At 42.3% G+C, this 144,179-nt stretch overlaps 1 protein-coding gene across 2 annotated transcripts; it reads left to right on the top strand.

The window, feature by feature from the left end:
* Positions 1 to 53,339: 53,339 nt before the first annotated feature.
* HGF (hepatocyte growth factor) lies at positions 53,340 to 126,839 on the top strand. Of its 2 annotated transcripts, none has more exons than XM_027823227.3 (18): positions 53,340 to 54,019; positions 66,430 to 66,595; positions 70,440 to 70,552; positions 71,232 to 71,346; positions 79,904 to 80,046; positions 83,274 to 83,394; positions 88,083 to 88,201; positions 101,927 to 102,101; positions 104,182 to 104,309; positions 105,853 to 105,955; positions 107,301 to 107,440; positions 110,211 to 110,249; positions 110,791 to 110,887; positions 114,379 to 114,453; positions 116,555 to 116,698; positions 118,335 to 118,441; positions 120,641 to 120,786; positions 123,439 to 126,839. In XM_027823227.3, exons 1-18 carry the CDS (start codon positions 53,944 to 53,946, stop codon positions 123,610 to 123,612), a joined length of 2,181 nt encoding a protein of 726 aa, XP_027679028.2. In that variant the 5' UTR covers positions 53,340 to 53,943; the 3' UTR covers positions 123,613 to 126,839. The 2 variants fall into 2 exon arrangements, with proteins under 2 accessions (XP_027679028.2, XP_043408340.1); XM_043552405.1 differs by having other exon boundaries at positions 53,595 to 54,019; positions 79,919 to 80,046.
* The last annotated feature ends 17,340 nt before the right edge of the window (positions 126,840 to 144,179 follow it).

Genomic DNA, 144,179 nt, shown 5'->3' with positions numbered 1-144,179 from the left:
GTCTACATAAAATTACTAATACTTCTGGGTGTCAGAAAGGCATAGCATGTACATGGGAGGCTAAAACATAACATGCTAGATCTTTCAGGGGTTTAAGAGTAGAAGTAATTTTAAAAAAAATCTGTTATCAAAGCCATTTCAAGAAGCAGTGTGAGGATTAGTTATAAAGCTTCTTTGGGAGCAACCCTCTTCATCTACAAGTCTTAAAGTATCACATGAAGAAAGTTTGCTGTAGCCCAGAGCCAGATCTTGGCAAGCTAACATCAATGACAGTTTTCTAATAAAAGCAACCACAAGAAAGTGTGTTACAGGTTCTGCAAAGAAAACCAAGTGTCTTCACCTGGTGTAAGCTATTTGTTTTGCGTCTCAGAGTTAGCTCTAACTTCTGTGGAGCTGCATGCAGTGTAAAACTTGGAGCCCATGTAATTCCTTCCCTACTTGTAGCTATGTTCCTACATGGCAACATAATCATGGCACTCCAGCTTTGGTTCCATCCTCACATGGACAGATACCACAGTGCTGAGTGTGAAATAAATACCTAGCTAGATCCAGCCTGGCTTTGAACATACACAAGTGTTCCTCTTTCCTTACACCTCATGGTGCTTCTCAGGTCCCAGTGACCCTGGGTGTGATGTTCCAGGGGTCTGTGTGACCCCCTACCAATGCTGAGAAACCAGATGGTGAAAAGTGCAGCTTTCTATCAGGGCAGGGCAGTAAAGGAATCCAGTCTCTGCCCCACCCTACTAATGCAGGATCTGATTGGGACTATGGATAGAGGATTGAAGGATGGTGATCTGGCTGTTAAGTCATATGTGTATATGTGGTTTGGGGCTGAATACATCGCATTGGCTTTAGGTCACCACTGTTACATCTTCTGACAGAATTGTCAGGAGTTTTGATTATTCACTTTGTCAAGGTTCCTTCCCCACTCTGAACTCTAGGGTACAGATGTGGGGACCTGCATGAAAGACCCCCTAAGCTTATTCTTACCAGCTTAGGTTAAAAACTGCCTCAAGGTACAAGCTTTGCCTTGTCCTTGAACCCTATGCTGCCACCACCAAGCATGTTAAACAAAGAACAGGGAAAGAGCCTACTTGGAGATGTCTTCCCCCGAAAATATCCCCCCAAGCCCTACACCCCCTTTCCTGGGGAAGGCTTGATAAAAATCCTCACCAATTTGCATAGGTGAACACAAACCCAAACCATTGGATCTTAAGAACAATGAAAAAGCAATCAGGATCTTAAAAGAAGACTTCTAATTAAAGAAAAAGTAAAAGAATCATCTCTGTAATATCAGGATGGTAAATACCTTACAGGGTAATCAGATTCAAAACATAGAGAATCCCTCTAGGCTAAACCTTAAGTTACAAAAAGACACAAAAACAGGAATATACATTCCATTCAGCACAGCTTATCTACCAGCCATTTAAACAAAAGGAAATCTAACGCATTTCTAGCTAGATTACTTACTAACTTAACAGAAGTTCTGAAGAGCATCCCTGACCTGTTCCCGGCAAAAGCATCACACAGACAGACAAACCCTTTGTCCGCCCCCCCCTCCCCCGTCCAGCTTTGAAAGTATCTTGTCTCCTCATTGGTCATTTTTGTCAGGTGCCAGCAAGGTTATCTTAGCTTCTTAACCCTTTACAGTGAAAGGGTTTTGCCTCTGGCCAGGAGGGATTTTATAGTTCTGTATACAGAAAGGTGGTTACCCTTCCTTTATATTTATGACACTTTATGAATTTGGGGCAGAATTCAGGAAAGAGATCCTAGGTCAGATTTTGGCATTAATCACTTCATCGCTCAGTCATTCACTTTTTGGGGCAATGTTGCCACTTCCATTGCTTGTATCTTGTCTACCTAGATTATAACATCTTTGTTGCAGGGACCATCCTCTGTACATATGTCTATGAAACACCTAGCACAGTGGGACCCACAACAGCAATAATACATAATAATAATTGTAAGTTTTTTAGGGCAAAAGCCTTGTATTCTTATTTATTCATGAAGCACCTCACACACTTTTGGGACAAAGCAAATAATAATAAAATAATGATTTATCATATCAAAACCAATTGAAAGAAATGAAGCGCTCTCTGAAATGTTTGCATGCAATTGCTGATTACAAGATAAGCAGCAATCAAAATGTATCTAATAATAATAATAATACCTCACATATATATAGTGTTTTTCATCAGTAGATGGCAAAGTAAGCGCACCCCCCAAAAAATCAGTCATTTTGGTTAGACAGTGGTATTTGGTTCCATTTCGGATTGCAGAGATTTCTTGTTTTATTTTTTAGCTATTGTTTGGAATGCAATATTACATGTAAATCTGGGAATCAGAAAGGGGTAAAGTGTGTGTGTGTATGTGTGTGTGTAAGTGTAAGTGAGAGAGAGAGAGAACAGGAACTGAAAGTCTCAGAGAACAATAGTTTTCATTTCTGGAGGTGGTGTTGACTCATCAACAGCAGAGTCTATTCTGTCCTTGCTGGAGTGAGCAGGAAGTGAAAGTGCAATCTAAGGAACTCCAGACATTCAGATAAACAACCAGATAAGATCAAGTGGCATGAAATTACTTGTCCGTGTCTGTGATTTTTTTTATGATGAATTGATTTTTGTTCAGTGTGACTGAAAGTTGACTGAAGAATTGGTGAAAGGTGTTGGGCAGAGCCCTGGAGATTGGATACCTCCATTTATCTGTTGCATCAGCAGTGGGGGAGGTAGGTTCACTCACGCTGTTCTGACAGTGTGTCACAATGCACTTGTAAGGAGGAGAGGGTACTTCACTCTCCATGGCCTATTCAGTCCCTATGCTCTCTGCAAAGATTGCCAACAAACCTCATGACAATGAGATCACACAGTTACTCAGCATATTGGAATGATTCTATAACTTCTCCCCTGCCTTTTCTCTTTCATTTTTTTAAAGTTACCTCTCCTCAGTCTTCACTCACTTTTTGTAGGTGAGATGGTAGCAGTAAGTTTCTAGGAGATATTTAAATGTGGTGAGGTGGCAACATACTGGTAGAAGAAAGCGCAGAGACAATGGTGGAAGTAGGAGATTAAAAGAAAATGGAGGCTGATATGAATGACAGGGAAGGAACAGGAAAGGAGGCGAGCTCAGAGATGTTGGCGGGGATGTGTCATGTAAGGACTATGTGACAGGGTGTAACAGCCCTGCACTGGTGTAGCGGGGGTTAATCCTTCTCTTTGGGCTGAAGAGCCACACCTCCTCAGTTCTGCTGGGCATGCTCCAATTGGAGATGGTATAAAAGGCAGCAGAGCTACTCACTCTGGCCTGACCACTGGTGAGGAAGGAGGTGCGCTGCTGGCTCCTGTGGGAAGACTTCCTGTACTCCAGGATGCAGAGGCCAGCCAGCCAGAGGTGAACCCCGAACCCTAGGCTCAAGACACCACAGAGAGTGGAGACACTGTGGGGACCTGGAGATGTCAAACTGCAGAGAATTGGGGAATTGGGTAGGAAGTGACCCAGGGAAACTTTGCTGAGAATCGGTTGTGGAGCCAGAGACCAGCTTGGTGTGTTTCGGTAGGAGCTCCGCTGAGCTGGTGGAGGGCTACCCCGCCATTGACAGGGCCCTGGGTTGGGACCCAATGAAGACAGACGGCCTGGGTCCCCCAACCCCGGCCACCACCCTCTCCAGGGTGGTGGCCCAACTCACCGGTACTACTGACTCTGGCCACTAGGCCGCACTGCCCTAATAGCAAGGGCTGTGCTTTTGACCCTGGCCGCTAGGCTGCACTGCCCTGATAGCAAGGGCTGAACTATTGACCCTGGCCGCTAGACCGCACTGCCCTGATCGCAGGGGCTGAACTATTGACCCTGGCCGCTAAGCTGCACTGCCCTGATAGCAAGGGCTGAACTATTGACCCTGGGCGCTAGGCCGCACTGCCCTGATCGCAGGGGCTTCACTATTTACTCTGGCCGCTAGGCCACACTACCCTGAAAGTAAGAGACGAACTGTTGACTCTGGGTTATGAGGCCACAGGGATGTGTTGCCCCTCTCCCTTGCCCCCAAAGGATGACAAGGTGTACCTGCGCCCCAACAAACTGTAATAACAAGAAGTTGGAATTTGATGCTAGCGAGACATGGCTAAAGCACCAGGCATGAGGTATGATTTTTGCAGCAGTATTTTGGAGGCATTTAACTGGAAAGGAGCTCGGTTAATATTGACAAGACCACTGTGATAGCTGAGATGAGAGATTTGTCCTTTGGGACAAAAAGGAAGGGGACAGAGTTTAGAAATGTTGTGGAGGAAAAAAACAGCAGGATTTGGCTACAGCCTGGGTGTGGAAGGACAAGGAGAGGAGTTAAAGATGATCTCCTAGGCTACAGGCCTGGCTGACAAGGAGGATGGTAGCATTGTTAGTCATAATTGATAATGGAGATAGTGGAGGGAGTTTGAAGGAGGAATGATGATTGGTTTAGTCTTGGCTGTGTTAAGCTTGGAGTGATGTTGAACCATCCTAAAAAGAGATATCAGAGGCAGCAAGAGAAACAAGATGGAACCTCTGGGGATAAGTCTCGAAGCTGGGGCACAGCTGATCCAGCAGCAAGGCTGTGGTGAGTAAGTTAATCCAGCAGTTGTAAACAATCCAGTCAGTGACCTGGGGAGTGGGGAAGGAAGATAGGACAGAACCCACCAAACATACTTCATACAGAGCAGCAAACACTCATCAGATTGTAACAGATTTGTGATCATAGTTCTTTAATATCTGCTTAATAGTTTTCTTTTTCTTTCCTGTGCACCATTGCTTTGGTCTACAGCCACTCTCTAGTCCATGGTTTCTTATCACAATATGCATGGGCAGGGGGCTGGGTAGCATCATCTCATGAAGGTAACATTTGTGGCCAGTGAGCAATTCCCTTGGGTTGCTAATGGATTAGTCCCACATCTGAAAATGCTGTTAAGAAGCTTCTGAAGTGGAACATGAATCCAGCTGTAACAATTACTTACTGCTCAAATTTCCTACACCGGGTCCCACGAGTTTCACTACTGCCTATTAGCAAGCTGACAATGAAAGGAACAGTTGTAAATCTCAAAAGCAATGATAAGCCCAATGCTCCTGAATGAAATAAAGAATAACTAACTGCAATTTAAAAATAGACTCTTGAACCTTGATCTTTTAAACTGAGTGATGCCAACAGCAAGCCAGTGGATACAGAGAGAGCATAAACTATAACCATTTCTCATATCTTGCTTTATGGTTTTCCATTTTTCTTGGAGTGAGCTGGATGAGGAATGACAGTCAATGGGTTGCATCCAAATGTCAAGCCAATATATCACATTTTTTTCAAGCGTGACCATATGGAAGCCGGGTAACTGAAAACTTCTGAAGAAGTAGGAGAGTCCAAAGTTCTAACCCTGCATTGTTCTACTGTCCTACTCTGTGGTTTTCAGCAAAGGAGAAACAAGAGGGAATATAGTGGGGGAAATCTAATAAACATCTTAGATGTCTGTGTACTAATCCAAGAAATATGGGGAATAAACAGGAGAACTAGAAATACTAGTGAATAATCACAATTATGACATAATTATGACAAACTTGGTGGGATAATTCACACCACTGGAATATTAATATAGAAGGGTACAGCTTGTTCAGGAAGGACAGGTGGGGAAAAAGAGGAGGTTTTGCCTTGTACATTAAAGATGTATACATCTGCACTGAGGTTCAGATAGTAGTAGAAGGCACACCTGTTGAAAGTCTCTGGGTAAGGATAAAAGGGATAAAAACAAGGATGATGTCATGGTAGGTGTCTGCTATAGACCACCTAATCAGGAAGAAGAGGTGGATGAGGTTGTTTTTCAAAACTGCTAACGAAATCACCCAGAATACAGGATTTGGTGGTGATGGAGCACTTCAACTACCTAGACATCTGTTGGGAAAATAATACAACAGGGAGCAGATTATCCAAGAAGTTCTTGGAATGCATTGGAGACCACTTTTTATTACAGGAGGTGGAGAAAATGACTAGGGGAGAGGCTATTCTGAATTTGATTATGACAAACAGGGAGGAACTAATTTAGAATTTGAAAGTGGAAGGCAGGTTGGGTGAAAGTGATCATGAAATGACAGAGTTGATGACTAAGGAATGGTAGGAGGGAAAGCAGCTGAATAGGACTTCAAGAAGGCAGACTTTAGCAGATTCAGAGAACTGGTAGATAAGATTCCATGGGAGCAAGTCTTAGGGAAAAAAAGTGTTCAGGAGAGTTGGCAGTTTTTTAAAGAGACATTAGTAAGGGCCCAAGAACAAACTATCCCAAGGAGTAGGAAAGATAGGGAGTAGGGTAAGAAGAACAGGAGATCTTCAATGACCTGAAACTCAAAAAAGAGTTCTACAAAAAAGCAGAAACTAGGTCAAATTACAAAGGATGAATACACATATATATATAAACCCCACAAGTATGTAGGGACAAAATTAGAAAGGCCACAATAAGATAAAAGTACCTCAGGATAATAAAGGTAACAAGAAAGACTTTTACAAATACATGAGAAGCAAAGGAGAGACCAAGGACAGGATAGGCCCATACTCAACGAGGAAGGAAAGACAATAACAGAAAATACATGGCTGAAGCATTAAATGCATTTTTTGTTTCCGTTTTCACCAAAAAGTTAGCAGTGACTGGACAATTAGCATAGCAAACATCAGTGTAAATGGGGTAGGGTCTGAGGCTAAAATAGGAAAAAAATAAGACAAAAAGATGGAAAAGTGAGGGAGGAAAAAAGTCAGACCTGGGGCACACAGAGTGAAATCTTGGCCAGCATGAAAGTCAATGGCAAAACTCCCATTTACTTCAGCAGGGCCAGGATTTTATCCCTAGGGTCAGATTTTGGCTGACTTTATATATGTGCAAAAGATGAGGCACTGGCACAGGACTCCAGCCCCTGATCCCCTGGCCACAGTGTAGCTGGAGAGAGATGGTCCTAAGCAAAAGCTAGAACTGCTTTCAATGCTAGCCCCACCAAAGGGACCTGGCCATAATCTTGTCACTTCCCTTCCACACAGAGCAAAGCAGAGAAGTACATACTATAACCTTGTCAATGGTTGCAGGAGTCTCATTGCAACACAGACTACCCAAAGTCACAGGAGGGGTTCTGAGTCAGCCAGAATTCTTCCAAGAGGCTCTTGCTGCAATGGAAGCCCTGGCTGCAGGCTCCTACCACAGAGCTGTGTCATTCAGGAACCATCAAGCCAGGGGCATTAGTGATATGCACCCAATTCCCACTGAACATCTGCCTTTCTATATTTCTTAGCATTTGTTTTTTAGACTCCCTCTCACTCAATTAATGGGCGCAGTGAGACTAGAATGGTGTTGTAGATGAGAATTGTCAAATTGCTGCTTATATGTTTCATGTAACTGAGTAAAAGAAAGAGATACTTGAGGGGGAAAGATATGGGAACGCCACAATGCCCCAGATAATATTTTAAAATGCCAAGCCCTGAAAACCCTATTGTAAAACTAGGTTAAAAACAAAGAGAACCCAACTGAAAACTATATGTTGAATCTGAGCCAAGTTTTTGCAGGGTGATAAATTACTCATAGAGGGATCAATTTAAAAAACAAAACAAAACATTGGCCTCTATCTGCGGGTGTCTCTGCCCATATTTGTACCTGCAAATCAGCTGCTTAGATATCTAGATGACTTAACCTGCACCACTTTGATGATTGCAGGTCTAAAATGGTGTCCATAATTCGTTGGACTCTCAGACTTGTAGGATCGAAAAGGAAGGTCTGATATTAATATAGGGATAAAAAATCAGGTCCACAGTATACCAGTGGCCTGATCCAAATTATATTAAGTCAATGTGAGTCTTAACATTAACTTCACTGGGCTTTGGATCAGGCCTCAAAGGGTATGTCTACACAGCAAAGAAAAACCTGCAGCTGGCCCATGCCAGGAGACTCGGGCCTGCAAGGGCTTATACTGCTGGGCTGTTTCATTACTGTGGAAGTTGAGCTGGGCTGGAGCCTCGGCTCTGGGACCCTCCCTCCTTGTAGGGTCATAGAATCTGGACTCCCTTCTGAGCTCGGAAGTCTACACAGCAGTGAAACAGCCCTGCAGCCCAAGCCCCGTGAGTCCGAGTCAGCTGGCATGGGCCATCCATGGGTTATTCTTTGCTGTGTAGACATACCCTAAAGGTATAGATTTAGCATAGACTTGGATTGCTGAACGCATTCCTTTCTTTTAGAAACAAAACATTTCTTGAAGTACAGCCTGAATTCCAAGAAAACTACTACCTCCCCTGACTAATAAAAACTAAGAAACAGGAACAAGAAACGGAATTTTAAAATAAACACAAAATCAAGAATCGATAGATCAATCCAAACTTAGTAGCTCTACTCTCATCTTCAATAGACATCAGTACTTTTTCTTGAGGGTTCTGAACAATCAGATGATTAGTGATAAAGAACTTGGAGTAATTGCTATTACAATGTGAGGATTATTAATTATTGCATCAGTGTTTATATAGGACTCTGAAGTCGTCAAACATGAGGTAAGTGTTAAACATTATTAGTTATCACATGTTATTGAAAAGTCCTCGAGTCCAGCTGCTTTAATATGTAAAAAGAAACGTGCAGCCAAGACACAGTGTAACTTTACTTTGTATGAGAGATGGTGTGAACTAGTGGATAGGACACTACACTGGGGTTCAGAGGTAGTGACAGTCCAGGCTCTGTCACTACCAGCTGTGCAGTCTTGAGCAAATCTCAATGACTCTGTTTCCGCTCCTGTAGCTCTTCAGAACAGGGACTGTCTTTCACTGTGTTTGTACACTGCCTAGCACAATGGCATCCCAATTTTGGTTGATGCCTGAAGGTGATACTCAATGCTAATAATGTGACACATTATAAGGCAATATAGGTTCATTTTGGCTATGTAGGAGGCTTCAGTGTAAAGTTTATGGCCTTTTCCGGTAAGGTACTTAAGCACATGCCCAAGTTTGAGCAGGAGTAGTCCCACTGACTTTGCTGGGACTAGGCACATGCTTAAAGTTAGACATATATGATGGGACCATGCTGGATCAAGACCTTATTTAATCATTTTTGTGGTGCTAACCCACTAAGCAGGAAACCTCGCTAATAAAATTCACTTGCATGAATCATAGATCTTGCAATATATATTAAAAGGAGAGAGAGGAGAAAAAACGGAAATTAGAATTCTGATCCTCTACTTTCCTAGACTGGTGTTTTTTCCCATAAAAAAAGGCATAGTTGGAGTCATGGTGTGCTGTGCGCCTTTGCTCCTATTGTTTGCATCTGCGACATGTTCTGCTCTCCAATAGTAAAAACAAAAACAAAGCATGATCCTGTTTTCTGTGGCCCTCAGGAGAAGTAAAGTGGCTGATCAATCGGGCCTGCCAGCAGCACTGACCCTTTGAGAGATGACTCATAAAGTACCCTGTCATGGGGAAAATTAAAAGGGAAGGTGGCAGTCTAAATTCTATTACTTTTATTACTCTGATGATTATTTTTTAAATGGGTGGCCTCAAACTCATCTCTTTCATTAGCTCTCTATTTGTTTTTACTCAGCATGTCTTTTTTTTTTAACAGTAGAGGAATGCCATAATCACCTAAATGGGAAAAAAGAAAAAAGAAAAAAAGAACAGAGAAACTAAAAACATCAGTTTCCAACCTGAACATTACAGCCATACCCTTGCTAGAACACTGGAGCACACTGCTATAGTGTGGCAAGGGCCAACTTTACAATTATTAATAATGCAAAACTGATAATGCCTATCCTGCATACAGATTTGTACGTTGTTTGCACTCCTAGTCATTGGAAACAAAACTGGGCAAACAACAAATGTGTTTAAACAAACTTGTTGCTAGCATGGCCCAACTGTGTTTCCCTGACCAATGTGAGAAGGGATTTTTAGTCTGGGAGCCATATTATAATCCTTGCTATAGAAAGAGGAGTAGTGTGTGTACTTTTTACTTAGATTGGTTCGTTCTCCAAGCAAAATATATATTTCTGTGGAGTTCAGGGTAACTGTGCTGGCACTCTTCTGGCTACAGTTAAACAGAATTACTGCTATTGCTATTCAGATCTCAGAGTGAAAAGGGGCCTACTTTATTGAAGCACAATATGATTGTGTACACAACAGAGCATATGCTGAGTACCTGTCCCCAGACAAGTCTAATTTTGGAAATGGTTCCAATATTTTCCTTGAACATGCACAGAGTATTTTGTTTATGAGCTAAGACTACTTCTGTTTTTTAATGACCTCTTAATCTTGGGTCAAGTCCTGCTTGTCTTACAGATAATTTCATTAGGACAGCTCACATGAGTAAAGTCTTGCAAGATTTGTCCTCTTATGTTATTGGCATCTATCCCAGATATGGCTCAAATGTTATCCTATGTCACCATTACAGTTCTGAAATCAGAAAAAAAGAAATCTATAGTCTTAATACTCCAAATAATTTAACTATATTTTTACACTAAAATCCTGGCCCGTTCAAGTCAATGGGGTTTTGCCATTGATCATTGGGGACGGATTTTCACTTGTAATGGTGAAGACGCAAATCAAGGTAAAATTGCAATCTCCTCATTCAATGATTCTTGGCATGAAATGTTATTATTATTAACAAAAAAGCCTTGTTTTGTGACAGTTAAGGTTTCAACAAGACATACCGACCCTCAACAAGCCCTTAAAAGCAAGGAAATAAGTTAAGAGAAAAGCTGCCAGCATTCTTGCCACCTTTGCATCACCTAAAACACTGTCACTAATATACTCTGACATTCCATAAGACATTCACTTCCATGGCCAAGAGATACTGAAAAGCAACACACATCCCAGCTTCATCCAACTCGCTGAATATCCAAAACCTTAATGGTGACCACCCCACCCCCCCCCACCCCGCTCTCTTGTATCCACATTGTATCCACATTCTTACCGCCACATCGTCTGTTCATTTGGAAAGTTAATCCGTCTTATCGTCACCATTAAGGTTGAGCTTGAGTTAGATAAAGCTGAAGTTGTGACACTTTCCTGGAACTATGGGTGACATTTTTATCCCTTTGCCTTAGCAAAAGAGAGACTTGCTGGAGCTAAACTGGGTGACAGCTCCCTGTCACCCTGGTCTGTAAGCCCACCCCAGACAAACATCTCAGGACTCTGAGCCCCTTTGAACAGTGTTCTCCTGTGGAATCCAGCCCCTGTAACTGGATGCTCACAATAATTACCAAGTCCACTGCTTCCAAAGAGAGTGTGCTCATCAGTTTATGTGATTCAACTCAAGATTCACACATGATAAAACAAAGGAGAATGTTATCAACAGAGATTCAAATTACACAGAGTAAGGGCAGTAGAAACAGATATGGTTACAAATAAAAAAAAAGCATAACATGCTTCTAGGCGACACTAGACATAAGTTAGACAACTTTAGCAAGCTAAAATATTTAAGTTTCTCACCTCAAGCAGCCTCCCAACATCTCTAGATCCCTTGGCTAGAAGCCAACTTTCATGGATACAAAAAGCACTGTCCTTTTTGCTCTCTCAAAGATGGACAATGAAATGTCCTTTTGGTTTTCCTTATATTTCTCATAGTTTGTGGTCTTTATTTCCAGGGTCAGGAAGGCATTCAGATTCCAGTGTCTTCCCATGCTGATTTAATATCCCCCACTCAACTTTTCTGCAAATGTGACTTACATGCAAATGTGGCTTCCTTTGTATTTATTTCACAATGCCTAATTTACATTAATAACTACCTTCCCTCCTGTCTGGAAGAAAACAGTAAGTATCCATAATTCCTCATAGTGTTAATTCAAACATGTCACAATGATATTAATGACCAATGTGTTGTTGGCTTTTATTTGATATCTTGCAAGACACTCTTTATAGATAAAGACTATGGTGTAGTGAGTTTGTCAGGCCTGATAGGAACTGCTGAACCACGCATGGGCTGCTGTGTCACAGAGGTGTGTACTTCTTTTTGGTATCTGTTGGAGACTCTCTTGTGGAGTGAAGTTATTCCATTAGCTTCACTGGAGTTACTCTTGATTTACAGCAGTATAACTGAGATCAGAATCAGGTCCAACTGCTCAACCCTTTGGTCCACTGTATGGTTTCATGTTATTTTGCTTGAAATAATTCCAACTACGACATATGTCTTTTGTATCTCAGAATTGCTGGTATGTTTTAATTGTTTGTATTGCCAGGGCGGTAACTGAGTCAAAGGATCAATTTCTGATAGTGTGACAATAGTAACAGGTATGACATCTTATGATATCCTTATGGGACAACATGCCTATCTGTCTTCAAGAAGACTTATTAGAGGGACAGTCTTTTTCAGTTTTCCTCTCGGATTTTTGAAGGCGCCAAAGGGAAATTCAGTGGGGGTTGTGTGCCACCACCTAACTTCCTTTGGTATCTTTGAAACACCCAGCCTGAAGGCATATGCACACACAAATGCTTATATATAGTTATTATATGTAACACACAATAGAACATAAATCTTGCATAATTACATAGGAATTGCCAAAATTAGGGTTGTGCTCACAACCTTATCTCTGCCCATTTGTACAATATTACAGTCTAGTAGATGACCACATAATTCTCAGATACAATATAATATCATGCTTTCCCACTAGAATCTTAGATAAACATGTGTAGCACCTTGTAATATGTATTAATTGTTGCCTGCTTACACTAATTTTATCTTCATCACAGTCGAATATATATTGAGTGATTTTCTTTTCATATAAGTTCCTATCTCTCTACTCTGTGTCCTATTAGGGGGAGGGATAGCTCAGTGGTTTGAGCATTGGCCTGCTAAATGCAGGGTTGTGAGTTCAATTCTTGAGGGGGCCATTTAGGGATTGGGGGAAAAAATTGGAGATTGGTCCTGCTTTGAGCAGGGGGTTGGACTAGATGACCTCCTGAGGTCCCTTCCAACCCTGATATTCTATGATTCTAATATTCTTAGGATCAATGTACTGTGCATTTAACAGGATTCTTTCCCTTTGCAGATGTATGCACTTTTATTATAGTAGTATTTCACTCAAATTAAATAAATGCACTCTTAGTAGTGCCTTTTTCAAAATATTTCTTGATGTACAGTATATCTATAGAAGAGATAAGTCAAACTGATTTGTATTTTTCCTGTGATCTGCTCTCAAGCGACTTTAAAAATTCAGCTTATACTTTCTCTGAGTATTGAATATTAAAATATTTTTCAAAAACTGTTTTAAAAATGTTTTTTCCAGAGACAAAATTTATAGTTCCACACATTAGATTTCATAATTATCATTAAACCTCAAAAGCTGACAAGTATAAATAAGTTTAAAACTGAATTTTTCAGTGAGATGGCATAAAAACCTTGTGTTTTCAGGTACAAAATATCTAGCTGTATTAAATAGAAACAGTTTATTTACAGTAAAATGTGTGACTGAAGCACTGCTCATAACGAGATGGTAATTTAAAGAGTTAATGTTGTAATTTAATTCTAAATTATTACTTGACATTGTTACGTGTTGCAAATGAGGCATTCGTTTGGCTTGATGGGTACTTTCCATGGGCTGATATACAGAGAATAGCTAATACACCATTCTCCTAAATCCTCCACAAGTGTATTTAAGGTTGTATAAAATACAGTAGAAGCTGAATCAGGCCTTTAACAAGTTAAGCAAAACCAAAAACAAAACACCCCTTTCCTATGAAGGTTTCTCATGTGATTTTTCCAAATGAGCATAACTGGTTTTGTCTGGAACAAAACTGTCCGTTGCACCACAGTGAAGGCTATTTCCATGCCACACTGAAACCTCAGCTATTCTCTTGGGCTTTTATTTTAAAAAAATCTCAAGTTTAGGGTATTTTTTGTCTTTGAATAATGAACAAAAAAACTCCCCCAAAAACCCAAAACTATTTTTTTACATTCTCACCCAAGAACTGCTCAAGTTTTACTCAAACAATCCAGAAAAACTTACTTTTGAGCAGAGACCAAGCTTGGAAAATTGAGCGAGAATTTCACTAAGTTATGACCAGCTGGGAATAAGGTTTTCATAAAAGAATTCCTGCAGAAATATATTCAGGAAAATAAAAGAGACAAAGCACTGATAATTCTATCCCTTTGCATTAGCCTGGCTTTGTATTATCTAAAGTTGCTATGTACTCTTGCCTCTTTATCCTACGTGTTAGATCAGTGTCTGTCTGGTCCAGATCACCCCTTGAAGAGCCATATGGGGAGGGAACATTCAATGCACAAATCTCCCCCAGAGGCAGGAGTTATATTTCCGCTTCACCGTCCAGCCACCCCTGCTTGCTTGCTGCATACAGCCTTCCTCTGAATTTGGTGGGGAGAAGATGAGGCTGGAAGCAAAAGAGGGCAGGAGGCTGCAGCACCTATTTGGACAACTCAAATTTTCATGTGGAACTCTGGGAAGGTGATAATATGGCCAGGAGCTGGATTAGCTACTTGCCATGGTTTATATTCCATGCTCCCAATGGGAGAGAGCCACAGTGCAGCTGCATGGACAGCTACCAGTGAATACTGGGGTGCTCTTCCCTCTGTTTCTGTGAGATCTGAAGACTTCATTCCACTCCCCTGAGGGGACAGTTCATAGCGAACTCCATGAATTCAACCTCAGACTTTTCCTTCTCCTTTGCCCCTTTCTTAGAATCATAGAATATCAGGGTTGGAAGGGACCTCAGGAGGTCATCTAGTCCAACCCCCTGCTCAAAGCAGGACCAGTCCCCAATTTTTGCCCCAGATCCCATTGAACTCACAACCCTGGGTTTAGCAGGCCAATACTCAAACCACTGAGCTATCCCTCCCCTCCCCAATTTCTTACAAGTTTCTCCACAGAAGGTTGGCAAACCGGCCCCAGGAATGTAAACGGCAACTCAAGGGTCAATCCTGCAAATTACTTAGCATCCACTGCAGTCAGCAGAAGTAGCAGTGATTCCGCACCTTGCAATTAACACTTTCTTGGATCGAGTACTCATTGCATAAGGATTGGCTTTTTATTGACATCTCCAGAAGATCTTCGTATAGACTTTTCTTGCTGATGATTGATGGCAATGTGGTAAGCACTTGAGCTCAGAAAAAAATTACAGTTTGTGATGAGGAAATTGTTTAAACAGAATGAAACTGTCAATCTAAATTTAACCGTGCCCTTTAAACACATTCATTCTTCCTACCTCTCCTCCACAATTGTTATAAATGTGTCACTTCTGTTGTCTAGAGTTTTAGACTCTTAATATTTCTTTGATGGAAACTAAGTATCCCACTTGCCTGGCTTCCCTTTTCCAAATGCCCATACATTAAGGATCACGAGTTACAGAAGCCAGGTTTAGACAATGCAAAGAACTGCTATTTTTCATGATCCCCTCGCTTGCCAAATTTCACTTCTGCTCTCAATGTATTCCACGCAGCTAATTTTAATAACAATAATGACACTTTCTATATACACAGCAAATTCTTTCAGTCTCTATTTTAAGAAATGATGCTAAAATTTCCAAAAGTAGCTGTTGATTTTTGGTATTGCAAAGATGTGGGTATCCAACGTGAGACAGCTCGGGCATGTTTTAGAGAGGTGCTGAGCACCTGTAACTCTATTTGATTTCTAGGGTTTTGAAAGCTCAGTATCTCTGAAGAATCAGACCCAAAGTATCTCATGTGGGGTGCCCCAAGACAGAGGCCACTCAAAATCAATGCTACTTTTAGAAAGTTTGGCCTAATTCCTTGTAGAGAAAGCCTCACCCCACTGAAGTCAAGTGCAAAACTCCCATTGTGGGAGTTTTAAAAGGAGAAGTAACATCATACAATTTTGTCTTTTACGATTTCTGTTTGCTTGACTCAGGCATTCCTTTAGGTTGGAGAAACATGTTTTTAATTTAAATTCCATAAAGCAATTACTAGTTTAATTATGGGGTGGTGGGAGATTTCACAATGCTTATGAAACCCCAAGTGCTTGAAAGCCCCATTTGTAAAGCTCAGTAAATCTTAAACACCACTGAATTTGCTTCCCCCCCTCTCCCAATAATACTGTAGTTGATAATTTTACAGCACAAATGAGAAACTTATGAAAAATTCTAGTAAATTAGGTTAGTTGAATTTAGAAATTTGCAAAAGGGAGCCCATAGTAGGGCAGAACCTATAGTAAGCCATAGCTGTGATTTATTTTGCTAATCTGGAATTTGAAGAAAAACTTTATATTTTAAAAAGATAACTTTTAAAGTAATTTAAGGTGATTATGTCTGCAAAATATAACTGTGCTAAATTATGATCCTATTCTTCTTGTGGTAGCTTAAAATAACCATTTTCTATTCATAAATGTCTTTTTGGCATGTACAGAAATCTACCTTTATGCCTATAATTGACCACATTATAAACATAATTTAGATTATTTTTACTGAATGTAAATAGGGAATTCAAGGAAGGATTTAGGCCAAGAACCAACTTGCCAATATATACACAAAGACAGACTCTTTCTGTTTTAATTTAATAAAATATCTGTCTTATATATTGGTCCCTAAAGCAAACTAGTTAGCAGAAAATGAACTAGAGAAAGTTGTTATAGGTGTTTTAAGTAAACTTTAAATCCACTTAAACCTACCATAGGTTTAAAATATGTTTCAGATCTATGGCTGTAACACTTCTGCAGTTTTTCTATTCCCTGAATTCTGAAAGGTGTGTATGTGCATTCATATATATACATACACACACACACAGCTGCCCCAAGCAACCACACTTCTTCCAGTATTTGGAGTGTTAGAATTAGACTTGGTAGAGAGATTGGTGGGCAGAGTGAAGGTGAGGAGTGATCAATGCAATTCGTCACATAGATATACCTGATCTGTTTTGCCCTTTTTTTAATGATATATAATGAATCTTTGTGGTAGGGACTACCATGCAGTGTTCTAGCTATAGTTAGAAACTATGGTATCTCTGATATAGTGCAGTAACTAGACATAATTGTTCACTTTTTGATGGTGGCTACTGTATCTTGATCTTCATATTGTAATAAACAGTTGCTCATTAAACACTAATAATTATATAAATCATTCAGGGTAAAATTTTCAAAAGTGCCTATTTTTCTTAGGAGTCTAAATCTCATCGGCTTTCAATGGGACTTTGGCTCCTAGGTCATTTAAGCACTTTTGAAAATTTTATCTTCAGTCTTTTATACATCCATAATAGCCAGTGGAGACAAGCCAGCACCAGGGTTGCAGGACTGGCCTCATAATAGGGCATATTCTATCTTCGACACATCACTATCTCCCATAATGTTAATGGGTTTCATGCATGAGCATCAATGAGAGAATGGACCAGCATTTGTAAGAAAGCTGGATCTCAGTTAGTAGTATCCCTACAGGGCCCTACAGATAAACCGCGAAGGTTTGTGTACTGGTGGGACTCAGATCTTTCTCAACATCCTCACCACATTGCCATTTTCTTCAATTGCAGTGGTTAGTAAGCACCTTTAGGAATTCACAATGAGCTGGTGCGTGTGAATTGCACATAGGGGCTTGCACCACACATGTTGTCTCTCAGGATTGTACCTCTAGGGCTGCTTGGTGTATCTAAGAGGGCTCTCTTGAGCCCTTTGATTAAGGCATGAGTTGAGGGCTCAAGAGAGCAGGGTTCAATTCCCAGCTCCTTTCTGTCTGACTGTGACCACTTAATACCTTTAAAAATCTGGCCCTATGTGCCTACAGATAGACATCTAGTTGGATTTTCAAAAGCTCCTAGTTGCCTGTCTGCATCTTTAGGCATCTAAATATCTTAAAAAGGAAAAAAAAGCTGGCCCCTAGTCTATGTACATGAGCTACCCATCTGTAAAAAGTGGATAGTACCACATCCCTAACTCACAGGGGCATTTTGAGGGAATATACACTGTGAGGTGCTCATGATGATGGAAGCCATATCGGTACTTAAGTTAGTTAGTGAGGGAAGAGGAACATCACTCCTCCCTGGTGCACTGACCCCATTGTGAGGGCTAGTGTGAGAACCCGCCCCCCCCCCCCCCCCCCCCCGCTCCCTTTCAGGTGATATGCTCACTGAGGGAGGAATTCTTCTCACAGGGTCTACTAATGAGATAAGCAATGGTGGAGGGCAAGCAAGGGGCAGAAGAAACATCCTGTGATCTCTCCTGCAATGCTTCTTGACTGCTTTATAGATAGTTTAGAGGAAGACTCATCCATGTTGAATGGCTCTGCTAGTGGTGGAGGAGGGGAAATGGAGCCTCCAACCACTGTGCCCAAGAAACAGGACAGGATTCCAGTTTGGATCTCAAGGGAGTGCAAGGGAAGCTGCCCTGAACTAGCTAGCAAACTAAAACCTCAAGAGGGCATGGAACGATCGCCCCTCTGGTTAGCAGTCATGTTGTCATCTTCAGCATGAGTTGGCTAGAGGCTCACGCTGCTCTTTTGCAAAGTGTGCTCCTTGCAGTGCAGTATCATTGGTAACTCTGAGTCAAGCTGCCACACTCCATTTATATCACTTTGGAAACCAACATGTAGCCGGACCTGGTCCACTACCTGCAGTGCCTATAAATAAAGGGCAGTGTTGCTCTTTGTGTTGTAGCCTGTTGGCAATTGGTAAATTTGTTTCCAGGCATTTGAGATCTCTCAATCGACAGACTGGACCTTTACCTTTCCACCTGTCACTTCTGTCTAAACAATGTGCTTGGAAAACACGTTGCCCTAATCCACCTTACCTTTTGTCTGGCAAGCCTCCTGAGGCATCTGTTCTCAGCTCCAGGGAACATTCAAAGGCCTTAAATCTGATCTTTCAGACAGCTGCACTAATTTGACTAAATGGGCTACAGAAGGGGATGCGGAGAAATCTATAAAGTATTTGGCTGACATTTGAAAAAAGAGGTTGGATGTTTTCTTGTTAACCTTTAGAGCAGCACATTACATAAATTGTGACAATGTTCCCAGACTAAATGGGACTGTATTCAGGCATCACGGAACTCGCTTCTAGATTTATACTCCAGCAAATGAATTCTACTGTAAAGATTGGCAATATATCTTTTAAAGAATGCTGTTTATCTCATTTGGGAACCTGAGCACTGAATAATGAGGGGCATGACTGAACCATCACAAAGATGGGTAGACAAGAAGATTCAGTAGAATCATTTTCCTTTGGCGAGCAGAAAGTGTTATACTGTAGATAGCCTCCTGAAAATAATAGATTTCTCTTACCACTTTTGTGAGTGTAGAGTAGTTAGCAATATCTGTGCAATTACTTTGCTTAATTAACATGACTGTGGTGTTACCAGTATTCCCTATACTATGGTAATGTTAATTACTTGCAAAGAAGCAATTGTACAGATTTTAATGACAAACAACTGCACTGCTGTATCTTAAGTTACTAATTACAATTCTGCTGGAAAGCATTCACTTTGAGCAACTAAATGTAACTAATTTATGTCTAAAAGAAGAGGATTTGAGGTACAAATTGTAGTGGTATAGTTGATTCATTTAATTCAGACCCCTTCTAAAAATAAATTATAAACAGCCTAAGAGTAATGTCTTTGGTTTTCTAAGATATTTGGGTCCAATGCCTGCAGCCGCCAGTTAAGTGGTAAGAATTTCTTTGTAGTTTTTCAAAGACTAAATCAGAGAATAGCATGAGAAGTTGCAATTAAAGGGCTCAGTTTTGATTCCATTAAAGTCAATGGGAGTTTTGCCATTGACTTTTAGTGGCAGCAAGGTTGGCTCTTGAATTGTTTAACTGCAAGATTATGAATGCCAGTTCTAAACTGGGTGTATTGCAATGATTCTGTCTTGCCACCTCCTGCATGAAGTCCATTTCTTGCCTACAAATGCAATAACATCTCTGCCCTGAGACAAAGCTCAGCATATATCAAACCTGTGTACTGTTATATAGGTCAGAAACCTGGATCTCTTACAGACAGACTTGGAGGAGCTAGAGGCATTCCATATGTTGTGTTAGCACAAAACCCTGACCATAAAGTGATTGGACTTTGTGTGGAATGCTATAATCTCCCAGAGATCTGGACTTCCTCCAATCACTTACTTTGTTCAAAAGCAGCATTGCAGTCTTTGGCCAGTTCACCAGGATGGACACAAACATCCCAGCACACTGTGCTCTCAAACACTCCATCGATGCAGGAAGAGGTGCACACCTTGGCCCTACCTGACATCACCTGTGGGGCTACCTCACAGGTTTATGAAGTTGCAAAATTGAGCCAGATCTGGGAACTTGACTCTATGATGCCTGGTATAATGCCATCAGATGTATTCACTCTGGCTATCACAACGGTTCTCAATAGACTATGTGCTTTTAGTTATGATGAATTATGAACAAGTCTATAAAGCAGAACAATCCTCAATGTCATAATTAATGTAATTTCAGAGCTTTTTGAGATCCATGTTTTGCCTGAAAGTGGGAGAGGGAAAAAATAATGTAAAAAAGTTTGACACGATGGAAAACTTCTATAAGACCTGTATGTTTATGAAATAGCTAGAGCTTTAAAAAAAAAACCCCAGAACCTGGCTCACAATCACTAAAAATTTCGATTGCTCCTCCAGTACACTCCATTTCACCTACTTCATAAATAACATATTTGATTAAATCCTATAAGCTGCTAAGCACCTTCTAGGAGATGCTGAACTCTCTCAGTTTACATTAAATTAAATTAGATCCCTCAGGATTGGGCCATATGTGAACATATGCAAGAAAACCCCCAAAATACTACATTAAAATGTACTTGTTGCATTTATTTTTGATAACTAGTTTAGTTTGAATTATTTGCGATAATATTCTATCGTGTGCTATAAAGGCACTGTAGCGTGCTTTGTAATGGCTAAGAAATGTCAGTAATATGATAGCTCAGTGCAGGACTTGACTATTAAATCTTTGAGACAAGGGGAGAGATGGATATTTGTGTGTACACTAATTATAATTGTGTAGTTTACCAAAGTGCAAATTACTGAGTTTTTACTATACGATGTGGCGTGTGTAATATAAATGTTCAAAATAGGGCTGTCAAGTGATTAAAAAAATTAACTCGGATTAATCACACGATTAATCACACTGTTAAACAATAATAGAATACAATTTATTTAAATATTTTTGATGTTTTCTACATTTTCAAATATCTTGATTTCAATTACAACATAGAATACAAAGTGTTCAGTGCTCACTTTATATTTACTTTTTATTATAATTTGCACTGTAAAAAAACAAAAGAAATAGTATTTTTCAATTCCCCCATAACAAGTACTGTAGTGCAATCTCTCTATCATGAAAGGTGAACGTAAAAATATAGAATTATGTACAAAATAATAACTGTATTCAAAAATAAAACCATGTAAAACTTTAGAGCCTACAAGTCCACCCAGTCCTACTTCAGCCAATCACTCAGACAAACGAGTTTGGTTACAATTTGCAGGAGATAATGCTGCCCAATTCTAGTTTACAATGTCACCTGAAAGTGAGAACAGGCATTCGCATGGCACGGTTGTAGCCAGCGTCACAAGATATTTACGTGCCAGATGCGCTAAAGATTTGTATGTCCCTTCATGCTTCAACACCATTCAAGAGGACATACATCCATGCTGATGATGAGTTCTGCTCAATAACAATCCAAAGCAGAGCGAACTGACGCATGTTTATTTTCATCCTCTGAGTCAGATGCCACCAGCACAAGGTTGATTTTCTTTTCTGGTGGTTTGGGTTCTATAGTTTCCGCGTCAGAGTGTTGCTCTTTTAAGACTTCTGAAAGCATGCTCCACACCTCATTCCTCTTAGATTTTGGAAGGCACTTCAGATTCTTAAATCTTGGGTCAAGTGTTGTAGCTATCTCTAGAAATTTCACACTGGTATCTTCTTTGCATTTTGTCAAATTTGCAGTGAAAGTGTTCTTAAAATAAACAACATGTGCTGGGTCATCATCCGAGACTGCTATAACATGAAATATATGGCAGAATGCAGGTAGAACAGAGCAGGAAGCATACAATTCTCCCCCCAGGAATTCAGTAACAAATTTAATTAACAGATTTTTTTAATGAGCATCATCAGCATGGAAGTGTGTCCTCTGGAACGATGGCCGAAACATGAAGAGGCGTATGAATCTTAAGTGCATCTGGCATGTAAATTTCTTGTGATGCCAGCTACAACAGTGCTATGCGAATGCCTGTTCTCACTTTCAGGTGACATTGTAATTAAAAAGCGGGCAGCATTATCTCCCGTAAATGTAAACAAACTTGTTTCTCTTAGTAATTGGCTGAACAAGAAGTAGGACCGTTTGGACTTGTAGGCTCTAAAGTTTTACATTGTTTTGTTTTTGAGTGCAGTTATGTAACAAAAAAACTACATTTGTAAGTTGCACTTTCATGATAAAGAGATTGCACTACAGTACTTGTATGAGGTGAATTTAAAAATACTATTTATTGTGTTTGTCATTTATACAGTGCAAATATTTGTAATAAAAATAATATAAAGTTAGCACTGTACACTTTGTATTATGTGTTGCAATAGAAATTGGTATATTTGAAAATGTAGAAAAACATCCAAAATATTTAATAAATGTCAGTTGGTATTCTATTGTTTAACAGTGTGATTAATCATGATTAATTTTTTAAATCACAATCAATTTTTGAGTTAATAGCATGAGTTAACTGCAATTAATCAACAGCCCTACTTCAAAATGTTACTAAAAGCATATTGGCACAACAGTAAAGATGAATACTACATACTGGTGTAAAATTAGTACAATGGACTAATGCCAAAGGTCTATAGGAGGGATGGGACCAAATGATCTGGACATGCCACAGCTTTGGGAGAATTTGTAGCTGAGCCAGCACTCCAACAAAGGCTTTAGAAAGAATAAAATTGATATGCTACCTATGAGCCAAATTCTACAATGGGACTACTCATGGAAGTGAGAACTAGTTGCTTGAGAAAAGCAAGAACTGGTCCTATTTCTTTGTAAAATAAGATTAACTTCCAATAAGATTCTCTGCTGTGGAGGAGTTACATTTAGGAGGACAAAAAAGCAGAAATGCATGATCCCTCCAGCCCCGAGGACTAATCTTGTTGAAGGTTGCAATGTTTCCTTATTTTATCTGTATTTACTGTAGAAAGTTGGTTGGGTGAGGGTGACTAATAGCTGAACATCTGGACAGAGTGACCTTTGAAAGCCTTTAGTCATTACCGTGCCCAATTAAACACAATGTCAACAGAAACGCTCACATTTTGACTTGACTGGTATAAATCAGTTTGCAAACCGTGGTGAACATTACCTTTCTGGGCTCATTCTCCTATAAATTGGCTGAAAGATGACCAGAGATTGCCTGAGCTGCAACAACACAAACTCTCTCTGAGGCTGATGTTCATTAAGTCCTACCAGACCTGTCTCTTTTTTGCTCTCTCAGATTTTGTGAACCCTTGGGCATTTCAGATTAATTACATAAAGGAAATCCTTCCACTGCCTCTTAATCCAGACCTCTCCTTCTCCAGAGAGAAGAAAGGAATCCTCTTCATTATCATTCATTAGTTGGATTCCTTATATAAAAAACCTTCTGCATTTAGGTAAACTATTCCAAAGTGAACAGTGGATTTTTTAGAAGGAGCAGAGAGAGGTAACCTCCCCACCCCCTAACCGTAGAAGTGCCTATCGAAAGGTAATTTAACATTTATTTCAGCACCATAAATCCTAGGAAAAGACAAGTTCATGGCTCTGTTAATCTGTGTTCCATGTTAACATGAAGCATTACTAGAAACTGAATAATAGGGAATTCAGTCTGGGCACTCTCAGTAGCAGAAGAACGCTAACAAGATGAAGGGAATTCAGAGATGATAAAAAAAAAGTATTAAATTATTAGGAAAGGAAAAGAACTAAATATCGGCAGCCTGACTAAGCAACAGTGAAGTGGGGACAAAAGCATCTGCAAGTGCCTGAAGTGTGTAAAAACCCTATAAAGGCGGACAATTATTGAGAGTGGCATGAAGGTCTAAATTAATTAATGTTATCTCAGGGCTGGACAGTGGCTTTCCCCCACTGGCCCCATGTCTGGGGCCATGAACAGATTGGGAACCAAACTGTATCCTAGAGACTCATAATCTGTTTCCTGGTGTCCTCCTGGTCTGGAGAAGTATCCTGCACCAACCCTATAGCTGTCACAGAATATAGCCCATGGCACAGTGGCACAGCTGTGCAGTCTGGCATATTGAAGGGCAGGGACATAGCCACTGCTTATTTGGTGTCTCTTCCTACTGTCAAGTGTCGGGGAGAGGGACTATAGTGGCACCACAGAAGCTGCTCTTCTCCATTATACTGCTCACGATATAGGAAGCTGGCATGGAGGAGCAAGGCAAGGGTGAATGCAGATGACATAAGTGGGGAGGGGATACAGACAGAATGCAGTGTGCCCCCCAACCCAGTGAACAGGTAAATACTGTTCTAATTTTTTAATGTTTTATTTAAACACACTGGCATTTTCAGTATGATGCTTCGCACACTGCCCACTGCTGCTCCTCTTCTCACCACTCTGCTAAAGTGTCCTATGGTTCTGGCAACTGTTGAATCCCAGAAGATTCTTCTCAGCTTAGTACTTCTTTACTGACATTGCAACTGGAACAGGCCCTTTTACTCTACAGAAAGCACCTGATTTCAAGTCTGGTACTAAATACAGAATTATAGAAATATAGGGTTGGCTCGAGAGGTCAGCTAGGCCCTTGTTGAGGCAGGAATCTCTCAACATGCTATCATTAAGGGGTATGTTGAGCACACTGGAATAGGTGGGAGTGGAGGTGCACTGCTCCAGGGGAGCTCCCTGGTTGCACTTGAGTGGGGGAGGAGCAATTTGTGTTCCCTTGCAACACGACATCCCATATGCTGACCTTTTCTCCCATTGCACAACTGAACCATACTAATTTTATAGTCAGAAATCCTCAGACTGCAGAGGAGTAGGCAGTAATTGCACCTAAAAGAATGACTATGGACGTGTACACTTTCCTTTTCCAGAGTAATTTTTTGGATTACCGACACACTTTACAGAAAGCAGAACTCAAAACGTATTGATCATGCCAACTCTCAAAGGGAGAGTGAGACACACACAAATAATAGAATTTTGGGCCAAAACCTCTGCTGGTGTAAACTGGTACAGTTCTGCTGAAGCTAATGAAGATGCACTGATTTATTGCGGCAGAAATTTGGCCTTTTCCTTATATTTTGTAAGCGTAATTTTACTTTGATCCATAAAGCAGTGCACCATTTCTACAAGGATAAATTCATAACAAGCTCAAGGTAAGTATGCTAAAAGAATTCCCAAATGTACCTAATTAGAAATAAATAATTATGCTAAACGCTAAACCAGAGAGAATGGAAGATAAAAATTTTGTTCTTGAAGAAGGTGCTCATGACAAGCATATTAGGGGCCACTGATGTATAAGCACCCGGTCTCCATAGAACAGGTTAAAAGATCCCCTGCAGTAAATGCCCCTAGAGAGTCATTACAGGGTATTGTGTGGGTTAAAGAACTCTTCCTTGTTTGGGCCATTAGATCTATGCTTCCTTTGTGTTGCAGAACAGCTGCAGAATAGAAGGGCTAATGGCCAGATCACTTTTCCAGGCCATATGGTCAGAGGAGAGCCTTGGGCTAGGGTTTCCCAGGTTTAAACGGGAGGAGCTGAGGAAGGTGAAGGAACAGAGACTGTGTGTAAGTGGCTGGATGTGTGTGAAACAGAGGCCAAGACAACTGCTTCTTGGGACAGAGCAATGGTGTCTTATCAGAGGTTTCTGCAATCAGGTTGGGCTGACATCATTTTTACAAGAGGAAAGTGGGAAAGAAAGGCAGCAGGACTGGGTCTGAGCAGCTGGGTTCTATCTGGGGTGACCATATGTCCTGTTTTGGTCAGGACGGTCCCTTTTTTAAACCTTGTTGCGGCCATCCTGGCTTTTTGTGTGTGTGTGCATTTGTCCCATTTGCTCTTGCTAACTCAAATGCCGACGTTTGTCAAAAAAGTGGGGTGCAGAGGAATGTGCAGGAGGGGATGCAGGGCTGGGGAGGGGGTGGCAGTGTTCCGGCATACGGGGGGATGGCAGGGTTCCAGTGACAGGGCAGCAGGCTTGTGGCGGGAGGGCAGCAGGGGCCGAGCAAGCCGGAGCCTCCTCATCCTCTGCATATTTCTAGCTTGCTCGGCCTCTGTCCCTGGCAGTTTGGCCGGAGCAGGGAATGGAAGCGGTGGGGCTGTTGCTGCCTCCCCAGCTAGGATCTCTCTCAGGCAGCCACCGTGCTGCACAGAAGAGTGGCCACCCTCAGGTGGTTTGAGAAGTGGCTCTGTTCCATCCCCTCCGCTCCCTGCCCAGGCCCAGATGCCAGGTAGTGCGACTGAGTGAGCTGGAAATGTGCCGGAGGGAGGTGCAGAAGGAGAAGGACAGAGCCCCCCTCAAATAAGACAGCATGGTGGCCCTGGGCCAGGCGAAGGGTTGGGGGGTGGCACTGGGGAAGGTTCTGGGAACAGAGTCCCCCTGCTCAGCTGCAGATGGGGCATTGCCCTCGACCCCTCCCCACGCTGAGGTGTCCGTGAGGGTGCCAGAGCTCAAGGGAGACACTTGTGCTGTGAGTCTCCCTGGGCTGGGGCTGGGGCCGGGGCCGGGCCGGGGCTGGCTGGCTGGCCCAGAAGCACATGCTCCCCATTCCTGTGGCCCCAGCCCCCACAGGGAGATGAGGCTGGAAGGTTCCTCCCTGAGGAGACACATGGGGCAGTCACGTGGTTCAGCCTTTACATTGTGCCCCTCCAGTATCAGCAGACATAGGTTGTCTCTGATCCAAACACTACCTATTCAGCTCCTGATTGATTCTTCATTCACAAGCCTTGAACCATGGAGATGAGGGGCTCAGAACTGCCAGAAGAGAAGGGGCAGGTGTGGGCCTTCTTGGGCCAGGCAGACATAGCAGCCTGCAAGTAGGGACAGCCTACACTAATTACACTGGGGGGCATAGAGGGAGTGTTGCATGAATTGGGGGAAGGGTGCCTTCTGCTAATGTTGGAGGACCATTTGGGAATGCATTGTTTGAACTGGGGTCAACTTGGAGTCAACCCTTCCTCCCAAACCCCTCCTCTCCAAAAAGCTAGTACAGGGATCCTCTCCACCCCACATCCTCTCCCCAGTCCTCCAGGAGCCTGGGTAGTGACCCTTTACCGTCTTCAAAAGATTACTGATTTAATTGATCAACAAAGTAGGAGAACTTCTCCGAGAACTTTCTATTAAAAAAAATACTATAATCTCTTGTTTATGGAACGTCATGCAACAAAACCCAAGTGTTCCACATTGTGGTAAATTTTTGATAACTTGTTTCACACATTTGCAGAGTTCAAGGTTGAGAGGAACGTGATTAATCTCCCAGAAGGCTGACCTGGATTCTGTTCCCATCTCTGGAACAAATGAATTGTGTGATCTTGGCCAAATCTTCTGGGCCACATCCTCATGAGAGGAGTCCTTACAAATATGAGTAATTCCACTGAAGTCAGTTGGACTAAATCATGGTACTGAGGTATTGTGAGGTGCTGAGATGAATGCCCTCAGCTGTCAGTCTCTTAAGCCATCTGTGCTCAGTTTCCTTATCTATAAAATGGGAGCCAAAATACCTAACTCACAGGGGGTTTTAAGCTAAACTAATGTTTGTAAAGCAGATTGAGATCCTATATAAGTATACAATATCCTCAAAATATAGCCAAAGTACTCAAGACTTGTGGGTTTAACATTTTATTTGCTGTCTAATTACTATTTACAGCTCCTATTGTCCCTTGCACTCTTTTACAATCTTATGGTCATAGTCTAACAAGAAATTCATAATATACATGCTGCTTAATTCTACATTTTCCTTCTGAGCACTAAATTACACAGTTTTAAAAACATATGGGGCTTTTATAATATGCATTAAATAGACTATAACTGAACCAAATTACACATAAAACATCATGGAGGCACGTCTCCCACCCAATTGTTTTCAGTAAATTATGCTACAACAAACAAATCTTTATATAACAATAATTGGTACTGTTTCCTTTTACCTTTTGAAGCAGAATGGCAATTGAAATGAAGTTATTTTTAGGAAACAGAAACTAAGGCAGAAAGAATCCCGTAGTTCAAAGTTAGGTATTCTGGATTTCTTCAAGTACTACAACTCCAGCTTTTACAGCCAAGCTTCAGAACCTTGATGCAGCAGGTAAAGGATATTGTGCCATAGGATAATTGACCCCAAGGGAAAGGTATATCAATGGCTTTCATGCTATAAAGCAGCACATGCCATCAAGTCATTAATCATTTATGAATGTCACTGAGCAGTTACAAATGCAAAGGAAAGGGATTGAGAATGTAAAATATCACAGGGAAATAAAAAAATATGATTAAGAAAACAGAAGCGGAAAAAAGAGGAAGAAAACCCTTTCACGGTGGACAAAATTTACATGCACTAGTAGAATGTCGGAAAACATTCTGAATTTAAGACTCTAAAAAAATTGCAATTTGAAGTAAGGTTTGAAATTAATCTCCTAGCATCTTTCATCAAGAGCTGCAAAGGGGCTGAAGAATGAAAACAGAGCAAGATATTTGGGTGCCTAATTCATTCATCAATTTAGATTAGTACAAACTATTAAAAAGGTGCCTATCCTGAGCCCGACGTGCCCTTGGCAAACATGGACACTAAAATAAGTAATACATTTAGCACCTTGGCCTTCGTAGCAGAAATACACCAGCTAAGAAAATAAATTTCAAAACATGCCCACTGGTGATGACTGAACTGGTTGGAGAAGAGTAGGACCGCTGCCATTTCTTCAAACCTTTATCAAGCCCACGCTAAGATAGACAAGCAGTCCCCCTCTGCGGCCTTGCAGCGATGCTTTTGCCTTCCTCTTTTTCCTTCTTGTCTCCCCATAGTTTGGTGGTCTCATTGTGGAAGCTAGCAGATTGTTGGTTTCCCTAGTGAGATTGGCTTGTTCCTTTTTCACACCGTCTGGGGCTTTCCCATTATAGCTGTTCCAAGAGTGCATTATACACATCTGACATGAAAACCCCATGTCAACTCAGTATCCTGATGGAGCTGAAGGCGGAAACTGCTCTTGGGTTTTGGAGAGAGGCTGGACCACACACTAATATCATCAAAGGCGGAGAGAAAGGATGGAGAATAAGATTAAGAAGGAGTCAAATCCTCAGCTGGTGTAAATCAGCGTTCTCTGTAGACTTCAATGGAGTGATACCAATCTATACAGCCTGGGGACCTGGCCCAGGTGGGCTCTAATTCACATGCTTAAGTGCTTTACTGAATTGTGGGTCGTGGACTCTAAGAGTAATTTAGGGATTGGACAGGTAGAAACAAAGTATGGGCAGAGTCACTCAAACGGTAATGCTCCTATCTCATATTTGTATAGTAAATTATTAAGGCTGGGATTTTCAAAAGCACTCAGTAATCACCTAACATTGCTTAAGTTTATAACCAATAGAGTTTATAACCAGGAACTTCAATGGAAGCAGAATTAGGCCAGTGCTCAGCGCTCTTGAAAATACCAACCTAAAACAAGAAGAAACTCCTCCAGAACAGTCTCTTGGCCATATATTAGGTATTATCACACATCTCTTAGGCATTCTGTGCTAGTTTTCTGTGGTTGTTAGTAGTTACATTCCCATTTGCTGCACTGTTCAGCAAAGGCAATCCCCCAAAACACATGTTGCATATTATCACTTCTCTGAGCTTTCCAGTACCATCTTAAAAGAGACAAACCAATATCTTATGTCATGAAATGTTGTACATTATCAATGGTAACAGGGGCAAATAAAAACTGCTAAAGCACTATGATATAGTTACCAGAGGTTTCAAGAAACATACTTTGCTTCCAGCAAATTAGCTTCTCAAGAATTTGTTCATGTAAAGAACAGCTGTGTACCACATGTGTCAAACTTACAACTGGCAAAATTGGATCATTTACCCATGCCCATCTGATTTTCATGTACAATCTGTGGAGACCAATACTCCAGTCATATATCTGACTGTTTAAGAAAGGAGTTTGCTGGTTTACTGAGGACTATTCCCTGGGAAATATCTATTTTCATATCCAGTATTCTTTTGAATTTTCTTCAAGAAGTATCTACTTCATCTGTGGAAGACTCAAGAAAGAATCTTGTAAAAATACCTGGAAGAAAACTATAGACCACAAAAAAAGTGAAGAAATCGTTCAACTTGCACAGAATATGTCAAAGACTACAGTAGAGCCAGGATTTCACCCACTCTATTTGCCATGTGTTTTACATGTGTTGGATGCCATGTCAATTAAAGTAAGAGTTCCACTTCTAATTATTATTAAAAATTGATATTTTGATAGTGCCCAAAGGTCCCACACTGCACAAACATAAAGAGACAATCCCGTGCCCTGAAGGGTTTATCATTTAAAATATATGTAATTAATAATTATACACCTCCACCAGCCTTCATCAAAGATCTCAAAACAGTTTTCAGACATTTAATGTATGAATGAAGCCTCGTAAGACCGTATGAATGATGTGGATAAAAATAATTGTAACCATTTTGCGAACGTTAAGATAAGGTAAAGACACAGTGAGATTAAGTAACTTGGTCATGGCTGTTTTAAGAATATAATCAGGATGTCTGCATTCATAGGGCCCTACCCTAGCCATGCATTAGACCCATGTACACAATCTCACATACGCATACACGTCTGTGTAATGCAAGCTACACTAGATCAATGAGATTTCAAATACATAAAAGTTAGGGAAGGCTAAATTATGGCTTCCTCTGCAACTGTAATACAGCTCCCCTGGATAGGTGTATTATCTTCTTGGATAGGGAACTGTTCTTAGTGAACGACTAAGAACTGGGATTGTTTAATCATAACTAGAGCTGGGTGGGAAATGATTTTCCCATTCCATGAGAGTTTTGAGATTTTGAAATTTTTCCCATTCCAAATTGGGGTGAAATGTCAAAATCTTGAATATGTTTGTGATCTGATAATCTGAAAAAAAAATCAGATTGGTTCAATCAAAACATTTCGATAATTTCTATTTCATTTAATGTTTTTAATATTTTAAACTTCTTTTTAACTACAAATGAACTACAGTCTTGAAACAGAAAACACAACTTTTTGTTTTGAAAACATCATAACAGGATGTTTTGAACAATTTCAAAACTTTTTTTCTCAAAAATGTTTTGAATCCGGAGAGATGTCGGAACTAATCCTTTCCCACAAATCATTTCGTTGTTCATTAACTGACATTTTTCCAGTGGAAAAAAAAATTTGTTAGAAAGTTCCTGATCAGTTCTGATAAGAACTTGTGGAATTCAATGGGCAGGTGGATACTGCTTACTATACAAATGTCATATTTATCAATATCACTTTCACTTTTACTACTTTAGTAAGGGTAGCCATGCTAGCTCTGATTTTCAGAAGTGCTGAGCACACACATTTCTAGTTAAAATCAATAGAAGATGCAGGTACTCAGCTTCTCAGAAAATCAGGGCTAACGTCTCTTCAGCTCCCAGTACCCTCTGCAGGTTGCCAGACTGCCTCTGTGGGTCTTCTGTGACTCAGCCCTCCAGTCAGGTCACACAGTGCAACCCTCTCCTGGCGTACAACAAACTCAAATAGAAGTAGTTCCTTGTTCCTACCCTTCTGGGACTTAATTCCCTCTCCAGATTTATATCAGCAAGGTTCCTCCTGAATACCTGTTACCAATTGTGGCTTTGATTGGCTGTTGTTGATCCCCAGCTCTTCTAGTTGTTGGATCTCAATGGTTCCCCAAAACAACTGTTTCCCGTATGCTTCTCTACTTACTGCTCTTTTCCTCTCAGAAAGTTCTTTCCTGAGCTGTGGTGTAGCAGAGCAGTGGGGCCTCCAGAAAGGGGCCGTGAAGGTCAGGTACATCGCGTCACAATTCTACATGGGGATCCTATATTGGTAGACTTGACATCACACGGTGAATTCTAAGTGGTGCTAAAGGTTACTTAAGTTCACTTTACAAAACACCTCAACCAGTTTCTTTGTGTATCTTGTCTCTCCCATTTACGTAGTGGTGGGAATTTAAGACATCAAACACAATGGCCAGCATCTTCTTCTCAGTCTAAGATAAAATTCTTTCTCCCTTGTTTAGAGATCTCAGTTCAAATACCTCTGACTGCCCTTTCTATATAAGGCTTGTGTTAAGTCCTTTGGAAGATGCATTTATTAATGCAATTGGCATAGTTAAATCACTAGATTTTAAAACTGTCAGACTGGTAATCAGTGTTTTTAATTGCCCAGGTGCCTATTTATGCCTGTTTTCCCAATTTCTGCAGTTCCCCAAATGGTTTATTGACCACAGATCAGAATGGATTCTATCAAAGAGTTTATCATCTCCATAAATATCTGTTGATCTGCTTTACATTGTGGAGTGTATATTTCAATCATTGCCTTTATTTTATCTGAATCAGCAATTAAGTCATCTTTGCTCAACTTATGTCCAAGATAGAGAACTTCCTCTAGCACCCACCCCCACTTTTAACTTTTGCAAGTTCATTGTTACATGGCTTTCTCTTGCTCTCTGTAAAACTTGCCTAAATCTTGCATTGTATTTTTAAGGTCCCAAATCCAAATTTGAACATCATCTGTTATAACTTCAACACCTTGTAATTGCTCAAAGTTCTGTGCAATTACTGTGAGATGCCTTGGGAACAGAACTAATACCACATGTTATTTGCTTAAAGTTACAGGGGCAGCTCCTCAGAGGGTGTAAATTATCATCACTCCATTGGCTTCAATGGAGCCATGAAAGTTCACACCAGCTGAAGATCCCATCCATAATGTCTATATGGAAAGTCACTAGCTTAGAACTGGACTTATCTAACTTTATTTCCCAGAACATTTGTCTTGGACCTAGAACTAAAACTGTTTTTACTTCTGGGAGCTTTTCTGCCACTTCTTTTCATCAGACAACGTTCACATTTCATTACTTTGTTTTTAATTGTGTGAATTGACGCATACACGTACTTTATTAGGTTTTCCAATAATTCACAGATTTTCTACATTATAGAGTTCAAGTTTTCTCATACATCTATCCGGGCAAGTGGAATTTTTCTCGGTGCTTGGATCACTGTAGTTAGTGATTTGTAGTTCTTATTGTAGCATTCATCCAGACATCCTGGAAGACATCTAAGAGTTCTCCTGTGTTCCCTGTTTGTATTTGTGATTCTGTGGCGTTTACAACAAATCCTCTTTTCACTAACTTCACAGCTATACAGATTTCCATTTCTAACACAGGAGGTACATCTGCACTTACCCTTGCCATGTTAAGTGATACTGGTTTTCACAACAAGTTGTAACTCTTACTGGTCCTTTCACACTTTTAAATCCAGAATATGGCTTTAGATTACTGTACCATTTCCTTAGCTACAATAATATGTATTTTCTTTAGAATAACAGTTCATTTGTGCTCTTGTATTCAGTTTAAAACAATACAACACTGCCACTAACACTGCATTTGCCATTCTGAAGCAGTTTGCTCTGTACTCAGAAAGCTATGTCATTGCTTTGTTATTTTTTAAGCATGTGGTCACTCTTGGCATTAACTGTATGACATACTTTTTGAATAGTGTTTTTTCCGCGCTACTGCATTTACGGCATATTTGAGCAAATGTTGGCCAGTTTCTTGCTGTATGTTTTCAGCCACATCTAGTGCACAGGAATTTTTGCCTGTCAGATGACCTTTCATTTCTATTTGGAATGTTATTTTTTGTGTCCTGCCTTCACTTTTTAAGATAACGTCACAAAGACTAGCTACTCATTATGGACTGGTTTGTCCAGAATCCAGATTTGCAATTAATTAACTCAGTTGGTTCTACAAATGTCTATTCCCACAGTAATCTGTACCTCACTTGGTGATTTTGTAAATTATTCTGGAGTTACATAGTTCTTTGAATTAGCTATCTTACACGGGGAATGCTCACAGGGCTAATGCAGGCTTTGGCTTAGTGATATCCCTCTTAATAACCTGATAAAACTCCTTACTCCACCTAAAATGCCTATTAGTTTTGCTTGTACAGACTAGGCTTTGCTCCCAGTGTCACAACTAATTAAAAAAAAATCTCTATTATGATCCAAAAGAAAGGTTTTTTAAAAATCACTAAAAGACTGGAAGACGTTACTGTCATGTAATATTGATTTTTCCTATATAATTCATTTAAAAAAATTCAACTTAAATCCCATATTCTTTACCATTTAGCTCATAGAAACCCTGCATAGAAGTGGTTTACCTATGTAATCAGTGCTTAGAATTTTTTTAAATTGTGACATACAACATTCATTGTATCAGTTAATTGCATGTTTCTGTTAATCATTGTAATTTATTTCCAGATTTAGAGTCAGCTTTCCATACCAATTCTTCCAATGGGACCACATATCAGACATCCTTGGGACATGGAACAGCTTAATTGCAGGTAGCCTACTAGCTATTTTAGTCCTGGAGAATAAATACCAGATGTATCCTCCAAAGGGCACTATTGAAAAAAAGGTCTAGATGTAGTTTTTCACAAGCTGGGGGACCCAGCTTATTTGTCTTCCAATTCTAACAGGGGCTTTAATTCACATTTATCACTGGGTTATTTGTAATGGTTCCATAACTGAAGGCTCTGTGCATAAAATAATCTTACAGGACCATGAGAAGACTTTATTGATCCTTAACAAATGAAGAAGGATTTCTGTGCTTGATCTGCAGTGAAGAAGTACATTGGAATGTTATATTAAGATGTAGCTAATCACACCAGTGCATGGAAATTCAAGTGTTTGTGGGAAGGTGATTATTTTATTCATAAATGAAGTTGTATAACCTGATTGGTAAGAATAAACTAAAGAACAGGGTTTTAAATTGTTTTCTTAACTAATGAAATGTTAAATTCAACCACCGCACATTTGCTGTCTCAAAACTGGTGAAAACGAATAGTTTGTCAATTCACTGTACCCAGAACATATTTTGCACAAATGAAATGTATTGCTCTCCAAAACAACCCACAGAAGCCTTGTAGTATTTGGAATTGGACTGCCCACTTCTATTTCAAATATTTAGCCCATTATTAATTTTGTTAAATTGTGTTTAGAGTGGAAATCACTTTAGATGGCAAAAGAGAGAGTTGAAGCGATGAACAATCTTGTGGACATCAAAATAGATTAATTTGAGACCAACAGAAACTACAAAAATTGCCATTCTCCTGTGTAACAGAATTTATAGTTTATTTGGGGAAGATAAATATAGGATGGATATTGGTTCAGAAGATGCTATTTCCTAGAAAGTCTTCCAAGTAACTTTGAAAACTAAACAAAAATATCAGCTACTTTGCCCCACCTCAGTGGAGAATCCAAAAAGACAATGGCAAATCCAGTCACTAGGACATTGACTCCTAGTAACCAATGGCCCAGAGGGAGATGGATTTCCCTATCTCTCAACAGGGAAGCCGAGCAACATCCCCCAGCTCAAGAACAAAAGGGCTGGAAAGGTGTGTGGTGGGGGGATAAATTCAACGTAAATCCCATATTCTTTTTTCTTTGACTCCCTCAGGGAACTGATGGGCAGGATCCTCTGGGAGAATAACATGGGCGGGGGGAGGGGGCGGGGGGAAAGGAGTCCAGGAGAGCTGGCTGTATTTTAAAGAATCCTTATTGAAGTTACAGAGACAAACCATCCCAATGTGTAGAAAGAATAGTAAATATGGCAGGTGACCAGACTGGCTTAACAGTGAAATCCTTGCTGATCTTAAACACAAAAAAGAAGCTTACAAGAAGTGGAAGATTGGACAAATGACCAGGGAGGAGTATAAAAATATTGCTCAGGCAGGCAGGAGTGAAATCAGGAAGGCCAAATCACACTTGGAGTTGCAGCTAGCAAGAGATGTTAAGAGTAACAAGAAGGGTTTCTTCAGGTATGTTGGCAACAAGAAGACAGTCAAGGAAAGTGTGGGCCCCTTACTGAATGAGGGAGGAAACCTAGTGACAGAGGATGTGGCAAAAGCTAATGTAGTCAATGCTTTTTTTGCCTCTGTCTTCACGAACAAGGTCAGCTCCCAGACTACTGTACTGGGCAGCACAGCATGGGGAGGAGGTGACCAGCCCTCTGTGGAGAAAGAAGTGGTTCAGGACTATTTAGAAAAGCTGGACGAGCACAAGTCCATGGGGCCGGATGCCCTGCATGCGAGAGTGCTAAAGGAGTTGGCTGATGTGATTGCAAAGCCATTGGCCATTATCTTTGAAAACTCATGGCAATCGGGGGAGGTCCCGGACGACTGGAAAAAGGCTAATGTAGTGCCCATCTTTAAAAAAGGGAAGGCGGATCCGGGAAACTACAGGCCAGTCAGCCTCATCTCAGTCCCTGGAAAAATCATGGAGCAGGTCCTCAAGGAATCAATTCTGAAGCATTTAGAGAGGAAGGTGATCAGGAACAGTCAGCATGGATTCACCAAGGGCAAGTCATGCCTGACTAATCTAATTGCCTTCTATGATGAGATAACTGGCTCTGTGGATGAGGGGAAAGCAGTGGACGTGTTGTTCCTTGACTTTAGCAAAACTTTTGACATGGTCTCCCACAGTATTCTTGTCAGCAAATTAAAGAAGTATGGGCTGGATCAATGCACTATAAGGTGGATAGAAAGTTGGCTAGATTGTCAGGCTCAATGGGTAGTGATCAATGGCTCCATGTCTAGTTGGCAGCCGGTATCAAGCGGAGTGCCCCAGAAGTTGGTCCTGGGGCCGGTTTTGTTCAATATCTTCATAAATGATCTGGAGGATGGCGTGGATTGCACCCTCACAAGTTTGCAGATGACACTAAACTGGGAGGAGAGGTAGATATGCTGGAGGGTAGGGATAGGATACAGAAGGACCTAGACAGATTAGAGGATTGGGCCAAAAGAAATTTGATGAAGTTCAACAAGGACAAGTGCAGAGTCCTGCACTTAGGATGGAAGAATCCCATGCACCGCTACAGACTACAGACCGAATGGCTAGGCAGCAGTTCTGCAGAAAAGGACCTAGGTGTTACAGTGGATGAGAAGCTGGATATGAGTCAACAGTGTGCCGTTGTTGCCAAGAAGGCCAATGGCATTTTGGGATGTATAAATAGGGGCATTGCCAGCAGATCGAGGGACGTGATCGTTCCCCTCTATTCGACATTGGTGAGGCCTCATCTGGAGTACTGCGTCCAGTTTTGGGCCCCACACTACAAGAAGGATGTGGAAAAATTGGAAAGCATCCAGCAGAGGGCAACAAAAATGATTAGGGGACTGGAACACATGACTTATGAGGAGAGGCTGAGGGAACTGGGATTGTTTAGTCTGCAGAAGAGAAGAATGAGGGAGGATTTGATAGCTGCTTTCAACTACCTGAAAGGGGGTTCCAAAGAGGATGGACTAGACTGTTCTCAGTGATAGCAGATGACAGAACGAGGAGTAATGGTCTCAAGTTGCAGTGGGGGAGGTTTAGGTCGGATATTAGGAAAAAGTTTTTCAGTAGGAGGGTGGTGAAGCACTGGAATGCGTTACCTAGGGAGGTGGTGGAATCTCCTTCCTTTGAAGTTTTTAAGATCAGGCTTGACAAAGCCCTGACTGGGATGATTTAATTGGGGATTGGTCCTGCTTTGAGCAGGCGGTTGGACTAGATGACCTCCTGAGGTCCCTTCCAACCCTGATATTCTATGATTCTATGATAAAAGTTGGCTGCTGGAAGGAGTCAGGCCTGTCCAGGGATCTGATGAAGGAGATCAGTCAGAGAAAGACACAGAGCCTGAATAATGAGGTTAATTACAGCTTGGCTGGGCTCTGGCTAACCAGAATGGACTTGGAATATGCTTTAACCTTCTTTTCTCTGTGCTAACCTAAGGACTTCCTGATTCTGTGTGCCAGGTGACTAATAAATGGTTATCCTGTTTTGAAAAGACTTCCTGTGTCACTGTAAATACTCACTGAGAACATTGCGCTCTGAAAGGCTACAGTACAAGCCTCCTACCGGAGTCTGGGTTGACTGGATTTGCTGTAGAAAGCCATGGCGAGAGACAGGGGATGCTGGTGCCAAAGGCCCAGTCTTGGAGGCCATCGGCCTGCCCCAGTGAGCTGTGTGGATGGGCATTGTGTCAGTAGGCACTTGGATACCCTGGTGATGGGTGCAGTATAAGAAATTGAATGGAACAGAAAAGCAACAGATCTTGCAATAGTTGCAAAGCAATAGTTGCATAACAAGTGTAGCCAAGGTTACACCATGTTCATTATTGTTCAGTAATTGTGGTTAAGCATTTTAACTGATAAACAATGTATGGAAATATTTCTTATTCAGTATAGAGAGCACAAATAGCTAGGAAATTTAAGTTTTCTTTAGTCTTCTTCTGAGAGTTCCTGTCCTGATTCCACAGCCAAATGTCTCTTTTCCTCCCCGACTAATTTCCAGTAGCTGCATTGCAAAGATCACGTGGCAAACCAGGAGTCTTTGATTCAACTGAAGTACCGGATGACCTGTTCTTGAAAAGAATTCAGTCTGAGATTCCTTCACTGATAACATCTTTTTCTGATGTCTTTGTGAGCTTGTAGCCCTTGGATTGCCAGGTATAAATCAGGAAATATCAGCACTTTCTGGCCCTCAGTTGTGAGTTCCTCTTTTGTTTTCGTTTTTTTCAGTGCTGCTATTAATATTCCTTCAGGTCTGAGGGATTGGATGACAACTACTACATCCCCATCTTGTTTTTTTGTTGAACAGTGTGACAGCACTCTAGATACAAAGGATCTTCTTTGATATCAAAGCCTAGATATTTTACTCTTGACAAGCTGACCCTGGAAGTCTTCATTCTCTGGAATTTCCAGGTCTAATGTTTTTATGTGTCTCTGGATTTTCAAGTAACTCCACTCATCCCATAATCCATCAACTTTTAAACCTCACTCTTCTCTGTGCATTTCATTCATTTTCTTATCAAAAAGTGAGCTCACTTCAAAAGTTTCTATCTGAGAGATATCAAAAGTAAAGGCAGAATTTTGCATCTTGAACCTGATCCAAGGCCAATGAAGTCAATTAAAAAAATATATGGACTTTTTAATCCTGGTCTTTTTGTATAGGAAGTCTGTCTCAAACTGGCAGAATCTTTGTAAAAGGGAAGAGACATTCTCTGAGCACAGCCAATGTATTCCTCTAGTTTAGTATCCATTGCATGAACCTTTGTTATGAATGTCTCTATGGAGTAACATCTGCAACTTTTCTTCCAGCATCATTTTTTTGGAGAGGTTTTCTCATTATTTTCAGACTGATGTTTCTCTTATGAAGGAGTCAGATGGAAAGAAGAGGTCCCTTGGCTCTCTGATAGCTGCTGGGCCAAGTCTGTGTGTTATTTTTAAATATTTTTCTCTGGCTTTTAATGCCTTTCTTCTTTATGCCAATGACAATACTATTTGCACCTAATGTAGCCTCAGAGTAAGGGTAGCAGTATTGTCAACCTCAGGAGTTCAAAAATCATGAGTCAGGACCCCATTTTAGATTCTTTTTATTTGACTATTGGTGTTGGATCATTTAAGATTCACATTTTCAAGCTTTCCTCCACAACTATAGAGGCTAATATTTTTTATTTAAAATGGAAGATGGGATTCTCTGGTAATAAATAATCTTCAGAATTCATGCATAAACATTACTACACTTGAATTATTTTAACTAAAAAAATTAAATCACTCTGGAAAAAGATAAGTTTCCAGAGGCAGTGGGCAATAAACACAGAGAGAAGAGGCCAGGTAGACTATTGCTTTTAGACTACATTTCAAAGAAAAACAATACACATTCAGTAAGTGTGACAAAACTCTGGGCTATGTGCTAGAACCCATGTATTAAAGAAGGAGCAGTAGTGACTGGTATATTAAGGTTGACTATGTTATGGTTCATTTATTATAAGTCATCAGATAACTTTGCTTAATTAAACATATAACAATACATACAGTCAGGCAAAGGTTAAAGTGACCTACTCAGGGGTTGCAGTCACAGTGTAGTCTGCTCCAAAAAATATTAACTCGCTATTAACCATATGTGTACCTTAGTCTGTTACCAGACACAGGAAACGCCACAAATTTCTTTATGACATGATGTACCCTAATTTTCCTTTCCCGTACATTTTGTACCTACTACCCAAGGCTTTTGGATAGCTGTACAATGTTAGTTTTAACAATCTTGCAACAATTATAAGAGTTTATTACTTTAGCAAAGCTCTGCAAAACACTGTCTTGTGCTTGATGATTTCTCCATAGGCCAAGAATAAAAGCTTACACACAGTTTTAAACATATTTCCAGCACAAAGTATGCTGGACGTGTGACTCAGGTAGCATAAGTGTAGAGCCCTTAATAATACATTGATTTTGGTTAAATAATTTTTGCTAACACCTAACCATACACACATACATAATAATAAATGAAGGTTAACTGATAAATGGTTGAATATGCGAATGTTTAAAAATGTGCAATGTGACTATCCTCTAAAAACTAACTTCGGCTTGGTCTACATGACAGACTTATGTTGGTGTAACTGTGTCACTTAGTGGTGCAGGTATACTGACTGAACTCCTGGTGTAGACAGTGTTGTGTTGATGGGAGGGCTTCGTCCATCGACATAGCTACCGCCTCTCAAGGAAGTGGAGTACCTATGCTGACGGGAGAAGCTCTCTCATCGGCGTAGGTAGCCTCTTCACTACACGCTACAGCGGCGCAGCTGCACTGGTGCAGCCATACTGCTGGAGCACTATAATTATAGACAAGACCTTAGTAACTATGGAGTCATGGGGTTCCATGTTTATTCCCTCATATCAGATTAATCAATATCATGGGTACTCACTTTGGAAGTAAAATTATGTTTGTTTTTCTAACTGCCAGCCTCACAAATTGATCCTTGGATCTAAGAGTCAAGTGGGGCCTTTTCATTCTTACACATCAGAATCAGTAGAAAGGTTCTGTAGATCAAGTTAGAGATAAGTAACACAGACGTCATTGATTAGCATTTAGTTCACAATTCTGCTGATGATGTTTACCCTCTCTTGGCTGTGTTGGCACTGCAGGGCTAAAAGGAGTGAATGAAATAGAAACAAATCAAAACAAAAGTACTATTTTTAACTCCTAAGTCAGTAGATATAGATTCTGAATATGCGCAAGGAGTAGATCTGCTGAATTAGATCAGTGATGCAATTTTTACATAACCATTTTTTTCAGAGCAGGCCTGAACTTTAAGGACCTGATCCTGTAAACATTTATACCTGTAAATATAGTACTCCTGCATGGAGCCCCATTAACTTTATTGGAAATCCTCTATGGAAGTAACCATATTTGCATTATGCCTTAATAATAATTAATAATAATAAAAATAATTAATACTATAAATTAATAATGAAAAGAACAATTAACAATCACAAGAAAATACATCCCATTTTCTCTTTACAGGATGTGGTGTGGAAGTGGGTCAATGGGATGGGGAATCAGTGATATGGGTGGAGGGTGTTGTAATTAAATGTGGGAGGGGGTAGGTTTTTATTTTGTTAACACAATGACAAGACAAACTTAATTGACTGTTTTAAGTTTTTTAATTAAATTGTTACAAAATAGAATATAGGACAGATACTTAAATAATCTAAATAAATTCATACATAGATACATACATAAGTATGCATACATAGCCCACTTAACCCCCCCCCCTTACAATTGACTTCAGTGGGAACAGTGTCAGGACCTATATCTACCAAAGAGTTGAGCCATTAAAACAGAGCCTATGCTCCAGTGTCTTCTTGAAAAAGAATATATGGAATTTCTTGCAAAAATATAGGGATGAAGAAGTAAGAAAGTTTGTAAATAATTAGAGTTGTCTTTGATCTTGGTAGACTCCAGTATATCTAAATGAGATTTTGTGGCATGTAGTTATCCCAATCTATGCACTGGACTTTTCTTTCCCCTGTCATATGTTGTCCTGTTTTTAAAAAGACAGTAAAAATAGACTCATGGATTTTAAGGTGAGAAGGACCATCATAATCATCTTGTCTGACCTCCTGTGCATTGTAGGCCACAGAACCTCACCAACCTGCTCCTGTAATAGACCCATAACATCTGGCTGAGTTACTGAAGTCCTTAAACCATGATTTAAAGGCTTCAAGTTACAGAGAATACACCATTTACTCTAGTTTAAACCTGAAAGTGACCTGTGTCCCATGCTGCAGATGAAGGCGAAAACCCTCCAGGGTCTCTGCCAATCTGACCTGGCGGGAAATTCCTTCCCAACCACAAATATAGTGATCAGATAGACCTTGAGCATTTTCGCAAAACCCAACAGCCAGATACCTGGGAAAGAATTCTTTGTAGTAACTCAGAGCCCTACCCATCTTGCGTCCTCAGCCATTGGGGATATTCGTTACTGGCAGTTGCAGATTGGCTACATGCCATTATAGGCAGTCTCATCCCCTCCATAAACTTACCAAGCTCAGTTTTGAAGCTAGTTAGTTTTTTTGCCCCCACTATTCCCCTTGGAAGGCTGTTCCAGAAACCTTCATCTAATTTCAAACCTAAACTTAGAACATAAGAATGTCCACACTGTGTCAGACTAATGGTCCATCTAGCCTAGTATTCTGTCTTCTGACAGTGGCCAATGCCAGGTGCCCCAGAGGGAATAAACAGAACAGGTAATCATTGAATGGTCCATCTCCTGTCATCCACTCCCTGCTTCTGTCAATCAACTTTCTGATGGCCAGTTTATATCCATTTGTTCTTGTGTCAACACTGATGCTTACCTGAATTAACTCCTCTCCCTCCCTGCTATTTATCCCTCTGATGTAAATATACACAGCAATCATATTTCCCCTCAGCCTTCTTTTGATTAGGCTAAGCAAGCCAATCTCTATGAGTCTCCTCTCATACAGTAGGTTCTCTGTTCCTCTGATCATCCTAAAAGCTCTTCTCTGCACCTGTTCTAGTTTGAATTCAACTTTCTTAAACGTGGGAGACCAGAACTGCACATAGTATTCCAGATGAGGTTGTACTAGTGCCTTGTATGATGATACTAACGATTCCCTATTTCTACTGGAAATACCTTGACTGATGTATCCTAGGATTGCATTAGCCTTTTTCACAGCTGCATCTCATTGGCGGCTCATAGTCGTCCTGTGATCAACCAACATACCCAGGTCTTTCTCCTCTTCCATTGCTTCCAACCAATAAGACCCCAGTTTATAGCAAAAATTCTTGTTGTTAATCCCTAAGTGCATGACCTTGCACTTTGCACTATAAAATTTCATCCCATTTCTATTATTCCAGTTTTCAAGGTCATGTAGATCTTCTTGTATGATATTCTGGTCCTCCTCTCCTCCTCTTATGCTCAGATAAATTGGTTAGTCTCTAAGGTGCCACAAGTACTCCTTTTCTCTCTATTGGCAATACCTCCCAACTTTGTGTCATCTGCAAATTTTATTTTATTTACTTTTTGTGCCAAAGAAATTAATAAAAATTTTGAATAAGATTAGTTCCAAGACAGATCCCTGAGGAACTCCACTACTAACCTCGATCCAGCCTGACAGGTCACTTTTCAATATGACCTGTTGTAGTCTCCCCTTTAACCAGTTCCTTATCTGTTTTCCAGTTCTCATATTAATCCCCATCTTCTCCAGTTTATCATTTTGAACCATAATATGTGACTTCTCTAGAAGTGTTATAACCTGAGTGATTTGCCTTAGTCATGGTCTACTGTTTTCACTTCCTGGAGGAGCTGTTGCAACCTTCTCCCCATGGAGTGCATACAATGCATGGCTCACAGTGATACACAAACCATTCATACACTTAATACGATATGTAAGCCAAGAATTTTTTTTTAAAGATTTACTTTGAACTCATTAGGTGATTCATGTGACTAAAAATGCTTCCCTTTAAACTTAATTTGGACTCAGTATCTTTTGTCAAGGCCAAAATTGTGAATATTTGAGATTTCTGCACAGGATGCTATATCTGAAAAACAGATTAAAGTGTGGTTATGGTCAGAAAAGGGATTGTGTAAATATAGCAACTTCTATACATTTGCTCATCTAGATCTTTGCTCATGTCTGCTTACTTTACCAAGCAAAATAAACTTTTGAAACTATTTACTCCTGTTAACAGCTCAGAGTCAATACATCTAGGATTAAATGAACAAGATTCTCGTCTCCTTGGACATCCTGTAGAAGATTGTTATGTTAATTTCCAAATACACCATCTTTAACCCTGGCAATGTCATGGGAACAGGGTTATCAGGGTGAATTTGAAAGACTGGCAGTTGTGGGGTGCAGGAAGGGAGGGAAGAGAGAGAGAGAGAGTTTTAGATTTGAAGGCCAAAAGTGAGCATTATGGTCATCTAGTTTAATCTCTTGCATAGCAGAGTCCATAGATTTTCACCTAGCTATTCCTGCATCAAACCCATAACTTCTAGTTAAGCTACAGCATATTTAAATCTTTATTCCTCTTTCTAGCTGTAAGATGAAATTTATTCTGGAAATCACTGAGACAATATAAGCATTATAAGCATTTTTACAGACTCCCTTTCAGGGAATAACTGCACTTTAAGATGAAATTTGATTAAATTGAAGGAAAATATGCTTAAATTGTAAACTCTTTGGGGCAAGGACCATCTTTTGTTCTGTGTATGTACAGCACCTAGCACAATGGGGTCCTAGTCCATGACTTGGGCTCACAAGCACTACCACAATACAAATAATTATTAATAATAATACACCCCCTCTAGTTATTAGTGACTTTCCTCTGGCCTGCCTATTGTGGGGTCTGACAGGTATCAGGTCTTGCATGTACTCAAAGCATGCCTACAAGATTGGGCCATGCATTTCCCCCACCTAGTTTAAGAATCCTGCTCTGGGGCCTCTGGGACTTCAGTTTAATCCAGGGCTCTGAGCTGCTCATTAGCTGTGGCGTGATATCAGGGTTTAGGTGCTTTGCAAATGAAAATGCTGACTGCAGGAAATGTAGACACCTATGGGACTTAGTCACCCGCAGGATGATTAGGTGGCTCCTGAGTGAAAATGTCAATTTGAAAATGTCAGTGGTGCCTAAATGGTGGACCTAAGTACTCAAAGAGTCAGATAGGCACTTAAATATATTTGAGGATTTTAGCTTTAGAGCTTAAGTCTGATTAAAATCAGTGAGAATGAGGCTCCTAGGCACAGATCCTCAACAGTACTTAGGTGCCTAAGTCATTCTTGAAAATGGTACTTCGGTTCCTATGTCCACTGAGCACTTTTCAAAATTTTATCCAAGTTAAATAAATATCTGATCTTGCTTCTTGATTTTTTCTTTCTTTAAACAATATTTGAAAACTATTTAGCAAAACCAAGACTTTTGTTGTAGACTGAAAAAATACTGAAGACAGGAATCAGGGTTGTGAGTTCAATCCTTGAGGGGGCCATTTAGGGATGGGGGAAAAATTGGGGATTGGTCCTGCTTTGAGCAGGGAGTTGGACTAGATGACCTCCTGAGGTCCCTTCCAACCCTCATATTCTATGATTCTATGAAAAGATGCTAAGAGAGTTTAAGTATCCAAATCCCATGGAAAGTCAAGGTGAGTTTGGTGGCTGGCTCCCTTAGGGCCTTTGGAAAATCCCAGTCTGAATAAAACAAAACAAGAGAATTTAAAGAAGAGTGAGTAAATTCTCAGTCAAGGTTCCAACACCATCCTCAACTCTGTCCCATACCTCTGCCTGCCCACCACACTATGTTAACTATCCATCAAGATTATATTGATGTTTTTGTCAGTTTGCAGGAGGAAGAAAAATATATTAGTAATTGTTTATATAGCATCAGAAGTATGCTAAGCTCTTTCCAAATGAACGTTAAGACATGATTCATGCCCTAAGAAGCTTGCCTAATTGGTTAATCCAGTAAGTAGATGTTTACATGCCATGATTTGCATCTGCAAGGCACAAAACAGAGAAAGTGGGTATTAAAAATCAGGCCCTAAATGGACAATCAAGGATGGGGAACAGAATGCAACAAAGTGGTGACTCTTAGCAGATGAGTGGTTTGAGGTTTTGTTTTTCCCACTGTCACCTATTTATTGGAGAGGGGGACCAGAAATCAATTATTACTTATTATAGTATAGCTGTTCCAAGACAACATGTATTATGCATTAGAATGTTTTTTTGTTACATGGTAATATGACCTTAACTCACCCTTCTTGCCTGCGTTTGGTAGGTGGGACAAAGATAGGGGTTTGTAGCTCTTACTGATATGGTACGTGTGGGAAAGGTGGAGTGTCTAGCTCATGTTGGGAGGGTGGATGAGATTACAGAGGTTTTAACCCAAATCAAGATATGGTAGGAACTTTGGTGGTGGTCAGAGGGGTGTCAGGCCCACAGGGGGAGAATGGGTGGTGATGGTTCCTGATGCTTCCAGGCTTGAGTAGGGATTAAACCTGGTTGAAAAACTGTTGTTTTTGTGAAAAGTTTAGAAATGACTTTCATTTTGAAAGTTTTGAAAAGGACATTTTTTTTATTTTAAATTGTTTGCAAAAAATTCATTTTACATTTTTTTAGCTGCACAGACCCCTTTGCCCCCTTTCTTCTTTCACTTCACTTATCTCCTCTCTGCCGACTCCTTTTTCCATGGCAAAAAATAAAATGAAAGGAGGAAGAAAACACTGAATGTTTGGGGATTCAAAAATGGAAATTTATTTTTCTCCAAAAATATTCTGTTTAAGAAAAAAAACCATTTTTTGAACAGAGTCACAGAGTCATAGGGTTTAAGGCCAGAAGACACATCAAGTCTCACCTCCTGTATATCAAAGGCCACCAACACCACCCAGCACCTGCACACTAAACCCCCAAAATATGCATTAGACTGTTTTTTTTGTTACATGCTAACATGACCTCAACTCACCCTTTTTGCTTGCATTTGGTAAGTGTGGCAAACATAAGGGTAAAAAATGATGAGCAGTATTAATGCAGATAGTAGGAGTGGGCAAAGGGGAGGGAGAGGGTGTCTCTGAATAATACAAGGAGACTGAATATGGCTGCTGTTAAGGTTGGCATGGCAACATGTGGAGGTTTCTGGCTGGTTTGTGGAAAATGAAGGGAATTATGGTTTCCTGCCAACTTGTGTTGTCTGTGCCCCACACATATTAGCCAAAATGGCCCTGTGAGACAGAGGGTGGATTCCTGGGATAAGACCGCAGAGTTAAGGTCAGCCAGGAGTCTGAACAGAGAATTCCCTTTATTCTGAACTCTAGAATTTTATTTGATAAATTGATCTACAACCTAAATTGAGCATTAATGACACTGCTTCAGTGTAAAAAGAAAAGGAGTACTTGTGGCACCTTAGAGACTAACAAATGTATTTGAGCATAAGCATAAGTAACATAAGCATACGTAACACTAAAGTTTGATAGAAAAAACATAGTTGACATTTGCCTATGAAAGATGTGAAGATAAATGCACCTTTGGATTCTGCTGTTTGTTTCTTCTAATTGCACCCGACCAGCTTGTGTTTGCCTTTTTTGATTTGCCCTTTTGAGTTCCTACAATTTTAGGGAACTGGAACTTGGCTGGTGGAGAGAGGGTGGTGATGGTGAGGTCAGGCTGCATGGCATGGGAAGAGTAGGAGTGTGGTGTGGAAGAAGAAATTGGGGTAACTGTTGGGTCGGGGGGAGTTGAGGAAGGGTTTATATCTGCCTTGCTGCTGTCACAGGAGCTGGGGACAGTGGGAGAATTTGATTGAAATAAGTGTCATGCTTGTCATGGAGGGGAACTGGGAGTTTAGCTGAAGGTGAGGGAAAGAGAATGGAGGAGGGGTGATCTGGCTGCAGATGAGGGTGGGAGCCCAGGGGTGTCTGGCTGCAGCCTGGAGTGGGGGAAGGTCAATCTGCAGGTGAAGGGGAACGGTTCAGGTCAAAGGTCTGGCTGAAGATGATGGAAAGAGCAGGGGTGATCTGGCTGCAGAATGGGGGAGGGGGCTGGCCGTAGGAGAGGGAGGAGGGTCTAACTACAGGTGAGGGGGTCTGGCTGTAGATGAGGCAGGAGGAGGGCTTCTGGCTGAGGAGGTCTGGCCCCAAGTGAGGAAGGGGATGGGGGGTCTGGCCATAGGTGAGGTGGGGGAGGTCTGGATAAGAGCATCTGGCTGGAGCTTAGGCATGGGACTGGGTGGGTCTGGCTGCAGGAGAGGCAGAGGACAGATGGGGGAAAGAGGGTCTGGCTGTTGGTGATACAGGGGACGGGAGTCTGGCCGCAGGTGAAGCAGGGGATGGGTAGTGGTGGTGGTCTGGCTGCAGGTGAGATGGGACAGGGGGAGGGTCCGGCTGCTGGTGAGACAGGGGATAGAGGTCTGGCCGCAGGTGAGGCTGGGGGGGGTGGGGTCCAGCTGTTGGTGAGAGAGGGAAGGCGTCTGGCCCCAGGTGAGGCAGGAGGGAGGGGTCTGGGTCCGGCTGTTGGTGAGACTGGGACAGGGGGTTCTGACCGCAGGTGCGGCAGGGGTCTGGCTGCTGGTGAGACAGGGGATAGAGGTCTGGTCGCAGGTGAGCCAGGGGATATGGGGGGGGGGGTCTGGCTGCAGGTGGGATAGGAAGCGGGGGGGTCCAGCTGTTGGTGCGAGAAGGGAGGGGGAGGGGTCTGGTCGCAGGTGAGCCAGGGGATATGGGGGGGGTCTGGCTGCAGGTGAGATGGGACGGGGGGAGGGTCCGGCTGTTGGTGCGAGAAGGGAGGGGGGAGGGGTCTGGTCGCAGGTGAGGCAGGACATACGGGGGGGGTCTGGCTGCAGGTGAGATGGGACGGGGGGAGGGTCCAGCTGTTGGTGCGAGAAGGGAGGGGTCTGGTCGCAGGTGAGGCAGGGGATGTGTGTGGGGGGGTCTGGCTGCAGGTGAGATGGGACGGGGGGAGGGTCTGGCTGTTGGTGCGAGAAGGGAAGTGGGGGGTCTGGTCGCAGGTGAGGCAGGGGGATGTGTGTGTGGGGGGGTCTGGCTGCAGGTGAGATGGGACTGGGGGAGGGTCCGGCTGTTGGTGCGACAAGGGAAGTGGGGGGTCTGGTCGCAGGTGAGGCAGGGGGATGTGTGTGTGTGGGGGTCTGGCTGCAGGTGAGATGGGACGGGGGAGGGTCCGGCTGTTGGCGCGAGAAGGGAGGGGTCTGGTCGCAGGTGAGCCAGGGGATATGGGGGGGGTCTGGCTGCAGGTGAGATGGGACGGGGGGAGGGTCCGGCTGTTGGTGCGAGAAGGGAGGGGGGAGGGGTCTGGTCGCAGGTGAGGGAGGGCATACGGGGGGGGAGGTCTGGCTGCAGGTGAGATGGGACGGGGGGAGGGTCCGACTGTTGGTGCGAGAAGGGAGGGGTCTGGTCGCAGGTGAGGCAGGGGATGTGTGTGGGGGGGTCTGGCTGCAGGTGAGATGGGGCGGGGGGAGGGTCCGGCTGTTGGTGCGACAAGGTGGGGAGGGGTCTGGTCGCAGGTGAGGCAGGGGATATGGGTGGGGGGGGGTCTGGGTGCAGGTGAGATGGGACGGGGGAGGGTCCGGCTGTTGGTGCGAGAAATGAGGGGGGAGGGCTCTGGTCGCAGGTGAGGCAGGGGCGGGGGTCTGGCTGCAGGTGGGATGGGAAGCGGGGGGGGGGGTCCGGCTGTTGGTGCGAGAAGGGAGGGGGAGGGGTCTGTTCGCAGGTGAGGCAGGGGATGTGTGCGGGGGGGTCTGGCTGCAGGTGAGATGGGACGGGGGGAGGGTCCGGCTGTTGGTGCGACAAGGTGGGGAGGGGTCTGGTCGCAGGTGAGGCAGGGGATATGGGTGGGGGGGGGGTCTGGGTGCAGGTGAGATGGAACGGGGGAGGGTCCGGCTGTTGGTGCGAGAAATGAGGGGGGAGGGCTCTGGTCGCAGGTGAGGCAGGGGCGGGGGTCTGGCTGCAGGTGGGATGGGAAGCGGGGGGGGGTCCGGCTGTTGGTGCGAGAAGGGAGGGGGAGGGGTCTGTTCGCAGGTGAGGCAGGGGATGTGTGTGGGGGGGTCTGGCTGCAGGTGAGATGGGACGGGGGGAGGGTCCGGCTGTTGGTGCGACAAGGTGGGGAGGGGTCTGGTCGCAGGTGAGGCAGGGGATATGGGTGGGGGGGGGTCTGGGTGCAGGTGAGATGGGACGGGGGAGGGTCCGGCTGTTGGTGCGAGAAATGAGGGGGGAGGGCTCTGGTCGCAGGTGAGGCAGGGGCGGGGGTCTGGCTGCAGGTGGGATGGGAAGCGGGGGGGGGGTCCGGCTGTTGGTGCGAGAAGGGAGGGGGAGGGGTCTGTTCGCAGGTGAGGCAGGGGATGTGTGTGGGGGGGTCTGGCTGCAGGTGAGATGGGACGGGGGGAGGGTCTGGCTGTTGGTGCGAGAAGGGAGGGGGAAGGGTCTGGTCGCAGGTGAGGCTGGGGATATGGGTGGGGGGGGGTCTGGCTGCAGGTGAGATGGGAAGCGGGGGGGTCCGGCTGTTGGTGCGAGAAGGGAGGGGGGAGGGCTCTGGTTGCAGGTGAGGCAGGGGATATGGGTGGGGGGGTCTGGCTGCAGGTGAGATGGGAAGCGGGGGGGTCCGGCTGTTGGTGCGAGAAGGGAGGGGGGAGGGCTCTGGTCGCAAGTGAGGCAGGGGATATGGGTGGGGGGGGTCTGGCTGCAGGTGAGGCAGGGGATGTGTGTGGGGGGGGGTCTGGCTGCAGGTGAGATGGGACGGGGGGAGGGTCCGGCTGTTGGTGCGAGAAGGGAGGGGGAGGGGTCTGGTCGCAGGTGAGCCAGGGGATATGGGGGGGGTCTGGCTGCAGGTGAGATGGGACGGGGGGAGGGTCCGGCTGTTGGTGCGAGAAGGGAGGGGGGAGGGGTCTGGTCGCAGGTGAGGCAGGACATACGGGGGGGGTCTGGCTGCAGGTGAGATGGGACGGGGGGAGGGTCCAGCTGTTGGTGCGAGAAGGGAGGGGTCTGGTCGCAGGTGAGGCAGGGGATGTGTGTGGGGGGGTCTGGCTGCAGGTGAGATGGGACGGGGGGAGGGTCTGGCTGTTGGTGCGAGAAGGGAAGTGGGGGGTCTGGTCGCAGGTGAGGCAGGGGGATGTGTGTGTGGGGGGGTCTGGCTGCAGGTGAGATGGGACTGGGGGAGGGTCCGGCTGTTGGTGCGAGAAGGGAAGTGGGGGGTCTGGTCGCAGGTGAGGCAGGGGGATGTGTGTGTGTGGGGGTCTGGCTGCAGGTGAGATGGGACGGGGGAGGGTCCGGCTGTTGGCGCGAGAAGGGAGGGGTCTGGTCGCAGGTGAGCCAGGGGATATGGGGGGGGTCTGGCTGCAGGTGAGATGGGACGGGGGGAGGGTCCGGCTGTTGGTGCGAGAAGGGAGGGGGGAGGGGTCTGGTCGCAGGTGAGGGAGGGCATACGGGGGGGGAGGTCTGGCTGCAGGTGAGATGGGACGGGGGGAGGGTCCGACTGTTGGTGCGAGAAGGGAGGGGTCTGGTCGCAGGTGAGGCAGGGGATGTGTGTGGGGGGGTCTGGCTGCAGGTGAGATGGGGCGGGGGGAGGGTCCGGCTGTTGGTGCGACAAGGTGGGGAGGGGTCTGGTCGCAGGTGAGGCAGGGGATATGGGTGGGGGGGGGTCTGGGTGCAGGTGAGATGGGACGGGGGAGGGTCCGGCTGTTGGTGCGAGAAATGAGGGGGGAGGGCTCTGGTCGCAGGTGAGGCAGGGGCGGGGGTCTGGCTGCAGGTGGGATGGGAAGCGGGGGGGGGTCCGGCTGTTGGTGCGAGAAGGGAGGGGGAGGGGTCTGTTCGCAGGTGAGGCAGGGGATGTGTGCGGGGGGGTCTGGCTGCAGGTGAGATGGGACGGGGGGAGGGTCCGGCTGTTGGTGCGACAAGGTGGGGAGGGGTCTGGTCGCAGGTGAGGCAGGGGATATGGGTGGGGGGGGGTCTGGGTGCAGGTGAGATGGAACGGGGGAGGGTCCGGCTGTTGGTGCGAGAAATGAGGGGGGAGGGCTCTGGTCGCAGGTGAGGCAGGGGCGGGGGTCTGGCTGCAGGTGGGATGGGAAGCGGGGGGGGGTCCGGCTGTTGGTGCGAGAAGGGAGGGGGAGGGGTCTGTTCGCAGGTGAGGCAGGGGATGTGTGTGGGGGGGTCTGGCTGCAGGTGAGATGGGACGGGGGGAGGGTCTGGCTGTTGGTGCGAGAAGGGAGGGGGAAGGGTCTGGTCGCAGGTGAGGCTGGGGATATGGGTGGGGGGGGGTCTGGCTGCAGGTGAGATGGGAAGCGGGGGGGTCCGGCTGTTGGTGCGAGAAGGGAGGGGGGAGGGCTCTGGTCGCAGGTGAGGCAGGGGATATGGGTGGGGGGGTCTGGCTGCAGGTGAGATGGGAAGCGGGGGGGTCCGGCTGTTGGTGCGAGAAGGGAGGGGGGAGGGCTCTGGTCGCAAGTGAGGCAGGGGATATGGGTGGGGGGGGTCTGGCTGCAGGTGAGGCAGGGGATGTGTGTGGGGGAGTCTGGCTGCAGGTGAGATGGGACGGGGGGAGGGTCCGGCTGTTGGTGCGAGAAGGGAGGGGGAGGGGTCTGGTCGCAGGTGAGCCAGGGGATATGGGGGGGGTCTGGCTGCAGGTGAGATGGGACGGGGGGAGGGTCCGGCTGTTGGTGCGAGAAGGGGAGGGGGGGGGGGTCTGGTCGCAGGTGAGGCAGGACATACGGGGGGGGTCTGGCTGCAGGTGAGATGGGACGGGGGGAGGGTCCAGCTGTTGGTGCGAGAAGGGAGGGGTCTGGTCGCAGGTGAGGCAGGGGATGTGTGTGGGGGGGTCTGGCTGCAGGTGAGATGGGACGGGGGGAGGGTCTGGCTGTTGGTGCGAGAAGGGAAGTGGGGGGTCTGGTCGCAGGTGAGGCAGGGGGATGTGTGTGTGGGGGGGTCTGGCTGCAGGTGAGATGGGACTGGGGGAGGGTCCGGCTGTTGGTGCGAGAAGGGAAGTGGGGGGTCTGGTCGCAGGTGAGGCAGGGGGATGTGTGTGTGTGGGGGTCTGGCTGCAGGTGAGATGGGACGGGGGAGGGTCCGGCTGTTGGCGCGAGAAGGGAGGGGTCTGGTCGCAGGTGAGCCAGGGGATATGGGGGGGGTCTGGCTGCAGGTGAGATGGGACGGGGGGAGGGTCCGGCTGTTGGTGCGAGAAGGGAGGGGGGAGGGGTCTGGTCGCAGGTGAGGCAGGGGATATGGGGGGGGGGTCTGGCTGCAGGTGAGATGGGAAGCGGGGGGGTCCGACTGTTGGTGCGAGAAGGGAGGGGGAGGGGTCTGGTCACAGGTGAGGCAGGGGATATGGGGGGGGGGTCTGGCTGCAGGTGAGATGGGAAGCGGGGGGGTCCGGCTGTTGGTGCGAGAAGGGAGGGGGGAGGGCTCTGGTCGCAGGTGAGCCAGGGGATGTGAGGAGGGTCCGGGTGAAGCGTGGCGGCTGCTGGTTCGGCAGGGGAGCCCGGCTGCTGCCCACGCTGCCCACACACCGCTTTGGGGCAGACCTAGGTTCCCATGTAACACTCCCCGGGCCCCAGTCCGGCCTTTGCCGCGCGCTCCAGGCCGGTCCTGGGACGCGGGCCGCTGGAGACCAGGCAAAGCTCCCAGTGAGTCGAGCCGGGTCAGGACCCTGGAGCGCGGCGCTGCCCCCGAGCTCCCCGCCCCGGGTGAGCGCCCTGCCAGCCCCCCCGCACCGGGCGATGCAGCTCCCCTGGGCGCCCTGCACCCCTCTGCCGCAGGAGCTGCCTGCTGGCTGGCTGGGGGGAGGGAAGGAGGCAGCTGCTGCTGGGTGCAGGGGAGGGGGAGAGGAGGCAGAGGGGATGTTGTTAAACAATCTCTTACCGTAAGAGGGAGTTGGGACTCAGATCTTTCCAGTTAATCACACAACAAACTTAGATCATCGCAATAAAAAGCAGCGCGGCTCACTCAGCCTCCTCTAGTGACCGACTGTGCACAGGGGTCCTTCCACGAGCCATCTCCTCTCCTCCTCCCTGCGAGCTGCTGGGGCAGCCCAGCGGCAGCATGTGGGCCAACAAACTCCTGCCGGTCCTGCTGCTCCATCTGCTGCTGCTGCTTCCCATCACCATCCCTTTGGCAGGTTAGTTTTTTGTCTCACTTTTTGCCAGCGATCTCTCTTTTCTGCGTCCTTTTCTTTCCTTTTCCCATTTATTATGGTGGGTGGAAATGTGCACTATTTACAAACCTTTGGGAAATGATACAGAGAAAGTCGAAAAATCTCCACCCCCATCATCCTTACCTCAGTAAAACAAACACACCTACCTACTCCTTCCCGGATGGCTGTAGAACAGAAATGGTGAGTTGTAAACCAAGTGTCACTTCTAGTGGAACAAGCCTTCTGCTCTGGCAAGTTTAAAGCTGCAGGCACATTGCACTGAAGGAGGGAGAATGGATCTTATCCTTTCTCCTGGAGAATAGTTTCTGAGCACTAGGGATCTTTTGTGTGAAAGGCAGTAGTGTATGAAATATTATACTATCTGTGCCAATGATTTTTCATTGTGTTTGTGTATTTCTGTGTATATTCTTTGCACAAACAGCCTGTATGTGCGGTTTAGCTCTGGGCTTCTGAGCTACCATCACCTTCTCACTCATCCCCACATTTAGGGGTGTCTCAGGACAGACAGGGAGCTGGATGAACTAAAAATGGTAGAGAATATTTCATGATTGCTTCTTGGAACTCTCAGCTGTTATCAGGGCAAGAAGAAACATCTGTACTTTATTGCACAGTAATAGATTAAATAACTGTGAGATAACGAACATCCAAAACATATGATAGTATGTGGTTTGGAGTCACTGTCCAAATAGCAGGCATGTCTTCCTGCACATTCAGCAGCAGGACTATGCTATTTCTAAGCGTGAATTAATTCTAATTTCATTAGTATCTCAATTCAGTTCCTGATTAAACTGGGGGTGTGGAAGGTGCTAGGAGTGAACAATAATAAGCAATCAATTCTTGGAAGCTGTCTAGTTGAATTTATTTCCTGAAGTGCTCCTTTTGATAGCGGAGGGACTGGCTTTGCATTCCTATTGGCTCTTCGGTGAGGCACTTGAGGAAGAATGTTTTACAAAGATTTCCACAAACCTTTCCTTCCTTCCTTCCTTCCCCAAAGCAGTAAAAGACAGACTGCTACTCTGCTAGACAGACAGAAAGAAAAGCTAACATGCAACTCAGGGAGAAGATCTGCCAGCAAAGTGGGCAATATATCTGCAGAGAGCAGAAGGGCAGATAAACAATGAAGAGGTCCAGCAAAGACACACATAGAGAGCATGGAGTTGTGGGACAGGTTCTGAAGGCATAATGAACAAATAGCTACTTTGTAGACTACAGTTCCACTGTGGTGTCTTGGAGGAAGCAGCTGCAGTTTCCCAAAAGCTTGTAGTTGGTAAGCAGAGTTTACACAGGGAACCCCCTGTCTAAATACAGATAATCTCAAGAACTCGCTGGCTGCCCAGACCTGGGGCTCGATTCTGTGATCCTCGGATATATCTCCAGGAGGGATCCAATGCCTTCTTAAAAATGAAAAAGTGATAATGAATTGCACAAATAACTGATTATTTTGTGTTTTGAATGTGCAAGTCACAAATACGCTGTTGGTATCACCTTCAGTTGATCCTGTCATATTCTTCTAAGATAAGAGCCTAATTCTGCAAGGTGCTTAATATTTCACGAGAAGTGCTGTGTGCCCTTTACTTCCATTGATTTCAGTGTTGTGGGGCTTGCTCAGCAGGTATTCTGGTTATAGGCCCATGTTAGTACACTTCTTTGTACTATTTCCCTCCTGCATGTGCCTCATAGTTTCCATGCCATTGAGTTGCACCCTCTTTGAAAAATGGTGACCTTTCCATGTCTCAGCAACATCTCTCCGTTTTCACCCCCCTTCCAACCCCCTCTGCCCTCACTTTAATGTTGTATCCATCCTATTGGACAAAGAAGATGAGTCATGCCACTCACCACTATTGGACAGCTCGGAGCCTTGACTCTGTTTGTTTTGCTTTTTTAATTCCTATTTTCAAAAAGAGCATGAGTTTCATCAAAAAGGCCAAACTTTAAATTCCTGTGAGAACAAGATACATGAGGGAAAATTGTGCCATTAATTTTTTTAAAATATATTGTTTTTTTCATATAGTAAGACTTCTCCTTGAATAATTTCTCCATTGAGGTTTTTATTTTACTGGGGATTTTTAAGAGGCCCTGTACACTCTGAAAAAAATATTAAATGCGTTAGCTTCATTTCTGAAGAGTTTCTTTTTGACTTGTGTATTAGAGCTTAGAGATAGAGGAGACTTCTTATATCTTCAGATCAACCTCCCTGCTAATATATGAATGTCCCTATTCTGTTGATATTAAATGTGTCAAGCTATAAGGTTTATTTGTATTATGTATTATTTGTATTATGGTGGTACCTATAAGCCCAAATTAAACCTTGGCGGTCCAACATACTAGGTTCTGTATGAACACAAGAGTCTCTGACTTGCAGCACTCAGAAGTCAGGATATGTCAGTGGAAAAGAGAGAGAGAGTGAAGAATACAATACTGAGAATGTGTTGATGTGAACCAGCTATGTCCATTATGAGAGGTCTGATTCTTTTTAAATATATAAATAATAAGATAAGAACAGATGAATGAGATAAATATGTAAAGTTCTTACTAGCCAGCTGCTCTCCGTTGGCAGTATTCTGTAGGTATCTATCATTTACACTGAGAGACTAGTCTATAAGCTAATAACTTTCCTGAGGAACTTTTTTCCTCCCTGATATTCAGCCTATTTAGACATTCTTAATAACATCCCAGTATTCCCAGTCAGTACGTCTTTTACTCTGTTAAAAAACAGACTGTTTAGCTCAATAAAAGCTGTTGAACTAAAATGACCCCCATTTTTATGGAACACAAATTAGTACATGTAAAATTGGGAATGAAAGATTTATAAAAATGCATCAAATTTTCCCATGAAGAGGTCTTTAATCTAGCATTTTTCTTAAAACCAAGTTTCTCAGCATTTTCTGTAGGTCACATGAGATTAAAAGAATATGAGGTGCAGGTGTAATGCAAGATGTGGGAGAACATTTTGTTTTTTTAACTAAAAATGCTTTATACAAATATTGGTAGCCATAGGAGTGTTGTGTGTCCCTGTGGCTTGCATAACTGCATGTATTTTACAAATCTAATGTAATTTATTCTTTTCACTCCCTACTTGTGAATAATCATTATATAATATGCCATCAGCAATGCAAAACTCTGCCAGTTTGAAGACTGTATTCCTTCTGGTTAATGGAATCCATTTGGCACAGTATGCCAATGGCTTCTTGTTTTGCTCTCATGCATTTACCCTACTTAACAGATTTTTTGTTTCCATTAATGCCATTTTTGTGAGCAACATAACCAGAGAAAAATAGAATAAAAAGACTTGAGATTAGGATGTTGCATACAAACTGGAAAAATGTTCTCTGAAGTCAAAGAAAGAAAAGCCTCTTAGTGGAGAAGCTTATCTCTCATTAAGATAATACTTTAACTGAGGCCAGAGTTGGGAGGGAAATGTGCATTCTCTCTCCAGAGGATGACATCTTTCCTCCGAGTCTTTTTTTTTTTTCTGAGTATTACATGCAATTTATGTCCTTCTAAACCTTGTGAAGGAGAGGAAGGATGGCTTTGCAGGGACGATACAGGATTGGAAATCAAGAGGCAAGGGCCTGTCGTACCATAGTTGGAGAGCAGTCAATTTAATGGCATTCTCCCTGGACCCTGCAGAGGAGTTTTACAATTTTGTTTGTAAGGGTGGGTTTAGAGACTTGTACTTCTCCCCCAGCATTCACGTGGGGGCTACTCTGCAGTAGCAACATCCAGAGGACCGACATAGCTGGAATTCCTCCTGTATCACTCAGGAAGAACACATTACAGCGACAGCTTTGCCATCTTCTAAATGGAAGCAGCACACACTGTCTGCACTCACTGAGCAAGTCTTCTAGAAAGCATGAAAAGGGATGGGTCACGTTCCCTGTTTTCACCCCCACCTCATCTCGGGAAGGCCAGTGCTAGCATGGAGCAGTGGCTCTGCTCCCCAAACATTCCGTGGCTGCCCAGTATGCAGGGATTCTAGAATGGGGGAGGTGGGCTTCCTTGCACCCTTTGCCATTGCCTTGCATACCCAGCAACCACCAAGCTCCTCTTCCAGAAGGATGTACACAACACACTGCTGGAGGTGAAAGAGACACCAAATGCTTGTAAAGATGGTGGCTTTCACTGTGGACGGTAGTGTGACATGGTGGGGATTTATTTCTGTGGTAAATACAGTGCTTTGAAGGGCTACAGATCTCAAAAGAAAAGACTCATTTTACAGTGCGAGGCTAAGGACAGCCCTTCTATGTATATACCATCTGACTTTAGAACACATTATTGGCTGTTACCATTATTTTCAGTCTAATGGACTTTGGTACTGTGTACAGATGAGTTGTGAAGACAGGGCTTACTGAATTTGAAAGTCAGGTTTCTAATAAAAGGTTAATCCTGGTGCCTGCTACTGAGATACTGTTGTAGGAAGGAGTCACTGGTAAAATAAAAAAATAGTAATGAACAATAAACAAAAAACAATCTCCCTCCTTTCTCCCACTGTCTCAAAAGCAACTGTAAAGCACAAAAATAAGGACAAAACATATATGTTTGTTTTTTCCAGATTGTTGTTACAGAAGCACCTATGCTTTGTCAGCACCTTTTTTTGCCAAGAGAAAACTTTGGAAATTAAAATTATTCCAGTGCCATTCTGTATTGTCTTCAAGCAGCATTCTATGGGAAGCACTTAACTATGGCCTGGTCTACACTATGGGGTTAGGTCGAATTTAGCTGCATTAGGTTGATTTAAAAATGAGTTTGTCCACACAACCGACCCCGTTCTGTCGATCTAAAGGGCTCTTAAAATCGACTCTGTACTCGTCCCCGACGAGGGGAGTAGCACTAAAATCAACCTTGCTGGGTCGAATTTGGCGTAGTGCGGACGAAATCAATGGTATTGGCCTCTGGGAGCTATCCCAGAGTGCTCCATTGTGACCACTCTGGACAGCACTTTGAACTCCAATGAACTAGCCAGGTACACAGGAAAAGCCCCAGGAACTTTTGAATTTCATTTCCTGTTTGATCAGCATGGTGAACTCAGCAGCACAGGTGACCATGCAGGCCCCCCAGAATTGTAGAGCATAGAATGTTTCTACACTCCCCCTATCATCTCCGTCCCTGAGGTTATTGCAGATTAGAAGGTGAAAAAAACACACTTGCGATTACATGTTTTCCGAGCTCATGGAGTCCTCCCGCACTGATAGGGCACAGCTTAATGCATGGAGGCATTCAGTGGCAGAGGCCAGGAAAGAATTAAGTGAGCTCAAAGAGCGGAGGCAGGACGCGATGCTGAGGCTAACGTGGGAGCAAACGGACACGATGAAGCATCTGTTGGGGGAGCAAACGGACATAATGAAGCATCTGTTGGAGCTGCAGGAAAGCCAACAAGAGCACAGACCTCCGCTGCATCCACTGTATAACCGCCTATCCTCCTCCCCATGTTCTATAGCTTCCTCACCCAGATGCCCAAGAACGTGGGGTGGGGGAGGCTCCGGTACTCAGACACTCCACTTCAGAGGACGGCCCAAGCAACAGAAGGCTGTCATTCAAACAGTTTGATTTTTAGTGTGGCTACAATAAGCAATGTGGCCTTGTCCTTCCCTCCTCCTCCACCCCACCCGGGCTACCTTGTCCATTATCTCATTTTTTTTAATGAATAAAGAAAGAATGCATGGTTTCAAAACAACAGTTACTTTATTTCCAAGTGAGGAGGGTGTTTGGCTTACAGGGAATTCAAATCAACAAAGGGGGCGGGTTTGCATCAAGGACAAACACATACAACTGTCACACCAAAGCCTGGCCAGTCATGAAACTAGTTTTCAAAGCCTCTCTGATGTGCAGAGCACCTTGCTGTGATTTTCTAATCGCCCTGGTGTCTGGCTGCTCAAAACAGGATGCCAGGCAATTTGCCTCAACCTCCGACCCCGCCATAAACATCTCCCCCTTACTCTCACAGATGCTATGGAGCACACAGCAAGCAGCAATAACAATGGAAATGTTGGTTGAGCTGAGGTCTGACCAACAGCACCAGTGAGCTGTTAAACGTCCAAAGGCACATGCTATCACCATTCTGCACTCTTGCTCAGCCTGTGGTTGAACTGCTCCTTACTACTGTCCAGGCTTCATGAGCCATGGGAGCAAGGGGTAGGCTGGGGTAGGTGCAACCGCGCGGTGCTGCCGGCTGGGAGAGCAGCCTGAGGCAGAAGCTTCCAGCTCGCAGGAGAGCAGAGTTGCAGTGGAAGCGGTGGAGCCATACACCATGGATGAGGACGGCTAGCAGTCCTACTGCACCGTCTGGTGTGAAGGCACCCAGGAGCTGCTGCTGTGTAGCAATGCCAGCTGCTGCAGATGCTTCTATGTCGAATGCTTGGAGGTCCTGGTAGGGCAAGGTACCTCAGCCAAGGGAAAAGAGCAAGAGCCTTGGAGCTGTTACATGTGTCAACCACAGAAGTGCTATGCGGTGTTACAGCACTGACCGGACTGGAATGTACGGCTGCAAGACTTCGTCGTGAGTGACAAAGGACAGGAATATGATATACCTAAAATCTAAAAAGGCCCGCACATTTCCCAGACCCACTACCCTTGATAACAGAACGTCAATGATTGCATTGGCTTCTTGGATCACAGCAGCCCCCACAGTAGACTTGGCCACAACAGAAGCGGTGACAGCGAGCTGAGCGGGTTCCATGCTTGCCGTGGTATGGCGTCTGCACCGGTAACCCAGGAAAAAAGGCGCGAAACGATTGTCTGCTGTTGCTTTCACAGAGGGAGGGGCGACTGACGACATGTACCCAAAACCACCCGCGACAATGTTTTTGCCCCATCAGGCATTGGGAGCTTAACCCAGAATTCCAATGGGTGGTGGAGACTCTGGGAACTGTGGGATAGCTACCTACAGTGCACCACTGCATAAGTTGATGCTAGCCATGGTAGTGAGGATGCACTCTGCCGACTTAATGCGCTTAGTGTGGACATACGCAATCGACTGTATAAAATCGAATTCTAAAAATCGACTTCTATAAAATTGACCTAATTTCGTAGTGTAGACATTAAGACAAGCTAGGGATGAATCTCTGTATGGCCTCCTTGTACAATTGTCTCCATTTTCTTGGGTCTGGGCAAATGCTTTTTTCACCAAGCTGGTGTCTTACATAACTAATCTCACTGAACCCAATCTGGCATTTTTTCATATTTGATTTAAAGTTTTTTTTTCTTTGGCACATTGTAGAACATTATGCAACTTCTCTTGGTGCTGATCATTTTTGACCCAAACCAGCATTCATGGGCAATTATTCATTTCATCCATATACTCAAAGCTCTGGGATGGCTCTAGTGCTGAAGCAATTCTAAAGGGAAGTCACTTAAACATATCTACCAAAAGGGATGTACAAAAGGCTAATTATTATACTTTCTCCATTGATCTGGGTCTGCCAAAATCTGTGGCTTACATCCAAAACTGAACAGTCCTGAATTTAGTAGTCCAGGAATGACCTTCTCAAACCATGTTTGATGACACTGTTAAAAATTTTTGACTCTGCACAAATCTTTAACATGTTTGATTTTATTATGACTATGTTGTTAACCCAATCGGTTGTTGTCAGAATTCTTTCAATAATGTCTAATTTTGCTGTCTGGTCAAATTTAGCTTTTACTTTCTATATGTATTTGTGGTGGCAGGCTGGAACCTGTATCAATATATGATATACTCAGGATGTATATCCTAGTAGATTCTAGTCCATTTAAAAACCTCATTGAATTCTTTAAGAATATATTTTGCGTCTTGTTTTATAGACTAGTAGACTACTCATTTGATCATCTGTATTTGCAGACTGTTCTTCAACACAAATATGGTATTTGTGTTGCATAGTTTAAAACTTTAGTGACTGCTATCTCTTCTTATATAAACAGGCCAGTGCGGCTTTGCCACATTGGCTCATTTTGTGTGCATTATCAAACATGCTTTTTATTTTAACAGAGTGCTATCACTGTATATACTGCACTCAGCTCCAGTGTCTATTTTGAAATCTATGTTTGGTCATCTATTTCTTTTGTCAGAAACTGGTCTTTTGCATAATCTTGCGTAACACCAACAAGATTATACAAAATCTTGCATCGGCGGGATCAAACTGGGAACCTCTGGAGCTTAGTTCATGAGTCTCTACCACAAGAGCTAAAAGCCAGCTGCCTGTTAGCTGAGGCTCGAGCAAACTCATGAATCTCTCTCTCTAAGTGGTCTTGATGCCACTAGATGGGACAGAACACCACATCAGGAGGTGTGTGGATTACACTTGCACTGTAAATGTTATTGAGACCTAATCAGGAAACTCTGTTTCTACATCATCACCATACGGCTTTCTCCTTCAGCTGTATATTTGTTAACGTATTTTGCCTTTGTATTTCTTTTGCAATTCGTGGCATTCTCTTGCAGAATGGTTGCTCTTTTGTTGGACAATTTGCATTATATACTCTGGTTGTTTTCACATTTATTCCAAACAAATATAATCTTTGCCATTTGTTTATTCTGCCTCTGTGCCTCAGTGAACATTTTTAATTAGATGCAGTTCTGTCCTTTCATTGGTTGCTTCTCAATTCATTTGGGAAGCATAGTTTACATTAGCCATTTAATTACTGTTCTTTGCAAAGGTAAGTTCTTTTCTTAATCCTACTTCGCACTGGTTATCAGTAATACCACAAATAATTTACTCTCTAATTAGTCCATCTGTTAACTGTTCAAAGTCAGGTAACTTAGTTTGATTACTTGTGTCTGTGATCGTTATCATTCACATAATGATCAATGATCTCACCTGGCAGCTGGTGTCTTGTAGTGAGAATGTGCCTTTCCCAAGTGACATTCTTGTATGGTTCAAAATATTCTTGACATTTTTGAATGACTTGGTCTAATTTGCTATTGGTGGAAATGTGTTGTAGATCTCTAGTATCTATCGCCTTGCCGCATGTAGCGGTGTGGAGGATTTTACCCTCTGCAGTATCTCTTCATTACAACTTGGAAGAAATAAAGTCATAAGCATTGGCAACATTCCCTAGTAGAATCATGAACCCTCATTTTATGGAAACCTTGGAGGATATATGAAAACTCAGCAAAAACTGGAGATTTGACTAAATGGAGGTTGCTGGAGAGCTTCAGTTCTGCTCTACAGTCTGAAGTTACTCTGTGGCTGTGTACTGTATGGCTGTGTCTACAGTAGAAAAAAAAAGGTGTTTTTAAAATGTTTTTACAAAGAGAGAGCTATTTTATTGTAAAATCCTAATGTAGACAAGGTAGCTTTATGTTCTTGTAGATGGTCAAGGTAATCCATAGGTCCTTCTCTGCCGCCTGGGTTTACCTCCACAAGCTACATTGAAGTAAAACTACCATTTTGTTGAGGTTGCCTAGTTTACACCTGGATTGTACAACAAGAGGACTGACAGGAGATAGTTATCTTGTTTAAATAAACAAACAAAAAATCAAAACCAGACCAAAACCCAACATCTTGTTTGCTAGTGAAGGTAAACTGTAGAAGACTGAAGCTGCCTACTTAACTTGCGATACTGCGGAATTTGAGCATTCTGCAATATTACGCTTCTACTGCAATTTTGACAACAGGAGCCTCACCATGTATGGGACTGACAGTGGGAGCCCTGGCCACCCCAGGGCTGAGAGCAGAAACTCCCCGCTCTCAGCCCCTGCTGGCCGACAGCAGAAGCCTCCGCTCTCAGCTCTGGGTGGCTGACGAGAAAATCACGGAAAAGTAATGGACTTTATTACTGCAAATAATAAATTATTACTTTTCCACAATTTTGCATGACTTGTCCGCAACTCAGCTGCAATTTTTTAACAATCATCCCTCAATTCAAGTAGGGCCTTACTTATGAGGTATCTAAGCTCTGCATGGTTACATTTCTGCTGAGCTACGTAGCACTGCTCCTACAAAATTCACCTTCAGAGTTGTGGATCTTCAGTGCTACTCATGTTATAAATTTCTGACTTGATCAATAAAAAACATTCTTCAGTATAGGCAATACAGGGAAATAAGCCATTCTCAGTTAACCAGGAGTTTTGGTTACTCAGAGTTTAGAGAGTAGGGATGAATTGTAATTACATGTGGCTAGGCAAGCCATTCATTCAGTTTTAAGATGGACAGTCCTGTTTTTGTATGGTTTATCCACATCGAGTACTGACATAAAACTGGAAGTGGTTTTATCTGCTATCACACACAGAAGACACCATTTTACAGAGCATGACACTCTGTCCTCTCTGGTGTGGCTTGCACACACAGTGTGTGCGAAATCATGCTGCCACGTGGGGCAACTGAGGGGATGTCCTGTTTTCTGGAGATGCATCAGTGGCCATCCTACATGCCGTACATCATTTACTGATTACAGCCCAACGTTTGAGAGGCCCTAATCTCATAGAGAACATTTCTTGAGAATTGTTTAAGATTACGCAATGACTCTGTTTTATTATTTTTAAAGTAAAAGTTCATGCTCTCATTTAACTATTTCTGGTTTTTTTTAATTACTAGAATTATAAGCATTCATGGTTAAAATTCATCTCTGGTATAGCTCTGTTAGCTGTAATGGAGTTACACAAAGGATTTATTTGATCCTTTCCTCTTGGATTGCAATCAGGGCCACAGAGTGTAGTTGTTTCAGATCTAAAGTAAATCAGGTTGTTTGAAATTGCTGGATCAAACTCTTAATCCTCTTTGGACAACTGTTCATTTAGAAAACAAAACAAAACAATGTTCCATTACTTTTAGGCTGAGCTAAGCTACTTCACTTTTTTATCTAGCTCTCTCATGCTAGCTAGTGACAGTTTAAGAACCCATTATCATATGGATTTATGATTATGACACTTATCGGTGGATGGGAAATGTTATCAGCAGAAACCGGAAAGAAATACTTTGATATTACTGAATGGATTCTCACCTTCTTTTATCATAGAAAATATATAGCTCAGGCGCTATATAACTAATTCAGCAATAATAAAGAAATCTTATAAGATATGCGTTTTCAACATTTTACCACTTTTTGCTTAAAAGGATCACTTTCCTGTGGTAGTTCTGGCACATGAGACTGAAATGTGTGTTGCAGTGCACTGACTTTAGAATCAGTATTGTGGAAAAGGCAACTTCATTTCAGCTGTTTGATTTTACACAATAAAGGGAAAATAGGTACCAGTGATGCACTGTGGATATTTTAACAAGGGGCTCTCCATAAATTTTCTCCCTTAGCATGTGATTAATTATGTGCCCTTTGAATACAGGGGCTACAGAAAAAGAAGTGCGGAACTAGGGAATCTATTAATATTTTCATTTTAAACAAAAGCTTTTTCACATAATAACAACAACTCAGGAGTGTAATCAGCACCATTGGTAAAAGAAGTCTATATTAACCTGCCCATTCCTGGCAATGATTGTAATTTCTCCCTGAAAAATAAATGAATATATTATATATGTAGCTATAGTCCATTGTTCAACTTGTGCAGTTTGAAATGAGAGGGAGATGGCAGAGTGAAGGTTCTGGAGGGATTTGTTGCAAGAGGGTTGCCCTCTCTCTGAGAATTCTGTTTTTAATACCTGAAGCTTGGTGAAATCTGATCTAAATGCAAAAACAAACTAACCCAACCCTCTTCAAACTATTTTGAGGAGCCCAAGGGGTAATTCGTCTCTTGGATGGTTGACTGAGCAGCATCCAGTGAAGGAGTGAACTCATCATAGCCTTCCATATAACGGGATGGTGGACTTTTAATCAGGGGCTCCTGGGAACCCTCCTGTAGTTGGTGGAAGTCTGTTCTGAGACATGGGGCCTGATTCTCTGCTGTCCTGCCTCTTGTGTAGTCATTTACACCATTGCACAATGAATGTAAAACGCTACCATCCTGACCCAGTAGTATTTTAAACTCACCTTGCACTGGCACAAATAACCTACACATGGTGCAAGGTAATGATGAATCAGGCCTATATTTGCAAAAATTAACAGGCTCTAGAGAACCTCTTTTGTAATCTAATTGCTGCTGAGCATCTTTTGTAACATGCATTGCTGCAACTTGTAGGGAGGAGAGCAAAAAAGTACAAAAGGAGAAATAGGAAAGTAAAGCATGAAATATAAGGTGATGTACTCCTGGCACCGACTCTTTTCTGGTTTTGTAGACTAATATCTTATACAATTGTTTATCTGAAATTATCTGCTGTATTTTTAAAAGATCTCTATGTTTCAACGAATGCAGATCAATGACTGCAAGTGATATTTCCCCCTCCATGCTATGGGGGCTGATGTGGGTTTGGTTTCTTAATAAACTTTATATATTGTCAAGTAAAATCATTATCTTGGCTGATCTCCTTAAAGGTCTGTCTTTTCTTTTATTTTATTGGGTTCTTCGACAGAGGGCAAAGGGAAAAGGAGAAATGCTCTTCATGACTTCAAAAAGACAGGCGAGACTATGCTAATTAAATCAGACCTATCACTAGTGGGAAAAACCAAGCTGTTAAACACGACAGAACAATGTGCCAAGAGATGCAGCAGGAATAAAGGTTTTCCGTTTCCTTGCAAGTAAGTTATTACATCTTTGATATTTTTGTTTCATTATTAAAGTGACCTCTAGCCATGCACACCACTTACATTGACATCAGTGGGACTGCCATCTTGGATAGAGTGTATATCCTGAAGTTTGTGTTTTGACAGCTGTGATCTTGCTCTTCATGGTCAGAGATTCTCTGGTCTTCTCAAACCCTTAACGTGAAATTGGAGGAGTTGTTCTGATTTCTTTACCAGTGCAATCTGTAATTTTTTTTTTTTTTGCACACTAGATCTGAAGAAATGTGCTCAAATTAAGATGTGGATGGCTTGTTTTAGGTTTGTTTTTGTTAAAGATGAGTGTCTGAGTTTTCTCAATTTCTCCATTGCTTATAAAATGGTTATTACAGCTGCAGTGGTGCAGCACCACTTTAAGCCATATTCTGCCTTCATTCTTTACATGTTACTCATGTTGACTTCAATGGGAATTCCACACATGGAACACAGTTAAGTGCATGGCTGAAGTTCATTGGCATATATATAGAATCTCTGGTACAATGGGATCAAACATTTTGGGCTCCATAATAATTACAAATGGAAAACTCTAAGTGATAAATATCCTGAGGTGCCTGCTGTCTTTTTTTCAACACATCATGCTGCTGATTGCTTCCCTGCCTATTGTAATGCTTGATCTATACTCTCTTTTGGAATAAAACACACTATTTTGCCCACTATGCACTGGACCTGAATTTTCCTTCTGGCCTGTGTTAATCTATGGCTGTGACTACAAATGAAAGAAAATGATTGCAGAGGAGAGATGCAGATAACTCCTGTTCTGGAAAATGGGATCCACCAACACTGATGGCAGTGGAAGTTTTACTATTGACTACAAATGGGACCAGGATCAGATGCTTTATTTAGAGAACTCCCTTGCAGAAACAACAAAGAGTCTGGTGGCACCTTAAAGACTAACAGATTTATTTGGGCATAAACTTTCATGGGTAAAAAACGCACTTCTTCAGATGCTCACATAGAGCCTGGTCCTTCTCCCACGAAAGTCATCAACAGTGGTGCAAGTTCTGGCCCCTAAGTTCATTAGGTTTGATCCTTTCCCCCACCCCACTGCCTTGCTCCTTGTGTACACCTGTGAAAAATGAGTGCCAGGGGGTGTAAAATGCTTCCTGATGAGAATGGTAGGTAGCATGTTGCACCCAACTGACACTCACTTTTCACATGGTGTAAGTGACTTTGGGCTTAATTCTGTTCCCACTGAAGTAAGAGTCATAACTCCCATTGTCTTCAGTGGGAACTGGATCAGATCATACATAAGATTCAAGACAGCATGGGATCCTGCCCCCTGAGCTGAGCTGAAGGAGTGCAGAAATGGGGCCCACAATAAAATTACTTAGGTTTCATAATATAAAAATTATTTCTGAACTCTGCCAGACTTTGAACAATGCTAAATTCCTACATCTGCTCAGGAAAATTGCTTCAAGCATTCATGAGTTGTGGCTGCTCTGGCTGTGGTGTCCTGAAAGTAGGTTAATACATGTGTGTTATTTTAATCCATTATGAAAAATAATCTAGAACTGCTCATATTTTTTCATTACTTTCTCATTTGTGAAGGATTTTCCATCACAACTGTAGCTGTTGCATTCATTCAGAGGCAAATCCTTTGCTCTGTGCACAGCATGAGTAAAAAAGCTGCATACTGGGGAGATACATACAAGGGCTTGGGAGGAGTGGGGGATGGGAGGAATCCTGCGTCCAGCTGGCAGAGTGGCAGCACTATCCCGCTTCTGATGTTTGCTTGCTTCATGAGCTAGAATGAATCGCAGATATGCCTAATCATGGATCCACAGGCCCTGCATCTACTGCTTCCGTAGGCTGCCACCAGACTCCCCCTCCACAGTGTCAGACAGAGATTTCCATTATGCACAGCTCTAGGCACTGTCGGAAAATGCACGGTTCTTGCCTAGGCTCCCAGAAACCAGCCCTCTCATCCAGCATTAACTGGACTGATTTTATGTATCCAGGGCCCTCAATTGGTATGTCTTGGTTTTGGCCCTAAGCATTGATATAAAGTGCACAGAGGGCGACATGATTTCTTTAATGCCAGTGAAAAATAAATATTTAGAAATAAATATAATTATAACGTTCCCCTTTAGAGTGGGGAGCCCAATCCTCAGCATTGTGCTAGAGTGTGACAATCAGAAAATGAAACTATGTACATAAGATAAAACTGTCTGGTCAAGCTGTGAGACTAATTTACTTTTTGGTTCACTGTCAGTTCCAATAATAATAATAATAATAGAAATAATTTTGGGGAGTGTAACAGCCCTGAGAATGTGATCAGGAAAAGATTGTTAGAATCCTTTGTGTGGAGAGGGCAAAAGCTAGACTAGAAGATATCCAAGATGGAGCTGGAGGAGGAACTCAAGGAAATGGCTGTAAATGATGCATTCAGTGAGTTTAGAAGTGAAGAGAAGAAGGGAAATGAGAATATATTTGGAGAGGCAGATGGGATCAATAGTTGAATTTTTGTGAGAAAAGAGGAGATCAGATATGACATATTTAGGAGAACTGGGCAGAAGAGAGGCTGAGGAAGGGGCAGAGGGATGAAGGTTAACAGCTTGGAGGGGTTGGAGTCCAAAGAACAGGTAGAGTGGTTAGAGAAGGGATGAGAAACGGTGGTGGTGACGGGGGAGAAGATGAAGGGGAGGGAGATTGCATCTTATCTTGTAATATTTTTTCTTTGAAAAAGGCAATGAAATCTTGCAAAGAGACAGTGGTTTGGGGCACTACGAAATGGGGTATTTTAGGAAGGAGTCAAAGATTTAAAAAGTCTATTAATAAGGCTGCAGAAATAGTGGGAGTCAGTAGAGCTGGAGAAATGGTGCTATTCTGGGAAGGAATAAAGCAGAACTGAAGGAGGAGTGGACAAACCGGTAGCGAAGGAAGTCTGGTTGGTCATGAGATATTCTACAATAGGGCTGAGTAGCACCAGAGCAGAGTGAAGAAAGCAGATATTGGAGAAGAAAAGGGCTGAGGTTAGAGGGATATACTTTGTGGTGGGAGAGAAGGGGCAAAGAAGTCAGCAGTGGAGTGGAACGAAACAACAGCAAAGGACAGGGATGGGAGGAAAGGGGATTATCATAATTGAAATTATTAACAATAATATTCCTAAAAAGAAAAGGAGTACTTGTGGCACCTTAGAGACTAACCAATTTATTTGAGCATAAGCTTTCGTGAGCTAATATTCCTGACTCCGCTTTGAGCTTCCATTTATCTTTAAGCAACATGGGTGAAATACTTACTACATCCCTGTGAGGCGTGCAAGTTTCAGTTAATGTTTTGAGATCCTGGGGTGGAAGATTTTGTATAGGTACACAGTATCGTCATTATTTTCAAGTTAATCAGCCACATTCATATCTAGTGTAAGTCCACAGAATTGAAGTCAACTAAGTTGCATCTAATGACATGAGGAATGAATTTGGCCTGTGGGTTTCAATGCAGTATATCTTTCCACAGCTCTTGTAGCAGAAGGGAATGTCTTTTTTAGAAAAGAGCACAACTGGGGCTTCATGTACTGCCTCAGCCACATTAGTCTTACTTTTAAAATAGAGATTTTTAATGACAAGTGCAATCTGAGATTAGTGCAAGCAGCAAAACTGGTATTTAGTGCTACAACCACAACCACTTAATTTCTTTGTTTCTGAATGCTTGTCAGCACAATTGTGGATTTAAATACCAATTTGGGCTGCTTCTGTGCATTTCCCAGTAAAAATAGATGTATTGTCATAGTATATTCATTGATATGCCATCTGTCATTGCTGTAAACCATGTAGGATTCCTTTCCTTATCGAGATTTTCGTTTCAGGGCCTTTGCTTTTGACAGAGCTACAAAACGATGCCATTGGTTCTCTTTCAATAGCATGACGAATGGAGTGAGGAAAAAGCAAGACCACGCATTTGATCTATATGAAAAGAAAGGTAACTGATTTATTCCCCAAGCACAGAGAAGGGAGTCAGCAAGTGACCTTTATGACTGTGTGTCTGGCCTGAGGAAAGGATGGTTTGTGCATTCGAGGAGTTGATGTGTTGTGCCTTAAAACTCTCTGTTTACAAGATGCCCTTTATCTTTGCTGAGATGCACAGCACAGTGATGGACTGTATATTTAAGAGTCTGAGTTGTGTGACCTTTGGTATTTATGTATCATATTATGTGCTGGATTGCACTGCCGCTTACTTTACTACTTAAGGGCCTAATCCAGTGGGTTATTGCCATAGGATTGGGTGCTGTTCCTGTTTGGGTCACTGATGTCAGTGTGCGTTGAAAGTGCTCAGAATGTGCTTTTGGTAAATGAAAAATCGTAATTACCTTTTCAGTAGCATTTTTGATAGTGTTTAGGATTAAGTATTTTGAAAAAAAAGGCACTTCTTTGTGGAAACACTAAAAATATGACATGACATTATAATTGATTTTTAGCTTTTGCACCAAAAGCTGCATGCCTTTCTAGAAAAAAACAAAACATAAAACTTTCTGGAAAAAAAAGGCTACTTTTTCCACAAAAATTTTTTAGTTTGAAAAATGTTTACCAGCTCTAATTTTCAACAAGTAAACAAGACTTTCCACTAGGTTCTTATTTTTTCCTCTGTTTTCTTCCAACAGACTACATTAGAAACTGTATCATTGGTAAAGGCGCAAACTACAAGGGAACAATATCTGTTACCAAAAGTGGCATCCAGTGTCAGGCATGGAATTCTATGATACCCCACGAGCACAGGTAAGCATAGTCTGAACATAAGAAGGGCAGACTCTCTTGGAACTCTGCTGGTATTCTGTACATTAAAGTTAAAGAACATGGAATACAAACATGTATGGTGGGGTGTTGCTCCTGATTCATTTTTAATTTTACAAATGAGTATTGGGTCTTTGATCCTACTCCTCTTCCAGAACTTCAGGCATTTCACCCCCTCAGTCTCTGAAATGACCTTTCCAGTTACCAACCTATATGTAAAATGAAGGATTTTTGGGATAGATGGTAGACCAGATTCTGAATTCAGTTATGCCATTGAGTAGCTGAATTGCTCCATTGAATTCTGTAACCTAGTTATGGCCTAATTCATATCCCAGATCAAACAATTAAAGGAGTCTGAGGATCTACAAACTTTCTCTGCCCGTGATCCAAAACAGTCATATTCTCTTTTGCCAGGGCCCCAAGTTAATTATCTTTTATAGATGCAAATTTTAAATATTGAGATTACTTTTAACAATCATAAATGTCCCAAGATAGCATGATGGTGTATATTTCAGAAATGCAGGGGGCGAGGGGGCGGGGGTGGGGGGCTACAGAGTGCTTTTTTGTGCTTCTGGCTGCTGCTGGGTAGATGCTGGGCTGGGTGGAGAGAGTTGGGGTGTATTTCTGGAAGGAAATTGCTACTGGGGGTTGGGTGGAGGTAAGCGCTGCTGCACGAAGGTTACTCAGTGGAGGATGCTGCTTCTGGAATGCACTGAGTGGAAGCGTCGTGGGTGATGAGTGTAGGATTTCTAACCTGCACCACACTTAGCTCTGAAGGAAGGTGCTGATTAAAGGTGTGTCCAGCCAGCTGAGTCTTACAGCTGAGGGCAATGAAGAGAGGACAAATGATGAGATGTGAACACAGGGTGGGAGCAAGGAGTTGTATTAGGGCTGCTCAGGAAGATTATAGAGCAGTCTTTTCCTTTCTTTCTGCTGATGGCCCTAGCATTCAAATCCAACCAATCCATCTAACCAGTTAGGCTATTTCTTTTTTAAATGGGAGTTAACCACACTGGAGTCATAATACCAACCCTGGGAACCATCAAAGTCTCTATATATTTTAAAGTCAATGTATCATATGTTTACAGCTATCTATACATGTTATGGATGAGATGACCCATTAGATATCCCTTCTAGACGTTAGAGATCTATAATTTGATGTTAAAGATGCAAGAGCTAACTTCTGTCCTCATTTACACTGAGAAGTGAAGTTACTCCAGATTTACATTAGTGAACAGTAATTGAGAACAGAATTTGTCCCTTAAATTTGCAAGGCACTGTAAAATGTTGCAAAGCCAATCTTTTGACTTCCCTCCCAGGCCTTTGGGAAAGGGATAGTTTTACAAATATAGAGTGGCAGGTTTGGGGATGTTAGTTTATCAGTTTTAGGTGCTTACAATTGTTTTTATAGTTTGGTTCATGTTGCAAATCTTGTGGATTGTAAGCGTTGTTAAAGCACCTCGAGCCTAGGATACATATTTGAAATCAATAAACAAATCAATGAATAACTTCCCATTCATTTCCAGAGGAGCATTACTACTCTGACCTTTTAAGTACGGTTTAGAAACTAACCTCACTCATGAGAGAGGTTCTCAGAGGAAGTTGGCCTTAAAGCAGAGTTACATGCAATTTGTAGAGGATTTGAGGGTACTGGCTATCGTTTTTAGAACTAGTCATAATAAATGCACACAGAATTGTTTTGGTTTATATTTGCTTTCAGATTTAGGATTACATATATAATATATAAAATTAAATAATAACACAGCAATAATTGGAGAATGGTACAGTAGCTATGGGACTTAATTCTTGAGCTTAGGGCCTGATCCTGAAAGGAACTCAGAGTCCTTAGCTCACGCAGCACCTGAGACTTCAGCACTCAGCACCTTTCAGAATTATTCTCAGATACTACTTTCTTCGGCGTCAGTGGAAAAACTCCCATTGACGTTAGTGGTAGCAGGATACAGGCACTCGGTTTACTGTAAATGTATTTGGTTAATATCTTTAGCAGTTTTACTTTTGCATTGTAGTAATGAATTTGGATGGCCACTCATCTGAGAAGCATGCTGTGAAGCTGACTTCCTCCCGCCTTACGCAATAGATTTTATTTGAAAAGGTCATGATAAACAAGGTGGTCGCATGCTAATTTTGTTTCTCAACATCAAAAAATGTCATCATTGGAGGCTAGAGTGAGATGGGACAGAAGCAAAGAGTGGAGTGTTTGGAATTTACTAACATGTACGGTGGGAGTTATTAGGTCACAACATCTGGTTATCACAAGGTGGCATTTGTGATGGAAAAAAATAGGTTTACTAATTTTGCATAAGTTTTTCCTCAAAACTTGTACTTACTCCAGACTCTGGAAGGTTGTGCTTTGATGTTAAAATGATTATGCTATTGTTACTGTTATTACTCTATATGCCAGTTGTGCCTAGAGGCCCCAACCAAACCTGGGGCCCCATTAGAGTTGCCAGCTGTCTAATCACAGAAACCCAAACACCCCTGCCTCACCCCTTCTCTGAGGCCCCAGCCTGCTCACTCCATCCCCCCTCCCTCCGTCACTCATTCTACCCCACCCTCACTCACTTTCACCCGGCTGAGACAGGAGGTTGGGTAGCAGGACGGAGTGCAGGCTCTGGGCTGGGGCCAAGGGGTTTGGAGTGTGGGAGGGGGTCTGGGCTAAGCCTGGGGCAGGGGGTTGGGGTACAGGAGTGGGTGTGGGGTGCAAGCTCTGGGAGGGAGTTTGAGTGCAGGAGGGGGCTCCGGGCTGGGGCAGGGAGTTAGGGTGCAGGAGGGGGTATGGGCTCTGAGAGGTAGTTTGGGTGCAGGAAGGGGCTCAGGGCTGGGTCAGAGGATTGGGGTGCAGGAGGAGGTGCGGGCTCAGGCTGGGCGGCACTTACTTGGGTGGCTCCCAGTCAGCAGCACAGTGGGGCTAAGGCAGGCTCCCTGCTTGCTCTGGCCTCATACCACTCCCGGAAGTGGCTTGCACACTCCTGTGGCCCCTGGGGTGGGCAGGGGGCTCCACGTGCTGCCCCTGCTTGCAGGTGCTGCCCCCGCAGATCCCATTGGTCGCAGTTCCTGGCCAATGGGAGCTGCGGAGTCGGTGCTTGGGGCAGCGTGCAGAGACCCCCTGTCTGCCCCGTCCCCAGGGGCTGCAGGAATGTGCCAGCCACTTCTGGGAGTGGCACGGGGCCAGGGCAGGTAGAGAGCCTACCTTAATCCCACTGTGCAGCCGAACTTTTAGCGCCCTAAAATCTCCCGTATTGGCTTCAGTAGCCTCTGGCAGATAGGGCCTGATTCCGGGAGACTCCCGGCAAAACCTGGAGGGTTGGCAACCCTAGGCCCCATTGCTCTAGGCACTGTACAAATATAGAACAATGACATTTCTTGCTCTGAAGAGATTACAAATTAAATAGACAAGACAGACACGGGCAGGTTCAAAGAGATATAGGAGCAAAATGAATGGAGTGATGGTTTGCAGGCTTCTTGTTCGTTCCAGAATGACTTCATCAGTGGCTGAAATTGCTTCTTTAGCTACTCCTGCTGGCTTGTGTTTCTGGCTTGTGTTCCTGAAGATTCTTTTTTTCCTGAGCTCGCATGACTTGGGGAGAGGTTGTGCTACATGGGTCCTAGTGAACAGTTCTGTGTCTGAAAAGGACTAGCCCTGGCTGGTTCTCATCTTTCTCTCTTCCCACCATGGTGCTGTAGTACCTGCTGATGCTGCTTGTGCATCTTCTTCTGCCAGCTTGGGTCTCTACGTAATGCTGTACAGTATGAATAATTTCAGAAATGGTTTTGATCCTGATCCTAGGGTAATTTGGATTGACTGTTGCCAGGCTTTTGTAATGGTTATTTTTGAGCTGAGAGACTCTCTGATGGTAAAATAATAAATGAAATAGGGTAAAATGAGGAAAATGATTCTCTCCAAGGACCAAGAAAAGGAAAAACTCCCATTAAATTATGTTACAACGTTGTGCTGATTGCAACCAGGATGTGAGTAACAGGGGTATTTTCCACCTCAATCTGTTCCAAGACTTAATTAACCAAAGGTTAAAAAAAGACACAAAATACATTTTTGGTGGTGTGGGAGTGGGCAGGGATTTTCCTTTTTTCCCCCTTTTGTTATTCATTCATACCATGCAGTTATCCAATTGAGGCAGCAACTGTAAGCTGTTCTTGTACTTCTTGTATGAGTTGGATCAGTTCTGCTGTATGAGTGCAACAACTGGTTAATTCAGTTTAAAGAGTAAGATGCAAGTGTAGTCTCTTCTAAATTGGGGATTTGCACTGATGACAGTCATAGCACTACTGTAACCCCCTTCAGAGACAAGCAGAGAGAATATAATGCTGTGAAAAGTGCAAGACTGAGAACCATGGATATGGTCTTTTGGTTATTCATAGAGTAAATATCTGGCAGGAACACATCAAGCTTCTTCATGTGCCGACTCATTGTGCCTCAACTGTGTTCTCATCTGGAGGGTAGACTAACATTTAGACTCCATGCCCGCTCAGTCTGGTCTCTCTGATAAGACTGCCAACAAGGGTGACAATTAGTACTAACCAAAGAGTGTTTTTGTTTTTGCAGTATAGAGACACATCCATTAACTACTGTGCTAAGAACACCAAACTATTCCGTATACTACCAAAGACATATCCTGGCATTGCTCATTAACAGCTTGGCTGAGACGGCTGTAAATCAATGACCAAGAGGTGAAAGGCTCTGATTCTCATTGCTAGTCTTATGAGCCATATAGTCTTCCTTTAAAATTTATAAATATATAATATTACAAAATATCCTCACTATATTCAGATAATCCCAGGGTAAGGGTACATTGATAGAAACTTTCTACTGATTTGATTCCAAAAATTATTCTTTCACTTTTCACAAAGCCTCATCTTTTTTCACTGCAAATGGAACTAAAACAAGAATGGGACCAAAACAATGAATTAGACATGGGCAAACAGATTCGGGAAACTTAAGAAATGATTCAAATATCACTCCAATTCATAAAAAGAACCAGAACCCAAACTCCAACATTTTCTTAAGTTTCTTAAATTTAATCATTGCAGACATGGTGGATGTCACCTTCTTCCTAATTTCTGACCAAACCCTCTGTTTTTGCTGATATCTATCTCAGGACATGACTGTCTCTGCTACGTCAGGCCCAGTGTTACAAACTTAGTTGGATTTGTCCATTGCCCCAAAGCTTACAGATTGGTTCTGGAGCTTCATTTTACCTTAAATCCTTGTACTGGAACAGGTTTTGATTTAAATCTGAGCAGGGACAAGTTAAAGGATGGGATATTTGACGCACTGGATGAGGTACACCACATGTTGTGGTATACATTTTAGGACTCATGGATCTTGAAAGGTGTGTTGTGGGCCGTGTTGATCATTGCAGCAGTGGACCTATGCACATTTTGCATCTGTTATTTTGGCAGGGTCTGGTGCTGCTCTGAGTTGGTAAGTCCTGGTCTATAGGTAGCATCCTTCTGATTATGAGCTTGGTGAGCTTTGGTGGTGGTTTGAAGGCCAGAAGAGGGGGTTTGGGAAAGATTTATTTCAGGACATGGTCCCCATCAAGTATGAGTTGTAATTATTTGATGATACCTCATGAGAGTTCCAGTGTGGGGTGGTAAGTGACAGCTAAGGGTATACAGTCAATGTTTTGGGTTTTTTTTCTGTATTGAAGCAGGTTCTCTTGAGGTGTTTATGTAACCTATTCCATGAGGCAATCTACTTCTCTGGAGGAGTGTCCTTGTTTGGTGAAGGTTGTTTTAAGTGTGTTAAGGTGTGTATCCCAGGCTTTCTTCTTGGAGCATATTCTGTGGTATCTGATTGCATGGCTGTAGATAACAGATTTCTTGGTGTGTCTGGGGTGGTTACTGGATCTTTGGAGGTAAGTCTGGTAATCTATGGGCTTCTTGTGTATAGTTTTCTGTAGCTTTCCATTGCAGACGCTGATCATGGTGTCCTGGAAGTTGATGCTTATATGGGAGTGTTCTAGAGAGAATGAAGGATGGGTGGTGGTTGGTGAAGTTGTGGTGAAATCTCTGAGGGAGTTTAGGTCATCTGTCCAGATGATGAAAATATCATTGATGTATACCAGGTATTTCATTGGTTTGTGGTGCATATTTTCAGAAATTCTTCCTTGACGTGACCTAGAAGAGGCTGGCATATTGGGAAACCATCCTACTATTCATGGCTGTTCCCGTGGTTTGGAAAAAAGTGCTTGTTGAATGCAAAGTTCTTAAGGGTGAGGATGAAATGGATGATTTTGATGTGTTTTGGGTGGATATCTGAGAGTCGTTCATTGTTGTGAAGATATCTGATGCAGGCAGAGAGGCTGTCATGGTGAGGGATGTTGGTAGATAGGGAGGTGACATCCATGGTGGCAAGTATGATGTTCTGAGGGAGTTTGTTAATGTGTGAAGTTTCTGGATGAAGTTGTTTGTGTCCTGGAGAAAACTTGCCCTTTTTGTGGTGAGTGTTTTGAGGATGATTTCTGTGAGTTCTCATATTCATAAGCATGCTGTGGCCAGATATGATGGGTCTGCCTGGTTTCCCTAATTTGTGTATCTTGGAGAAACATTTAGAAGTTCCCTGAGGTAGGTTCATGGGGGAGGAGGTTGTAGAGTTTCTCTTGGAGTTGTCTGGGGAAAGATTTGATGATATCCTTAAATTCCTTTGTGGTATGGGGGTCTTTTTTGAATTCCTTATAAGAGGGTGGTGTTGGAGATTTGTCAGTTGGCCTCATTGATGTACTCATCACAGCTGAGGACTATGAGGGCATTCACTTTGTTTGCTGCTCTGCTCGCTGTATGTTGGCTGGATTTCAGGGACTGTATAGCAGACCTCTTGGCCGTGGAGCGATTGTGGTGGATATGATGTTTCAGGATTCCACAGTCTTTTGTGATGTAAAGATCAAGTGTGTCATTTCCTCCACTGATGGGTGTCCAGTCAGATAATTCTTTTTTGTTATGACTGTCGGTGGGGACATGGTAGTTCTGGTTGATGTCAACTGTGTTGTGAAGTAATTCTTCGAGACAGAGTCAGTGAAAGAATTCTTCCAGTTCTCTACATGTCAGTATAATATCAGTTTCAGTGGTGGGAGAGAAGTTCAATCTGTTGGAGAATACAGGTAATTCAGTTCCAGTTAGGGTAGTTGTTGATTTTGGCGTGTTGTGTAGCGTCCGTGTGGTAGGTCCTGGTGCCCTGGTTTATCCTGGAGGTGAAGTTCTGTGGGTTGTGGCGTTGTTGTTGTTATAGATGGTTCCACTTTTGTTTTGGTGTTGCATGGCCGTCACCAGGATTTTTTTGATAGTTGTTTTGGGTTTCTTGTGTGATCTCCAGGTACGTTTCATGACTTTTCCCTTCCACTGTATGGGAGCATGTGATGATTTCTCGTTTGAGGTGGTCCCTTCCAGAACATGTGAGGTGCAGGAGATTGCGCCTCAGTTTTTCTGAAATCCTTTTGCAGAGCTGTTCAGAGTTGTATGTGGTTGTCAGAGGGTTATAGATGGAAGTTCTCTGGGGATGTTGTTTTGTTTCTTGCATTTGCTCAGGAAGTAGATGTTGCTGTTAAGTTTGTCTTCCATCTTCTTCGTGTTGTGGAGTTTCCATGTCAGATGGCAAAATATATCTTCCATTGTTGTTTGCTGTGTTGTTGTAACCGTGTTGGTTACAGGATATGAGAGGGACAAAGTGGGTAAAGTAATGTCTTAAATACTTCACTTAGTTTGGTGGTTGGAGGTGTTGTTCCAAAACTGTGCAGGAGCATGATGCTAATTTCCTACTTGGTCTCCTTACGCAGCATCAGAATGTCAAAGTTTATATAGGAACAGGATGGAAACACATTCCAGAATGCAATGCCTGGGTATGGTTACCCCAAGTGTAAAATATAATGGAGGTTTTTTTTATAATATGTAAAGAGTCTGGGTCAGTAGTTGTCATACACTGGTTTGCATACTGTAAACCCATATTACAACAGAAGAAAGTTTCAGTACAGCTCTCCCACCTATCCATAAAGGTGATCCACCTGGACTGAGAACACACAATCTAAGGGACAGTTTCTGCTACCTTTATACAGGTTGTTTAGCACTTTATCACACAAGTTACCCCATAGAAATAGATCTATCTGTGTCTATATATACTGAACACAATGGAAATTTAGTGGATTAGATTACCGTTAAATGCCCTCACTTACGTGATAAACTGAATTACGTTACTTCAACTCTGCAACTATTTGACAAGCACATTTAAATGCAGGAGACCCTAGGGTGAAATCAGTGGAGTTAGTTGCTGAGTAAGGTATTACTCCACAGGAATAAAGATGGCTGAATCTAGCTATGGTCTTGTCATTTGTTAAAATGAGAAAACGTATATGGTTTAAGGTAGAGGTATATGGATGTGTGTGCAGGCACATGTAGAGTATGGGGGAAAGCAAGCAAGAGTTTGATAAGCTGTAACTGTTCATGAATACAATAAGATTCACAATGAAGTTTGCATGCTCTTATACTGTAATGATTGTCATTTTAAAACTAGCTTTTTGCCTTCGAGCTATCGGGGTAAAGACCTGCAGGAAAACTACTGTCGGAATCCCCGAGGGGAAGAAGGAGGGCCTTGGTGTTTTACAAGCAATCCAGAGAAACGCCATGAAGTCTGTGACATTCCTCTCTGTTCAGAAGGTAACATGACACAGTTGATACCATAGAAAAGTCTCTTCTGCCCTGGAAGCAAGTGTGTAACTGTTATTAGAGAGTATTTATATATTGGCTTTGAACAAAGAATGGCTCAATTCTTAGTAAGAATGATTTAGCAAGAGATGTTTGAGTAGTGATATGCTTATCACACAAATTAGGTAATTTGAATAGCTCTCTAGTCCACTACAGATCAGCTAACAATTTCTGTTGTGTTCAGTACATTATGAAAGTACCTGTTGCAGGTCCATAGTTAATGTCGAGTTGACTTTAGCACTTTATATGTAGCTAGATAATGGATTTGAGGATGAATTCTGAAAATAAATTTTTGTTTCACCTTTCAAATGATGCTCATGTGACAATCTGTAAGGAACATTGGTCAATGTAATTGCTGTAGAGCATTCTGATTGGGTGCCTTCCAATTTAAACTGATATTTATAAATAAGAACATAAGAATAGCTATGCTCAGTAAGACTGATGATTCATCCTGTCTTCTGACAGTGGCCTGTGCCACTGAATGAACAGAACAAGGAAATTTTGAGTGGTCCATCCCCTGTTGTCCAGTCCCAGCTTCCGTCAGTTGGAGGTGAAGGGACACCCTGAGTGTGGTGTTGCATTTCTGACCATTTTGGCTAGTAGCCATTGATGGACCTGTCCTCTATTAGCTTATCTAATTCTCTTATCAACCCAGTTACACTTTTGGCCTTCACAACATCCCCTTGGAACAAGTTCCACAGGTTGACTGTGTGTTGTGTGAAGAAATACTTCCAATAAACCTGTGCCTATTAACTTCATTCTGTCACTCCTAGTTCTTGTGTTATGTGAACGGGTAAATAACGCTTCCCTATTCATTTTCCCCACACTATTCATTATTTTATAGTCCTTTATCATATCCCCCGTTAGTCGTCTCTTTTCTAAGATGAACAGTCCCAATCTTTTTATTCTCTCCTCATATGGAAGCTGTTCCTTTCCTCTTATAGTGATTTATTTGTTTTGATTTTTATAGCATTAAATCTCATGCCTTCCCTTCGGCACTTCACAAAATGTGGTCAATGATATTCAATATATCGGTTCTAAGTGTTGGGCTCAGCAGTTCCACAGTTCAGGAATATATTAATATGACTGCCTAATTTACCTCAAATCCAAGCCCCTCTACCCTGCTAATCAGCCCATTCCCTTCTTTTACCGCTGGCATTTGGAGTAAGCTTTGCGGTATGCTAGGAAGGTAAACAAGTCCAGGCTCTGTTGGACCAAGAACCAAAATTTACAGCCTGAATCTAAAGTATGCTCCAGCCGGGATTAGACCTGCAGCTGAATGCAGGATCAAGGGCTTCTTGGTTGATGATGGAGGGAGGGATAGCTCAGTGGTTTGAGCATTGGCCTGTTAAACCAAGGGTTGTCAGTTCAATCCTTGAGGGGGATCTGGGGCAAAAATTGGGGATTGGTCCTGGTTGGACTAGATGTCCTCCTGAGGTCCCTTTCAACCCTGATATTCTATGATTTGACCGAAGAATTCATTCTCTAACTGCCTAAATTATCATTTTCTAAGGCTTGGTCTACAGTAGAAAATTAGGTTAATTTAGCTACAGTGATCAGGGATGTGGATTTTCCAGGGTGAGTGGCATAGTTAAGCTGACCCAAGTCCCCGACTATACAGTGCTAGGCTGACAGAAGAATTCTTCCATCAACCTAGCTACTGCGTCTTGGAGAGGTGGATGACCTTTGCCAATGGGAGAATCCCTCCTGTCAGCGTAGGCAGTGTCTACACGGAAGCAGTACAGCAGCTCACCTGCAGCAGCGCAGCTATGCCACTGTAATGTTTTTAGGGGTAGACACGCCCTAAGTGATTTTTACATTTAAATGTGAACGTATATTTATATATAAATGTAATGTGTATATATAAATTAGTTACCCCTTTGTGACCCAAAGTTCAGGGCACTGGGGATATTTCAGTTGGGAGCAGAAATTGATGATGGAGTCTGATACATTCTTTGATGAAGTCTTGTTTATTTATAAGGAATGTACATCATCCTGCTTCTCTGAATGCAGGAGGAACCAACTGCAGTAGGACCACGTGCTCAGAGTCTAACTGATCGCCATACTGGGGGTCAGGAAGGAATTTTCCCCTGGGTCAGATTGTCAGAGAGCCGGGAGTTTCTTATGCCTTCCTTGGCAGCATGGGGCATAGGCCACTCGCCAGGTTTAAACTAGTGTAAATAGTGGATTCTCTGTAACATCAAGTCTTAAAATCATGATTTGAAGACTTCAGTAACTCAGCCAGAGGTTAGGGGTTTATTACAGGAATGGGTGGGTGAGGTTCTGTGGGCTGCAATGTGCAGGAGGTCAGACTAGATGGTCATGATGCTCCCTTCTAGCCTTAAAGTCTATGAATCTATGAGGAGTGGTTTCTTAGCTTACTGGCCCAGGCATCTTTTAAGCAGGCACGCCTGACCCAGATCATTCCCACATTTCTCTTAGGGTCACCGTGTGTTTACAGATTTCAGCTTTGTTTTCTTCAGGCTGTCTCTGTTTCTCCCTGGTTCTGTGTTCTGCCTCTACCTGCTCACCCACAGACGTACCAAAACATGCTCAGTACAAACCCTTCCACACAATCCAAAACTCCTGACTGAGTTCACATAACCCTTTTGCCTTAAGTGGGTGATTGTGATTAATGTATCCTTATTGTTATGCTAATTAATGGGTGCATTCACACCTGTTAATCTCAATGAGGTTTTAACTCTATCCATAACCAGGTTTCATCACAACTAATGTGCATGTGTACATATATTTATATATATATATATTTATATTATTGGCACACAAGCAAGTATCACTTATTTAATCATTAGTAACATTTCCTGCTTGGTGTGTGCTTTAGATCTAGATCTTTGTTTAACACTCAGACTAATTTCTATAAAGGCCCAAGAAAGAAGCTGGGTATGTAAATGCCTTAAATACTTCCATCCAGATGCATCCAAAGTAACTTGATGGTGAACTAATCTGGCACCAAATCTAAACATCTGACAAGATCTTAAAAGGAACCCACAGTGAGAAGTTATTCTGAAGGGCATTTCTTACACCTGTGTGAAATTGATGATCTAGGAAGTATTATTTTTATAATGTTATAATTCTCTGTGCAGGACAGCTTGAGTTTATGACAGCAATTTCTTTCTACTAGTGTTATGAGTTACTAATACACTATTTTTTGTTTTCAGTTGAATGCATGACCTGCAATGGAGAAAGTTACAGAGGGCCAATGGATCACACTGAATCAGGCAAGGAATGCCAGCGCTGGGACCTTCAGAGACCACACAGGCACAAATTCAGACCAGAGAGGTAAAATACTACTTCACTGTTTTCTTTTAAAAATTACCCATATTCTGGTACTCGTTAGGCCTAACCTCAGCTGGTTTAAATCAGCTGCATTGAACTTTATGGAGATATGCTATGTGAATTTACATGGTCTGAGGAGATATGTATGTCTGTATACACAGAGCAAGTGACGTCACTAGAAAAAACCCTAATATCATAACAACAAAATAAATAATAATAATAATTACTAGTAGCAGTAATACTTTACATCTACCAAAGATCTCAAAGCCCTTTAAAAATACTGATGAATTTAGCTTTCAACATTAATAATTTACAATAGATCCATTTACTTCAATAATGAATAGCTAGACCCTATGCAATTATCAGTCTTATGTTGCATAAGGTGTTAAATTATCCAGTTTATGTTGCATAAGGTGTTAAAAAAATCAACACTGATTTTCACCCTGGAAAAGCAACTGTGAGTGGCTAAATTCAGCATTTTATGATAATAGATTTATGTTTTGGACAATAACTTGATGAACTATAGATATAATGCCAAAAAAATGAGTCAGAAATAGCATTAAAAAACTGCAGACAAGAAAGGTTTTATTCTAGTGGGTGAAATTCACCAAAGTGCAGACAACCATCTGCAACATTTACCCTCCCTTCTGGAGAGGCTGTGTGGGTGGGTTTAGGCCACACATAAAGGCCTTTGAACTTACTGCATTAGGGAGGGGGAACCTTGCATGGGCTCATACTGAAACAAGCCTTTCTGAAAAAAATGATTTTAATTAGGCTCATTTATAAAATAGGTAAAATAATGCTAACCTACCTCACAAAAATGTTGTTGGGATTAATTCATATCTGAAAATACGTATCTGAGATCTTCCTCTGAATGTGTCCATATAAACTACAAAGTATTAATAATGAAATATAGTTATTATGCTTTAAAATAAGGTATGGGTAGCTTTAGGCTATGTCTGCACTACAGCTTATGTCAGCATAATTTATGTTGCTCAGGGGTGTGAATAAACGAAAGCTACCCGGGGGGAAAAAAGTCTGAGACCTGCTCTGCATTACAGTTAGTTTGATGAAAGGCACTAAATGTAGCTTCCACCGATGTAACTCACCCACTTTACTGACTTCATAACTCCACCTCCACAAGAGGCGTACCACTTAGGTCTATGTAATTAGACTGACGCAGTGTCAGTGTGGACACTATTGCTTACACTGAGTGTTGCTGCCTTTCAGAAGCCATCCCACAGTGTCCCATGCTGGCAATTCAATCAGTGCAAGTGCTCCTGTTGAGGATAAGCACCGCTGACACAAGGATCATAGCATGGACATGCAAAACCAATTTATTTAATGTAGTGGCTGTATGTCAATGTAACTTAGATCAACTTAATTTTGTAGTGTAGACTTGCCCTAAGGGTGACATCTTGGCATCACTGATGTCCATGGAAATTTTGTCATTGATTTCAGTGGAAATCCTATTGATTTCATAGGATTTCATTCTGGTGCTTGAATCCTGCGTTATGCTCTGCACAGACACACTGTTGCATCTTCATGGAATCCCATTGAGGCTGATGTGGCTTGGCCTTGAACATATTTATGAACAGTAAAAGCTTTAGCCCCCACAAAACACCATTCAATTTTTTTTTTAAGTGTGGCAAATCAGAAGGCCAAATTAATCACTGGTGTAATTTAATTTACAACAGTATACTCATGCCCAGGATGCATTTGGGATGTAAATTTCAACATGAATAAATAAATAATGATCGTCCATTGGTGTTAAAGAGCAGTCTTGGTCTATTTGAAAAAAAATATGTAATGTTCAGAACTTCAGTGGCTAACTCTCTTCAAACGTAGACGTGGACGTGTCTCTGACATTGGAGAAGTGTCTTGTTGCTTTCTTAGCCATTGAAGTCAAGGTTCCTACTGCTGCTTCAGGGGTAGGATGGGGAAAAACAAATAATAAACCTAACAAAAATCACTAAGGAGGTGTAATGGGGATCTGAAAGATCTCAGGAACCCTTAGGATCCTCCTCTGATCCAAGCAGCAGACTATGGCTCTGGGTATGTTTGGGGGAAAGAGACCTGGAGACTGGACTAACTCTTACAGGGCCATTACATAATTCTCAGTGACATAAATCTGAGATTGGGTGGGCCAGATTGCAACCCCATCATCCAGTTTTATCCCTGCTAGTTGTGGCTACCTGTGGGGGAAGGGACACTAAATGGTCTTCTGCTGTAGGGACTAAAATAGCTACTAGCTGACTCCCAAGGATGTGGAAAGAAGCAAGCAGATCTGAGAACACTGTAGGCAAAATCAGTAACTGGGCAGGACAATTTTTTCCCTACCCACTCTTTCTGCATATGAGCAAATGAGGGAGGTAAACTGGAGCTCTTCTGTTCCCCAAGGTTAGAGGAAGTCAAAAAGGGCTTCTTTCCCTGCTGCCCCACCCCACTCATGATACTCAGACTAGCTTTGTACCCTAACACCCTCCTGCAACCAAGGTCATCTGTAGTCCTTGCAGGGAGCAGATCCCTAAGAATCTATATATCTATTTATCTATAATAGACGTTGAGAATAGTCAGTGGATAGTGCTGGAAATTTCCCTGTTTATCTGTCTATATGGCATGATCCTGCAAGATGCTGAGCACTCTGGTGATGACTGTTAAGCTCAAATGATTCAACTGAAGTTAAGTCTGTGCCTAAGTGTCTTGCTGGATTGGGACCAGAGTGCTCAGCATCTTGCAGGATTGAGCCTTTAGTGTACAGTTACATGATGGCCTTTAGGGGAAATGGTTCTGATGATCTGACCCCCTTATCCTGTCCCCATTCCAGGGACTGATCAGTTGTAGGGGTCAGAGGAAGGTCCTGGGAGATATCAGGGTACTTTTAAACTTCATCCCCTCTCCCAGTTTAGAACTTAGTAATTGTCTTGAAGCAGTAATGAGTATTGTCGAGCACAGTTGCTACTGCGGATAAAGGGCTCTTATGTTGCCATAGCCCTGTCTCCTCGCCCCATTCTGCAGGGTTCAGTGAAAGTAATGATTGAACCCTCTTTCAAATTCTCTCCCAACCCCATCTTTCAAACCCTGCTGTAGCAGAGGGAGTGTGATTTGTCCCAAGGAAGGCAGGATTGTACAAACAGACTTTGGGATGAGTGTATGGTGGGTAGAGAACCCCATCGGCACACCTTTGTAAATCACATGTAAATCATGTGCTCATGAGAAGCACATCTGCTTGCAGTTGTGGGAAGGTCTCAGGTTCATAGGTAGTTAACATTTTTGTCCCCTTAAATAAGTTCAAGTTTAATTGGTGAGGCCTCATCTGGAGTACTGTGTCCAGTTTTGGGCCCCCCACTACAAGAAAGATGTGGAAAAATTGGAGAGAGTCCAGCGGAGGGCAACAAAAATGATTAGGGGACTGGAACACATGACTTACGAGGAGAGGCTGAGGGAACTGGGATTGTTTAGTCTACTGAAGAGAAGAATGAGGGGAGATTTGATAGCTGCTTTCAACTACCTGAAAGGTGGTTCCAAAGAGGATGGACTAGACGGTTCTCAGTGATAGCAGATGACAGAACGAGGAGTAATGGTCTCAAGTTGCAGTGGGAGAGATTTAGGTTGGATATTAGGAAAAACTTTTTCTCTAGAAGGGTGGGGAAAGACTGGAATGCGTTACCTAGGGAGGTGGTAGAATCTCATTCCTAGGGAGGTGGTAGAATCTCCTTCCTTAGAAGTTTTTAAGGTCAGGCTTGACAAAGCCCTGGCTGGGATGATTTAATTGGGGATCGGTCCTGCTTTGAGCAGGGGGTTGGACTAGATGACCTCCTGAGGTCCCTTCCAAGCCTGATATTCTATGATTCTATGAAGTTTTCTCAGTAGTCCCTTGGGCAAGCCTACTTTTTGTTCTCTTTCAAACATGCTGCAAAAAACCTGCAAAACCAAAGCATTTTGCATTTATTGGCAATAAGTACATTTTACTTTTATCCCCACGTTCTGAAGTTTGTGGCTGCTACTTATGACCATTTAGATAAAGTAAGTCTCCTTATTATGCTCCCCCCTCTTGTCTGTTTAACAGAGGCGAGACAAACATGGAAACAATTAAAATAACACAACAGTTTCAAACCTTAGCAAGATAAAGGGAGAGGGAAGTTTTAAATATTTTTTGCAGTGCCGGAAATGAGGGCATGACCTAGAACAAAGCTGTGTTACCAAAATGGAGCTATCATTAGTAACAAAGCAATTGAAAATAGCTTCCAGTTTGAACCCAGGGTTGTTGCACTAGAGAACCTGTTTTCTTAATGAGTCTGGCATGCCAGGCAGTGTTTATATAATCCACACTTAATTTGGCTGTTTGGAAAAAAAAAAAAATGAGGCTTGCGTGTCTGTCAAGGGATGGCCATGCTCTACAGTGGAGTGAAGCAATTAGCTGAGTTACCCCATCTGGTGTCCTGCATGTTACCACAGCTGAGTCTCCCTGTCCAAGGGCCTGATTCTGCTCAGTGCTTCCTAGGAGGTTTCACCCTCATTTTCCTCTATGGGAGTAGAGGGAATTCCCCAACCCCCATGATCAGGTCCCAAGCCAGCAGGCACTGTATCAAACTTGTCTCAGCTGGAATTGGTTCTTTACACGTCTTGTGCATGCCTGTATAGTGTTGCCAGCCAGACGTGCTGAACACATTTGTTGGTGTGGTTTGCAGATATCCTGACAAGGGCTTTGATGATAATTACTGCCGCAATCCCGATGGCAAGCCGAGACCGTGGTGCTACACTCTTGACCCTGATACCCCATGGGAGTTCTGTGCAATTAAAACGTGTGGTGAGTTAAAGCAAAAATTTATTGCTTCCTTTTCCTTTCCCAAATCTGGACTCAAATAGTCTGTTCTAAGTGGGTGGGGAATATAACTGTTTTTGTTCATTCATTGTGCTTTGCTCAATTTTAAAACAGAGTAAGCAAAGAACAGCCCTTACAATCTCTTTAATCTCTTTTCATAAGACATAATCAGCAATGCATTATTTAGCACTTTTTATAGTTATTGTATTATACACGTCAGCATGCCACACTCCCGTCTCTTCCACAAACACAGACTGCACTAAGATGTCTTCCTTGTAAACACCACTGTGCAGTTTATTTACAGTGTTTTAATCCTTCCACCAATCCATAGCAGTGTCTCCATACCTCTTGACACTGTATCTTAACTTTCTAACCCCTTCTCCCAAATAGAGGAGGGGGAATAAGGTGACTCTAATCAGAGGGACCCCTTGGTCAAGCTCGCCTAGCTTTCTGTTCCTCTCCTTTTTTCCCCTTGAGCATGCATTCGTATGTCCATTTATATAGCTTCCCTGCTAATGGGCTAGTTGACTCATTCACTCACTAGCCCCAATCTGGCCTGGTAGTCAGGTACACCTTGTCCAATTAGGCATTCTTCAGGCGAACCTAATTAATACTAATAATGGTGCCTAGAGTGCTGGCTCAAGTGCTAGACCTCATGACTCTGTCACATGTCTCCTCCCTTTTTCCAGCGGAAAGATACATCTTCTTCCTCACTTTCCCTCCTTTTCTAGAGGTACTACTAGGCCTCTGCCCCTCCTTGCTCTAAGGGTGTTTATCTTGGATCTTGTTATAAGGTCCATCCATTCTCCACCCACAAGAATCAAGTTTGGTGAGTAAGGGTTGTCCCCATAATTCTGTCTCTGCCCACAGGTTGTCACACCAAGGGCAGTCTGTTGGGTTGTGCTCACAAGGAAACCAAAATTAAAAGAACACTAAGGTTTCAAAATCGAATACAGAGTAATTAGGAAATGCCAAAATTAAGGTTGTCTATGCAATCTTAATTCCACCCCTTTGGGTGTATGTATTATGATACAGACTTCAATTACATAATCATACACATTTCTAAACAGGTCTCCTGCCACATTCAGTGTTCAGGATGGATAGTGCTCACTGAATGGGCAGCTATTCAATATTTTTATCCTTGTTCAATATGTAATCTCCTGGCTTGCTTACTGGACACTATTCAAACCCTCCTCTGAAGACAGAATTATTCATTTCCTTATGGGATTTCTATAGTATTCATCACTATAGTATCTGAGTGCTTCATAAACATGAATAAATTTATTTTCACAATGTACTTGTGAAATAAGGGGTGCTATTATTCTCCATTTTACTGATGGGGATCTGAGGCACAGAGAGATTTAAATGAAGTGTCTACTAATTCTGAGTGCCAGTTTGAGCTGATTTTTAGTGTCCTTAGTATTATATAGCACTTTATATTTTCAAAATACAGCTCCCACTGACTTGTGTTGCGGTCATGAGTGCTCAGCACTTCTGCAAATCAGGTATCTCAAGTTGGGCACCCAGAGAATAAGGAACACATAATTAGTGGCCACTTGTGAAAAGTGTGGTATAAGTGACTTGCCTAGCATCACACAGGAAATCTGTGGCAGATGCAGAGATGGAATCCCGCTGTCCAGGGCAGCATTCAACTGCTTAAACCATGAGACAATCCTTTCTCTTCTTGCAACCTTGCCTCCTTCATTATACACCTTTCAACTTCAGCAGCAAATGAAGCAGGGATCCTGCAGACAGCACTCTTTCACTACACAACCCTGAGGCATCCCCACAGCAGGTCCATCCTGTGCACTGAATGAGACAGGAGTCCTTTGGAAAAAATAGAGTGGAATCACATAGTTAAGGGCTGTGCCATAATGCACATGCACAAGCGACCAAATTAAGGTCACACAGGGAACTTCAATTTTGGCATTTCCTGACTTTTGAGTGCTGGACTTTGCTACCTTACCATCATTTTTAACATAGTTTTTTTCTGTGTAAGGATATATCAACTTATGGCTTGAGAGCTCTTTATGTGCAGTACTATTCTTCAGAGAGATTATGGCTTTGGTAAGGTTTCATGGTTATAAATTATATCAGAATTTGGCACAGTTAGTTTTAAAGGTTAACTGATGCTGTTAAAACCCCACACCATTAGAACTTTTATCCATGTGGAAGCTGAATTTATTTATTTGTGGATTTAAAAAAAGAAAAGAAAAGAAAAATAGTTGAGTGAGCCTTTATGATTGTTTATTTTAATTGTTGTAGTCCTCTGCAATTTTGGTTTTGACTGAGACCAGAAACAGAAGGGGGGTGGGGTGGGGGGGCGCTCTTGTGGTATTTTCAACTAGCCCAAAATGAGAGATAACTGGAAATTGTATGAAAAATATATTCTTCCAGTTTTCTAGCCCCTCACTGGTCAAAGTGTGGATAAAACATCTGGGGCCACATTCTGCTTTTGCACCCTTGTATAGCGTCCAAGAGGCTGCACACAGTGTAAAAGCAGAATTTATCTCCTTACCTTTTGGGTTCTTATCCAATTTAAACTTTTCAATGTTTTCAAATTTTGCCCATCAATACTTCTGAACAGTCCATAGTCACTTGTACTGGTTTTATGTTACTGTAACCTTTTTGCGCATGACTCACTTCTCATTACCCTGTATTTATGCTGGTGTAATTCTGTTGACTTCCGTGATGTTACTCCTGATTTACTCCTTGATGTAGAACCTCACTTTGAGCCTAATTCTGCTTTCACATGTATCAGCACCAGTCTAGAATAATTCCATTAAAGTCAGAGGAGTTACATCATTGTAAAAGTGGTGTACAGGAGAGGACAATTTGCCATGCTGTATGATGTCTATAAAGGGAGTGTACAGAGCAGTGGCAACTTACTTAGAAGTGACCCTGCTGCTTTATGTGATCAAAAATAGTGGCTTCAAAAATCTACACATCAGTTCATGTGTGACCTTGTGCCAAAAGATTTCCTGTGAACTTCCCCTGTGAACTACAAGCAGCTTCTTCTATATATTGGTATCTGGACTTTTTGCTACTCAAGCGTCCGACTTTGGCCTCTAAGAACAACTGGGAAGTTATTAAGCCAAAGACATCATCCAGTTTGGACCTAGTTTTTGTCTCAAATATAAAACAGTTGAGTCTATACACCTAGTTTAAAGATTGTGAAGAGCAATTTACTTATTCGTTTCTTTAATCTTTATTTTTTATTGGGTAATTCTTCCCACAACCATTGCTGATTAGCCATGGGTGCCCCTGGAAAAATGGGCGCCCCCAACCTGTTCCGCCCACCCGGTGCTCCTGCCAGAGATTGGGGGAGCACCAGGCGGACAGGGAAGGGCAAGCCCCTGCGCCCCAACCCCACACCATGGCAGTAGCACTGGGCGGATGGAGCAGGGCAAGCTCTTGCTCCCCAACCCTGCTCTCTGGCAGGAGTGCTGGGGGGGCTTGAAGGGGACTGCAGGCAGAAGGGGTGAGGAGGGGCCCCCATGTGCTCTGGCTCAGGGCCCCACAAACCCCTAATCCAGCTCTGTCCACAACTACTTTCAATATTCAATAAAATACACATGATCAGTCTCTGTTGTAACATATTCATATACTTTTTTCCGGTAGTGGAGATTTTATTACTAAAAAATTTGTTTAAGTTATAATTTCTGACAGTTTTTACAAATGCAACTTTTATAAATGTTTATCCTTTGGCATTTCCCAAGTTGATGTGTCAGTGCTCTGAAGATTCACATCTGGCGGTGGTGGTTACATAAGCTTAACAACCAATGTGACTCTTAACATTCACAATCTGATCCAATTTTTCAAAAGACATATGCTAGGGGATCTTTTCCAAACTCTAGTAATGGCTCCTACTCCCCCAGCAGTCAAGATTATGTTAGAGTCTTGAAGAAATGCAATCCCAGTACAGCCCTTCTAAAAATAAGTGGCCTACATTGATGATCCTGAGCACTTTGCTCTTGATATTGTGATGAAGTTGGGCTTTCTTTATTGGGTACACAGTCTTCTTTTTGATCTTCATTTGACATCAGGGGAAATTCCACACTCGAAACTAAATTTTCATTATAGTAGATGATAGTGTTCTGTGTAAGGGTGAATATGTAAAAGATATATCCACCATACAAAAGTTCCTTCAATAAATTACCTGATTCTGTTTCAAATTAGTAATCAGACAATAGTGATGATGATGATACCATCAAGTAGTGTTCTAATTTTACAGCAGAAAAAAACCTCCACTTTTTAAAAATCTTCAAAACCTGAATAAAACTCAGGTAATTGAGGTTTTTTCCATTAAATGATGATGGATGTTTTAGTGCAGTGATTTTCAAACTGGGATACACGTACCCTTCGGGGTATGTGAGCTCTCATCAGAGGGAATATGAGAAAAATCCTATCATGGCCGACAACACATGTATTTAGTAAGACTTGGCAATCTAATCAAGTTGAATCTCCTTTCAATTAAAACTGCAGCAGCGTTGGTGTACCTCAGAATCAGAGGGTTTCAAACTGTGGGGTGTGCCCAGTGGTGAGCTGGAGCTGGTTCACACCAGTTCGTGTGAATTGGTTGTTAAATTTTGAAGCAGTTTTAGAACCGGTTGTTAACCCGCTTCCCTGCAGGGGGCGCTGAGGCTTTGAAGGGCTCCGGCCGGGAAGTGATGTAATTCCTCCTCTGGCCGCCAGGGGCACTGCACTGCGGGAGCCAAGTGGGCTGCCGCCTGGCCCTGGGCACAAGCCTGGTTGCTGCTGCTGCTCCCCTGGCCCTGGGGCTCCCGCTGCTGCCTGGTGGGTCCCCGGCTGCTCTGCTGGGCCTGGGCTGCGTCCTGCTGCTCTCCTTGTGAGTACCCATCACCCTGCCCGCAGCCAGCCCCTGTCTCCAGCCACCCCCGCACCCCCTGCCTGCAGCCAGCCCTTGCCGCACCCCTGCCCTGCCTGCAGCCAGCCCCTGCTGCACCCCCAGCACCCCCTGCCCGCAGCCAGCCCTTGTCTCCAGCCACCCCTGCACCCCCTGCCCTGCCTGCAGCCAGCCCTTGCCGCACACACCCCCTGCCCTGCCTGCAGCCAGCCCCTGCCGCACCCCCAGCACCCCCTGCCCGCAGCCAGCCCCTGTCTCCAGCCACCCCTGCACCCCCTGCCCGCAACCAGCCCCTGCCGCACACATCCCCTGCCCTGCCTGCAGCCAGCCCTTGCCGCACACACCCCCTGCCCTGCCTGCAGCCAGCCCCTGCTGCACCCCCAGCACCCCCTGCCCGCAGCCAGCCCGTCTCCAGCCACCCCTGCACACCCTGCCTGCAGCCAGCCCCTGCCGCATGCACCCCCTGCCCTGCCCGCACCAGCCCCTGTCTCCAGCCACCCCCTGCCCTGCCCGCAACCAGCCCCTGTCTCCAGCCAGCCTTGCACCCCCTGCCCTGCCTGCAGCCAGCCCGTTTCCAGCCACCCCCGCACACCCTGCCTGCAGCCAGCCCCTGCCACACGCACCCCCTGCCCTGCCGCACCAGCCCCGTCTCCAGCCACCCCTGCACCCCTGCCCGCAGCCAGCCTCTGCCGCACTCCCTGCCCGCCCACACCAGCCCCTGCCGCACCCCTTGCCCTGCCCGCAGCCAGCCCCTGTCTCTAGCCAGCCCTGCACCCCCCTGCCCTGCCTGCAGCCAGCCCCTACCTCCAGTCAGCCCTTGCCCCGCAGCCAGCCCTGCACCCCCTGCCTCCAGCTAACCCTGCCCCACGCCCCTGTCTGCCGCTAGCCCCACGTCCACTGGTGCCCTGCAGTTCCCAGGGCAGTAACCCTGCACACCTGCTTCAATGAGGGGAGCAGGGAGCAGCTGGGACCCACACATGTGCACACCCTAGGGTGACCAGACAGCAAGTGTGAAAAATCAGGACGGGGGTGGGTGGGAATAGGAGCCTACATAAGAAAAAGACCCCAAAATCGGGACTGTCCCTATAAAATCGGGACATCTGGTCACCCTAGCACACCCCCAGGGCGTGGCGGGGACCCACACATGTGAAACAGAGCTCATTTTTAGTTCAGGCCCATCTTTTTAAAAAAGAACTTTAGGCAGGGTTAACATACATCCGTAGTTTCCCGGACAGGTCAGGCTTTTTGGTTCTTAAATCACCCTCCGGGAGGGGTCGGGGGTTGGGGTGAGTTGTTTCTAAATAGACAGTTTGAGTTGTTTCTAAATAGAAGGCAGAAGACTAAAGGGGCACGTGACCACGCATGCGCCCTCCACCCCCACACATTGCCTCTGCCTATCTCAGATAGGGGTATGTGGTAAGCTATGTTATTTGGAAAGGGGTACACAGCCTAAATAGTTTGCAAACCACTCTTTTAGTGGTTAGGACACTAGCCGAGGATTTGGAAGTCCTGGGTTCAATTCCTTGCTCAACCACAGACTTCCTGTGTGACCTTGGGCAAGTCACTTAGTCTCTCAGTACCTCAGTTCCCCATCAGTAAAATGGGGATAACAGCACTTCCCTACCTCACAAGGATGTTGTGAGGATAAATAAATTAAAAATTGCAAGGTGCTCAGATACAAGCATAATGGGGGCTGTGGTTAGATGTTTGGCTGCGTGTGTGTGTTCTCCCTGTGTGCTGTCCCAGCTCTGTGCAGACAGCCGGCACAGCAGACCTTGAGCGAACCACTCAATGACCACAAAATCTATTAAGGTACGAAGGCGCCAGATCAGGTTTATTGTTGACAAAGCACGGTAATAGCACCTGGCACTCTATGAGGATACTGAGGGTATGTCTATACTACCCGCCAGGTCGGCGGGCAGCTATCAATCCAGCAGGGGTCTATTTATTGCATCTAGTCTAGACATGATAAATTGACCCCCAAGCATTCTCCCGTCGACTGCTGTACTCCACCGGAGCGAGAGGTGCAGGCAGAGTCGACGGGGGAGCATCAGCAGTCGACTCACTGCAGTGAAGACAATGCGGTGAGTAGATCTAAGTACTTTGACTTCAGCTACGTTATTCACATAGCTGAAGTTGCGTAACTTAGATCAATCCCCCTCACCCTAGTGTAGACCAGGCCTAAGAGATGTATACCCGTGACAATGGATGCAGCTCAGTGAAAGGCGGGACTTTTCATTCCTCCCTCGGCTGGACAAAAATAGTCCCTTTGAGATCCCTTTTTATACCCTGATACAAACAAGTTAGTACTGCCTCCGACATAGTTATTTAGTGCCCCCTGACTTGGCTAGTTATTATCTTGTACACGTTGGTTTGATCAAAACATCTTTATTACGTACTGTCATCCTGACTTTATCTTTTAGGAGGGGTCAGTGTGTTCCTGTTATCCTTGGGGAATGTTTTTGCACCATCCTTGATATCGGGATGTTCTGGCACCACTTGATATTGGGATGTGTTTGCTTAAGTACTCTGTGCTTAGCACTTCTGAGGAATGTGTATTTTTGCAATATTAGCCCTATTCTTGCCAGATTCTGTGAGCTGGTTCTGCTTCATACCAGGCCTCTGATACAAGGGCTTATGCCTCTGGCTCTCTTCCTACTACAGGGGCCGTATAAGTATTAAAGGTAGACGATGAAACCTCATAATAAAAAAAACCCTAAATTGATAATCAATTATTATCTTCTCTAAATTAATCTGAAATTGCCTTTTGCTGCTATCATTATTATTAATTGTTGGCCCAGAACTTACTGTGTGTTAGCGAAGCTTTGAACAAACAGTCTTAAACCTGGTTTACCAGCTACCACGTGATTCCTCAGCACAGGTGAATTCTTGGCTTACAGTCGCCCTTGTGCTCCCTCCCTCGCACTCCACCCAAGCTTCGCAGAGTACTGCTCTCAGCAGCAGCCCAGGATTTGGTACATAGCATGCATTAGTATATATGACACTTTGCAAAACACAAATAAATCCTGTCTCTGCCCCAAGTAGTTTGCAGTTTAATTCAGAAATATGGTATATGAGACAGTTCACATGCAAGAACGCAACATTTTTAGTGATGAAATCAATGTAGGGATGGCTTCATAAAATAAATGTATGTTTATGGAAGGATTTGAATGGACAGAAGTCAGGGGACTTGGTGTACCAGAAACTGAAGTCTCTTCCAAGCACAGAAGACAGTATGAAAATGAAGACATAAAGCCAAGAGTGTGAGAAGGAGATGATGGCAACAATTAGGATTAGAGATGGATTCAAACTGCAGAAGCTGGATCTGGATTGAGGTTTTGAGCACACGAGTTGGTTTGAAGTTGTTCACATATGTGGATGTGGTTTTGGCTTGGGCCAATTTCTAGTTAGGAGAGAAGATACAAAGGAGCATTAAAATAGGCAGAATGGGTGTAGGAGGAAATGAGAGCAGAGATGGAAGCAGGGACAGGGATTGTGAAGAGGAGATAAGGACAAGGAATTTGGGATTAATGGGAAAGGAGAGTGGATGCCTGTTATAATAATCAGAGGTGGGGGGTGGACACAATAACATGGTTAGAGTGACAGAGAAAGAGGATACAGTTAGTTGGCCTACAGGGGAAGGGGAGAGGAGACATTTGTTGGGAGCACAGAGAGGAGGAGACTCCAGATGTCAGTCAGTGTGAGAAGTATTGAAAGCCTACATCAGAGTAGAAGGGACAGAGAGGAAGGATGATGTTTGGAGATATTGAAGAGGTAACAGGACTCAGTGAGCACCTGGACATGATAGGAGAAGTAGAAAGAGGAGTCAGAAATAACAAGGTTGCTAGCGTGGGTCAGAGGGACGAGGGTGCTGTTGTCAACACTGATTGGGAGGATAAAGAAATGGACCGCCTCTATTTTTGCCAACTACATTTTTTAGAAGCAGAGATTCCTTTGCTGATTTGAATGTTGAGCCGTGCCTTAGGGCTTGTCTATTCAGGGAGTTTAAATGAATTAACTAAAGCTGTGAAGTTAATGTGCATAAATTAAAACCTCTGTGTGGGTACTCTCATTCAGAAGTAAAGTTTGTTGTAGTTTAATCCTCCTAAGCAACAATGCACCAAGGACACTTTACTTCTGAATGAGAGCATCCACACAGGTGTTTAGTGCACTTGAATTTCTGCACCTTCACTTAATTTGTCTTGACTTTCCTGAGTGACCACATGTAGGCAAGCCCTTAGAGTGTCTTGCTGAAACAAACTACACAAATAAAGAAAGTGCAACTCAAGCTTCATATTTACTTAACATAAAGATGTTTATAGAAGTGAGTCAGTGGGAAGAGACTGGTATTTAAAATTTGATAGTTACCTCCCACTTAATTTTACAATGGGGCCTAACAGAGGGTTGATACAGTGTTCATTCTGTGTAACTATGTATTATTTTCTCTCTCTTTATAAAGACTCCATCTCTCTACTTCTAGCATACTTTTCAATATGAGATATAGGAGTTCTGTTTAATCTAGAGGTGAGAGTCAGGGTCAAAATTTGGATCCAGATCTGGATTTTGCACACATTAAATATAAAGGGGTTTTGGATTCAAAGCTTTTCAGCCCATTATAGAGGTAAGAACAACTCTGAAATGTGCATCTGGATTCCAGAACAAGCTAATTGTCGGTGTTCACATTCAGGCTGCAGCATGTGCCAAGATATGACCCTCTGTGTTTTGTTTTGGATTCAGCTCTAATATATTCTTTAGTTATCCCTCAGGCAATGTAGATTAAAATTGGCGCTACATGGTTCTTCCACACCAATGCTATAAAGCAGGTATTTTTTCCTCTGCTGTGCTGTATATCATAATAAAGCTACCAAGCACATAGAAGGGGTTGAAGAGCCAATGTTCAAAATATAGGGTAGGAAAGTTACCCAAGCTGTGGTATAGCCTAGAATTTCAAATTCAATAATAATACAGGACATGAATTAAGGCTCCTTTGGGGCCACTTTACTGTGCATGAGCAGTACCTGCTCAACAGATCATCCCAGCTTCTCACTGATCTCTGCAGCATTACACAGGTCACATTTTATTACGACTGAGTTGTTTTAAAACAGTTCCTCTACTGTATTAGGTACAAACCTGCTCGTCTTTAAAAACAGGGACAAATTCTTCCTCCATTTACACCCTGGTAAACCCATTGACTGGAACAAGTTGCACTGGTATCACTGAGAACAGAATTTGGCTCTGTGGGTTCATTGCGAATTATCCACCTAATTTTTCTCTGGTAAACCTAGCTACTGTTACCATTAAAAGAAAATTCCACCTTCATTAATATCAAATTTCCACAAATGCCAGCATGGGGTGAAATCCTGCCGCCATGGAAGTCAGTGGGAGTTTTGCCATTGACTTCCACGTGGCCAGGATTTCTCCTTGGTTTCTAAGAATGGTAGTCTCTTCTATACTCATTTCTTTACTGTGGAATTCTCTAGGGAAGGAGCAAATGGTAGTGTTGACTGCTCTTTTCCTACCTTACCGTTGTTGTGAGGAATAGGATCGAGAAGATCATCCTCAGTTTGCCATGCAAAGCTCCAGGTTGTGCGCTTGTCCTTTCTCCCAAAATTCCATATGGTTTTTGTTTTTTCTGCACAAGGGCTTCCTTTAATAAGTAGTTCATTTAAAGATATCAAAAGAGAGACAATTTTATGAAAAATTGGTACTTTTGCATTTTTGAAACTTTTTTGTTTTTGCGTTAGGAGTGTGATGGTGAAAGTGTAGAGGCGTAGAAGGGATGTGGGAGAATCTGTCACAGCTTTCTGAATCAGTCAAAGTGATAAAATTAGTGGGGTTCCTTTTGGTCCTCAAATTGTAAGAAATAGTTTCATTCAAGTTCCAAAAAATAGATAAGTGACAAAATTATTTCTGCTAATGATTACAAAACTTCACAGGACAGCGTTAATATATAACCCATAGAACTTTTTATAAAAATGTAAAAACATAACACAGAATCACACTCCCTTTGAAGTCAGTTCTACCTTTTTACTAATTAAGGCCCTGATCCTGCCAAACACTTAAGCATGTGTAACTTTAAGCACATGACTGTTCCTATGGAACTCAATGAGACTAGTCATGTGTTTAAATTTAAATGTGCATAAATGGCTTGCTGGATCAGGGACTAAGACCTGATCCTGAAAAGCAATCCATGCAGGACTTTTTGCAGGATTGGGACCTGATAGAGTTGGGTGGATGGGATAGTGTAAGAAAAGAAATAATCATTTAGATTTTTTTAGCCATATTCATATGCCTTTTGTGTTTTGCCTTTTGCAAATGTTCGTGGAAAATGCATTTTAAAGTTGCATTCTGGAGAATTTCCAGAAGCCAAATTTTAAATTTGGAGGCTTAAGTATTGGTGCCAGAAGTGCTTCCCCTTCAATCAGGGAACAGAAATAATACTTTGTGACTTACCTGACTAATTGGAACTAAAGGACACAGCTCAATTTATGAAGATCAGTTCCAAATACACTCAGCTCAGTTTATGATCAATACACAGAATAAATGTTGAGGAATAATATCATTAAATTAGTTCAAAGAATGAATAAGTCTGAGGAAATTGCAATCTATTTGCAATTATTCTAAAAGAGGGGGAAAGGATACATTCAGAGGATAAATTGTTCATTGTGAATAATTCACTCAGCTCTGCTAATTAATCCTCACAACAGCCCTGTCATGTGATATTATTATATAGCATAGTAAAGGGTGAAACTGAGATGCAGAGAGGTTAAGTGACTTGTCCAAAGCCACACATTTTATGAGTGGCAGAGATGGGGCTATTAGACTGGCAGCTTTTGTTTCTATTACTTGCCTCAGTGGGTCACTGCAATCCTCAGTCTAGCCACTTCCTCCAAGGGCAAACTGCAGTCTGGCTTAGCCACTCATCACTGGCAACTGCAGGGGGTGAGGGGAAGTGGAGGCCCAGGCCCACCCGCTACTTTGGGCCCCGACCCAGGGACCTTCTAGTGGCAGCCACTTACTGCCCTCCTCCAATTCTCCTCCACTGCCTACTTCCCTGGGCCCCTTCCCTATAGCCCCAGCACCTTCTCTGCCCCTTTGTGTCAGGGCCCCAGTCTGGCAGTCATCAGCCTAGAGCTCTCCAAGCCTCTGCTGACCCTGCCCATTACTGCTCTATCTTAGGTGCTTCTCTAAGAGCCAGTTCTTCTCCCTTTGCCCTGGTTTTATTTATAAAATCAATAAAAATGTTTTTAAAAATTGAAAACTAAAGAACAGCTACTGCTTCAAATCCCTTTAGTGAATCTACCCTAGAGGGTGCATTTACCAGCTTGCAGAAACCTAGGCATAGAAGGGACATCACAATGGCCTTTTGGCTTTGGAACGAGCTTGGAAATCATAACCTCAGTGCAGAGGGGCAACTTTTGCAGATGGACTGCCTTGGGAAGGGGAGACAGGCAATTAATCTGACTATGAAGCAGAGGTAAAAGCATCCTACAGATGAATAAAAGAGAAATTTAGAGTTCTAGCACAGAGATATATATAGTACCACTGTGCATCTTGATGTTATTGACTGATGTTAATATGATCTTTAAACTGAGGGATTTGAAAATAAGTCATACAGAAACCTATGTTATAACATTTCGTTTTCCTGAGATCCATTCCCTTTGCAAATTAGGAGATCTGGCTGGAATTACTGATGCACTAAGAATGAATGACATTATCAATAGAACACATCTATATTAATATATATTTAATATATTATATTAAAAATTAATTTAGAGACTGTTTATTAACATATTTACAGTTGAAAACTATAGCTGGTAAATTAACTTGTAAAATTACTCATCAGACTATGAACAAATACCAATTAGCAACAATTACAAAATGACTCTTGAATAATTATTCAAATATGTTTTTTGGGGGGCATTTGGAAGACACTGACATTACCGTAGTGTGTTTAGTTTTGCATTAATTAATAATTTTTGTGCTACAACATCTTTTCCATCAACTTTTCAATTACAGGAAATATAAAGAGGCTTTCAAGCATTTGAAATGACTCATTTGAGAAGCCACTGTTTGTCTGAATTTAGTTCAAAACAGCCCAGACTAGGATTAATGCAGATCATATTGACATCTGTGAAAGATCTTGAGTCTGATGCATTTGTTGGTCTTGAAAATATTTATCTCTCTCTAGAGAATTCTGATCTCAAGTTTCCAGAAGTTAGGGCACTTCTTTTTCTTAACTTTATGAAGCATAAAATGAGTAGCTTAAAGGAGCTTTAGGACATTAGCTAATAATAAGATTTATTGCTTTTTAGGTAGGTACTGTTCACTAATCCATCACTGATATTTTGGGTGCGTTGGAAAAAAACTCCCTACATTAGGGTCTGAATCCTGCAAACATTTATGCATAGGCTTCACTTTAACACATGGGAGGTCCCATTGGGGCTACTCAATTGGGTAAAATTAAGAATGTGTGTAAATACTTTCAGGATTGGGATTATAATAACTAAGAATATGACTCTGACACTGACTGCTGTAGAAACAACCTAGTATCTCTCTGTGCAGCAAGATTTACATAGGAACGCTTATATATTTCAGACATTTTATGCCCTAATCCTGAAAGCAAATGTGCTAACATGAGTCCCTGAGGCCACAGAGAATCTCATTGGTCTTGTAAAAGTTTAAAGAGGAAATTAATTGTTTTAGAGTTGCCAGACTTGACCATCACTGACAATGTCATCAGAGGCCCTGGATTTGAATAGCTATAGAGTCTGAACTGCAGTACACTAACACCAGACTCGCTCTTAGGAAAAGGAAACCGCTCTTTTTCTCTCCATTTACAGCTCAGACCATTGTGAACATCACTGATGCTGCCGTAGAAATGACAGAGTGCATCAAGGGGCAAGGTGAGGGCTACCGAGGTACCATGAACACCATATGGAGTGGAGTCCAGTGTCAGCACTGGGTCTCCCAGTTTCCTCACCAGCACAACATCACTCCAGAAAACTTCAAGTGCAAGTGAGTAGCGTATGCAGGTGTCATAGATTACAGGGCAGAGATCAGTTCCTGCAATTTAGACATTCGTGTCGCCAACGGGTATTCAAAGAAAGGTTACTACTTTTTTAATATTGTCATCATCATCATCATTACTCTGCATGCTGACATGTTCATTGTTGCCCCTGACATTGGAAACTACACGAATATTGCAAGAGTGTGCTATAAATAATTCTTACTCTTTGAAAACAAAAATTATGGGTTATTATGGGTCACAGATGAATTGGTTCAAGGCTGTCTTTGTTTTTACGCACTGAAGACCCTTATCCTGAAAACACCCATGAGCTTAATTTTGACCACATGAGTAGACTGATTTCAAAGTTAAGTACATGTGTGTTTACAATACTGTGGCCTAAATCCCATTAATAAACCATTACTGTTTCTTAGAAGGAGACAATTGTTTATCTGTAGTTTTAATATTCAGAAGTAACTTAGTCTTGGTGTCCCCCCCCCCTTTTTTTAAGCTAAACAATCTCACTGTAGATACTTGACATTTATAATATTTTATGGAGTTAACTTTTTTTATTTTGTTGTCTTGTCAGTTCTATTTCCCCCTCGTTAATGATTACATTTCTAGCGTGTATTTTCATTACCTTGTCTAGATTTAATGACACCGATCCCTTGGCCTGAGCACAAGACTTGAGTGGAAGAGATTCCAGCCCGAGTTCTAACCTTGGCTCTGAGAAGCACTTGCTCTGTAGTTTTGGGCAAAACACTTATATTTGCTGCGTCAATCCCTTCATTGACCTGGGGCATTGTCAGGGTTGTTTAATGTGTGTTATATCCTTTAGAGAGTTATCAGTAAAATGAACAATAATTGGAGTCACTTGGATATAGGCGCAAAGCTAAAAGCATTCTCTCCTTGGGCAAGAATATTGGGTTTAAATCACTCACATGTTAACCTTTTGCGTTCCTGTTGACTTCAGTGCGGGAATAGAATTGGAACTGGTCCTGAATCTCCTGTATAAATCTCATAAATGTTTGAGCAAGACCTTCCTGCGCCCACCTGAAAGACAATCGGTGAGGCTGTTCCTGAAGTGTTTTCTCAGCCAAAATACAATGGAGTCTTTGACATTTTGCCTGAGTCACTACTATTGTAAGATTAGGCTTAATGTACTGTTCTCACAACCTCCTGTAAAAAAGTAGCCCTGTAACAGTTCATCTTGAAAACAATAATGGGGCTGATATGCAGGCCTTACTCATATGAGTAGTTATTAATCATGCTAGTAGCCCTCATGAAGTCAATGGAACTGCTTGTGTGACTGAGGAAAACCCATGTGAATAAGGGTTACAGGATCAGGCCTATTTATTATAACGTCAGTTATCAATGACTGTTGCAGATGGGAAAATACTGTGGAATGTGAAGTTGCAAAGAACGTGAGAACAGCTTTCAGGAGAAAAGAGAATAAAACTTACATTTGAGAAGTTTGATTATTTAATTCAAGCTGTGAGAGATTTTTAAAGAGTGACTCCCTTGTGATTAGATTCCTATTCAAAAGGTAACACCTGTATAAGATTTCAGTACAATTTTTTCATATACTAAGATTCAGTTTCCTAATTAAATCAACGAGAAACTACAGGACACCATTTCTGAACATTCTACAGAGCCATTCAAAGTACTGAGAATTTTTAATGCTATGGCATGGTTTGTATTTTTTTAAATACTTTTAATAGGTTTCAGGTGTATCTGATGCCATGCAAGAATTTTGTAATCAGAGAAAGCTTTGAAAAAAATGGTGGAAGTTCCCATATGGCAATATACTACATTTAAAATATTATTGTACTTAAAGTGAAATCCTATAGCTAGTCAAAACATAGATCTACTGGAGATGATTCCCCTTTAACCATACTCCAGTTACAATTGCTTTATTTTATTAGTCCCTGCTTTCTTATTGTCTCACCTAAATCTCTCTGCACTAAATACTGATCAATAACATACAGACCTCAAGGAGCCTCTATTATTGTTAACTTGTAATAGAAAAAGCAATAGAACACAGCAGTTTTAGGTTATGCCTAATATAAAATAGCATATTTATTTTTATAGGGATTTAAGAGAGAACTACTGCCGAAATCCAGATGGATCAGACTCACCTTGGTGTTTTACTACTGACCCAAACATTCGGATCGGTTATTGCTCCCAAATACCTAAGTGTGATGTGTCAAATGAACAAGGTAACCGATACAAAGGAGATAAAATATTTTAAGTTCAAGATGCCAGACTGACTTCCTTGATTCTGATCTCAGTTACACCTATGCAATTCAGAGCAACTCCACTGGCTTCATTTGAATTTCATTGGTTTTACAGTCATATCAATGAGTTCTGAATCTGGCCTACTCCCTCTAGTCAGGCAAAGGAAGCAACGGTGAAAGTGTTCCCCCATCTGACGCCCTATTGCATCAAATCCTCTGCTGATATAAATCAGTACAGCTCCATTGAAAGCAAGGAACTGTGCCATTTTACACCAATTGAAGATCTGGACCATTGTGTTTTCTGCTTGAGATGGAGGGACCATCTCTAGATCATTCTCCAGGCCTAGCTATGTCTTGATCTCTCTGCTGAAATTGCCAACAAGGCTACCAGATCTGATGTATGGTTGGTTGGTTGTTTTAATGTGGACACCGGGAAATGAATGTAGACAATAACATGCAACCTACCCCAGATAGCTGTGAATTTTAAACAAAACCAGGAAGCATTCTAATCTGAAGCTTTAACATTATATACATTTTCTACAGATATTTTCCCATTAGATCTCTGCTATATGTCAACTTGATCCTGCAAGATGCATTGTTATCAATGGGAGTTGACCGCATTCAGCATCTTGTAGAGCATGCTCAGGCTTTGACCCTATTTTAGAATAATTCATAAGAAAAGATTTCAGCTTTATTCCATTTATCCTAGCATTCCATTAAGATTTTTGGTGGGATAAGGGGCTTGGATTTTTTTGTATTAACAAGGATTAAATTTTGCCTCCTTTTTTTTGTGTTTGTAAAAAAACAAAAAGCAAAAGTGTGTTGGGGGCAGTCTGTTTGGAATTAAAATATTGACCATTTAAATCAATCATTTTATACATAAAATCTTATGTTATTGACCATTTCAAATTATTTTTACACATACATGTTTGGTGACAGCACATCATACAATAAACATAATTTATGCTTCATTATCGAGGCATGTTTTTAAATTGTATTTAAGTTGAAGGTGCACTACTCTTTGGCCATGCCAGAGAACAGAAAAACTCCAATTTATCTATTGCTGCCAAAATCCAGAATCTCTCCTTAATGAGTTCAGAAGTTTTGTTCTCAGTTCTGTTGAGGACATCTGGACTTTTTAAAAAGAGCACAACATATCCTGGCAGCTTTTAGAAGTAGAATAATTTGCAGTGACCCTGTTAAGTTAACTGTAAGCAAATTATATTTAAACTGAAAAGCTTCCAATTTATCTAAGAAAGACACAGTAAAAGTAAGTTATTGCATACTATAGTAAAGACCCTAGGCCTTAAGAAGGGGATATATCATCTAATTTCAGAAAGGTTGACTTTCTCTCATTAATTTGTTTTCTGGTTTTGGTTATATTTGCTTTATCTTGTATAGTGTCTGCTAAATATAGCACTTGATTATCTTTAATTATGTGGATGCTTGCTGTAAAAGAACAACTTTCTTTTCATTATTGCACAAGTTCCTTCAACATTTCTTTTTCTCAATATTCTTTTTCCAGATTGCTATCGTGGGAATGGCAAGAATTACATGGGGAATTTATCTAAAACAAGATCTGGATTAACATGCTCTATGTGGGACAAGAATATTGATGACTTAAGGAGGTGTGTAGCTACAAGACATAAATGAGTCCTTTACAAACATCACCTCCAATTTGCACCTCACTGTCTTATGCAAATACTTCAAAATATCCCCTGGAGTTCCCAGCATAATTTCTGTCAGCATTTAAGTATATTGTACAATGTGTCTTTGTTCAGGCTTGCCACTAATTACAGACTTTGGGATCTCATAGCCAGTACATACAATGCCTGGGATTTTCCCGTCTCTGCCCTTTAAAGTTGTGGGAGAGGAGGGTAGGGAATGTAGCATAGTTGCTCCCTAAGGATGAGTACTGCTAGTTGCTGAGTGCTCCCTGCTGAGCATCCTCAGGTCCCATTGCTTTCAATGGGAAGCCAAGATGATTGGTGGTGAAAAAGGCAACTCAGTTTAACAGGCATAGTTTCAAGTTGGTTTTAAGATGAAAATGGATAAACAACCCAAGAAAGGTTCAAAGCAAGAATAAGAGCTCTCTGGGCTGTCAATTGTATTCTAAGCACCAATTCAGCTTGCTCAGAAAGGGGCTCTAAATAACTCCCACAGCAAAAAGTGCAGATGCCTTAAAGGTACAACACCCTCCTCACAAGATTAATCACAAATTGAACTGTTTCAGCCATTCAGCATGCAGGGATGCCACGCAGCTACTGGCCCCTAATTAAACTATTCTACCTCAGTAATGCAATTCGCTGCTCTCTGATTTGTGCTGTGTGTTTAGTTTGTGTAGTCACTGTCTGGTTATTTCTCACTGTACAATATGTGAATTGCTCTACACTTGTGTTGACTGCTGTTATTAACCGATTATATTGAAGGGATTTGTCATGATCTGAATGTACAAATATGTCTATTCTAATTGGGACCTGTAAGCTGTTTGCTTTGATTGGCTCATCCCATTCTCATCAGCATAAGTAGAAAATCTCTACAGTTTTAGATGGAAGAGAAGTCCTGTTGTTATGCACATGTATGCGTGTGTGCATGCATACTCTGAAAACACTACGAGCGGAATCTTTAAGGCATGTGGGTGGATTTTTAGGCCTCTTTCTGATCTCTGGTGTGGAACGTGGAATCCTGATTCACCAGCCACTCCCACCTAATTGAAAGGAAATAGGATTTGCTCTTGAATGTGGCCCAAAGCCTCCCATTGAGCACACTGCCTGAATACGGAGCTTTGTGCTAGGTTTCTTCATATCGAGCTGAGGAAATTAATTTTCCTGCCACTCCTTGAAGCAACTAGAAAGCAACTCTGCAACCCTCCCTGCAGTTCTTTTGCTTGAATATAGTCCATGTGAATTCATTTAAAATTAGGAATGAATGTTCATAGCAACATACTTATTGGTAGAATGTTTTTTTCTGTAGGCACATACCAGTATTCAGGGAACCAGATATTAGCAAACTGAAGAAAAACTACTGCCGCAATCCAGATGATGATGCTCATGGTCCCTGGTGCTACACAAGCAATCCTCTCATTCCCTGGGACTACTGCCCAGTTTCTCGATGTAAGCACTGAAGATGCCTTGCAACTTGGGAATTACTGTCAGCTGTATAATGTCGACTGTCTTGTTTTTAATGTACATTTGTCTTTGTTCTGGCTGTTACATGTGGCACCACAAAACTTAAACTCTTATCATGAATAATTTGTGCATTATTTGGGGGCAATGGGGAGAAAATGCCTTGTGCAAAGCCTGTGCCAGGGAGATTCTCCCTTGACTGGCTCCGAGGCTCATTTATGCTGTCACAGCAGGACAAAAGGGCTGTAGCAGATGAAAGAATCCTGCCCACTGCAAGATTACCAGTGATAGTCAAGCAAGGAGAGGAAGAATGATGATTCAGGGGCTAGGGTGTTACCCTGGAACTCCTGAGACCCAGGTTTAATTCCCTTTTCCGTCTGCCACAGACTTCCCATGTGACCTTGGGCAAATCACTTAGCCTCTTGGTGCTTCAGTTCCCCATCTGTAAAAGGATAACAACACTTGCCTACCTCATAGGGGTGTTGGGAGGATAAATACATAAATGAGCATGAGGTGCTCAGATTCTGGGGGAAAGTGGGGTTCATATAAGTACCTGGATAGCATAATTTGCCCAAATTTCTACAGTACTACTTAAATAACTCAAGTGATCAAAGGAGACAAATCTTAAAGAAATCTTTGCTTCAGTGTACAAAGAGTTTGTTCACCATTATACTCATTTGCTATAGTTGATAGTCTTAAATATGAAGCAAGAAAGTACAAACTCATTGCCTTTTATTTGTGTGTGTGTGCATGTGTGTTTTTCTCTGTGTGAATTTTTACATCTCAAAACACAGTATACCTTATATATGGAATAAAACCACAGATATGTGTATGGGGTACTCCCTTTAAACTTTTAGAGAATGATGTAATGTTCCCCCTCTTGGCAAATATTGTGGAAGTCATTTTCAGTAAGATCATATGTTAAAATTAAATGGTGTAAATAAACATAAAGAAAAGGGATTGGAAAAATTAATTGAGATTTAGTGGGGGGAAAAGTTCATGATGCGAATTATGGAATTAGCATTTAAGTTTGAAAGATGTTTATCTTCATTTTGTATCTTAAAATTGGAAATGCTTCATAACCTGGGAGAACATTTCAAGAGTAAAATAGGCTCTCGGTTAAGGCAGAAATGTGTCCCTATGCGCTCTAGGAGTTAGGAATAAAATCACACTAATTCCTAAGAGCAATTGGCAGCATTTTTTCAGACCCTAACACTGCAGCCATGTTCAGGCTCTGTCTACAATACAAGCGCTACAGCAGTATGGCTGCATTGCTGCAGCCACACAGCTGCAGTGTAGATATTTGCTACAGCAAAGGAAGGGGTTTCCCCTTTGCTGTAGTAGATCCATCCCCTTGAGAGGCAGTAGCTAGGCTGATGGAAGAATTCTTCCATTGAGCTAGTGGTGTCTACTGGGGCTTAGGTTGACTCAACTGGGTCTCTCAAGGGTGTGAATTTTTCACACCCCAAGTGATACAGCTTGGTCAACCTAAGTTTTAGGTGTAGACCAGCCCTTAGAAGGAGATCCTCTGATTCAGGTGTTGTTATATCTGTTGAAAGTAAAGAAACTGTGTAAAAGGTGTTTTGTTTTTGTTTTGTCAGTGTAGAGGAAAAGAAATTGTTGAACAAATGTCAAATCTATTCAGCTTTTGATTTTATTATTAGTACTTTTGGATTGTTTACAGCAGGAGTGGCCAACCTGTGGCTCCGGAGCCACATGCGGCTCTTCAGAAGTTAATATGCGGCTCCTTGTATAGGCACCGACTCTGGGGCTGGAGCTACAGGCGACAACTTTCCAGTGGGCCAGGGGATGCTCACTGCTCAACCCCTGGCTCTGCCACAGGCCCTGCTCCCACTCCACCCCTTCCCACCCCCTCCCCTGAGCCTACCATGCTCTCACTCCTCCCCCTCTCCCCAGAGCCTCCTGCACGCCACAAAACAGTTGATCAGGAGGTACGGGGAGGGAGAGGGAGGCGCTGATCGTGGGGCTGCTGGTGGGCGGGAGGCGCTAGGAGTGGGGTGGAGGAGCTGATGTGGGGCTGCTGACATATTACTGTGGCTCTTTGGCAATGTACATTAATAAATTCTGGCTCCTTCTCAGGCTCAGGTTGGCCACTCCTGGTTTACAGCAAGCACTAGTGGGCTATCTGGCAATGGTAATTATTTTTGGTCACCACTGGCAGTGCTATTTCTGGATTCAAACCCCAGAGTTAGAGGTGAAAGTTCTCCTAACTTGAACAAAGCTTAAGCAGTTTAAAAAAATATAACTGGATTTGAGTTGATCTTCAAATAACAAATTTGGCTTCAGATAAATTTTCCCTAATATCAATATATAAATAAGAGTTAGATTTTCCAGAGGCTTAGGGTTAGGAACCCAACTTCCTTGGAAAGTCAGTTGGATTTGGACAAGTAACTCCTTTTCATACCACCAGCCTTATTTATTAGTATTGGCCGATGCTTATGTGAAACCAGATGCATGCATTGGTAAATGTCCGTGTAGTTCAGATGTATCCAAAATTAAGCCAAGAGGAAAAATGTGAAATAAACATTTCTAAATGTTGCTAATTTTTTTCTGAAATTAAATTCTACCCCCTTCCTTGCCTCTATGCCTTTGTGGCCTTTTCCAAAGCTCATTTAAGCCTTAATCTTTGTGAATTATTAAAATCAGTAACATAGCATTTATTTTTCTGTTATGACTCCTCTTAATTTTAGACTTTCTTTTATTTTTCACTGTTATGGACGTCTTGTGTGTCTGCTAGGTGAAGGTGATACAACTCCTACCACAACCAATTTAGATCGTAAGTAATTGTTACGTATATACTGTATGTCCCATTATGATAGTTCCACTTTCTTTGAGTGTTTCTGTGTCTATGTATGAGGTAAAGGAATAAGTTCCTTAAAACTAGCCAATCCTTTCTGACTGGCATGCCAAAATATCAGCTAAAGAAAGCAAATTACTTCTAGGCTTAAGAAAATGAGATTTACAAAAGAAACACTTAAAATTCCTTGGCAAGCTGATACCTTTATGGTGTTCTGTGATATACATTTTTAAACTCACTCTTCCAACTGGTGAGGTATGGTGCTAGCTTTCAGTATTAGCTATATAATTATATGAATTTCAACAATAAAACTATTTAAATGTTTTCATGCCAGCAGCCTGTTTAAATATTAGATGGCCTACTGCCACTCCAACTGATGTAATTTTGAATGCTTTTAGTAGCTCTGAGAGAAAAAAAAATCTGTTTCTTAAAAATTGACCTTTCTGTGGTCCTTATGTGCAACTGTACAGGTTTCCTCCCGCTGTTTTTAGTAAAATGTGATCTCTGGACCTGCTTTCAGATACTGTCATTTCTTGTGCCTCAACAAAACATTTGAGAGTTGTAAATGGAATCCCAACGCAAACTAACGAAGGATGGATGGTTAGTTTGGCATACAGGTAACTATCATTTATCAAGATGACCCTACTTTAAAAAAAAAATAGGTTTGAGGTTACACTAAAACATAGACCTCAGTAAAGACACACGTACATTGTGGTTAAACACTGCATAAGCAAAGTATAAATATGCTGGAACAACTGTTGAATCCAAGTCTGTATTCTTCTTGTCCATGAACTGGTTATAAGCTCATTATTTCTGTCCTATGTATAAGAACTGTTCTTTATAAAACATGCATAATCTTCTGCTTTCCAGATTAGCTACTGTAGATCCATTTATATCATTGGCATCACATCAAGCCTTAAAATGTTTGTTTCAGTGACTCTTGTTAGAAAATTGAGTTGCATGTTGCCTTCTGAGGTTTAACAGCAGTACATTAAGATTTAAGATGACATGCAGGATTTAAACCAGTGTCAAATTTTAAGGTTATCTGTTCATCTCGTTACATGCAATTGAAATGCAATATGTATGAGAAATAAATATGGGCAATAAGGAAATCCCTTTTCTCCCTGTAAAACAAGATCCTAATGTTCACAGATGGAAATGTATATTACATTATGAAAGATCTTATTCGATAAAGTTATGGTAATAGTTTATCTCATATTGTTCTCCGTTTGGTACCATATGAAGAACTCCCAACATAAAAAAATGCATGTTCCTTAAACTCATTATTCTGCTCCTCGACAAATGCAGTTCCTAACCCATTTGTTTGCCTTTTCCAATTGATGTATATGTCTGTACTATTTTGATAGCTGTATTAGCCTTTCTTTAAAGCTCTATGGACTATTTGAGCCCTTTGTACTCCCATCCCCCATCCATCTCCAACTCACTTTCTATTAGAAAAGCTAATTTTGGATGATCAAACTGTTCTATGGTGACCATGTTCCCTGAATAACAGGAATGTTGCATCAACTTTTTGTTCTGCGTTTGTACAGCACTTAGCACAATAAGGTCCCGGTCCATGACGGGGGTTCCTCGGCACTGCCAAAATACAAATAATTATCATTTATAATATTTCCAGGGTCTGTCTCAAGGTCCCAGTTGGTTTGACAAAAAACAATGTTTTTGTCCTCTTGAATAAGCTGCTGATCAGCTGGCTGAGGGATTGATCCTACAAGGCTGGTGTGATCCAGCAAAACACTTAAGTGCATGCTTAACATGTGAAGCATTGACTTCAGCTGGACTACTGACAAAGCAGGGCAGGTGCACCTGTGCTATGTTGAACCAGACAAGTGTGTTCAGCACATGCAAGCAAAGAAGGAAAAGGAGGCTTGTTATATGACCGAGGAAAGGAAAAGGAAGGAGTGGGCATGGCTTTTCTCTCACCCCACAGCTGCCCAAACCCTATTATATACGCACATTTCTGACCCTTTCCAAAACTATCTTCTACCTGCCTACCATGGCAGGTGTCTTGATTCTCCCCTTTAATATTTGGTCACCAAAAGCAACTCCCAGTTTAGCTTTTACTCTGGCAAGTGGGTTAAAAGTAGCTTGCAGGCCACAAACTGCTGCAGAAAAGTCATTTTGGAAGAGTAGGCTGTCTAAATCTCTGATATATTTGCCCTCAGTGCTTCCCTCTGTCCGCCTGCCACTAGTACCTCTCTTCCAGCCCTAACTGTCTTTGTTCCCCTTCCTCTGTTAACTTTTCTCTCTCCCATACCCATAATGGACATAGCAGCTTTGTTTTGTGAAGTTTTTTGATGATGACGCTTCATCTGTGCATTGTCAGTTGTTGCTGCACAGGTGACATAAGTGAAAAAGCCCAGCCACTGGCCAATTGGAATGTGTCTTTGGACACTGTGTCTCAGGCCATACCACAATATATCCTCAAGAGAGACAGAATGACCAGTGGCTGGGGAAATGACCAGAGACATTTAAAAGATTATGGGGTCTTTTACTGAAAGATGAATTCCGAAAAGCTTTTCTTTTGTTTGGTAGTAGGGAGGGTGAGTAAAATTCACAAGGAACAAAATTATGATTGAAAAATACTTTGTTGGTGAATAAGAATATGGTTTTATTATTCAACTGTTGTATTGTTAGAAACAAACCCACTAATTATAATAGAGGTCTGAACCAAAACCTCAGATCACTCTGGAACATTTGGGCGGGGGGTGGAGGGAGGAAATTTTAAATCAAATCAGTCTCCTAATCCTAGTTTTGAAAACATTAGAAAGTGTTAAAATGGGCAAAACCAAACTCAGAGTTGAAGCTCTTTAAACTTTGGGGTACTTGAAACCCAGATCTGGGACCATACTTTGCAGCTAAGGCCCATCTCTAAAATGTAAAGAAAATTAATTACCCTGAGCATCCTGAGATCTAGGCCAGATTCTGTTACTGATTACACTTAAGTAAATCTGGAGTAACTTCATCTGCAGAGAAGTTACTCTGAATTTGTGCCACTGTTAAAGCAGAATTTTGACCTCTGTGTGTGCCATTGTGTATGTACCAGTCACAACTTCTAAATGAGATGATGCCAATCTGGCCAAATGACACTGACAAAAAGTTTATATGTACTCTTACTTGTGATGCAGTGACAAGGAATCTGGGCAGAATCTTTCTTTTAAAAAGTACCCAACTTGTTCCCCAGCCGAAATACAGTCCAAAAAGAAGTAGAAGGCAAACATCTGTGTTAGTCTGCTATCTTTGAACTGCAACATAGAATAAGCATAAGTGAATTTGGGCTCATTCCAGTAGTTCTTGCTAAAGCTTTGAACATCTGTATGATTTGAATTTATAAAATGTGAGAAGTTAAACTTTGCCCAGAGCACTGATGTATCTCCTTCCAAAGAGCGGCAGTAAATAAATATAATGATTTTGGAAGTAGAAAGAAGTAAACTAATTAATCTGCATTCCAAATTCTCTTCTTTATTCCTGGAATATCTGTCATATTTAATCCTTTTAATTTTACATGATATAGTATGCCGCAGTTTCTATAATCTCACACAGGTCATCACATATTGCAGATTGTTTCCAACTGAAGTATGTTGGGACTGGATAACCCAAGGGATTGGTAATCAAATAGGAACTTTCCACCTTTAGGTCAATACTTGGAATACGAGCTAGCTGAGTAATGACCAAATGTTGTTACCATCTGGTGGCAGTTTAGGGGCCTGTCTGAAATGAGCTGGTAATTTCAGTCCAGTTCCTACTAGACAGATAGCCACATCACAGTTTTACATTTGGCTCCCTTATTTTAGTCTCAGCATTGAGGCCAAAAAATGAATGAACAGAGAAACGAACTTCCCCCTCATCTCTAGAGAGTGGGGCAGTCTGAGGGAAGCCTACATTGCTCCAGTATTATCCATGATTCACCTGCACTGTAGAGGGAGATCTTCATTTTCTGGGGCTGTCAATATACCTTTTAATGGCACTAAATTTATTTAAATAATATGATTGTGTAACTGAATGGTGGCCTTAGAAGTGCTGTTAGAAGTTTTGGCTTGATAAAAACCAAATAGTACAATTTTTTTCCCTGTGTTTTTTTCCCCCCCAGGAATAAACATATCTGTGGAGGTACTTTGGTAAAGGAAAACTGGGTTCTAACAGCAAGACAATGTTTCCCTTCTCGGTACAGTAGTTTGTAGATTTGCATTGTTGAAATGTATTTTCTTTCTTTTAAGCCTGTGGCACAATGCATCTTCCCTTTAAACCCTGCAGTCTTCTCTCTTGCTCTATCTTCAGTCCTTCTCTCTTGATAATGAATGTCTTTATGGAAACTTGCTATTCATTTATTATCATTATCATTGCTCCAAAAGAGCACTGGACACTTTACAGAAAGTATGAAGTACGACTGTCTCTTTCAAGTGTGATAATTAGACAATTGCCTCTTTATAAAATTTAATTTCATGCTACTGCTGGGAATTGGCTAGAGTATAATACAAACCTGGGCAAATCTCGGAAAGTTCAAAGGTTCAGTTCACTGAGAATCTGAAAGTTTGGATATTATTAGGAAACAAAAACTACAGTTAGTGGCACATTTCATCCGTCCAAACCCTTAAAAGAATGGAAACAAGAAGTTAAGAGGAAAGACTTGTGTGGCAGAGTTTGAACCCATTGAGTCATTGGGGGGAGAGAGAGAACATGCATGAGAATAATTTATAGGCTGATGGTTAGAGCATTACCTAGGATATGAGTGTCCCAGAATCAAGTTTCCCCCTGTGACTAATTATTGATACAAAGTGCAACAGTTTCACCAGGAGAGACTGGAGGAGCTCTGTATCCAAATGTCACATAGCCCCGTGGTTAGAACTGGAGAAGTGATAGATCTCAGTTCAAATCTTTTCTCCCCCTCAGATGGAGGGAGACTTCAACTGGGAGCCTCCCAGGTGAGTATCCTTATTAGTTGGCTAAAGTTATGAGTGAGTTTCTCCTCTTTTCCCTCCCTCTCTTTCAGCAGCTTACTAAAATGGCATAAGGTGCCTAACTCTAAGAGAGGATTCACAGATGAGAATTGCTAGCAGACATAGGTGCTTCCCTGCAGTCTGGACTTAAATGTCTATGTCTATGAGGTGGTGGGGCTTGACACTCACCTTTGGTCAGCATCTCCCGTTGGCTAGTTAAGCAGCTCCCTGCCTAGCATACTGGTTTCTGTGAATCAGTCTAAGGAGCCTATCTCTCCCCATTCACTGTATAGGAGCCAAAGTGCCTAAGTCAGGCTTAGTGAATTGCAGTGATTTTCTAGACATCTAAAAGTTAGGTGCTGTGATGCTCAGCATTACACACCTAACTTCTTTTGTGCATCCAGGCCTTACTACTTAGCCATCATTGCTCCATAAGAGCTGAATATTCACAAGAATTCTGAGAGGTCATGAAATTTCTGGAGCTTTCTTATTCTGCCTTGGAAATACAAACAGAACAAACTTTCAGTTCATCCTCTTTAGGTCCTGGCTGAAATCAGGAAGTCCAGTTTCATTGTGCAAATGAAAACTAAATAATTTTTAAAAGTGTGACCTGTTGGGTCTTCCAAAAGGTTCAGTTTGAGTTTTGGATGCAAGTTTCTATTGGTTCTTATTTTATCCATATTGTTTTCCCCTCTCTACACTGCTGAATTACTAACATGTTCTAATTTATTGACCTAGCATCTTCCAGAGTATAGACTAAGAGGCCTGCCATGAATATATGTGGAAATGAACTGCATATTTTTATCCTAATATAGAAGTGGAGAAAAGATGGGTAACCTGCTACAAGATCACTTCCACTTTTAAAAATAAAACTTCAGTAGTTCTTGTCTTAGATGTCACAATTTTAAAACCAGTAAACAGATTCTCATTTAAGCTGCAGTACTTGCAAAGTGAAACAATACAATCTTACAGTTGGTGGAATTGATATAAAATGTACAAAACCAAAAAAAAAAAAGAGAGAGAATATGGGAATAGTGGAGATGGACGCTAACCAAAATGCCTTTGGATTTTGAAAAACTTTGGAACTGGATGTGAACTTTATGGCTTGCCTTTATTTCCAAACCAAAACCCTATATCTGAATGCAATGACATTTTTGGAAAAGTTCTGATTTGACTTGGAAATGGCAGTGTGTGTCCATCTCTACCAAAGAGTGGCAGTTAATATCTTTCAATATATATGTGAATGTTACCATACCAAAAAAGAATGTTTGTGTTGAGACTAGACCCAAGTAAAATGCCAATGTGTCATACTAAATTTGCCTTATTCAGGTACAAAGATTTGAAAGACTATGAAGCTTGGCTTGGAGTTCATAATATCAAAGGAAGAGAAGAGAAACATAAACAAGTTCTGAATATCTCCCAGTTGGTGTATGGACCTGAAGGATCTGATCTGGTATTATTGAAACTTGCCAGGTTAGTTCTTAATATTGCTAACTCCAGGATCTCCAGTTGATGAGTATTTTGCCTAAGAAAGTACTGTAGGCTCAGACCTAGATAGTAGCAATACGGATTAGGTCCATATAGATTAAACTCACACTTACAGCTGGTAATAAAAAGGTAAAGTAAGCCTAGATCATGAAAAAATTCAAAAGAAGCAACGTTTTCAGTTTGTTTGAAAGTTTTCATTTATTTTAAACAAAAATAATCCTTTTGGGAGGAGAAATAACAAAACCTTTACAATATTTAAGTTCTCCCACCCCACTGGAATAGGGTGTGTTAAAGTAATAGAGCAAAAGAGTAGGATTTTCCCCATCCAAATAAAATGAAAAAAAAAGAAAGAAAAAATTTCCCCCTTCAAAAAAGGAAAAATGTTGATGAAAACAAAACTGTGGATTTTTTTCTTTTTGGTGGTTGAAAATCCATTTTTCATTGAAAAACATTGACAAAAATTTTGACCAACTCTACTCACAGTGATATAATTTATAACTTTGTGATTAGTTGCTAATCATTGTTTTCTTGTTTTGGGGATTGGCTTAATATTCTTCACAGTATATGCCTGATTTTTCAGCCATCCTGAGTTTTTGCTGGTGCAAAGGATAGTAGTTAGATTATATTTGTACCAACAATTCATTGCTGGTGGAATTGGCCTGTCATTCTTGTGTCTGGTACAAAGTCTCTATTTAGGGGTTATGCTGGTGTCTGCTAGCAGAACAGCTGAAAAGTGGTACCTGTGCACTCACTATGTACTAAAGAAGCAGCTTCTACACTGGTCCCATGAAGTCTGGCATAAAAGGCCACAGTTGGGATGACTAAGAGTAGGGTGACCAGATAGCAAGTGTAAAAAATCGGGACAGAGGAGTGGGGGTAATAGAAGCCTATATAAGACGAAGCCCTGAATATCGGAACTGTCCCTATAAAATCGGGACATCTAGTTTCCCTAACCAAGAGTGGGCTCACAGATCTATTTTTATGCTATCCAGTGGCCCCAATAACTGGTGTGGAACAGCAGCAACCAGAGAGTCTGGGTTGCGCATGCAGTTTGATTCTCAAGTTAATGAGCATTCCATCAGAATGGAGCCCAAATTCTTGGACATGTGTTAAAAATGCACATTCACCTTCTGCACCAACAAAAACATGCCATTTGTGAAAAATCATGCCCTACATGTATCTTTCTTCCTGATAATCAGGCCTAGTTAAATAGAATGGCGTGTGGTTTTAATTTATAGAATAAAATAAACACTAGATTGTAAGTGAGCTCCTTTTGTACATATGACCCTTCATATGTATCGTCATATTATCATAAATGTTTATTCAAATTAAGGGTATTCCCTTTATGCCTTCATTGTTTATCTTTGTACAGAAAACCCAAATTAAACAGAATAAAAGCTGTAACAGCACTACAGGAAAGCTGCTTGAGAAGTAACATCTGCAATTCAAAAAATAGTTAAAAGGAACTCCCAGATTTTCATGAGAAGAAAAATAAAGCAGAATATTTGGCACAATTTTTAATTATTACTGTGATATATCATAGATCATATTGTTTTTTTAAAAAGCAGTTTAAAATGCTATATAAGATCCATCATATCTACTCTTTGTTTTCTCTTTGCAGAGCTGCAGTATTCAATAATTTTGTGGATCTAATCAGATTGCCCATTTCTGGATGTACCATTCCAGAGAGGACCACCTGCAGTGTTTACGGATGGGGACACACAGGATGTAAGATATTAGTTTTTAAAACTGAATGAAACAATATATGTTGACAGTCTGCTTAGTTCCCATTGCCAACATATTATAGGCAAGACTAGTAGCGCTAGCTAATATTGAAGTTCCCTAAAATGTCCCATTATAAGATCTTGTTTTCCATTGCTTATAACATTGCCAAACTTTAACTGTTTCAGATGAAATTTTCCCTGCTCAATGTCTTCGTGAAGCTGAATATTATTGGAAAATTAAGCAAAAATGATTCAGCTGTGTCTGAGAATGAGGCTAGGGAAAAATGCATTGTTTTGTGTATGTTCAAAAATGCTGTTGACATTTTCTTTGAGAAGCTGTAGCAGCCCCGTACTTCGGTCAGGGATTTTAAATTTGGCAGGGAGGTAGCCTTTGTGTCAGAGATGCTCCTTTTGTCATCCCTGTGAAAATCTGCTCAATTTTGGCCAAGTTATAAACTTTTGAAAAATTGCTCAGTGGACATTGCTTAGAGTTAAACTGGTAAGTTGCTGAAGTCTGTCTGCAGTGCGCATGCTCCAGCCTAGGGATGAGCAAGACTTTCCCTGCAGTTGCAGGCCTGGGCCGTCGAGGGCCAGGGCTGGGCACTGGAACTGAGAGCAAGTAACCTGTCTCTTCTGTGCTCTCAATGCTGCCCTGCTGGAGGAGAAAGCTGCCTGACTGGAATGCAACAGGGTTGGTGGGAGGAGATTTGGACAAGGAACCTAGAGGTGGGCAGACTGGGACTAGAGGCTGTTGGAATATGAGGAGGGAAAATGGGACTCATGGTTTGTGGGGGCAAGACTGGGCTTGGCTGGGCAAGGATGCTAGGAGATAGGAACCAATAGGTAGGGAACATGTGGTGGTGAGGAGGGGAGACAGGTCTGACAAATGTCTGGAGTGTGTGTGTGTGGGGGGGAGCTGGGGGAGAACTGGGTTTATAGATTCATAGATACTAAGGTCAGAAGGGACCATTATGATCATCTAGTCCAACCTCCTGCACAATGCAGGCCACAGAATCTCACCCACCCACTCCTGCGAAAAACCTCTCACCCTATGTCTGAGCTATTGAAGTCCTCAAATCGTGGTTTAAAGACTTCAAGGCTGGGCAAAGAGCCCTGGATGGGAAGCCAGTGGGGATGCGGAACATCAGGAAGGTGGCTGGAGTCTTGGGTTGCATGTGACGGAGGCAGATCAGATGAGGAGCCAGGAGGGAACTGGAATGGGCTGGGCAAGGAAACTGGGGGCCAAGAGCCTAGAGGGTTGGGCTGGGAACCAGGAATGGCTAGGCAAGGAGACTTGTACTGTAAGTGGGGGAAATCTAGGACAGGGACTAGAGATGGGGGGCACTAGGACTTGCTAGACAAGGAGGGAGAGCGAGCTCTGTGGGCTGCTATTTCCTCGAGTGGAGTGTGAGCAGAGCCTGGGTTCTGCACTTCAACCCATACTGTGCTATCCAGAGTAGCTGAACAGTGAAGGGAGAGGAGGAATTTGTGCTTGTAAGGGCATGTCTATACTGCAGTTAGACACCCATGGCTGGCCCATACCAGCTGACTTGGGCTCATGGAGCTTGAGCTGCTGGGCTGTTTAATAGTGGTATATTCAATTTCAGGCTTCAGCCTAAGCTCTGGGACCCTCCCACCTTACAGGGTGCCAGAGCCTGGGCTCCAGCCAAAGCCTGAGCATCTACATTGCAATTAAACAGCCCATTAGGCCAAGCCCCACAAGCCCAAGTCAGCTGGCATGGGCCAGTGTAGACATACCCTAAGTCATAGTTCCTTTCCTATGCTGATCTGAGGGTGGCACAACTCCCATTGATTTTTGTGGAGTCAGACTTGCACCCATAGTCTCAATCTTACCCTCAGTGATTTTTTTCCAAAGTCATACAGCAAATCATTGGTTGATTAGGGAATAGAACCGAGAAATCCATACTCCAGTCTTTTGCTCTTACAAGTACAACATGCATCTCCAGGTATTATAATCTAAAAATATTACACACACTCCAGACACACTTTCTTACCTGTCTTTTAGCTGTAACAATGTAAGAAATCTAAAACATGCATGTGTATTACTGGAGAGTTTGGGAGAATGTGCAGCTGATAAAGTGGCATATATCAGCATAAACGGTATTAGTACTTAGTGTTCATTTTCATTAAAATGTAATATAATTTGTGCACAATTGACTGTTGCTCTTGTTTTCAATGCTAGTGATTCACTTTGATGGCCTGCTCCGAGTAGCAAACCTATTTATTATGGGAAATGAGAAGTGCAACCAATATCTCAAAGGGAAGATTACTGTGAACGAGTCAGAAATCTGCGCTGGGGCTGAGGGCATTGGCACTGGACCGTGTGAGGTAAAATAGTATGGCTATAGACAGAGTGCAAGAATCTACAAACATCTGCTCCGGGGTTCTTTTTTACTTTACCAGTAATACGTTCCTGGTGTTTGCCTAATTATTCTCTCTGCATTTAATTGGTAAGTGGAAAGAAACCATGGATACTATTTCCTTTCAATGCACATTGCAAACAAAGGTCTCTCTCTGGAAGACTCTTTTCTGCCACCCTGACTCACATTGGATAGTTCCTTATTCTTAGTTCCTCTGAAATCAATGGGACTATGACCCCAATCCAACAAAGCTCTTGAGCACATGCTAAGTTTACTCAGCATGATTAAATCACATGCTTTGGTGGACTGGGATCTGTTTGTGGAGTAAGTATATGCAGTCTGAAAAAGGTGGCAACATCAGGCCCCCTGTGAGCAGCAGCAGCAGTTTATCTGAATTGCCAGTAGCGTTGCAATCAGGTTAGCTGCTGAGCCACGTCGGGGGTTGACCAAGAAATTAACAAAATAGGTCACCTCATTGTGATGTTGAAAGAGAGAGCTATGAACAGAGTGGAAGCCCTTAGAGTTCCAAGCTTCTCAGGGTAGATGTCTCACAATCTGTGCAACCACTACTGGGATTTAGAGTGTTTGCAGCTTTATGAAATAGATTAGATTCAGAATTTGGGGCAGTTTTAGTTGTTATATACACTTCTGGGATATATTGGCATTCATCCTTGATTGTGGTGGGGATCTTACTGGGGAAAAAAGACACAGCAGCTGGTAGCTCTGTTTTTAGATAGAAAAGTGGAGCTTTGTGAGAGAAGTTGGTATCTTTCAATTGCATCCTGAGCCAAAGCTCAGTCGAGTCAGGGAGAGTCTTTTCACTGACTTCATTTGGGTTTGAATCAGTCCCTTTGAGTGGGAATTGGTTAGGTTGTAGAGGAAAAGGTACAAAATCCTCTTACTGTAGTGATGTATCATTTTTGCCAGCCGAGATGATGGGTGGAGAAGGCAACAGTCACTAGTATGAGTACACATTTGGTTTAGATGGATACAAGGAAGTTTTAAGTAGTTCAATATAGGTAAAACAATGGACTTTTCCCTACTCAAGGACAGCACCAAAATTTGCGGGAGGCAGGTCCTGTTTAGGTAGCGGCATGTTAATATGACTCCTCAGTGGGATCATTTTGTAATAACAAAGTATTTTCCTCAAAATTAAACATTTGGTTCATTATCAGTTAGTTCTCAGGGTGCTAAGATATAAATGACACACCTGCATAGAAGTCCTCAGGAAATCCAGCTCTTCATTTTTTCATGTAAGAAGAAATGAAGCACATCAATATTAATTATGATTATAACTAGTGGATGGTTTCACTCTTCCTGTGTTCTCCTTGGAGCAACATCTATCAGTATGGAACAAACAGAAAAACAGAGCTATCAGATTAAGGGAAATTAAGTCAGAATGGCAGGTGAAAGCCCAGCAGACAATAAATATTTCACTAGCAGGTTTGGTGATGCTATAATAGTACAGGCATAGTCTGTGAATTAGCCTGCAATCAGCAAGAACTAAGAAAACCAGCTGTATTTGGAAGAGGTCAATCACTGTTAATTCTGAAGTGATCTGGAGAGGATACAAGGATTGTTATCTTTTATGTTTTAAGGCAGTATTTCAAGATCTGATGCAAACACTTCTTAGTGCCCAGTCCTGCAGTCCTTATTCGCTGGCGTCAGTGAATGAAGACTGCACGATTTTATCATTCATTAGCTAATCAAAACTTAAAGAATGTCATCGCTAACTAAGGGCTTGTCTACACGGTGCATTAGTGAGCAACAGAGGGATATAAATTCTAGTTACGCTAGTGTGTTGCGTACTGGACTGTATGGACCCTGCAGAGGCACACTAAAAGTTCTCTAGTACATGCTAACGTGATGCTGTTTACAATGGCTCTACATTAGCATGCACTAGGGAATTTTTATGTGCCAGCAGGTTCCACCCAGGCCAGTTAGTGCGCGACATGCTAGTCCACACATGTAAAATTCCCATCATACATGTAGAGCTTGGATTGATGCATGTGTGTACCACCCATTAAAAATAATGAGTTATGGGGTTCATTGAGGAGAGAAGAAGTCCTCTCCTTTTTATAGCTGTGGCTAATTCATTTCTGAATCGTTCTTGGCGGTGGCCTTTGCCATCTGTGCAAACGCATGCAGCTCTATGCACTCAGGGGCCTTGCTGCCCAACATGTGACAGAGGGATAGCACTGCTGGCTCTCTCAGAACCCTTCTATCAATAGCCTGGCATTGCACCAGAGATTTTCCAACCACCTGTCCTGTTTGCTCGATGGCTTTTATGTACACTGTACATATTTTGCACTTGCCAGGTAGCTGAGAGAAAGAAGTTGGTATGTAGAAGTTTGGAAGAATTACAATCAGTATCTGGATAGGGTCTCTCTTGCCTGGCTCTTTGCATAGAGGCCTGACAAAACCTAGGGCCAACCCTGCTGTTTGTTGATATAGGCCCTGTTTGTGATGTTCTGCATAAATGAAGATATCATACTACTCCTTAGATAGTCTTACTGAAGGTTCCTAGAGTAGGGTGCTACCCAATAGCTCACAGAAAACAAGTGGGAACTGTGTCTTTTAGCTGTTCACAAATTAATGTTCTTTATTTCTCTTGTCCTAGAGGGATTATGGTGGCCCCTTGGTCTGTGAACAAAACAGGATGAAAATACTAGTGGGTGTTATCGTTCCTGGCCGTGGATGTGCCATTCCAAATCGTCCTGGGATTTTTGTCAGAGTGGCATATTACTCCAAGTGGATACGCAAAATCTTGTTGACGTACAAATCTGAGTTATAGCTGAATATTTCACACAAAACCACCAATTCCATTCACATGAAGATTTCAGAGAGCATGAAATTAATGTGTAATGTAAAGATCCATGATTTTTTTAAAAAAACTACTTGATAGTCAAGTTTCCTGATCATTTATGGGTGTTTTCCGAAGATTTTGTCTATCAGTGTTGTTTTATAGATGTTGAAGTGAGCTACAGTATCTGCAAGTATGGTGACATATCTCCTGAAGATACTTGAATGGATAAACAAAATTGCAAAGATACTATTGCTGAATGCAGAAGTGTTTTGTGGAAATAGCTCATGTGGCCTCTTTAGGCTGCTTCTTCAGATCAGCTTGTCCATGAGATACAAAGAAAGCTTGTTTTCTTTAACACCCCTTACTCTTGCTGTGTACCATATACACTCTCTGTTTGTGGCAAAAATTCTATGGAGAGCTGTGTGCATTGACCAAGAACAGCGTATATGGACCTAATTCTCTTCCCCCATATGCAGAATTTAAATATGTTAAAAAATAATCTCTTTATTTGCTCATTTCATTGTGGGCCCAATTCTGCAAGCCCTCCATGAGCAGAGCTCTCACTGAAGTCAATGGGAGCTCCTTTTACATAGGATTTATAGGATCTGGCTCTGTACTTCTGTCCTAAGGGATATTACAATATACCCTATGGATAAGGGACAAGACAGAGGAACGGGTTGATGAGCAACTTATCAATCTTTTTTTAATTGTCCTAGGGTACATCTACTCTGCAGCTGGAGGTGTAATTCACTGCTCAGGTAGATGTACACAAATCTATACATGCTAGATTTGATTGAGCTAGCATGTTAAAAATAGTAGTGTAGCTGTGGTGGTGCTGGCAATGGCATGGGCTAACTTCCTGAGAACTTATCGAGAGTCACTGGTGGGATTGCAATCAGGCGGCTAGCCCATGCAGCTGCCCATGCTGCCGTGGCTACCCTGCTATTTTTAGTGTGCTAGCTCAATCAGATCTGGAAACTGCACCTCCAGCTGCAGTGTAGATGAACCCTCATATTTAAAAAACACGCCTAAACGTGTATTTCATAGGATCCCAGGAATGTATCCTGATTAGCTAATGACAGACCATTTTTACTATTAAAATTAATTGCATTGAAATAGAGACTTTAATGCCAGATTTCTCAGTAACTCAAGGGAATAACTCTGGATTTACAGCAGGGTAAGTAAGAGTAGAATCTGATTATGAGCTGATAGAATCAACAGGGAAAAAAAGAATACTGTTGTCATTAATGCATTTAAAACCAAATTGTGCCCTCAGATATGCCTGGGGGCACTGGAAATTGCATACTCAGTCTGAAGGCATAATTTCAGCCCTTCGTATGTAACAAACAGAACCACTGAAACAACCAATATTTCAAATCAAATGGAACACATCTTTTGATTTCAGTAACATTAAATATGTTTTATTTATAGGTGTTTTATTATCTTTAAGAAAAACCTAAACATGTGGTTAAACAATACATCTCTTGTATAACTCCTTTGAAGCCAATAGAATTATTGCAGAGATGAATCTGGCCTGTTGTAAAGTATGCAACATGTCACTAATAGTGTAATTGCTTGTGTTACATGTCTACTTGCACACCTAGGGCCATAATTTACATACTAAAGATGGAGCAAGAGAATAAATAGCCAACATCTATGAGGTTTCCTTGTGCTCCTTTAGAACATGTATTGTGTAGCTGAAAGTACTAAACAATTAGCAAATGGCAATATTTTATGTTAGATGGCACTAATTACCATGTACCTGCTGGAAAAAATGATACACTATATAATCCCATTGTACTTACTACTGTACATTAAATTGCATAAGGAACTTCATTGTTACTTTATTCATGAACTATGTAAATGCATATGTTTCAGATAGCACACTGTAAAGTATGTACCATATCTAACTACATAGCCCCTAAACTGACATCACTGTGTAAAAGTAAAGAACATGTCACCTTAATTACATGTAAGTGACATAGGGCTGAATCCTGCCTTGGTAAAAATAACTATGCAGGGAGCTGCCTTGGGAGGCTGTGAAGGTGCGGATTCCCCAAACTGTCCCTCACCAGCAAAGCATTTCAACTTTAATGGGACTTAGCTATATAGTTAAATACTTTGCTGAATAGTACCCAAAACAATCTACTGGCACAAAGCAAGAGGTCTTGCAGCAAGCAGATAAATAGGCATGTTCCTGAAAATCCTTCCTTGTGTGAGTAGTCCCACTGACCAAAATGGGACTACTCACATGAGTAGGACTACTCACAAGGGCTTCTAGGTTCTGGCTCATCACTTGTATGCCTGGATGTTAGCTGGGTGTACCTCCCACTTGGTCTGCTAGTGAAGGGGATTAGGCTTCATACACTCTCCCTCTGGCTCCTCTTGTTTTCCAGCGCAGTCGAGGGCAGGATTTAGCCTGTAGCACTTACAAGAAATTGTTGCCATTTATGTAAAGTGTATATTCTCATTAAATATGTGCTGACTATATCTTAACAAAAAGGCTTAACTTTTAAGGAGAGATGAGGAACTCCAAGTGAGTTTTTATTTTGTGCCATTGAGAAGAGCATGGATAAAGTATACAATGACATATTTACCTTTCCTATTGTAAGACTTGTTATGTGCTCACTGTGTTATATTTGCAGGCATTTTGTTATGTCTACCAACAAAATAAAATAAATTGGAACCTAAAGTATTTTAGTTATAATCTTCTGCTGTGCAGAGGACAATATGATTATATATATATATATGATAAATATACTGTTTTTTTGTTAGACAATGTGTAAGGATTTTTACCTGTTTGTTCTGGGCAGCATCTCAGTAAAATGAGTTGTGCAGAGTCAATGCTCTAGAACTTAACGTATTTGTAAGCACTTGCTTATCAGGTACACGCGCTGTCTCTCAGTATGGAGGGAATTTGACACTCTGAAAAGCAAGGAAAGAGAAAAATAATGACGTGATAATTAATTTGTACTTCATTTATTCCTGTGAATATTTCTTGTTGGTACCAATGGTACTGTACCAGGCAAATGTTATAGCTACAGCATTCTCCTTCAAAAGGACACTGTTAAGGGACTTTTTTCATTGTTTTAACAATATTTTTTAAAACAACTAGGGGCCTGATCCAGTGCTCACTGAAGTAACAGGAAAGCCTCTTACTGACTTAAATGGGCATTTGCCTGGGCTTTGTGGATGCAGTTCTGGCCAGGGCCATATTTAAGAGAAAAATTGGGTGGTAGTGGTATAAAGGGTATGAAACAAGTAATTAGGAAAAAACCTCAGTCACTGACATTGTCTTAACCCAAATTCAGCCTTTGTTTTTCAAATTTTTGATCCCGGCAAGAAGGATAACTAGTCCCAGGGCTGGGATAACAGACAAAAGTGTAATAAATAATTGACATGGGACTTTGAAAAACTTAGGGGCTGGTTCTGCCCCATTAAAGTCAATGGAGCTTTATTATTGATTTTCTTTGAGCACTGGATCTGCATTTGTTACTGCAAACCTCCTCTCCAGACTTTTTTCCCTTGATCCTAATCCGAAAACAAATGCATGACTCCCTGGGGAATTAGAAGTCTGAGTGGTCTTGATGCTGCTGAAATCCTTTCCCCGGGTTTAAGATGAGAGCTTTCAAGGGAAATCCTGAAAACCCTTACTCCTGCACGTAGTGCCATGGAATTTCATGGGGCTACTCATGCAATTGAGGGTTTTTAGAATAATACCTGAAGTTTTCTGTGAGGGACACAATCCACTCAGGCAAAAATGCCCATTGAAATCAGTGGATATTTTTTTGCCAAAAGACTACAGCACCGAGCTTGAAGTTTGCTTGTCTAAGATGACCACACATCCATTTACATAATCCCCAAATATCAAAAGGCATGAAAAATCATATCGCCTTAGAAGTCTAAATATGAACTAACTGATCCCATTGGAAGTCAATGGGAGTTTTGGCAGCGTATAGTCTGTTGGACTGGTCATTAAATGTTTTCTTAGCAATTATTTTCTTCTTTCACATGCACTGGTATAATACTGTATTGCAAGTGTTGGGGCTGCTGACAAGAACTAACATTGCTTTTCACCCTACCTTTACAGTGTCTCCTTATAAATAGGCTCATGGACATATGACTGTGGAGTTTCCTAATTTGGAATCTGACTTCAGGGAGCAGTCAGTGAAAAGCTCTGGATGGTTTGATTCTTTTTCTTGTATTTAAATAGGAACATATTAATGTTGCCTATTGAATAAGACTAGCTGAATGCCTATCAAAAAGGGAACACTGTGGTTATAACTTCTGTTACAAAAATTCTGTAATTAATGGCATTATTGTTAGTTAACAAAGTTGGTATTTTTGTAACCTTTATCCTTATTATTCTTAATAAAATATTTTATAAAAAAAAACACCCAAATCAGCATCAGATTTCTTATTTGGGGTTTGGAAATTGTATTGTTGGGCAGAGGCACTAATGCCCTTGAAAAAAACAAGAAGCCCAATTCTGACTTCAGGGGCCGAGTTTTGGATGTGCAAAGGAGGTAGGATTGGGGTCACATAGACATTCTTCCCTTGATGCATATTCAATGCTACCAGTAACACTGTTTGCATATAAAAGGAGGAATTGACCCCCAATTCAGGATTGGATCCCACCAACCCACCTCAGACGTCCCAATCAGAATTTTCCACTCAGAATGAGGGCATGGGTCCCAAAAGATGGAAGTATTTTAAAAAAAAAAAGAAGGAACTAACAGGAAACATGCAATTAACACTGAGCATTCCACATGAGGGCATTCCACACTTACGAGGAGATGCATAGCACCTTACATAATGAATAGCAGCGACCCGGATTCCTCAGAATTCATCTTGTTTACTTCATTGTAGTTTAGGATATAGAACAATTGTCCTCTATGTCACTTCAGTCTTGTACAGAAGTGTGTACTGCTGCTACTGATTTTCAGTTTGGGGTTAAAAGTCTAGTCCTTGGTTTTTAAAAATCAAAGTGGGTGCAAACCAAAACCTTAGTTGAGTTTTTTTGACATCCAAATCCAGATCTGAATTTGGTCAAAGGCCCCATCTTCATTAATGGTAAAACACAAAAATTGGTTCAAAAATGCACGCATTTTGGGGTGTTTGAAATCTGGATTTGAATTTTGCATCTTGAATCCACTGTTTAAAAAAAAGTTTTCTAAGTGACATTTTGAATTAGTGTTTCTTATCCATGACTACTGGAGTCAATGAGAATTTTGTCACTAACTTCAGGAATCCAGGTTTGCCTCTTTTAAAAAATTAGGAATACAAGTGATATGATACAAAAATGAACTGTTACCATATTGTCTCAGTGAAAGTGGTGATAATGCTTAGGTAACCTCATAGAAGTGTGAGAATTAGCTAATGTTTGCATAGCAGTTTGGAGAGGTAAAGCCCTGCTAAGCGTTATTGCCATCATATTAAATTCACTGGTTAGTGTTTTGTTATCTATGGGAGTTCCAAGAGTAGCGCACTCTGAACATGCAGGAGGAAAGCCCAGATAAATGCTTAGTATTTGTTTTCTGCAATCCTCATGTAAACACAGCAGGCCATTAAGCAATGCCCTGATGTATATCACCCCTGCCTTCAAAAGCGCCAATCTCTGGACAGCTACATTATAATAAAAGCCTTTTGCAATAAATAAGAAAGGAAACATCTGGAAACAAATATGGCAAACCATAAAAAGATTAATACCAAATAAGCTCTAAAATGAATAAATAAAATCTTTTATGTGGTCTCACTTTTTATAACGTGGGATATATGGTGTGAAAAGCTCCCCTAGCATAATCTAATAGCCTCGGTTTGCTTAAAAATGATCCATACTGTTTCAAAACACTTGAAGTGCAATGACTTCTCCAGATGCACACAGAGACTGTAATGCACACTGCACTTCAGAGGGCAAGGGCCTGCTCTTCCTCCCATTGAAATCAGTGGCAAACTCCATTTGAGTCTAGCGGTTAGACCCCAAAGTCTGCTCCCCTTGTTCATCTGAGCATTTATTTCCACTGACAACAGTAGAATTACTCCAGGTCCTGATTCATCAAAGCACACGCTTCAGCCCTGTTGAAGTGCTTTGCTGAATTGGCCCTAATGCGTAAAATGAACAGGATTTGTTCATTTGTTGTCTGTTCAACCACTTTTTCCGTATATATGCATGTTATATGTAGTTTGAATTCCATTTCTTACACGCAAATAAACTAGTTGTTCTGGATGGAATTACACCTCCCCTCCCCCCAGTAATTGCATTTATTAAGAGAACAGTTATTAGGTGTTGAGCAGTCCTTCATTTCAGCCTAAATGGAGGACACCTGTCAAGAGGTGCTAGTCTTTCTCAGCATGGGGCATTTCTTCTAGCCTATAGTGCATTTGGTTGGGTGGCTTAGGACAGTGCATTTCTGGAGGAAAGTTTTATAAAGCCGTATATGCAGGTGGTTAAGCTAGGAAACATGAACTTTGAAGTGTTAGGGACTGTATGGGGGCTAGTAAAAAGAAAAAATAAGGCTACAGAGATTTTCAGTGATTTGGGGATGAGGTTTTTGTCACTGGTGATAAGAGTTTACTTTAAATAGCTAATATGGTTTAGATTATATTAGTTGGAAATTTCTCCATCTGTTTTTGTTTCCTGGAGGATTGAGGTCATGTAATACAACCACGGGGGTGGACGGGGTTTAATGTAAAGCTTTGGTAATGTAGACTGTGTCAGCATGGGCTCATCAGGCCTGGTGCGTAAATGTGCCATCTGCTGCACAGTCACGAGTTTCACAACGGTGTTACTCCATGGAGTAGCTAAAATGCTTTCACTTCTACTTTTTTTTTAGCTAAAGGAAAACTTGGAAAGGCTGCAGCTCAGCTCAGTGTAAGCAATCCGCTGAGTGAAGTCTACCTCAATAAATAAAAAAAGAGGCTTTTAATTATAAACCCCTTTTTTAAAACCTTAATTTTGGGGGGCCTTATTTGGATTGCCTCTATGTAACAAAGTAGCTTAGGAGCAAATGTTTGCTTTTTGAGTGAACTGGGTGGCATCTGAGCCAATGAGCTTATGGAGAACGGGGATGCCAAGACTGTTTCTCCTATAGGCTGTGTCTGCGGCGCCACACAGGACCATAACAATTGACTTAAACGGTTGAGGATGCTGCCAGTTATAAGACTGGATGCTTGTTTTTCACTTTTGTGCCACATCATTTCACCGCAACGTTCACCAGTTGCTTGCGCCCGTCTCTGCTGAGGCTGGCTGTGAGAATGCGTCCATGCACACATGTACAGGAATCTAGCTTGCTGACTCTGCGCGGGAGTCATCTGTTACATCCACAGGTAGCCAGCCGCCCATGGGGAAGCCACAGCTCTTCCACTACAGGAAATCAGCGCCCCATTAAAGTTCTTTCTGGGCTCCCATCTCACCTGCTTTCATTATGAACGTTTCTTCTCAAACACGGGCTGGGTTTTCCAGACTTCCCTTCCCTTTTATCCTAACAGCGAAGGCCTGCTTTAGTTGTAAACATCTAATGCTTTAATCCCGTCTGTTCCCATTTAAAGCTAATGACTCTGCAGTTGTTAACATGCCAGCACTAATCCATGTGTATTAGTTTCTTTTACTTTCGGCTCAGCCTTTTCCTTTACTCATAACTTCCTGGCAGTTTTGTACACTTGCTAGGGTGGGAGGCAGGGTCATTCCAACCTTTCCTCTAACATGCTTCCCATTAAAGCTGGCTGGAACTTTTTGGACAGACGTTTTTTTTTTATTTTGTTTTTTCCTATCAAGTATCTGACAGAAACTTGGCTAGTTTCCTGCCAGCCCAGCCACCTGCTTCAATGTGCTGCCCATCAGCCTGCCATGGCCCCTGGGTTCCCCAGGCTCACAGCCCTGCTCACTTTCCCTGACAGTGAGCTGCTCACAACTGCCTGTCCAGCTGGCTCTCTGACTCCTTGGCACCCTGCTCCCAGGGTGCTTTCTCACACTCATCCCATTTCACTGTGCCCCCTCCCCAGCTGCCTTTTGTGGTGCTGTACTCCCCTACTTATTGGTGACTTGCATCCGGGCCTCCTATTGTGCAGTCTGACAGAGATCAGAGGTTAGACAGGCTCAGCGCATGCCCCCAGGAACAAGTCTTCACTGGCACGATAATATGTACCTGCCTAGTTTGAGAATTGCACTTGGTGAGGCGGGGAGGGGACCTCTGGGGCTTTTGCTTGAGCTCGGGCTCCAAGCTGCTTGTTAGCTGTGCAGTGACATCAGGCAGTTGGTAGCTCTGTGGGAACTTAGGTGTCTATAGGGTTTGACAGCAGCTGAGCAGTTTTTAGACTGGCAGTGTCATTGTCATGGGGACTTGGGTGCCTGAAGAGGCATTCAAGTACCTTTGAGGCTCTGGGTCCAAGCCATCAACTTGTCTGGTGAATATGTCATAAGCCACTAAACCAAGCAAGCTGCTGTCTCATCCTGGTTCTGCCCTGACCTACTATCTCACTTTGGGCAAATGACATTGCTTCTCTGTGTCTCTCTTTTTCCCCTCCTTTACTTTGTCTTTCTTGTTGGCTATTTTGATTGTAAGCTCTTTGGGGCACGCACTGTTTCTCACAATATATTTGTATCGCACCTTGCACATGTAGCCCCAGTCTCAGTCTGGGCCTCGAGGCGGTACTGTAGCACAAGTGAGCTGTAGCTCACGAAAGCTTATGCTCAAATAAATTGGTTAGTCTCTAAGGTGCCACAAGTACTCCTTTTCTTTTTACAAGTAATCCTCATGCTCTTCCCTTCCATGTTTTATCCTGGCACACCTTATTCCATTGAATGCTGACAAGGGAAACCAACAGGGAAACAGCAACATTTATGCAATTTAACTTTTTACACTGTTCTCAGGGTAAGATTTATGGTCCACTAAGGACAGCTTCTTGATAAGCTTATCCCTTCACTCCTTTCATGGAAGTCCACTTGGCTGTGTGAAGACACTTCGCTTTGCTTTCTCCTATGAGAAAGTGCTTTCCACATTATCTTCAGGGTGGAAATATTGAATGACCTCAGGCGCTCCCCTTTCTGCTTTGCTGGCCTGACTGTGGAACTCTCTTCCCATTTTCCCTTCAATTTTTCCTGCTTGAATATAAAAATAACGCTGAGCATTTACACTGCAGGACACTTAAATTCTGCTACAGACAGAGCCAGCAATGGACACTTGCCACTCCTGGGCGAGCTGAGCAAAATCTGACATAAATGCGCCCAAATGTGCACAGAGCAGAGCCGCAGCTCTGCTACATGCTCCTCCAGAGACCACCTCTGCTGGGCCCAGGCTCCATAACTTTCTATGCCCTCTCCAAAGTGCTGCCCCAGGAGGGGAGATTCAGCTCATGGGGGAAACCCTGGCTACAATGTAGTCAATCTGATCTTTGCCATAGTCATCCCTAAGATCAGGATTTAGCCCATGGCATTTCCAGCTTCCTCCAGGATCTTCCCTGAAAGCTCACAAGAGGCTAGTAAATGTCAAAAATCTGCCCATTGATGTCAATGGGAACTGCATTCATTGAATGAAGTTAGAACTTGGTCTGAACTAATTAATTTGTGTGTCCTCATGCTGAGGTAGGTCGATAAGTTTTAGGTGGAGAGAGCCAGCACAAAATGGAGAGGAGAATTCAAGAATGCCTGGCTCCCACTTCTGGCCTAGACCACTGGTACTCCACCCTTTCCCTATTGCCTTCCCATGGTTTACAGTCATTTAAAATGGAAATGTACAAGATGCAGAGTCAAACAAATGTAATGTAAATGATACAGGAGTTCAGTCCAAATGTGCAATATACACTAAGGGCTCAATCCACAAAGGTGTGTAAGAAACCAAGCTGCCTCTTTAGCTACCCAAGTCCACTAAGCTGCCCTGTAAGTCCCCTAGGTGCCTACATTTCTGAGGGTCAGCATTTGCAAAGCTGTCAATTCCAATGCCACCCTGCAGCTAAAGAGCTGCTCGGAGCCTTCGCTCGTGCTTAAGCCCCAGCAGGATTCTCAAATAAGGTGGCCTCCTAACCTGATCGGAGCATGCCTACCCAGTGCAAAAGACAGCAGAGGGGTGAGCAGGTGTTGGTGGGAGAGTGAGCATATGCTCCAGAATACCCAATAGCACAGTGGCTAGGGCATTTACCTGTGATTTGGGAGACCTGGACTCTAGTCCAAATTAGGAATTTGAAAACAGGTCTTTTGTATTCTAGGTGAGTACCCTATTCACTGGGCTAATGGTTATAATGGGGAAATAAGGGGGGAGTTCTCTTTCCTCTCTGGTTTATCACCAGAAAGGATTAGGCGCCTAAGTCTTGAGTGCAAATAAGTGCAAATAAGGCCCAGATCAGTGAGAGCTAGGCACCCCCCATGGTAAAAATCAAAGGACTATAGGCAGCATCCCCAAGCTTCTCCCACTTCCTTTACATTTCACTCATAGCTAGACAAATGGCTCCCAACTCAGTTTGCTGGCTTCTGATGATCCCTTTTATATGCACCTAATGAGAGGCTGAAGTTTCCAGCAGGTGGCAGGGTGCCTAGGAGAAATGCAGAGCATTGCCACCCCTAAATCCCTATGAGGATTTAGTCCTTTGACACCCCATATTTACGCACAGCAAGAGCCACAAAAACAAAAGCCAGACAACAGCACGGGTCTGTGTCTGTGTAGTCAGCCACTAGTATTAACAAACCTGACAGGAAATCAAAGCTGACTGGATTCCTTTACAATGCACCGCCAACGTGCAGAAACAGAACTCCAGGGGCAATCTATTTAGTCATTTGTTTGACTGCTGGGGGTGGGGGGAGGAGGCAAACTAAACCATCCCTTTTTTCCAACAGTACAGGCTTGGGTATTTGGTAAATTACCTATTGGGCTCCTCCAAAAGTCTTGTCCTAATTATGGTTATTAAGTTAAACTTATGCTCAAAGCAAGCAAAAATATTGGCTGTGATGGAAAGTCACCATTTAACTCAGTGGAGATCTGGTAGCAGGAGAGCTAACCCCAAAATATTTTTAAACATACAACACGTCATATCAAGTTTCAAATTCTCCCATTGCCTGCAGCCTCTTCAAAGCAATGGAGATGCTCAGTGCTACAGCTCACTTCATCGGATGCATATTTTGAGCATAAGCACGAAAGCTTATGCTCAAATAAATGTGTTAGTCTCTAAGGTGCCACAAGTACTCCTTTTCTTTTTGCGAATACAGACTAACACGGCTTCTACTCTGAAACCTGTGATGTAAATGATGCAGAAGAAGGAATTGCATATTCTGTCACAAAGAGTGAGAAAGAGAAGACATATTCTCCCATCCCCGGACAGCCCACTCAGCAAGCAACAGAAGAAGAGTTAAGCTCTTATGCCAGAGTTTCCCAAACACTTGTTTCTTTCCTCGTTCATTGAGATTAAATGACACTATGAGAAATGGAGACGTGACTTCAGTTAACACCTGGTGAAGCAGGGAGCAGAAGGTCAGCCGTCATGATATTTCATAGCACCTGTGCTCAGGAAATGTGTGAATGCTATCTTGTTGGTAGAAAAACGATGGACTGTCACACCATGCCAATGAAAATAAATGGAACTGGGGAGTGAGAAAAATATCTTTAAAATCCAAATGTCAGATTCACTTGGTACAATCTGGCTGCTTTGTGTGGCTCTAGTGACACTAAGCAGCCCTACAGCTGGTTTAGCTGTTAGCTGGGTTTATGGCTGCTTTGCACGGCCAGAGAACAGCCAAAGCATACAGATTAATCAAACCCAAGGCGTCTTACTTTAATGCTTACTTCTTGGCAGATACCTATTACAGTCTTTTAAACAGTCGCAGTGGGATTCACAAACTAGGAGTTCCTCGCCTGTGGGCCTGGTCTGGTAGACATGTTCTGAGCATGCCTGAACCCACACAACACAAAATGGTGGTGCCCCTTTATAACTTTTTAGCCCCACCCCCCACACTGGTGGTTAGATTGCTCACCCATGATGCTCGAGCTGTAGCTTCAGTTCTACCCGCTACCTAATGTGGAGCAGGGATTTGCACTCGGGTTTCCCATCTCCCATCTCTAACCCCTGGGCTATGGGTGGGTTGCTCTTGGTCTCTCTCCTGTGGAAGCTGTTCCGCTATGTATGAATATTTAAATATTCATTGGGCTAGAGAGAGAAATAGAGAGAATGACCCGTGTGCCCCATAGCCCAGGTGAGGACTTTAACCAGTGTGCTGACAGTTATGGGGGGGGGAGCACCTACGCCTCAGTTTTTCTTTAAAAAAGGGCTGACGTGAATTAGGTGAGGCGAGGATTTATAGCTGTGAATCCCAAGCAGCGAGATGCACTTCCCTCTGGCCCAGACTTAGGCACCTAAGTCCCCTTGAGGGGTGGGGCTTAGTCTGCACCCATTCTCCTCAGCATCTCCCAGTGGCTAGTTCAGGCAGCAATCTGCTTAGCGTACTGGCTCTTCTATGAATCACTCTTTTAAGTGCCGAACCTGTCCTTATAGGGGGTAATGGAATGTTAAACTGTATTATGCCATTCAGCCACAAGGTGGCACTGTGAATAAAATATCTTATTTAAAGGACCCTCAGCCGTAGCCTGGTAGAGCATTAAAGGATCTTATGATGAGCACACCTGGTGCATGTATAAGCAAGCTCTGTAGCTAGTCCTTCCTAGGCAGATTGTTCCTTCCTGAGTGGAGTACTTTGTATTTGTCCTTATTGAATTTCATCCGAGTTATTTTAGACCATTTCTCCAGTTTGTCCAGATCATTTTTAATTTTAATCCTGTCCTCCAAAGCATTTGCAACCCCTCCCAGCTTGGTATAGTCTGCAAACTTTATAAGTGTACTCTGTATGCCATTATCTAAATCGTTGATGAAGATATTGAAAAGAACCGGAATCCCTGCATGACCCTATTCGTGATGCCCTTCCAGCATGACTGTGAACCACTGATAACTACTTTCTGGGAATGGTTTTCCAACCAGTTTTGCATGCACCCTATAGTAGCTCCATCTAGGTTGCATTTCCCTAGTTTGTTTATGAGCAGGTCATGTGAGACAGTATCAAAAGCTTTACTAATGTCAAGATATACCACGTCTACCGCTTCCCCCCATCCACAAGGCTTGTTATCCTGTCGAAGAAAACTATCAGGTTGTTTTGACATAATTCATTTTTGACAAATCCATGCTGACTGTTACTTATCACCTTATTACCTTCTAGATGTTTGCAAATTGATTGCTTAATTATTTGTTCTATTTCCAGATACGGAAGTTAAGCTGACTGGTCTGTAATTCCCTGGGTTGTCCTTATTTTCCTTTTTATAGAGGGGCACTACATTTGCCCTTTTCCAGTCTTCTGGAATCTCTCTAGTCTTCCATGACTTCTCAAAGATAATCACTAATGGCTCAGATATCTCCTCAGTCAGCTCCTTGAGTATTCTAGGATGCATTTAATCAGGCCCTGGTGACTTGAAGACATCTAATTTGTTTTAGCCCTGGTCTACAGTGGGGGGGGGGGGGGGGGAATCGATCTAAGTTACGCAACTTTAGCTACATGAATAACGTAGCTGAAGTCGACGTAATTAGATCAACTTACCGTGGTGTCTTCACCGCGGTGAGCTGACTGCTGCCGCTCCCTCGTTGACTCCGCCTGCCCCTCTCGCGGCGGTGGAATACAGGAGTCTACGGGAGAGCGCTCGGGGGTCCATTTATGGCATCTAGACTAGACATGATAAATCGACCCCCCCGGATCGATCGCTGCCCGCCAATCCGGTGGGTAGTGTAGACACACCCTTAGTAACTTTTAACTTCTTCTTTCCCTATTTTAACCTCTTCTGATCCTACCTCATTTCCACTGTCATTCACTACGTTAGACATCCAATCACCACCAACCTTCTTGGTGAAAACCGAAACAAAGAAGTCATTAAGCACCTCTGCCATTTCCACATTTTCTGTTATTATTTCCCCCCCTTCATTGAGTAATGGGCCTACCCTGTCCTTGGTCTTCCTCTTGCTTCTAATACATTGGTAGAATGTTTTCTTGTTACCCTTTATGTCTCTAGCTAGTTTGTGCCTTGGCCTTTCTGATTTTGTCCCAACATACTTGTGTTATTTGTTTATAATCAGCGTTTGTAATTTGACCTAGTTTCCACTTTTTGTAGGACACTTTTTGATTTTTAGATCATTGACGATCTCCTGGTTAAGCCAGGGTGGTCTCTTGGCATACTTCCTATTTTTCCTATGCAGCGGGATAATTTCCTCTTGTGCCCTTAATAACGTCTCTTTGAAAAACTGCCAGTTGTCTTCTATTGTTTTTCCCCTTAGACTTGCTTGCCATGGGATCTTACCTACCATCTCCCTGAGTTTGCTAAAGTCTGTCTTCTTGAAATCCATTGTCTTTATTTTGGTATTCTCCCTCCTACCATTCCTTAGAATCATGAACGCTATTATTTCATGATCACTTTTACCCAAGCTGCTTTTCACTTTCAAATTCTCAACCAGTTCCTCCCTATTTGTCAAAATCAAATCTCGAACAGCTTCTCCCCTGGAAGCTGTCTCCAACTTCTGAAATAAAAAATTGTCTCCAATACGTTCCAAGGATTTATTGGATAATCTGTGCCCTACTCCGTTATTTTCCCCAACAGATGTCTGGATAGTGGAAGTCCCCCATCACCATCAAGTCCTGTGCTTTGGATGATTTTGTTAGCTATTTTAAAAAAAGCCTTATTCACCCCTTCTTCCTGGTTACGTGGACCCCTACCATGGTCTGTAGTGGACCCCTACCATGACATCACCCTTGTTTTTTACCCCTTTTATCCTTATCCAGAGACTTTCAGCACGTCTGTCTCCTATTTCCATCTCAATCTCAGTCCATGTGTATACTTTTTTAATATATAAGGCAATACCTCCTCCCTTTTTCCCCTGCTGGTCCTGCATGAGCAAGCTGTACCCTTCTATACCAATATTCCAGTCATGCGTATTATCCCATCTCTGTGATGCCAACTATGCCATAGTTGTGTTTATTTACTAGCATTTTGAGTTCTTCCTGCTTATTCCCCATACTTCTTGCATTAGTATATAGACATCCCCCCCCTTGTTCTGTCTTGTCTTTCCTTTATCCCTGCTATATCAGCCCATGCTCCCCCTGAAATTCCAAACCTTCTCCCAGGTCTCCATGTTCTTGACTTACCTGTGGGCTTTGGTCACTTGCCCGCTTTGAACCTAGTTTAAAGCCCTCCTCACTAGGTTAGCCAGTCTGTATCCAAATATGCTCTTCCCTTTCCTTGATAGGTGGACCCCATCTCTGCTTAGCAGTCCTTCCTGGAACAGCATCCCGTGGTCAAGTAATCTGTGGGACAGAATCCTTTTATTATTTTATTAAAAAATATAGTCAATCCCAAATGTTGGCTCTTAACATTTTCTTCTATGTATCTAACAATGGATCAGAGAACAAAGGTAAAAATTGTTTTATAAAAATCTCACAACTGTCCAGAGGGAAAGTTGCATTGCAAGAATCTAAGCCATCTGATTATTTAATCAAGCCAGCTGAGTTTTGTCAAAGAAATTATTCTAATCCATTGTACGAACCACAACTCTACAATTAGGCAGACAGTTGGCGATTAGTATGGAATAGCTTTTAAGATCCAAAACAAGTGCTGAAGACAAGAGTAAGAGTCACATGGAAGAGTTACTTTACTTCTTTGTTTTGAGGCATCTCAATAATGAATTATTATGAGGCGTCTCAATAATGAATTATATTAATAATGAATTATTAATTATTCCTTTAAAAATCAACAGAATGCCCAATTCATAAATCCATAACAATATGTTGTACATATACTACATACCAATTATAAAGCACTTTATACCTTCAAAGTGCTTGACAGATATTAACTAATTCGTCCTCACAATACTATTGGGATGTACGATAGCAGGTATTATCCTTTGTTTACAGAGGGAAAAATAGAACATAAGAACATAAGCATAGCCCTATAGGGTCAGACCAAAGGACAATCTAGCCCAGTATCCTGTTTTCTGACAGTGGCCAGTGCCAGGTGCCCCAGAGGGAATGAACAGAACAGAGAATCATGAAGTGAGCCATTCCTTGTCGCTCATTCCCAGCTTCTGGCAAACAGAGACTAGGGACACCATCCCTGCCCATCCTCGCTAATAGCCATTGATGGACCTAACCTCCATGAATTTATCTAGTTCCTTTTTGAACCCTGTTATGGTCTAGAGGTGCAGTGTTTAAGAGATATTCACAAAGCTGTCACTTAAACTACAGCTATGACTGCCCTATTTGGAGTTACAGCTTTACCCTGTGAATTAGAATGCTTTGATAAAATTCAGCTAGTTTTGACTGAGTAATTCATAGGGAGTCAATCTCAGAGACAGGATTCGAATTCAGGAGTTCCTAGCTTCCCATTGTCTACTCAAATCACAGTACACCTCATCTCTCTATTAATTTTATACAATTCTCAGAGTAACTTTACTATGCAGGATACAATGCCACCAACATTTGTGAAACCATCACAAGTTGCCTTCCCTACTTCTCTCCAGTGCACCACCAAATTCCTATGCCTGAGCTGAACTGTTACTCCAGATACACAGAACAAATGGACGGTTTCAGAGTAGCAGCCGTGTTAGTCTGTATTCGCAAAAAGGAGCACTTGTGGCACCTTAGAGACTAACAGATTTATTTGAGCATGAGCTACAGCTCACTTCATCGGATGCATTCAGTGGAAAATACAGTGCGGAGATTTATATACACAGAGAACATGAAACAATGGGTGTTACCATACACAGAGTGATCACTTAAGGTGAGCTATTACCAGCAGGAGAGCGGCGGGGGGGAAAAAACCTTTTGTAGTGATAATCAAGGTGGGCCATTTCCAGCAGTTGACAAGAACATCTGAGGAACAGTGGGGGGTGGGGGGGGATAAACATGGGGAAATAGTTTTACACTGTGTAATGACCCATCCACTCCCAGTCTCTATTCAAGCCTAAGTTAATTGTATCCAGTTTGCAAATTAATTCCATTCAGCAGTCTCTCGTTGGAGTCTGTTTTTGAAGCTTTTTTGCTGAAGAATTGACACTTTTAGGTCTGTAATCGAGTGACCAAAGAGATTGAAGTGTTCTCCAACTGGTTTTTGAATGTTATAATTCTTGACGTCTGATTTGTGTCCATTTATTCTTTTATGTAGAGACTGTCCAGTTTGACCAATGTACATGGCAGAGGGGCATTGCTGGCACATGATGGCATATATCACATTGGTGAACGAGCCTCTGATAGTGTGGCTGATGTGATTAGGCCCTATGATGGTGTCCCCTGAATAGATATGTGGACACAGTTGGCAATGGGCTTTGTTGCAAGGATAGGTTCCCTGGGTTAGTGGTTCTGTTGTGTGGTGTGTGGTTGCTGGTGAGTATTTGCTTCAGGTTGGGGGGCTGTCTGTAAGCAAGGACTGGCCTGTCTCCAGTGTGGATGGCATTGTGTTCTGCACGGCTGAGGTTATGGGGCAACTGATGCTGCTTTTCCACAATTTCAGCCCGTGCACATCGGCGGAAGCACTCTATGTAGAAGTCCAGTCTGTTGTTTCGACCTTCAGGAGGAGTCCATCCAGAATCCTTCTTTTTGTAGTCTTGGTAGGAAGGTCTCTGTGGGTTAGTATGTTGTTCAGAACAAATGGAGCACATGCTGTTTATCCAGCTAACCAGTTGTCAAGTATGTTGACATCTTCCATCAGAAAAAGAAACGTAGCTATCCTTACCTTTCTTTCATGAAGGTGAATACAACTCCATTACTTAAGTCTAGAAGGTAATGGACCCAATCAGTTCATTCAATTGTACGCCTTTTATGAAACCAATAGTATTTTAGGGCCATCAAGTGACTAAAAAAATTAATTGCGAAAAATCGCACGATTAATCGTGCTGTTAAACAATAATAGAATACCATTTATTTAAATATTTTTGGATGTTTTCTAACTTTTCAAATATATTGATTTTGATTACAACACAGAATACAAAGTGTACAGTGCTCACATTATATTTATTTTTATTACAAAAATTTGCACTGTAAAAGAACAAAAGAAATAGTATTTTTCAATTCCCCCATAACAAGTACTGTAGCGCAATCTCTTTATCATGAAAGTTGAACGTAAAAATATAGAATTATGTACAAAATAATAAGTGCATTCAAAAATAAAACAATGTACAACTTTAGAGCGTACAAGTCCACTCAGTCCTACTTCAGTCAATCACTCAGACAAACAAATTTGGTTACAATTTGCAGGAGATAATGCTGCCTGTTTCTTGCTTACAATGTCACCTGAAACTGAGAACAGGCGTTCTCATGGCATGGTTGTAGCCGGCGTCACAAGATATTTATGAGCCAGATGCACTAAAGATTCATATGTCCCTTCATGCTTCAGCCCCATTCCAGAGGACATATGTCCATGGTGATCATGAGTTCTGCTCAATAACGATCCGTAGCAGAGTGGACCGACACATGGTCATTTTCATCATCTGAGTCAGATGCTACCAGCAGAAGGTTGATTTTTCTTTTTTGATTTTTCGGGTTTTATAGTTTTCCGCATCTGAGTGTTGCTCTTTTAAGACTTCTGAAAGCATGCTCCACCCCTCATTCCTCTCAGATTTTGGATGGCACTTCAGATTCTTAAACCTTGGGTTGAGTGCTGTAGCTATTTTTAGAAATCTCACATTAGTACCTTCTTTGCGTTTTGTCAAATCTGCTGTGAAAGTGTTCTTAAAACGACCATGTGCTGGGTCATCATCCAAGACTGCTGTAACATGAAATATATGCCAGAACGTGGGTAAAACAGAACAGGAGACATACAATTCTCCCCCAAGGAGTTCAGTCACAAATTTAATTAATGCATTATTTTTTTTAACGAGCATCATCAGCATGGAAGCATGTCCTCTGGAATGGTGGCCAAACATGAAGGGGCATACGAATGTTTAACATATCTGGAACATAAATATCCTGCAACGCCGGCTACAAAGGTGCTATTTCAAAGGTTGTTCTCACTTTCAGGTGACGTAAATAAGAAGCAGGCTGCGGTATCTCCCATAAATGTAAACAAACTTGTTTGTCTTAGCAATTGGCTGAACAAAGAGTAGGACTGAGTGGACTTGTAGGCTCTAAAGTTGTACATTGTTTTGTTTTTGAGTGCAGTTATGTAACAAAATAAAAATCTACATTTGTAAGTTACACTGTCATGATAAAGATATTGCACTACAGTACTTGTATGAGGTGAGTTGAAAAATACCATTTCTTTTATCCTTTTTACAGTGCAAATATTTGTGATAAAAATAATATAGAGAGATCACTGTATGCTTTGTATTCTGTAAGGTAATTGAAATCAATATATCTGAATATATAGAAAAACATTCAAAATGATTACTAAATTTCAGTTGGTGTTCTATCGTTTAACAGTGCGATTAATTGTGATTAATTTTTTTGAGTTAGTCGTGTGAGTTAACTGTGATTCATTGACAGGCTTAGTATTTTTATTAGCGTGCTTTTCATAGCGATTTATATATTGACATATTGATTATACACAGGGATCACTTAATCCACCACTGAGGTGAAATTAAACGATTGTTTCATACAGCATGGCAACTATACACAAACGCTTGGGACAGTAAGTGAAGCATACCCTTGGAAGGAGAAATGTTGGAAGGCAGGATGAACTGAAGTTGGAATTTGTTCCAAGACACCATTTTGTAAGTGCAGCCTAACACAAGCAACTGGGAAGGAGTTCTTTTCTCATGGCATTGTGACAGTTTCATATAAATGACATTTCATGGATATAAAATGACAAATAATTAAAAATTGTGACAAATTACTAAACAGAATCATAGAAATGTAGGACTGGAAGGGACCTTGATAGGTCATCTAGTCCAGTCCCTTGCACTAAGGCAGGACTAAGTATTACTTAGACAACCCCTGAGACATGTTGTCTATCCAATTCTTAAAAACCTCCATTGACATAGACTCCACCATCTCCTTAGGTAATTTGTTCCACTGCTTAAGTATCCTTACAGTGAAAAAGCTTTTACCAATGTCTACCCTAAATCTTCCATGCTGCAATTTAAGCCCATTACTTCTTATCCTCTCCTCGGTGGTTAAGGAGAACAATTTATCACCCTCCTGTCCGAAACAACCTTTTATGTACTTGAAGACTGTTATTGTGTCTCCCTCAGTCTTTTCTTCTCCAGACTAAACAAACCAAATTTTTTCAATCTTTCCTTGTAGGTCATGTTTTCTAGACCTAATCATGTTTGTTGCTTCCCTCTGGGCTTTTCTCCCAAATTATCCACATCTTTCCTGAATAATAGACTATTGTATCTTGGTTTATTTATCTATTTTCATATGTATATTTCTTGCTGGAAAATTATATGTCAATACAGTTTAAGGTCACCAGCTCTTAAAAGGAGTTTTTCAGTGGGTTCAATCCTGCTGTGCAACAGCTTTTAGAGGTGGTCTAATACAACATAGATATTTTCCTGTGTCATTAGACAGGCACTTTTCACACTCGGCCCCCTATCCTGTAAGCGCATTCCTA

Source organism: Chelonia mydas, chromosome 1, assembly GCF_015237465.2.
Source record: "Chelonia mydas isolate rCheMyd1 chromosome 1, rCheMyd1.pri.v2, whole genome shotgun sequence".
Lineage (NCBI taxonomy): Eukaryota > Metazoa > Chordata > Testudines > Cheloniidae > Chelonia > Chelonia mydas.
The sequence above is the reverse complement of the archived record's forward strand: the minus strand, read 5'-3'. Positions and strand labels throughout refer to the sequence as shown.

Coding starts and splice junctions, on each gene's coding strand:
- HGF (XM_027823227.3), top strand. CDS start 53,944: ATGTGGGCCAACAAACTCCTGCCGGTCCTGCTGCTCCATCTGCTGCTG. Junction 70,553..71,231: donor TGATCTATATGAAAAGAAAG/GTAACTGATTTA, acceptor TTCTTCCAACAG/ACTACATTAGAAACTGTATC. Junction 116,699..118,334: donor GTATTATTGAAACTTGCCAG/GTTAGTTCTTAA, acceptor TTCTCTTTGCAG/AGCTGCAGTATTCAATAATT.